We start from the raw sequence: 144179 nt of genomic DNA, 5'->3' as shown, positions 1-144179 counted from the left end.
CTACACCATATTGAGCGGATTCTTCGAAAACCATCCCCACCATTCAGAAATCTGATCTAATCCATATTGTATGAGGGCATTTTGACCATCGATAGGAATGACCTTAATGGTGGCTAGAACAGAATATAGATTCACATTTAGTGTATTTATTGTAAATCCATCCCCTTGCCATATTCTTAAATGGCTCAGTTTCCTCAAATGAATCCCAACTTCTAGTATGATCTGAATATATACTTTTACTGTTTTGTTTTTCAAACACTGGAGGGGTGTTTGGTGTTTGTTGTTTTAAAGATGGGGTGGAATTTAGGGAAGTACTGCTAGATTGGGACCCCAAAGACTGTGAACCTGGAGAGGAATGTGTCTGCACTGAAAAAGAGGGTCCAATTGGATGGGCCGATATTTGTACATTTCCCTGTTGAGGCACAATGTTTTGCGCATTCTGGGCAAGGCGTGTGTTAGGCTGATAACCAACTGGACATTGGGGGGGTCGGCCCAGTAGGGTTCGGGCAGGTAGAACAACAGGGACTGGCCCTTGAGGGCCATATGCTGGTGGATTATTTAATCATGATTCTAATACTTCATCTTTACCTCTGTTTGTGCTCCAAAGCTTTTGGTGGTGGAGATGCTAAACTCTTTAGCCATATAGTCTAGTGGCTCCTGTTGCTTGTGTTGATCATATGCCTTTTCCTTTTGCTTGACAGTCTTTCTTTGCTCTTTCTGTCTATCTTTCTGTTGTTTAACAGCCAATATTGTGCCATGTTTTTCCCACTTCTGAAAACTTTCCCACATTCCATCTTACATTTTTATTTAAAAGACATTGTTGAAAAAACTACTAACCCCAATCTCCCAAAATGATAATTGTCTCCTCAATTCAATCAATTGCATAAACATGCACTCAGAACAACCTCACCAGGTGAGTGTGGGGGTATCCATCTCTCTGCTCTTGGACAAGTGTGTCAGTCTGCAATCAACCTGTTCGAGACCTCTGCCGGGGAAATCCTGTGGCCGAGGGATACCAGAGCGAAACATCAGATGACAGCTTCAAGAAACTTATCTCTCTTTTGCAGGGGCCCCCACAATCAGTCGGACTAAGATAAGTTACTTCAGGCACAGACTAAAGAGCTGTTGGATGTCCCACGTAGAGATCTGGGTTGAGTCGCCATCTGTGGAAAGTGCACTTCTATGCAAGCTTAAATCAAAGCCATTTATTGCACTCAACTGGGTACAATGTACAAGGCACTCAGATGGCGTGTTTAGACTGGACAAAGATCAACACTTAGCCTGCCATATTTATACGTAACTCGAAGCAGGGACATGGGACTTCCTACAAATTTGCTTAAAGGTGGAAATTCCCTGTGACAGCCTGTGGCTGGAACAAAGGTTTCACCTTACGAGACAAGCATTTAAGCATCAGCGATAAGACCATCACCTAGTCCTGTGGTTATCAATTACATGTCATATGTAAATTAGGGCACAACGGTTACTTTTCCAGCATATCAGCGAGTTGCAAAAAACTAAGGGGCCTATTACGATGGCGGGTGGACAAAGTTCGCCCGCCACCGCATCGGGTCATGGGACCAACCGCCCATGTCGCAGCGGTCCCACCATGTACATTAGGATGCTTACGCCACACTTTCAGGCGCATACTTCATTTTTAACATTGCTGGAGGTGGTGCTGTCAGCAGCACCCGCAGCAATGCCAGAAATGCATGTCGTGCATTTGCATGCACAACGTGACAGGCACCGCGCGATGCCTGCCACCTTGTGCATCCAAATGCATGTGCACCCCCACCTCTCCAACCCCCCAACCCCCTGGGGGCCCTCAACGGGCCCCCAAAAGCAAAGACCGCATGCCTTTACATGGCAGCAACGCCGCCATGAAAAGACTGATCTCCGCCAATATCCTAATATGGATGGCGGTGTCTTGCAAACACCGCCACCATATTATACATGTTTTCCGCCCGGTCGACGAGTCGACCAGTGGAAAAGCGTCGGACGGTCTTTCCGTTCGCCGCAGACCCCACAGCCATTCTAATATGACGGGGGGGTCTTTCTGGTGTGGATGGTGGGCGGTTCGCCCCTGCCCACCCGCCATCCTAATAGGCACCTTAATGTCTTTTTCTCCGAGAAACAAACTTAAGGGCAAAACCATTTGTGAAGTGGAACATTTCAAGTTGCTTTGATTTAAGCAGAATGTTGGCCCAAACACAAAATAGATGCACGTTATAGTGAATTTTCTCAGTGTGACCTGTTAAAATAACTGTTTTTAACAGGTAAAAACATCTCTTTTTAATATTAGTTAGCCTCCCTTATGTATGCTTTGTAGCCCACAAGGTATGGTTGTGGGTATTTAAAAGAGGGACATGCAGGAAACTAATGCTACCATGTACCTACAGTGACAAGACCCTAAACACTATTTTCACTATGGCACTCCTATCTCACCTATGAAGAAAATCAGAGTACAGATTAAGATACTAATTCTGTATCTCTGGAAAGGGAAAAGATTGGAAATAATTTGGCCACTACTTTTAATAATTATTAAAAATCCAATTCAATTGTAAATTCGGATTTTTAATAAACATTCAGGAAAATTTACTTTTAGGAAATCACCCGTTAGCTGCATGAACTGTCAGAAGAAGCCTTATTAGCATTAGCCTCTGCCAACTCCCAGCCCGTGCTCAACTCGAGAAGAGCAGTGAAAGAGGTGAAGAATTTCTCCTAGACACACAATAGGCTGAACTGAATGGGCAGAGATGACTTCTCCGAGTTCATATAATATGCATAGTAGAGGATGTGCACCTCCTGTTGACATTGCAACTTAAAATCCTGCATGGCAGTGCTATCCCTAGCACATATAAAGGTTTTGCCCCATTTAAATGGTGCCAACACGATGCCAGGACAATTCTTGTGTATCTCCTGTATGGTTGCTGAAAGACTCAGCTTTTGTTTTACCAGACTTGTGTCTCTGGGTTGTTGTGGATCATTGCCTGCTTCAAACCTGATTTTAGCATTAGATGTGGGAAGACACTATGATTACTGAAGTACACTCCCCAAATTCTGTATTTTTCTGTTTGGGGCATGTTGTACCTTACTCTGACTCCACTTCCTGTTCCATCTGAGTCTCCAGTTGGAGCCATCATTGTGGTTTTGGCCACTCTACTCTTTTTTGAGCTAAAGCTATTTTAGGGGTCGCATGCTGGGGATGCGCATTGGTTAGTCCTGCACTTTTGATCTGATTCCTGACTTCTGTGTGTCACGTTTTATGTCTTCTGTTTTATGTGATGTGGGAGCTGTTTACTGAAATCTTTTTATTTAAAAGTTGAAATACTGTATTTTTCAGTTTGGGGCACTCGGTACTTTACTTGGACTCCACTTCCTGTTCCAGTGGAGTCTTCAGTTGGCGACACCATTGTGGTTTTGGCCCCTCTAGTCTTTTTTAAGGTAAGACTATTTTAGGAGTCATATGCCTTGGACACACAGCGAATGCGCATCAAGGGCAAGCCCATTTGCATCTGTCTGCTACAGGATCATGGCCAACCCCAGCCATTCAGTTTTTTTTATTTCACATAATCTGACTTTTTAGAATTATGCAACAAATCTGTTCTCCACCCTGAGCCCATTTTGTCTTCATCCCGTATTGAAGTCCCTTTTCCCTGCCTTAAGTGCAAAGGTGAGTTTGTAGTCCCCTCAGAGTCACTCCCTGTTACTGCCCAGACCAATACTGAGAGGTCACTCTCAGATGCCCTCATTAACGCTTGTTCTTTGAGCAAACATGCTTAAGAAACCTTTGATCTGATTCAAGATCTTCAGCTGAATTTCATTTTCCTAACAGAGTCCTGGCTCAAAGAATGGTACAATCCTGACATTGCACTTGCTTTACCTCCAGGTTACACCATTTTTAGGCAGGACAGAGTAGGGACTCATGGTAGTGGCCTGACTATCATTTTTCAGGACATTATTCAATGCAAAACATCTGACTTAGTCTCTCTGAAAGGGGGAAAAAGCCTGGGTTTCTGTTTTGAGATTAGCCCTTCCCAGTCTTTTGTTGGTGGTTCAATATATTGTCCTCCAGGCACTGGCTCCACTTTCTTATCTTGATAGAAACATTAGCTCGTCCCTAACTTTGTTATGCAAATCTAACCATCTTGGGTGACATTAATTTTCACCTTGAGTGCATTAATGATTCCGATTTAGCGAATTTTATGAACAATTTAATTACAGTTGTTCTCCACCAGTTTGTTAGCTCTCCCGCACACATTGGTCGGACATACGGTGATCCTTTTTAGAATTCTGCTTGAGCGAGATAGTCCCCCAATGCCCTCCTTAAGCCATGGGTCCTCATACTACAGGCAAATGGAGCACATTGCTGACTGACCCCAAATTGTCTACCTGTCTATCCACCTCAACCATAATTTTGACAGGGAACCTGGCGGAAGATCGATCTCTCTTCCTTTAACAATTGGATCACCATCACAGTCTATGAATTATCCAAGGCAATTCCCTGAAAGGCAAATCACAGATCCTAGCTTTCTGCCAAATTTTTCACTCAGGCTGTAACTGATCAACGCCTGTTGCTGCTAGCAACTAAAACAAAATGGCAGAAGGCATACAACCCAGAGGACCTGCTTCATTTTAAAATGCCACTAAAAGTCTATCATGGCCAGATTAAGGCTGCCAAAAATGTTTACTTTTCCACTCAGATTGATGAAGCACAATCCGATCCGAAAACTATTTTTACGATTTCCAAATCTTTCTTGCAACCTAAGTCTCTTGTAAGGGATACCCTGCCTTATCGAACTCCATGTGATCAAATTTCTTTGTTTTTCCTAGAGAAAATATGGACCTTTCAATGGGGCCTTACAATCAATCTGCCCCCTATGTAGCATGATATTGTGGGGCACCTTCCCTTTTAAGTAGTGACTCAAACTTTGACCGCTTTTCAGGAATACACTTTAGCCCAGTCACGCCAGGCTATTTTGTCCTGTAAACTGAAATCCCCTAATGACCCCTGCCCCCGTTATTCTTCACAAAGTTGTTGACATTGTCAACCCAATGATTAACATAATTCTGAATAACTCACTAGCTATCGCTGAGGTCCTGCCAAAAAATTGGCAGACCCCACAGTACTGTGCATTCTTTGCCCCATTCGACTACAACCTGCCCTGAGCAAAATGCTTGAAACAGTAGCTATTGACCAATTGATTGCCTTTTTAGAAAACAAAAACATTCTTCATCCACGACAGTCTGGCTTTCGCCCAAGACACTCTATGGAATCAGCTCTATTGGAAGTGACAGACACCATAAATGGACTTTGGATGTAGGAAATAATGCAATATTGACTTTCATTAGACTTATCTACTGCATTCGATACCATCTTACACAAAGTTTGCTCCAACGTATGAAGGATTGTGGGATTTCCCAACTGGCCTTCCTCTGGAATAAATCTTTCTTAACAGACCGCAGACAGAATGTCTCGTTATGATCTTTCTCATCCTCAGAAAAAACTGTGATGATAGGGGTTTGACTGAGCTCATACCTTAGCCCTGAAATATTTAACATCAATTTGTTTGCCTTCTTTGGAATAGAGACCACATCTTATCCTGATGATATGCAGCTGATTTTATCTCTGGACAATGTATCTATTGGTTCGGAACTTAATTTAAAATAAAAAGTTACCAGATGCAATCCAATCATTTAAAATGTAATACTGAGATTATGCTGCTTGTCAAATTCCTTTACCCCAGCCCAATGGTGGGCACATTCAGTGCTGCCTCCACCTGCTACTGTTGAGTGCATAAGAAATCTGAGAGCAAAATTTGACACATTCTTCTCCTTCCACCCACAAGCTCTATCAGCAACAGGCATGTGTTTTAATCTAATAAAATCATTTAGAAACGTATTTGTTTTTCTCTCACTAACTGCAAGGAAGACCATTGCCTTTGCCCTGTCAGAGAGAAACTGGAAGTGTCTTAGGGTGTTTCCCTCCCACAGGCTGGTGAACCCTACAAAGCTTCACCATCACCCAGCCTTCCTTATAACACTACTGGACTTGCGAAATGATACCATTTGAAATCCAAGGATAGAAAGATCTCCAAGAATCAGAAGCCCTGGGTGGTTCCAAGAACATCAACCAGCTGAAAAGCACATTCCTATGACGAATGCCAGCTAACTACTAACAACATACCTGGGTTAAACTTTACTGTTTCTCTCTGCCTCCAACCGTGGGAGTCTGGCAGTGCTCCCCTAAGGTCCTGGGGTCTATTGAATGGTACTCCTGTGGTTGTTTGGGCACCAAAAAGACATTTTTCTCCAGAGGTTTAGTGGACTGACTGCAAAAGGTATGGTACATGGCAGATCCACAGTGTCAGATTAAAGTTAGGGTTAGTTCCACATGGAGAAGAGTCTTTTCTCAAAAAATGACAGTCCATTTTCAGATTGGGACTTAGAAACCTTTTCGAACTAACCTACTTTCAGATCCTAATGGGGCGTGACCAACACACTTGGTGTGTCCGGCTCATGCTGCATTGCCGTTGGCCTCAAATCGCACCTAGGTCCTAATCTACCACAACCATTATCTACCATTGCTGCTTTGTGCTTTTTGTGTTATTTTCACTTAAAGCTTTAAAAATGTATATCTATGGTTACTTCTATTAGATTTTTGTAATTTTGGTTCGTTTTGATTATTAAATGGCTCACTATTTTTATAAACTGGAGAGATCGTTTTAATGTGTTGATTTTGTGAATTTTTTACTGTTTCACTACTGCTAAATGCTTTCCACATTTTTGGTAAATTGATCCTGTCTGCTCTATAATTCCCTGGGGTTGACCTCAGGATCTAATTAGTTAAATCTTTGGCAGTGCCTAACAGGATAATACCTTTATTAATTGCAGAGAATACAAATCAACCTAAATAATAAACTGCTTTCTCACAGAAACCTTATCTCTCTCTGTGCTTCTTCCTATTTTACTTTTATGTGTTCATGAAATGAGGTCTTCCAGACAGCTAAAGTAACTGTAGAGAATCAAAGACCCAAAAACAATACAGATATAGAAGGTAAAAGATATACTAAACCCCTGAGTAAATGCAATGAAAACAATTCTGTACTTCTAATAAAACACAAATTCATCTGCATTTGTAACACAAATCGTTCCCAAAGCAAACTTCTGGAGAAGATGTATTACAAGATTTTAAAACAGTACCTGCAAGAAATAAACTTCAGAGGAAGAGCTTAATTTTTCCGTTTCAAGAAATGTATTCCCAGAACATGGAGTCTGACATACAAAGACATTTTGTGACCACACAGCCTGCAGTTCACAAAATCACAGGAATTGCAACCACAAAATGGCTTTTTTTTCTATTTACTAAACCGATTTTTGTATGTCGCAAAAGCCTTTCTGAGTTCCAAAATGTTTTTGTGACCCATTCCGTATTGTTTTTAAAGCAGCACCGGTTGCTTTAAAGAACATGGGCTGCTTTTTCTTTTTTAAGTCACTCGACGCGTACCTAGGCTCCTACAAACCCCCTTGAGGCCATTCTGATTCCTGTCTCCCCTCCCCCTTGGGGTGGGGGGCCAGCGAGTTAGAATGTTACCACCATGGGCCGAAGAGGCATCGGGGTGACTTACAGGACTATCAATCCCGCTACAGGCTAACTAGTGGGGTGTCGGCTTTGTCACATGGTTATAAACCCAATTAGGCTCATTGCTACAGAACCTTTCTTGTATCCTCCTTTCACCCCTTTCTTTCCTACTTCTTTCTTTCTATCTTCCCTTGCCTAATTTCCCAGCAAGTCAAGGTAGAGGGGATTAGCTAAACATATATTTCAAAGTACCTGTAATCACTGTAATACAAACTACGTTTGGCTAACCTCGTAACAGAAATGCTAATATACTTGTTTACAAAATTATTAAAATACTTTGAAATTAAACAGATCCGATTCCTTCAAAGAACACAGACTGCTTAAAATAGTTGTATCTTGTTTAGGACTGCTAACACAGGGATAGTAATCTAATATACCTGGCAGGTCACCATTCTTTTGTTTGTAACAAATCACAGCCGGTCACACATAGAGATCTGCCTAGTACATATTCATTAAGAAGACAGCGGCGGTTACCCCATTTGAGTGGAGGTGCGTCACCCCCTTGTTGCAAAAGTAGAGGAGTTGAAAAATAAAATGATAATAAAGTGAATTTATTACCATTTTATCTTTCACAGCTTCACTCAGCCCGAGCCAATATGCAGGAAGGGGCTCTGCCATTGCTGCTGATTTGCAGCAGGGGAGGTGTGATGTACACTCCTGTTTAAAGGGAGCATGTCACTTTGATCGGCTGTCTTGCGATGGCCAGCTTGATATATGCACCTCTCCACCCAAGTTGTCTTTGACAGCTGGGTGGAGAGAAGGCACAGGTCCCCAGTCCCTAAAGGAGCATCGAGCCAACTCACTCCAGCCAATCCTTGCGCTGCTCTCATGCTACTTAATATTATCAGCAGCATGAGATTAGTTTCTGAAGTGGTAGAAGGGAGTTGGCTGAGGCTCTAAAACTTGTGATGCAACTTACGAAGAGGAGACCATTGAGGGCGCATGGGTAAGTAAATATTTTATTATTGTTCACATTTTGACCCACTGACAGGCATTGTTCAGAGCTCTCAATCATGACCCATTAAAAAGAAAACACTCTCAATGAGCCAGGATTGAGTGCTTTGGCATCAAGACTATAGGCATTTTTCACAGTGTCTGTCATTGGGTTAAAACATCCACTGCTCTCCGGCGCCCTCCACATCTATATATTACAACCCACCACTGTGCGAAGGTTGTATTGTGCCCCCCTGCAACTGAAGATTTTGGGCCCCCACCTATTCTTAATTAAGTCAGAACAAAATTTGCACCCAATTTTGCCATGCCTGTTTCCTAGTACTTGAGATTCCTAGGGCTAGCTTTATGACCCGGTCTGCATCACATCTGCACCATGCAATGTAGTACATGTGCGAAGCAAACCTTTAGTGAGATTTATGAAGCCATGTAAGGCCACTTTGCATGGTCCTGAGTGAATCCATAAATCTGGAATAAAGCAATGCACCGCAAGTTGCTGTGTTGCCTTACTCTGCCCTGGTAAGGCATTCCATGGGCATCGCACGGGTGTTCCACGCAACTCCCGTGGATTTTGATGCATTCCCAGATTTACCGGAATTGGTACACCTGGGAATGGGCCACAAATGATACACCTTTCAAGGGGAGGCATAACAAGAAGAAATATCTTTATTTCTCCTCCTTACTTCCTTTTTGTATGTGTGCTGCATTTTGCAGCACACACAGAAAGAGGAACAGGCTTCTTAGGATTGTTTTTGTGCAGTAAAGGGGTTCTTCCGGCACAAAAACAGTCCTGCATGCAACAAAGGCACCCTTGCAACCTGGCCCTTTCCCTGTCACACAGTGCAACTCAGCAAATTCGTAAACCTACACCGTAGTGCGCACAAGGGAAATCTAAATTGTTTATTCATGTCCTTCTGTAAATGTGTGCATCTGGCACTTTTACAGTGCACGAAAGCTGCAGGTGTTGAATGGGAGTAGATGTACGTTACATACGTTTTTTATTGGAAATGATTTGCAAACTGAAGACTTCACTTCATTTACTCTTTTTAATCAATCTTGTTATTATCCCCCAATTCATTTAATACATAGGGTTAGAACTGTTTGAACGTGTGGAAAAAGCATTATGTTGAATACCCACAATGCAATGATTTTGGAATGTTTACAACATTTTCAGCACCCACCTACTTAACACGACCCTAGGTACCCCCACCTTCACTGCAGCACATTTTAAAATCTTTTTGATTTTCTTAGGTTTAAGCGATATCTGCGTGAAAAACCCAGGATTCTGACTTTGTTAATTTAGAGCCATATGTTTTACTTGTATTTGTCACTTGTTCTGAAAATAAGTTAAACATGCACATGAAAAGATGTATGCGAATTGTCCATTTGATCACTGCGAATGAGACATAGGTATAGCTTGGGTGAAAATGGCAATTATTTATGAAATGCAATTATCTCCAGACTAATTCCTGTTAAGGAATCTTATTATTACATGTTCACTCAGAGCAAAAGGTTAACATGACTGTGGAGTGTGAAGTATACGTGTGAACTGCTAATTGATTTTTGTGTTGGAGCCATCTTTATTGTCCTCCACCGAGTAGTGTGGCAAGAAAATTAAACTCGTCCTTTTCTATTTTATTTTTATTATTCTATTGAAGAAGTCCGTCAATTGAATAACGACATTGATTTCGTAGTGAAACTAATCTTGTTCCTCGGTTTCCCTGTAAAAAGGCCTGATTCGTTAAAGAAGCTTATTTTTCTTTCATTATTTTGCAGAAAAGAGTTGCAATTTGTCCGTTTCATAAATTGGACTTTATACAGCATGTTTCCCCCATGAGACCCTGCATGGTAATATACAATTCCCTTAGAACTGGCTCTCGTGGGAAATGAAAAGTCAACTGCAGCATTGTGAGGCAAGAGCATAGCATTTGTCCTGCATCTTAAAACCATCTGCAATGTACTACTTGTGACTTTCCGCAATGCAGATCCAGTGTTTGAGAATGGTCCACACTCCACTCGATCTTGGTGTAGATGGATGAATACAAGTTATGGAGAAAATTTGGATCTGGAAATTAACTTTCATGATATAGTTGTCATTAAAGGCCTTTACCCGTCATGCACACACCCTGCCAAAAAGCCAGGACCTGGTGCTACAATACTGATTGCCAATGCGCTTGATTCCATAGAATATAGCAAGGGAAATAAGGGACCAGCCTCTAGCAAATATGTGTGCGTTTGTCACCGTGCTACCGCCCAATATGTGCTGCATGGTGCAATGAGCTAGGTTCACTCAACATCTCCTGTGCCTGGCGAGTTTGAAGTGTACCACCTTGTTCAATATTATGACTTTGCAGGCCTACCTTCGTGTCTTCTTGGTCATCAAACTTTATTTTGCCAATAGTATTATTAGTCTATCCATCTCACTGTCTGTCTATTTTGACCTATGTTCCTATTTATGCTATCTTTCTGTCTATGTGTTACAGATGAATGACTAAGTGCATGAATGAATGACTTCCAAGCGAACATTCACAGAGGGCCATCTTGGCGCAAGGAATGACCTAGTAAACCTGAGTAAAAAAGAACTGAATGGGGCTAATAGAAAAGATTACCTTTCTGAACTTTACAAATCGAAATATGATTTGTGATACCCCAAGAGACTGCAGCAGTCCGCTCAACAACTTTGCATCCACAACATAATTTGTCTCTCAGATAGATCTGCCTAAAGTGAGGTACCATTACTATAAAGCAGGAGGCCAAAAGGAAGGATCATGTAAACTGATACTGTGAAGTGTGGGTCCGATAGGGAGAAGCACAAGAGCCAAGTACATCCCCCTGTGCCAGGCACAGGGACTTGAATTTGTTCCACTGGCAGGTAGTGCAGTTTAGAGGCTTCTGTCATGTGTTTGAACATACAGAGCCTAAAAACAATCTAACAGCTGTATTTGAAGAAGTTGTAGTCTGTCCAGAGTCCAAACAGGGAGCCCCAAGTGTCAGGAATTGGAATAATGGAGTCTAGACGGAATGGCTGCACCTATCATGCTGGTTCTCATTTACAGATGGGTTGAAGAAGCCTCCTCCGATTATACAGAATGGATAGAAGATGCCTGCCTTATTCTTGCCCCTTAGAAAGTAATTATCCCCAAAAGGATACAGCCCACGGCTCCTTGGTACTCGCAGGAACTGAAGTTACAAAAATCGAAATGTAAACAACTTGAACGGGCCTGGAGGAAGGATTATCTTCCAACCGTGAAAGCGATTTACAAACAAGGCATCTTGTGTTATAAACAACTGCTGGCTGAAGTTTTTTGCCGAACAGATCAAACTAGCTAGTAACTCATCAAAGGAACTATATAAAATAGTTACTAGGCTAGCACACCCACTGCCTGCATTTTTTACAACTAGTCCGGACTTCTGCGAGGAAATCGCTACTTTCTTCCAGACCAAAGTGGAAACCATTTTCAATACTTTTAAAGATCCTGTGGGTAATATCCCAGGATCTAACGTTTGCCCTGCATTAATTTATAGCTTGGATATTTTTCCCCCAATAGCCTATTCAGATACACTTAAGCTTCTTCTATCTGCTAAATCAGGGTCCCCTCATGATCCATGCCCAGTAGAGATAGCAAAACTGGCTTCTGAACCCATAGCCTTGACTTTGACATCTCTCTTCAATGCTATGTTTTCCAAAGGGCTTTTTCCTAAATCATGGAAGGTTGCCTCGGTGCTTCCACTGTTGAAAAAACCTAGTTTGGATACTAATGACCCAAGCAGTTTTCGCCCTATTTCGCGCCTTCCTTTGCCCTCGAAATTGTGTGGAAAAATACATGAACACCAAATTGAGTGTTTTCTTACGTGATGCCAATGTTTTGGATCCCACGCAGTTTGGTTTCAGAGAGGGGCATAGCACCGAGACTGCCCTTCTTAAATCTACGGATGAGATTAGGAGAGGGCTGGACCAGGGGGGTAAGGCTGTGCTGATTTTGCTTGATCTCTCCGCGGCCTCCGATACGGTTCACCATGGAGTGCTGATGGACCGTTTGTCGGCTTGCGGAGTAAGGGATAAAGCATGGACTCTCATTAAATCCTTCCTTTCCGACAGACGTCAGACAGTCGCTTTGGGTGACTTTGTCTCCAAACCTTCCTCCCTCCCTTGTGGGGTTCCGCAGGGTTCCTCCTTGAGGCCCACGCTCTTTAATGTTTATGTATCTCCTTTGACCCCTCTGATTGAGTTCTTCGGCTTCTGTTTAACATCATATGCTGACGATACTCAAATAGTAATTTCTTTGCAACCAGGCCAGGAGAGGGCGTCGGGGGAAAGGCTACATGATTGTATGGGAGCAGTGGGAGGTTGGATGACGCAAAATTGCTTAAAGCTTAATGCTGGTAAGACAGAGGTGATGTTATTTGGTAATAATGCTAATCTTTGGACTCCTAGTTGGTGGCCTGAGACTATGGGTAATCTTCCAGTTCCTTCCAGAAAAGTCAAGAACTTGGGTGTAGTACTGGACGAACATCTCACCATGCATGATCAAGTGAATGCTGTGGTCTCTGCCACCTCGTATATCCTTAGGACTCTAAGGAAGGTGTTACCTCTTTTGCCGGCAGATTGTAAGCTTACAGTGGTTATGGACTTGATTATGTCACGACTTGACTACTGTTATAGCCTTTATCTAAACATGCAGGAGGGTAATCTAAGAAAACTTCAAATGCTCCAGAACTCAGCAGCTAGGCTGCTCACGGGAACTTCGAAATTTGCCTCTATTGCCGGCTCAATGAAAAAACTTAATTGGTTGCCGGTAAAGAAGCGAATTCTTTTTAAATCTCTCTGTTTAGTTTTCCGTGCACTTCAGGACACAGGTCCACTTCATCTGAAACAACAGTTTCAGTGGTATGTGCCGGCAAGATCTCTGCGCTCCCTAGGAGCAAAACTAATTGTACTTCCCATCATAAAGAAAGCTAGATGGGGTGGTAGAAGCTTTGTCGCAGGGGTAGCCAAGGCCTGGAATGAGCTTCCTTTTAGTTTGAGAAACTCTAAGGATCTACTGTCATTTAGGAAAGCGCTCAAAACATGGCTTTTCTGATTCTCCTTTCTGTTTTGGTTGTTGGGAGGACTGCAGCAAGCGCCGGGACACCCTAGGGTAGCTGCGCGCTATACAAGTCTTACAAACATAACATAAGATAACATAATGGGAAGGATCATTCTCAGAATCCTTAATGTTGAAAAATAATCTGGCAGCCACTGAATTGTCTTGGTTTTCAAAAATGAGTTCCTTGTTAAACTGAAACCTGAGTTTCTAAACCATGCCAACAGGAAATGAAAGAGCATGCATCCAGCTAGGTCAAAAGCTGGACTTTTGGAGCCACAGATCAACACTTCAGTTTTATCACCATTAAATTTCATCATATTGATACTCAACAAAGTGTGGATGACCATAAGGTAGAATTGAAGCATATTTTGGCCCTCTTCAGGAGGGAAGTCCGGTCTAAAGATACTCTGGGTGTCATTGTCGTAGGACTTGCAGGCCAGGCCAAAAGATCTGATGATGTTTATCAGCAGGCAAAATATGTTAAATGAATTGAAGATGATGATCCTTACGGAACTTTACAGTGCATTAGGATGGACCGGGACTGGAAGTTCCAAAGAGCAAGAGATTTGCTATGTCCTGATAAAAAATATAGGAACAACAAAACAGCAAATCACTTAGTCCAATCAATGCCAACTAGCTGAGTAAGATTAAATGATTGACTGTATTGAACATGGCAGAGAGGTCCAGCAGAAACAGTTCTGTATGGTGTTCAGTATCCAAGGCAGTCCTAATGTCATCCTTTTCCAAAATAAAATCTTTTTATGTATCCATATCTGGGCAGAATCTCAACTGGGCTGCATCTACTAATTCGTGCATTTTCAAGTGGTTGTAGATTAACTGGATCAAATAATTGTCTACAAATTTAGAAAAACACAGGTGCAGAAATATTGGTCAGTATTTACTCTCTACTATAGGATACAGACTGTTTTTCTTCAGTAGGGGTTTGACAGTGTGCTTCTTAAAACAAAAAGAAACAATGCCCGAGGGTAGCTGTAGTTTTTCTCTTTCATTTTTACTATTGAATATATATCTTAGTTGGTTAGAAAAAAGCAGACAGATTTTCACATCTCAGTCATAAATCAAGTACAACATGTATTGTTGATTAAACTGTAAGAACTGCGAACATTTGATCTAGAGATCTTAGTGACATTAGTTACTAAATGCTTTTCAACAATATGTAATAATGCATGCTCTTCAGAAATTAATGTTACATTTATCTACGATCTAGACTATTAATAGATATTTTGAATCAACTTACATCTATTTTATACATTACACCGCGAGCTCCTCCAACAGGTGCAAAGTTACTGGTAGTAAATTTGTAAAGTCTGACGTAGGAGTCTCTAACTACCCTCATTTAAGGATGTGGAGATATGGAAGTCTACACAAAGGTGTGAATCTCCACTTGGAAACGATGAATAGTAAAAAATTGGAGAATTACTTCTTAATGTAACACATGAGTAAATGTACGTGTGCATATTTATATTTGGAATCAGGTCCTCTGTTTCTAAACATGGGATTGCATATTGCACCCACACAAACAGGAGAAACTCCCTCACCAGGCTGGATATCATTGAATTACTATACCGAGAACCTTTCTTTCCAAATGTACGAGAAATTTGGAAAGGCTTCCCCCTGTACCCTAATATTGCTCCTTCTTTGGTGTCATACAGAATTAGTCTTAAAAGCCATATCATCTCAATCTTCCTTTCATCCTAAACAGCACTCCCTTTCCTTCCTCTTTCCACTCCCCCATCATGATTCTGTTTTTCTAATCATCTCTATATTATTATGGTATTGTTCTTCCTATTTATTACTGAAAACATTCCTCCATGCTGGTTATGTATTCAGTAACATGCCCACAACCGCTAGGTTTGTTGTTTGCAAATCCTTCCTTCCTTCCTTCCTTCCTTCCTTCCTTCCTTCCTTCCTTCCTTCCTTCCTTCCTTCCTTCCTTCCTTCCTTCCTTCCTTCCTTCCTTCCTTCCTTCCTTCCTTCCTTCCTTCCTTCCTTCCTTCCTTCCTTCCTTCCTTCCTTCCTTCCTTCCTTCCTTCCTTCCTTCCTTCCTTCCTTCCTTCCTTCCTTCCTTCCTTCCTTCCCTCCCTCCCTCCCTTCCTTCCTTCCTTCCTTCCTTCCTTCCTTCCTTCCTTCCTTCCTTCCTTCCTTCCTTCCTTCCTTCCTTCCTTCCTTCCTTCCTTCCTTCCTTCCTTCCTTCCTTCCCTCCCTCCCTCTCCATCAGGGTCAGCTGGTCACACATCTCCAATTGCAAACAGATAGTTACCTGCACACACGTAAATTCTTACATCATGCCCAAAGCCATTAAGTTCTGTAGGGTTGCATTTGTTTTTTTCACCTGATTAATATGCAGAATGAGGCATTGTTATTATTAATAGTTTTCCTTCTTTTTCGGTTATATTGATGATTCATTGCAAAAGGATGCATTTCGTATCATTTCAAATGTATCAGTACATTATTACACCAACCGTGATCATATAATATAATACCAGGAAGTAAACATGAGGATTTCATTTAAGTGAAATGAACCAAATTCCAAACAGATTTTACTTCCGAATTCCATTTTCACGCAACGGTGGGCTAATGGTTAAACCTCACATTATTTGATGTATGCTCTCAACAATTTATCACTGGAGAAAGTCTATGTGGGCGCCATAAACTAAGGCAGAATCTGATCTAATCTTGTTCACTTCAGCAGAAACCATTAGCATGGCAAGATTAAGTAATGCCTTCGTTTTATTTGCTTGTACTAAATAATTATCTTGTTTTTGTAAGTAAATTTCACTTTCTGTTATATTGTTTCTGTCCGATTTGTTGTTGAAAAGGGAACATTTTGTTCTTGTAAAGTTTAACAACAAGTGCAATTGCAAGACTAGGACCGGTTTTGGAATAATATTTCCAAATAATTAACAGGCTAGATTTCAGAAGTTTCCAGACATTGTACAAATTGACCAAGTAGACAATACATTTTAAATGAAGAATTCACCCCTCTTAACAGAAAATATAGGTTCATAAATAAGCACTACACAAATTGAAAATAAATGCTTCAATGTGACATACAAGATGGGCATTGTTTACCATATCACACAATAACAAATTCCTTCACTTAGCTTGATTTTTCTTAATACGTTTTATTATATATTGTATTTTTATACACCTAAATGGGAATATGATATGCATGTAACAAATCATTTTGGTCTGGTGATCAATTCTGAATTGGTCACCAGTATATATAACCTTAAATAATCCATTTACTAGTTATGCATTTTAAACCAATAGCAATTTACCTTTATCTTAAATTGTCTCAATCTAACCCTTCCCCAACCAGGATTAGCCTATTTAGTAATCCCCCATATTGAGTATTCTCCAATTCACCAACTAGAAGCAATGTCTAAAAATCATATTTAAAAACTAGTTTTCATCATTCTTGTGGTGGCAAAAATAAATAATGCATCATCTGATTTAGTTTAATAGCCACTTATTTTTGAACGTCCTCCCTTACTTTGTAAGTTATACACTACAATGTAGATATCCATTATTATATCTTAACTTTTTTGGTGGATTACCTTTGCTTTATGTCAAGCCTTTTCACAGGGAAGTTGCTTTTTCTATCAACAAAATTGTACCAGATTCCAAAGAATTATCAGTCCTTGGAAGCACATCCTCCAACAATTCTCCCACTTTGGGATATGTCATCAGCAGTGGCGGCTCCACCGCTATGGCGGTGGAGCGTGGCCGCTCTGCTTTCAAGCAGTGCGAGAAGACGAAACATAGCATGATAATAACTTTTAGTTATTATCATGTTATGTTTCCTATGCGGGTGGGAGAGTGGGCGGTGCTGCTCTGCTCACTGAGCAGGGCAGGGGCGGAGTGGTTTACCTACTCAAGTGCCCAATGACTATTTGGTCAGCACTCTAGAGCCCTCCAAAGCAGTCATGTGCACTTCCCTGGTCTCCATGCAGGCATCATTACAGCCTGCATGGAGAAAATACCCAACCATACAGCCTCTGGCTGAGTGCCATGTCATGGCGCTCAGACCAAGCTCCTGTTCCTGGATGCAGACTCAGGAGAGCAGGAGCACAGAAGACACGGAACCCAGCCTCGAGATAAGTTTTTTGGGGTACTCTGCTCCTCCCCGAGCAACATCCCTGCAAACCCCTTCCCTCTATCCGCGACACCCCTATGACCTCCACGGCCCCCGCACCCACCCCTGGTCATCAGAATATGTGGACCAATTCCTTTTGCAAGTAATCATCTTCCACCTGTGTCTTCAGTTAATAATACCATTTTAAACATGCTAACCCAGGCTGCTATGTTATTCTTTTGATGAACTCTGGAATTTACACCATCGAGAGTTATTCAGGGTGCACAGAAGTTTATTTAGCCAGCAGGTCATGTACTTTTCAAAGCACTGGAGATGATTTGGTTGTTAGATTTTAAATATCCTATAAATATTTATAATTCCAAGCCTATGTCTTTTTATGGGACAACATTGCTTAACAGTAATAAAATGATGTGTTTCTTACCCCAAGTTAAGGACTGCAATTATTGTAATACTTTGTTGGATCAATGGCAGCTGGTGATGTTTGAACATAGTAGGGCTAGGTGGAGGCTCTGGCCTTTACCATTTTTTAAATAGGAAAAATGAGAGAAGAGTAAGATAGCAGAAAGAGTGCAAAAAAGAGAGAGTTAAGGGGAAGAAGGGGAAAGGGGGAAAGAGAGTGAGAGAGAGAGAGAGGGACTTTGTGTCTGATGCACTCTGTGTGTGGCTGGCTGGCTGCTGCAAAGAACAAGGGCAGAGAGAAAGAGAGAGTCTGGGATTTGGGAGGCATTGAGAGGTTGTAATGTCTACAGTCCAGTCCTGAAAGTGTTGACATACTGCCTTTCTACACCAATCCCTGGCAACTCAGCCCTTACTCAACTTCAATACAACCCATAAATCAGTCCAGAATGGTCATCCAGAGTATGTGACCTTCACACCCCTTGATAGTTGTGGATTTGGCTAGTTACCTGTCTGGCTCAACCTTTACTTCAGTATAGCATTGAATTTCAACATATTGGAAACATTTTGTAGGTGATTTCTTTCTTTAGTCTTATGAACTTCTCAACTCAAAAGTATCTAACTCTGGGACCCTCTGGATCTAGGTGTGGGCCCTTCCACCATCTGTATCCAGGTCTGCTGGTCCCTCACACCCTCTGTATTGAGGTCAGTCAGGCATGAGTCCCTCTTTGTCCAGGTCTGTGGGATCCTCACACCCTTGTATCAAATTATGAGGGCCTCTGGATCTACCCAGAGCATAAACACACCTCTTTATCCAGGTAACAGGACTCTCACAGCTTTGGCACCGAAGCAAGAATTCCTCACATTCCTTTGTATAGAGGCCTGGGAAACTCTCACTATCTCTATCTAGGCTTGGTTCTTCTGAGTTGAAGTTGGGATGAGTGCACTGTTTATTTAAGCTACTGGGTCCTTTGTACATTCTATATTCAAACCTGGGACTTGTGCTCTCTACATCTATGTCTGAGGCCCTTACATCAACTTTAGAAAAGGATTGTTCCCTCAACATTTAGATCTTGTCTGAGGACATTTACCCAGCCTCTATTTACAGACACAGAACCTCAAACCTTCTGTATGCATGCCTTCAACTTTCACACACACTGTCTATGTGTAGGACCCTAACACTATCTGAATATAGGTGTGGGATCCTCATCACTAATAGAGCCTTCCCAACATCTGTAAGGAGGTCTATAAGCCTCACCTCTTCTCTAAAGAGAAATAGGGTGCTCACAACATTTGTTTCTTTGCCAAATTTCTGACACTCCACTTTTACAAGTTTGGGACACTCACACTGTTGGTATCCCGACCTAGTACCCTCTATATTCAGGTCTGGGATCCCCACACTTATGGCACCCAGTGCCGTTCTCTCATCCCTGCATAACACAGAGGAGGAATACAGCTGTCTTTCCATCAGACTGTCTAAATGGAAAGTTCAGTGGCTACAACTCAGACTAGAAATCCATACTGCAGAGATCTGTACAGAGGATTGCTGAGTCAGGAGTGCAGGAGTTTACATTAATTTAAAGTACCCTTCTGTCTGGACCCCTCAGCCATTTCTCAGCCCTAAGGTATGCTATGCTAATCATTTGCACAAAATGGCCATTTTTGCTAGTGAGGTGGTGCCGGGCAATAGCAATAGGGGCAGGATACTGAGGAGTGCACTTCATAATAATCAGAACCCACCACAAGCTCCTTGACCCTCCACAACAACACTTACTGGCAGTCTTTGCATTGGCTCAAAATATGTGCAGGCATCTAACCTGCGTAACTGATGGTGATGGGCATTTTAGGGTCATGATTAGTATAGTGAGGCCTTCACTCAGAATTCCCACAAATGTGAATGATTTCAGCATCCAACTGTTTTGCAGCAGTTTAAATTATTCTGCCACCTGTAGCAGCAGGCCTCAATTCACATATACAGAAAGATATTTTGCCCTCACTTGTTCCGCTCACGACGCGACTTACAGTTTATAGTAAAGTCTAAATTTATCATTTGCTTACTTAGGTCTGGTCCTCACATGTGTACACTCCCCTTCATGTCTCATGCTGCTTTTCTATGGTGGCAAAAATAAATGCAGTGCAGGATGCAGATACCTCAAGTCTATGCTATATTTAACAATTTGTAATAATAATCTGAACAGACTTGAATTCTCTACTTCCTACCTGCAGGCTCAACTCTGCCCTTTTCCAACTTGTCACAGGGTGGGGTGGCATCAGTGATTTTCACTGACACCACTCTGTCCTGTAATGAGTGGGAGAAGGGTGCAGTGACAATGTTCTTCATTCCCTGATTGACGTGAAGCCCCAGGCGCTGCATGGGGCTAACTTTAAAACCATGTAGTGAGAGGCTGGAGTTTATGAGACTTTGGCTTTGCCCGGCAGATGACTTCACAGACCTCAGAGCTATGAGATCAACAGGTTCAGAACATTTTATTTGGAGGCAGATGCCAAATATGTGCAATAATTCAGTTTCAACAAGGTATCAAGCATGACTGTGCAGCAGTCCCCAGCTCAGGAGAGATTTCTTAATTAGGGCTTGGGGGATGCACCCCCTTGAAATTCCTACACATTTACATAAAAACATATTAAATAGATTCATTTATTTAGAGATACAATCGTATCGCTGAATAAATGGATGTATTTATGTCTGGGCTGTCTGTTTCAGACTGCCTGCCCTGCCTCGCTCTGAAGCAGGAAACGGAAACCAGGCAGTAAATCAACTTTCTGAACGGCGATGCAGGACGCAGGGCTTTCTGTTTCACAGCCCTTCATTGCCATTGTGATTTATGGTTGTATGCACTTTTTAGGCCAGTGGCACAATCAGGGTCACAGTTTTGGGCTTCAGGGACGTCATCCCTGCGTTATTTCAGACGGCATAGATCCCACCCTTCTGTCATACATGAGGGTGGAGGCAAGCACATCTGATCTGGCGCCTTGTTCTCAGTAATAATAAGTGTTTGCAAGCTAATGTTGTATTATATATATATTGCACTGAGACCCCTCATGATGCTAACCTCACCCACTGTGACACCCTAGGCCCTCGCTGCAGATTGCTGGCTCCGTTAGAAGTGGAACTACTGTATTTGTTCCCCCGTGAAATGGATCCAAATAACGGGCAGGGTTCTTGTTCCCTTGCAAATTTGATCCAAATATCTGAGTAAAGCAAGGTGAGAAATATGTGCTTACAGTGGGCTGTTCTCTGACATATGACATTAAAACTGGCCATGTCTTCATTCCCCTAAATTAACACTGATACCAAAAACATGGATTGGCTTGCAAACAATGAATGTTAAAAACGTTACGGTAATGCATTTGAGCAATTCAGTTTCTCTCTTATTTCACATGCTTTACTTAAACTTGCATTACCCAAGAGTTAGCTATTTTATAGTTATGTTGTTTATCTGTATTTTTGTCTGTGCATACTTTGAGGCTTGAGCCATGCCTGCTGGGCAGGACTGGCCGTAGTGGGTACTGGGCATTTCCCCGGTGGGCCAGAAGGATGGGGCCGGTTTTGGACCAATGGGGCAATTTTTTGCTAGTGGGAGCCAGTATTGCCCCTTGTAACAAAAGCGTATGCAGCAGCATTGTACCCACCATCATACTCCCTCCCTGCCCCCCGGGGTCGTTCAGACATAATTGCTAGGACTGGTTTGCGATCCCAGTCCAGCCCTGCATGCCAGGTGTTTATGAGGGGCTTTAATCGAGTGCACAGGAGCTCAGGCTGAAGCCAAACAAAGTGTGTGTCAGTGGGTTGGCCTCTCTGCAGAGCACACAGAACAATGTTTATGTATTCCATTTGCAACTGAAATGCTGTGTATATGTGTGTGAAGGGGGTACACATATGTCAAAATATGTGCAAGGCAAAAGCAAGAGAAATGAAAGTGCCTAAATTTGGGTGGAATGCAGTGCATTTTTGGGGGCGGTGAAGTGACACAGATGCGAGAAAGTGCGTTCTGGGTAGAGTAAAAAGAGGATGCTGAAGAGGAAAGAGAGGTGGTTGAAGATGTGCAGATGGACAACATACGCAGAAAAAAGAGGATACAAATCTAACATAAAGCGCACATAACTGAAGGCCAAAACTCCTTCCACAGGCCTCTATGCTATTTAATTCACAGACTCACAGTTTCAGAATTGAAACATTTCCAATGTTAATTATTTCTAACAAATCACTGTTGTTACTCATTTATCTTAAACAGCTTAAACAGCTAACACACATTGACAAAGCCAATCAAACTGACAGGCTTTAGGTCTATGTCAGTTTGATGTCATTTATCTGGATAGAAAAATATAACGGTCAGTTGGCACATTATGAGACTCACAGATATATATTTGACATGTTCCTTTACATTATTGAGCCGCCACTGTTTTCATCCTACTATGCATAGGAAAGTTTTTCTTTTTAGAAACATTAGGATTGCTAAATTAATCTTATATAGGTTTAGATAGTAGGGTGGTGCGCTAAAGTGAATTTAATGTAGTGCATTCCCAGAGATTAGTGAGAATGGATCATGTGTGCTCAATGATTTCTTTATAAATTGTGAAGAGTTGTCATGTTTTAGTTTATTATGACACATATAAGAGTACAGTATAATATAGTCTGATTCCTTATTAAAGATTTACATTATGGGATTATATGTAGGTTGTAGAACTAATATACATTTGAAGAAACTGTTAAGTTAGTGTGTTTGTGGCCTTTAAGCTTAGAGTTGAGAAATTTGATATTAACATGAAAATTATTTTCTGCATGTTTTCTCCTCTGCAGGTGTAGAACAAAGGCATTAATTAGTTAGTGAAAAGAACATTGTATTTCTGAGATAGGGAGGTGAGGAAGAACTGGCAATGTCAAATAATTTTAATGAAGAACAAAGGGAGTGTTACAAGTTGGTAATTTCAGACAAAGGGAGGATTTCAAGGACGCTTTGGAAGCGTAGACGGGAATATGGGAGTAGTGTTCAAGTAGCCAAGTTTATTTCTGAGAACTGAAAAAGTACTGTGATGTGTATGAGGTCATATTTCTCAAATGTTCTTTGTGCATTCTAATTAGTGAACCCACCTTGGGGTTAGTCAGATTTCCTTTAGACTTAGAGAAGTACAGACCTCACTTGAAATCTCCGATTGTGTGGCCTTATGCTATACATGATTTCATACCTATAGAACTTCTACAGAGGTCCTGAAGATGACACCTTCCTTGCTTCCTTGATTTAATGACGGTTTCCCTATCTTTAGATTAGTGTAGGGTTTAGTAGATGTTGCAAATATTTTCCATGTATCAGGAGAAAGATTGAAACAATTCATTGAGTCATCAAATAGTTTTCCTTATCTTTTGCATTGCAGCTACAGAAATTCTTATAAGCGCTATTTGTTATTGAGGATGAATATTATATGGTGCTTTGGTCTTCCTTTGGAAATTTTGTATTTTTAAACTATGTTTTTGAGATTGATATATATCAGTCTGGTTTGTGCTTGTAATGAACCTTTTAACTTCAAGTTACTGATTCAAACTTTTATTGTGTGGTCTGAATGATGACACAGGACTTTGAGATTTAAATGATTTTTAACCCCTTTCCCACGCAGGCTAATAAAAATTGGAAGAAAGGGCCAAAAGCATTCTCACTATACATTCTCATTAGGCATTCAAAAGACCTTAGCTAGAATTCAGAATGTCACCAGACAACCACAATCACCTGATTAATGTTATAAACACATGTCACACCAAGGTGTCCCAAAGCAGTTATTTGTTTTAGTTAAATATTTCTTAGCTACTTTCTGTCAATAAATGGAATTTCAAACTTAAACTTGAATATATGAACAGATGCAATTTGCAAAATCCTCTTCAGAGAATCTCCCACCATGAGCTTCTCTCAAATCTCATTAATTTAGGCATTGCATCCCTATTGTCTTGAGCAAAATTCCAACTTCCACTATTACTGGGGTATTCCAGTAGTCTCTCTAACCTGAAATACCAAATTATACGCTCTTAATGGTACTTCAAGGTGTTTAAAGAATACTGTAGACTGTGCTTACATTTACAAGTGGCATACTATTGAGCAGCACAGGCTGAGGTTTTTGCCAGGTTATTCATTTTTAGGTCTGGCTCAGGCGCATCTTCTATAAATATTACACAGGAAGTGGGATTTTGACCAGCCTTCTTCGGTCATTGGCATGCTTGGATAGGCCTCCTTCGATCACTGCCAGAAAAAACGTGTTATTCACATTTTGGATTAGTAGTTTTCCGGCAGTGTTGATTTCACGTTTTCAAGCACAATCAAAGAGTGCATTATGCTGCTCTGACACAAGGAGGACATAGTGAAACATCTGTTGGTGCCTTCCTGTGACTGGTTGTTTACTTTTCCTAACATAATTATCATCTCCAAATGTTGTTTTTTGTTAAGGAAAGCATTAACAGACATATATATGAACATAATGTACAACACACTTGAAAGCAATATGTCACATGGTCTAGGTTTTTCTTACTTGGATTAACATCAGTAACATTTATATTGATACTTTAAAAGTGTTTGCCATTGCATTTTCTTATGTGATTAGCATTTTGTCTTATACATGAATTAAGATTAACAGATATATATAGATACAGCAAGATATTGAGACATGCTTTACCCACAATGTATTTTATTACCTCAGTTCCATAGAATACTATATGTTTTACACATCTTCACAGCTGTTATGCAAGGGTGGTGCTCAGTGAATGAACACACCACCACTCTTGTTCCATTTGAAGCGCTCTCTTATAACAGGTGTTCAGGGACAGACTCTGTTGACAGACACATTCTGTTTGCGCCTTCCATAAACTTCTCAGCCCTCAAACCTGCACTCAATCCCAATGACAGGTGGGTCTTCCAGGACTATTATGTAAGAAAATATACATGACACGCACAAGCAAACCATGTTTACAAACTCCATGTGTAGTGTTTCTGTGACTCCAGTGACCATAGAAGAATGAACTCTACTTACAGGTGTTTAATGCTAAGAGTGGGACAGGAGTTTTTCGTGTCTTTGCACCTGGATGGTGTCGTAGGAAATCATTGAACATAACAATGCCACATGCTCATCTTTGGGAAGTCAGCCCACTAAAGGTGTAATAATATTCTTGTACTTTTGGGTCATTCATGCATTCACTAATGAGACAAAACTATCCATCCTTTGAGGCATGGATTCATTAAGCCTTTTGTACCTAACACACAACATTTTGAAGAGAAGGAGACTTCCTCTGCTACCCACTTGTGCAGGTTATGTAGGGTCATCTCTGCCACAATGACCCTACGTTCTCCTCTGAGATCCATCACAGTGCAAGTTTGGACCATGTCGTCTTACTAATAGCCCTGGACATCCTTATCTTATAAATAGATGATTTGTCTGCCTCACTTTTTGAAAACTTTTTGGTGCTGGCAAGGAAAAACATGCTTTACCTGAACAGAGCTGCACCTCTCAGTACAACTGCAGCCACTTAGTCTAAAAGCACAACTGATCTAACAACAAGTGTACATGTACTAACGAAGAGAATAGTTCAGGCTTTAATGTCTTAACACATGCCAGTACAGACATGCAGAGCTGCAGTCCCTCTGTTTCAGTGGTTTCTATGTTAATGCCTGTTTTTAGGCATCCGTCCTTGCAGTTATGCAGGTTGCCCAGAAACACGGCACAAGTAGTCTGTGCCAGGCGCGTTGCGTCCATTGGGGCGTGGGGGCGTAGCCCCCCCGCCCGCGCCCGCCCCCGCAGCTCTCTCCTCTGTGAATGTCCGCAGCTCCCGAGTCCCTCCTCTGTGAATGTCAGTCAGCATGACGTCGGACCGTGGGCGGTCCGGCGTCATGTTGACTGACATCATTGTCAGACGCCGTTGGGAAAGGCAGCACAAGTGCGCATGAGTGGGCATGGAGCTTATTATTTTACTCCGTGCCCAGTCATGCGTACTTGTGTTTTTGCTGCCTTGCGCATGCCCATTAGGAGCCCCTCGGTCTCCTAATGGGCGGGCGGCGGGCGAGGAGTAGGCTGTGCCGTCAGCCAATCCTGGCGCTGCTGCAGCGCCAGGATTGGCTGAGGGCCGGGTTGCCAGTCACGTGGACGTGGTGTTCCGGACCGTTTGAAGGGGCAGAGAGGCGCCAACGCGGGCCAGGAGAAGAGGCAGTCACCGGTCAGGTAAGTGTTTTTTAATTTTAGGGTGGTTTGGCTGGGTTGGGGTTGGTCAGGTTAAGGAACCACAGGTCGAAGGCGGTCTGATGACATAAGGGGGGAAGGTTATTCAAAGTAAAAGATTTGCACTGAACATATTGATGTTCCCACGGGAGGAACTACACTGAGCATATCTGTAGAGGAGGGTGACATTTGCAATAGACGGTGTCATGATTTACAAATAGAAATTTAAACATCATGACGGGAATCCACCTCTAAATTTATGCATCGGACATTGATACCGGATATGCTGCTCTGACTGATATTTTATCCGGCATGGGCTATACTGCAATTCGTTTATGATTCAAACGTAGAGAAAATGAATTTCTGACTTTGTATAAAATGCAAAAAAGAAAAGAATTAGTTCGATCTGTTAGTTACATGTCCTGCTTTTGCTTCAAATTTGGAATCTGGCGATTAGTAAACAAGCGTAACTTTTAGGCTATAAATGAACCAAACTCATATTTGTTGACAATGGAAGTGAACCAGAACATGGAGGAATGTGGGACGGAATCTAACTTAATATACTTGTCAATTTCATTTTGGAGGCACTTTATATATGAGATAAAGTACCCTCTGCTGTACGTTACAAGGATATTGAAAGGCAGTGAGGAGATTTGGGTAGAAACATATTTACTACAGAAAGGAGAAAATGGGTGGGATTATCTTTCCCACCAAAACTACAATCAAAGCACTCGAATCCCGCAGTGAGCCTGAATCTTTGGGTTAGGTAATCCCTGGTTGGCAGGATACCTAACCTGTACTTTATGTACAGTGTTCGCTTTAATTCAGGGTATAGCGCATCCAAATACATAATGCAGGTGAAGCCATGGGTGTTTCTAAAGTAATTGCATACTGACAGGTTTGGCTGGCTAATCCCATTACTGCTCTACGTTAGTTTGTTCGGCGATGGCAAGGTGAAAAAAATATGCAGATGTAGGTTTAGGAACAAAACATAAGCATCTATTCAATATCACACGTGTTTCTCATTCTAAAGTTTATTTGCCATTTCGTGAAACTAAGGTGTAAAAGCATCATCAGGGAGGTCGGTTGTTGGCATATTATAGAAAGACTGCAAGTTCGGGGAGACTTGAAACGTCAGCCAGATAAATATTTCTTAATGTTACTCCGGAGCCTGCACCACCCCTTTTAAGTGCATTTAAGGACCTTTGTTCTAGTGACGGTCAATCACTAAAACGTGTTTGCCTATTTCATGTCATATCTCTTTCTTCACGTCCTCTCAGGTACTACTCATAGCAAGTAGTGTAAGTTTCTATACTACCTTGTCTCTTACAGGGTGCAGCAACAGTGTTTTTTAGGAGTCTTCTTTTTAAATCATATTGAAACTCTCTAATTTGAATTTAAAAAAAAGCATGAAAAATGCTTAAGTTGTTAAAAGCTCCTTACTACTGCTTTGCGACCTAGCTGCTGATAGAATTAGGAAATCCAGATGGACCTTCCTGCTTTCTCAAATTTGCTTGAAAATGCACCATTTGTCCACTCTTTTTTCAAACTTTTCCCCCGAATCCCCCATAGGTTGGTCCAGCTCGTTCGCTGCGCTCGCTCGCTGCGGTGAAGTATGACAATTATTTTACGCCCTACCATTTCCAAATGTCACCAGCCGCCCCTGGTCTGTGCACTTTTGTATCTGCCAGTGTTTGCGTGTGTTAGCACCTCAAAGCCAGGCATTTTTGGTTTTCCAATGCTCTTGTTCCATCGATTTTTCAACAGATGCCCCGATTGAAGCGACGACGTTGCTCATCCCTTTCGTACATCAGAAAATTATTCAGGACAACAATTCTGTGCTTTAATCCTCAAAGACTTCATGCATTTATGAAACGAATCCAATCTTCATTGATGGATTTCACAAGAAAAACGGAATTTGTTGATGTGATAAACTCAAAAACCTCAATTATCTTTCAGCTATGTTTGGGTTTTGCTGCAAAATAAATCACAACATCAACATCAGACTATGCAATGCATTTTATTCAGCATTCAACGCGAGCCAATGGTAATGAACATTCTCTATTAAAACCACAAGAGAAAACCTGAAAAGAATGAATCCCTCCTGCTTGCCGACCTCGCATAATCTTTTTTCTCCTGAGTTCATTCTTTACATGCATCCATGTTCATTAAGCCAGAGAGAGAATCCACGTTGTCTTGTGTGTTGTGTCTTGGTATATATTATCATTGAATTCATGCGTATCCGTGGCTTCAATACGTTTTTGACTTTTGTTAGGATTTCCACATCAACATTTATCATCAAACGTGGAGGATGGCTGACATAAACTGAGTAGAGATCTGTTTTATTTATTAACATGATGATTACTTCTTTCGGTGTTTAATTGAAATGATTCCTGCGTTTTGTTCAGAAACATCAACATAGCCATTAAAATGCGCTGTCATTTATTCTTCACATTGAGACTCCATGTGAAGGCTCTTACTTTCAAATCACATTTAGGAAATATGTCCATCCATGCATTCCACAGCGTTGCTCATAAATATATCACATTTTTAGCTAAATAGTTGAAAGATGTTTCTTTTTGTTCACTACATTTTAAATTATGTATAATATCAATGGAGCAGATTCGCAAAGCTTTTTTGTATAAGCGTAAGTCAGATGAATTCCTCAAGAAAGTCTTATGATACCCATGCCTATATGTCCTTGATCCACAAAGAAGAACTGTTCTACCCTATCCACGCAAGTGCTCCTGCACTGCGAATATTTAATATATGCAACTAATGCATACATACATGTATGCATGTGTTATATTATATCCGAAAAGCGGGAATGTGCTGAAAAGGTTTGCATCCTGGTTCGTCGCATGGCCATAAAACTTCCTAAAAATAATAACTAGAGCTTCCCACAAGACTTTGGAGGCAACATTAAGCTTCAATTAATGATACCGACCCATTGCAGAGTGGTCAATGAAGTAGGAAGTCATTGTTATATCTTTGTTGTCCCAGATGGCAGTGTTACAGAATATTTCTAAGTTGTGAGAATCCTCCCAGGAAGAGGGACGAATTGGGGAAAGATTCCAAGTGTTCTGGAGAACCCTATACAAGTAGGCCTGTAGAGAAGCCTGGAGAAACAGGAGATGGTTGAGTAGGGACAGAGTAGGTAAAAACAATCCACAAAAATGCAGTGACAACTAACATTCTCACATCTTCAGACAGTATTGCCATGTGCTTATGTCCTTTCCTGCTTTTGAGCCCCTCATAGCATTCATTTATTCAATTTTTTAATACACATTATCATTTATAAATGCTTGGCTTAGCCCATTATTTCTTTGCTTGTATTGCTCACACAATTTTATGATTATTAGAGGTTGATAACGCATCAATTGCTCATATGTTGTATTCAGAATCATGATTTATAAAGTAGATTACATTAAGGTAAACATGCAGGGTACAATCATGTGTTTCACTTTCATACCAGAAATCCCAGATCATTAGGCATGTTTTTTCTCATAATAGTGTTGAGAGATTGTATATAAGTGCAATCACAGGTACTTTAGAGATGAGAGGATCTTCAGACTTCTGAGAGAGCATTACAGCTTCACTGAGGCTGCAAGAATGCTGCTTGAAGGCCACGCACCAATGTGAACTGGTGTTATCATTTAATTTCATTTAGCTTTATTTCGGTTCAAATCATAAAAGCAATTCAGCAAGATATTAACACATATTACAAACCAAAATCACTATTAAACAATACATGCATGATTAAACCAACTGTGAACCCCCAGATAGTTTTTGGTCATCTTATACTGCTTATTATTATCAGTTTATACAACCCAAATATATATAAAAATCAGATTGTAGGTCGGAAAGTTAAAAGCTATAAAACGACTTAAAACGTTTAACAGTTAAAAATAATGAAATGCCAGCTTATATGTTGCTACTTATGTTTGATATGGTATGCTTGTCATGATCTATGCAGATAAAATATAGAAATAACACTAAACCACAGGTGGATAATAAACAATTAACCTACCACACAATGAGCACAGTAACCAACATACAAAAGTAAGAGCATCAGAGCATATTTATACGATTGGCTGAGCTCTGTGGGTTTCAGCTGAATATTGTGTGTTAAAAGCAGCAAAACCTGCTACAATACAAAACCTCGCTTCTGACTATCGGTGTTTGCTATCCGCAAGTAAAAAGCTCTTCTCGATGATCAATGGACCAGGATTTCAGTTTTTGGGAAGGGCCTTTTAGCTCAATATCCACATGCAGCCCAAGAACTTAGCAACTGAAACAGCAATTATTAAATGGGTATTCGAAGTGCATCAGAACAACTTCTGTTCCCCAGATTTTTACAGAGTGGTTTGAGCAATTTCCGCCAGGGAGACACGTAGCTGGGGCAAATAAAAAAGATGTGGGCAACTGTTTCTGAGTAAAAGTTGCAACATGGACACAATACTCCCCTACCAGCAGCCCAGGAACATGTAAAGCTCTCAGGGGAAGTGTACCAATCCTGAATAGGAAGTACAACGTCCTGTCTAATGGCAACATGATGGTATCAGCAGTATAGTTCCAGAAGGCTATAACAGTTATATTCTGTGAAGCTGTCCATCAAGGTTATACTCTGGACCACACGTGCCTCATTCCAAATGATCTATGGCAGATAGTTTGAGTTGCTCATGTAAGGGTTTGGCATGGGTTTAAAGGATGGATTGTCCCAGAGCCCCCTCAGGTCTTTGTCAATTAGCAGTGCTTTAATCTGTCATAGCCATGTTATCATGTGAAGCTGGTCTACCACTAAGACATCTCCCGAAGCCTTTACATAGTGTTCTAATTTGGGGGTAGGCCACAGCCTTTTCCAATATAAAAGTAGTTGCAATACTACTTTGTGGCAATTTCTTTTCGGTCCAAATCTGACATTAAAGGTTTCAATGGTGTACTAGATGAGTCAGATTTCTTAAAAACGTATTCTCAGCAATAGTTAATGCTGCAATGTTAGAAAATACCAACAGTTCTGATTCGTGCAGGTCAGAGCCCAACGTCTTTGCGTCCTAAATGTGTAAGACTGGGCATATTGGTTTGATGTGGGATCAGCTGTGTTCCTTCAAATTGAGCCAGCTAATCTGCCTAAGTATCGATAGTCTTTATGCACCCCTCTTGCCTCTTTCTGCACCGCTGTTGCTTCCTTCTGCACTTATCTTGCTTCTTTCTGCACCTCTCGTCTTTCTTTCCGCACCCCATTTGCCTCTTTCTGAATGTTTCTTCTTTCTTTGTGCAACTCTCTTGCCTCTTTCTGCACCCCTCTTGCCTCTTTCTGCACCTCGTTTGCTTCTTTCTGCACTTCTCTTGCATCTTTCTGCACCCCTCTTGCCTCTTTCTGCACCTCTGTTTGATCTTTCTGCACTGTTCTTGCTTCTTTCTGCACCTCTCTTGCCACTTTTAGCATACCTATTCCCTCTTTCTGCACCTCTTTTGCATGTTTCTGTAACTCTGTTGCCTATTTCTGCACTTCTTTTGCCTCACTCAACACTTCTCTTGCCTCTTTCTGTACTTCTCTTAACTCTTTCTGCACCCCTATTCCTTCTTTCTGCACCGCTCATGCCTCTTTCTGCACCTTACGTGCCTCTTTCTGCACCTTCTTTTTCTGGACATCTCTTGTTTCTTTCTGCAACCCTCTTGTCTCTTTCATCATTTCTCTTTCTTCTTTCTACACCTTTGTTGCTTCTTTCAGCACTTCTCTTGCCTCTTTCTGCACTTCTCTTGCCTGTTTCTGCAGCTCTCTTGCCTGTTTCTGCACCTCTGTTGCCTCTTTCTACACCTAACGTATTTCTTTCTGCACCCCTCTTGCCTCTTTCTGCACCATTCTTCCCTCTTTCTGCACCTCTCTAACTTCTTCCTGCATCCCTGTTCCCTCTTTCTGTACTTCTACTGCCTGTTTCAGAACCTCTCTTGCCTCTTTCTGCAATTCTCTTGTCTCTTTCTGCATGTCTGTTGCTTCTTTCTGCACTTCTCTTGCCTCTTTCTGTACTCCTCTTGCCTCTTTCTGCACCTCTATTTCTTCTTTCTGTATTTCTCATGCTTTTTTCTACAGCTCTCTTGGTTCTTTCTGCACCCCTCTTGCCTATTTCTGCACCCTTCTTCCCTCTTTGTGCAGCTCTCTTGCCTCTTTGTGCAGCTCTCTTGCCTCCTTCTGTACCTCACTTGCCTCTTTCTGCACCTCTCTTGCCTCGTTCTGCACTTCTCTTGCCTCTTTCTGCACTTCACTTGCCTCTTTCTGCACTTCTCTTGCTTTTTTCTGCATCGCTTTTGTTTCTTTCTGCAACACTCTTGTCTCTTTCATCACTTCTCTTGCTCTTTCTACACGTCTGTTGCTTTTTTCAACATTTCATTTGCCTCTTTCTGCACTTCTCTTGCCTGTTTCTGAACCTGTCTTGCCTCTTTCTGCACCACTGTTGCCTCTTTCTGCACCTTACTTGCTTTTATTCTGCACCCATCTTGCCTCTTTCTGCACCTGTGTTTACTCTTTCTGCACCACTTCTGCCTGTTTCTGCACCTCTGTTGCCTCATTCTGCACATCTGTTGCATTTCTGCACTTCTGTTGCTTCTTTCTGCCCTTCTCTTGCCTCTTTCTGCACCCTCTTCCCTCTTTCTGTACCTCTGTTATTTCTTTTGGCACTTCTTTTGCTTCTTTCTGCACCTCTCTAGCTTCTTTCTGCACTGTTCTTGCCTCTTTCTGCACCCTTCTTCCCTCTTTCTGCACCTGTATTGCCTCTTTCTGCACCTCTCTTTCCTCTGTCTGCAGTTTTCATGCCTCATTCTGCACATATTTTGCTTCTTTCTGTGTGCACTCAAGTGGCATACCTCCCACAATTACTCTTTCCCTATAATTTTGGGTTTGTTGAACGGCATATATAGTTTTTTGAGGTGTTCATCTCAAGGCACCCGGGCTTTGCAAAATTCCTTAAAGAGAAGCATCAAAAGCTGTGGGCCTCCTGGTGTCTTGGAAATTAGTAAGATATCATCCACGAATAATAGTGGCATTTTGATACCTTCTATTACAAGGGTATCGGTCACACTCTGGTTAAAAAAAGAATAATGTCATTAGCAGAAAAATGAAGACAACTAAGGGGCTAAACACACAACCCTGCCGAATACCCCTATCTATAGTGAAGCACTTGCTAAGATCACTCTGGGTAATCCATTGGACCTGCTCAGAATTTGCTTCATGAAAGCATATCACAGATTCAGCAGGATCAGTGGTATCCCATAGCCAGAAGGATATCCCTTAATATTTTATATGGAACAAAGTTGAATGCTGACTTTTAATCCATAAAAACCACATACATAGAGTACTTTCCAACTTTTACAACCTTCCAATACAAAAGTAAAAAAAGAAGACCTGGTATAGGGTGCTTGTTTTTACTCAAAATCCAGGTGAAAAGGGGGGCAGGGTATTGTTGTTGGAAAACCATATCTGAATTTTAGCCACAAGTAAACATGCACAAATATTTTGTATGCCATCAATTAAACTAATTGTCTGATGATTCAGTGGGGGGGGCATGATCACCCTTTTTATAAATGGGCATTACTTCAGCACCTCTCCAAGACTCAGGGACTAGAGCACCACCAGGAATAGCATTTGACAACTTAAAAATATAGCGTGATCAATTGTGTCTATCCTTCAGGAACACATCCGCATGGATACCATTGGGTCCTGGGGCTCTACCTCTAGCTAATGCATCTAGTGCCTTGTGAATATCAGTTAAATCAAAAAGGGGTTCCTTTTAAAGGGCGGGTAATCAAATGTCAAATCTATATATTCCATTCCGGCATCCACTATGCCAGAATGGTCAGCATATAAATTTGTAAAATGTTCAACCTAGGCAGCCTGAGCTATATGATTTGGGGGGGGGGGGTGCTACACCATCATTGCTCCATTGTACCAAGGCACAAAATCTAAAAGAGTCCTTTGCAGAGCAAGCTACCCTAAGATCCTACTACCTCCTCTCATCCCAGTCTATCTTAGCTTGAGCCTGAGTGAATTTATACTATATTCTTGCCTCACAAATGCTCTGAACATCCTTGTCTTTGTTTGCCTTGTTCGGCAGGGAGCGTGTCCTTCTCCATTTAATGGTGAACCAAGTGTTCAATGTATGGTGGGATTGGTTTGGAGAACGCTTTGATGTTAGAAAGTATGAGAGGTTTCTCTTAAAAAATGAATTGTGACGGACTATGACTACGCTTGGATCCTCCTGGTGTGAAGGCGCGTCTGGCCACTCAGTCAGACAGGAAGATATATCATTGCTAATGCTTGAAAATGTTTGTGCACATGCTGGTGAGATTTGCTGTCTGCTAGCGAATGCATGCGAGATTTGCCATCTGCTAGCACAGCTTCAGGTCACCACGTTGCCTTTCAGTACCATTTTCATGATGCTGGTTAGAGCGAGAGGCTGTGGGTGCTACCCGAACAGATTTTCTAATTGATAAGCAGCTAAATCTACTTGAAAAGACATTTTCAAGTTAATATTCTCCTCCATTGCTTTTTTGTGCTAAAAGCATTTGTTCATTTTACTTTTGACTTTTTTTAACCAAAAGGAAGTACCCCAGAGACTGTAACTACATCTTCCTGTCCTGCAGGCTCCTCCCAGTACTTTGTACACCTCCTGGTAACTTTTCAGTTGGATTTTGAGGTGGAAGGATCACTCTCTTTGTCTGCGATCCCTGCTTCATATATACCATTGGAATGTAAGGACTTTGTTTTTTGTGATATCACAAGTAAGAGCACATTACGATTAAGGGTGGGTGTCAAATTCCGTTCCGCTCGCGGAATTTGCGATATTTTGACATTCTCGCATTCCGCGGAGAGCGCAAAAATGCCCAAATTTCCGCTATTTGCCGCGTTGCGAAGATTTTTTTCATGTTCGCGCTTTGAAAATGCGTTCTCGCGTGCGCGATCGCCTTACCAGGATCCCTGCGTTCGCCGATGAGTTTTCCAATCCGTTCGCGTCCTCCACTAGATGTTGATAGCCGCTCGCGCTATCCCGTGAGAGTTCACGATCGCGATCACGTCATTCTCCTCGCCATCAGACACCGCGAGAGTCTGAGATCGTGAACACGTCATTTTCCACCGCGAGAGATAGAGTGAGGTCGCAAACACGTCAATCTCCACCACGACAAAGAGCATGAGATCACGAACACGTAATTTTGGACGCGCCATCGACATCCCGCGGAAGTGTGGTGAAGGTCGCGATCGCAAACACGCCAAAGTTTCGATTTGGAGAAGAATATTAACTCTTGCTGCATAAAACCTTCTCTAAATGATGATTTGGATGGAAAAAACTCCTCAGATTGACATTTGGCTGTCCTTTTTTGTGCAAGGAGTCCTTTTTAAAAAAAAAACTTTTTGGGGAGAGGGAGGAAGTGCCACAGAGTCTCCAACTTCCTGTTCCTGTCCATCAGGCTCCTCCCAGTGCTTTGTCCATCTCCTGTTCATTCTGCCTTTGGATTTCAGCTGGAAGGATCACTCTTTGTGTCTGCTGATTCATTATCATTGGATTTGAGGACTTTTGAATTTGATATTTTACAAGTAAGTTGGTGTTGAGTCTGTTTGATTGGGGACATTGCAGTTGCTGCAACTACAATTTTGGTACTTATCTTTCTTTTTTTTAAATTGTTGGGGGTAGCCAGTAGGCCCAGAGCTAGTCATGGGTGGTTGCATGATGAAGCAACTGTTCCTTTGGTGTGTGCTGAATGTTTTTCAAACATCATTTAAGGCATGGATAGCATTGGATTGAGTTGGAAAATGTGTTTTTTGGGGGGTATTTCTGTTTTTGGGTGTGTGTTAAAGAAATTTCTTTGTTGTGTGTGCCTGGTGTGTTGGTGTGCACCCTGCAGACCTTGTTCTGCCATGTGGATTTTCGTTTTTGCATTTTATTGCATTAAAAAGGCACAGCAGTGTGGTTTAGCATGCATCTTTTACCTGCCTTCTTTTATAGGCCTTTTGGCAGTTCATTGTTTCTCAGGCCTCCTGCTTGTTGCTTGTGAGTGTCCATGTGGCTGGTGGCCTTTTCTGGTGGGAGTTAATATGGGCCTGCATGGTTTTCCTACTGGCTTACTGCTTCCATCCATCCCCTTTGCCAGCAGCAGCTCCCTTCCATTACATTTGTATTTTGGTTGTTGTTCTTATTCTTTCCTATCCTTCCTGAATGTGTAGTGTGTACACTGTACACAGTAAGTAGTATACCATAGCCCTTGCTGCCAAAGTCTCACAAATGGCTACACTATATCTTCTATTTGTTTGTTTGTACTAGTAGTAATTGAACCACAACAACAAATGCAACATTTCACTGATGTTCTTCTCCTGGCTTATTTGCTTTTAGGTGCACAAAATGACAGAGGAGGAGGTAACAATCAACATCATCCGTTGTACTGCCAGACAGAAGTCCTGCTGTGCATCACATCACGTCCAACTGTGACCACAGACATCTCTGCAACTTGTGCACCTGCGTCCTGTCTGACCTCTAAAGAAAATGGGCCGAAAGAAAGGTACCTGGTCCTCCAGCACCAAGAAAGTTGCAGGTGAGAAGAAGAAGGAAAAGAAAAAGCAAGAGGCACTAACCACGACTGGTATGCCGGCAAATGTGTTTTTTCTGACCAAAAAACACACCCCTGCAGAAGCGTTGTCTGGCGGGAACCAAGCTGGGAGCAGCACATCCGCACCAGCGGGCCAACCCCACCAACCTAGGCCCAAGCCCATGAGTGTCGCAGAGGTAGCCAGTCTACTAATGAGCAGCGATGTTGAAATGTTATTATCCCAAAGTAGTACAGAATCAAAGCAGGCGGAAACTCAGCAGATAAGTCTGCAGCAACAGGCGCAGCCGCAAGAACAGTAGCAGCTGCAAGAACAGCAGCAGCTGCAAGAACAGCAGCAGCCACAAGAACAGGAACAGCCGCAAGAACAGCAGCAGCCGCAAGAACAGCCACAGAGCAAGAACAGCCGCAAGGACAGCCGCCGCCACAACAACAGCCACAACAACAGCCCACAATAGTAGTTGTTCCTCCTGAAGTAGGGGCATTTCAGGAAATAGAGCTCCCTGCAGGCAAAGAGGGGCTAGCCACTGTTTCATAAGATCCATTGTCTTCCAGATCCCCAGCAAGGAAAAGGAGGGTTAGTCCATCATCTTCTTCTTCAAGCCCAGCTTCTGATAATCTTGATGTCACTTGGAAGCCACCAGTTCAGTCCGAGAGTGATGCACTCCACAAGACAAGGCTAGTGAAAAGGAAGGTTCCAGAAAGCCTTAGAGTTATGGAGGTAGATGTACAAGAGGGGGATGATGATGATGACGAGCCAATCATCAAGGACATCACTCCCGGCCCAAAGGACATGGAGACCAACATTATTACCCTATCCAAAATGGCTGCAAGGGATATGCAAGGATACCACCAACACAGGTAACACCACAACGACCTCCAGCTTCCATATTTTCATTTGCAAAGGAAAGGCAGAGACCTACATCCAGCTCAACCACCACCTCAGTAGGTAGTGGTAGAAGTCACAGTGTAGCTGCACAGTCAAATTCCAAGCACACCCTCCAGTTCATCATGTATTGAAAGTGGCACATCCAGGAGCACCAGAAAGTTCTCCGCCCTAGTTTTGGACTTCCTTTCGGTTAGCAGTAAGTAGGTGAACATTGCTATCTGCTCATTGCATTAAAAAGGCACAGCAGTGTGGTTTAGCATGCATCTTTTGCCTGACTTCTTTAAAAGCCTTTTGTCAGTTTATTGTTTCCCAGGCCTCCTGCTTGTTGCTTGTGATTTGCGAGTGTCCATGTGGCTGGTGGCCTTTTCTGGTGGGAGTTATTAGTGTACTGCTTTTGCCATATATAGGCCTGCATGGTATTCCTTTGAGGCATAGGCTTCTTGTTGTGGGCCTGGCCATGAGGCTGGCGGCCATTTTGAAGGCAGGCAGTGTATTTTTTGCAACAGGACTGCATTGTCTGTTTTCTGTTTCTTGTAGTTGGGTGGGCCTGGCCATGTGGCTGGTGGCCATTTTGAAGCTTAGGCCTGCAAGCTTGTGTGGCCTTATCTGCCCACAGGCCTGCTTTCATCCAGTAGGCTCAGAGCAGGTAGCCACAGGTGCATTAGTCAAGTGTTTATCTGTGTGTTCTGTTGAATTTAAACATCATTTAGGGCATGGATGGCATTGGATTGAGTTGGAAAATGTGTTTTTGGGGGGTATTTCTGTTTTTAGGTGTATGTTAAAGAAAAGCCTTTATTGTGTGTGCCTGGTGTGTTGGTGTGCACGCTGCAGACCTTGTTTTGCCCTGTGGATTTTCGTTTTTGCATTTTATTGCATTAAAAAGGCACAGCAGTGTGGTTTAGCATGCATCTTTTGCCTGGCTTCTTTATAGGCCTTTTGTCAGTTCATTGTTTCCCAGGCCTCCTGCTTGTTGCTTGGGATTTGCGAGTGTCCATGTGGCTGGTGGCCTTTTCTGGTCGAAGTTATTAGTGTGCTGCTGTTGCCATTTATAGGCCTGCATGGTATTCCTTTGTTGCCTAGGCTTCTTGTTGTGGGCCTGGCCATGAGGCTGGCGGCCATTTTGAAGGCAGGCAGTGTGTTTTTTGCAACAGGCCTGTATTGTCTGTCTTCAGTTTCTTGTAGTTGGGTGGGCATGGCCATGTGGCTGGTGGCCATTTTGAAGCCTAGGCCTGCAAGCTTGTGTGGCCTTGTCTGCCCACGGCCTGCTTTCATCCAGTAGACTCAGAGCAGGTAGCCACAGGTGCAATAAACAAGTGTTTATCTGTGTGTTCTGTTGAATTTAAACATCATTTATGGCATGGATGGCATTGGATTGAGTTGGAAAATGTGTTTTTGGGGGGGTATTTCTGTTTTTGGGTGTGTGTTTAAGAAATGCCTTTGTTGTATGTGCCTGGGGTGTTGGTGTGCACCCTGCATACCTTGTTTTGCCTGTGGACTTTCGTTTTTGCATTTTATTGCATTAAAAAGGCACAGCAGTGTGGTTTAGCATGCATCTTTTGCCTGGCTTCTTTATAGGCCTTTTGTCAGTTCATTGTTTCCCAGACCTCCTGCTTGTTGCTTGGGATTTGTGAGTGTCCATGTGGCTGGTGGCCTCTTCTGGTGGGAGTTATTAGTGTACTGCTTTTGCCATATATAGGCCTGCATGGTATTCCTTTGAGGCATAGGCTTCTTGTTGTGGGCCTGGCCATGAGGCTGGCGGCCATTTTGAAGGCAGGCAGTGTGTTTTTTGCAACAGGCCTGCATTGTCTGTCTTCTGTTTCTTGTAGTTGGGTGGGGCTGGCCATGTGGCTGGTGGCCATTTTGAAGCCTAGGCCTGCAAGCTTGTGTGGCCTTGTCTGCCCACGGGCCTGCTTTCATCCTGTGGGCTCAGAGCAGGTAGCCACAGGTGCATTAAACAAGTGTTTATCTGTGTGTTCTGTTGAATATAAACATCATTTAGGGCATGGATGGCATTGGATTGAGTTGGAAAATTTATTTTTGGGGGGATATTTCTGTTTTTGGGTGTGTGTTAAAGAAATGCCTTTGTTGTGTGTGCCTGGTGTGTTGGTGTGCACCCTGCAGACCTTGTGTTGCCCTGTGGATGTTCGTTTTTGCATTGTATTGCATTAAACAGGCACAGCAGTGTGGTTTAGCATGCATCCTTTGCCTGCCTTCTTTTATAGGCCTTTTGGCAGTTCATTGTTTCCCAGGCCTCCAGCTTGTTGCTTATGATTTGTGGAGAAGTGTGGCTCAATGGTTAGAGCGGCAGACGCTGATGCAGACGTCTGTCCCGGACCAGGGTTCAATTCCTACCTCGGCGGGTCTTGGGCTCATTTTCCCCGGACCCGATAATTCTTGCCTCGGTGCCTATTCTAATCATGGGTCCCACTCTGCAACTCTGGGCAATAGCTTGCTTAATCTCCACAATGGCCCCAAAAGCGCTAGGATGCCTGGCTTCACCTTGGGGGTGCCCAGGAGTGGGCACTTCACAGGGAAAGGCCAGGAAGGGTTCCACAGCGGTATGTGCACAGCACCTGAGAGACCCTTTCGGGGGTGTGCGGAGCGCTATATAAATGCACTACATTTACATTGACATTTACATTTGTGAGTGTCCATGTGGCTGGTGGCCTTTTCTGATGGGAGTTATTAGTGTGCTGCTTTTGCCATATATAGGCCTGCATGGTATTCCTTTGAGGCCTAGACTTCTTGTTGTGGGCCTGGCCATGAGGCTGGTGGCCATTTTGAAGGCAGGCAGCGTGTTTTTTGCAACAGGCCTGCATTGTCTGTATTCTGTTTGTTGTAGTTGGGTGGGCCTGGCCATGTGGCTGGTGGCCATTTTGAAGCCTAGGCCTGCAAGCTTGTGTGGCCTTGTCTGCCCACGGGCCTGCTTTTATCCAGTAGGCTCAGAGCAGGTAGCCACAGGTGCATTAGTCAAGTATTTATCTGTGTGTTCTGTTGAATATAAAGATCATTTAGGGCATGGATGGCATGGGATTGAGTTGGAAAATATGTTTTTTGGGGGGTATTTCTGTTTTTGGGTGTGTGTTAAAGAAATGCCTTTGTTGTGTGTGCCTGGTGTGTTGGTGTGCACCCTGCAGACATTGTTTTGTCATGTGGATTTTCGTTTTTTGAAATTTATTGCATTAAAAAGGCACAGCAGTGTGGTTTAGCATGCAGCTTTTGCCTGATTTCTTTAAAGGCCTTTTGTCAGTTTATTGTTTCCCAGGCCTCCTGCTTGTTGCTTGTGACTTGCGAGTGTCCATGTGGCTGGTGGCCTTTTCTGGTGGGAGTTATTAGTGTACTGCTTTTGCCATATATAGGCCTGCATGGTATTCCTTTGAGGCATAGGCTTCTTGTTGTGGGCCTGGCCATGAGGCTGGCGGCCATTTTGAAGGCAGGCAGTGTGTTTTTTGCAACAGGCCTGCATTGTCTGTCTTCTGTTTCTTGTAGTTGGGTGGGGCTGGCCATGTGGCTGGTGGCCATTTTGAAGCCTAGGCCTGCAAGCTTGTGTGGCCTTGTCTGCCCACGGGGCTGCTTTCATCCTGTAGGCTCAGAGCAGGTAGCCACAGGTGCATTAATCAAGTGTTTATCTGTATGTTCTGTTGAAGGTAAACATCATTTAGGGCATGGATGGCATTGGATTGAGTTGGAAAATGTGTTTTTGGAGGGTATTTCTGTTTTTGGTTATGTGTTAAAGAAATGCCTTTGTTGTGTGTGCCTGGTGTGTTGGTGTGCACCCTGCAGACCTTGTTTTGCCCTGTGGATTTTCGTTTTTGCATTTTATTGCATTAAAAAGGCACAGCATTGTGGTTTAGCATGCATCCTTTGCCTGGCTTCTTTTATAGTACTTTTGGCAGTTCATTGTTTCCCAGGCCTCCTGCTTGTTGCTTATGATTTGTGAGTGTCCATGTGGCTGGTGGCCTATTCTGGTGGGAGTTATTAGTGTGCTGCTTTTGCCATATATAGGCCTGCATGGTATTCCTTTGTGGCCTAGGCTTCTTGTTGTGGGCCTGGCCATGAGGCTGGTGGCCATTTTGAAGTCTGGCAGTGTGTTTTTTGCAACAGGCCTGCATTGTCTGTCTTCAATTTCTTGTAGTTGGGTGGGCCTGGCTATGTGGCTGGTGGCCATTTTGAAGCCTAGGCCTGCAAGCTTGTGTGGCCTTGTCTGCACACGGGCCTGCTTTCATCCTGTAGGCTCAGAGCAGGTAGCCACTGGTGCATTAAACAAGTGTTTATCTGTGTGTTCTGTTGAATTTAAACATCATTTAGGGCATGGATGGCATTGGATTGAGTTGGAAAATGTGTTTTTGGGAGGTATTTCTGTTTTTGGGTGTGTGTTAAAGAAATGCCTTTGTTGTGTGTGCCTGGTGTGTTGGTGTGCACCCTGCAGACCTTGTTTTGCCCTGTGGATTTTCGTTTTTGCATTTTATTGCATTAAAAATGCACAGCAGTGCGCTTTAGCATGCATCCTTTGCCTGGCTTCTTTTATAGGCCTTTTGGCAGTTCATTGTTTCCCAGGCCTCCTGCTTGTTGCTTGTGATTTGTGAGTGTCCATGTGGCTGGTGGCCTTTTCTGGTGGGAGTTATTAGTATGCTGCTTTTGCCATATAAAGGCCTGCACGGTATTCCTTTGTGGCCTAGGCTTCTTGTTGTGGGCCTGGCCATGAGGCTGGTGGCCATTTTGAAGGCAGGCAGTATGTTTTTTGCAACGGGCCTGCATTGTCTGTCTTCTGTTTCTTGTAGTTGGTTGGGCTTGGCCATGTGGCTGGTGGCCCTTTTGAAGCCTAGGCCTGCAAGCTTGTGTGGCCTTGTCTGCCCCCGGGCCTGCTTTCATCCTATGGGCTCAGAGCAGGTAGCCACAGGTGCATTAAACAAGTGTTTATCTGTGTGTTCTGTTGAATTTAAACATCATTTAGGGCATCAATAGCATTGGATTGAGTTGGAAAATGTGTTTTTTGGGGGGTATTTCTGTTTGTGGGTGTGTGTTAAAGAAATGCCTTTGTTGTGTGTGCCTGGTGTGTTGGTGTGCACCCTGCAGACCTTGTTTTGCCCTGTGGACTTTCGCTTTTGCATTTTATTGCATTAAAAAGGCACAACAGTGTGGTTTAGCATGCATCTTTTGCCTGCCTTCTTTTATAGGCCTTTTGTCAGTTCATTGTTTCTCAGGCCTCCTGCTTGTTGCTTGTGAGTGTCCATATGGCTGGTGGTCTTTTATGGTGGGAGTTAATATGGGCCTGCATGGTTTTCCTATTGGCTTACTGCTTCCATCCATCCCCTTTGCCAGCAGCAGCTCCCTTCCATTATATTTGTATTTTGGTTATTGTTCTTATTCTTTCTTATACTTCCTGAGAGTGTAGTGTGTACACTGTACACAGTAAGTAGTATACCATAGCCCTTGTTGCCAAAGTCTCACAAATGGCTACACTATATCTTCTATTTGTTTGTTTGTACTAGTAGTAATTGAACCACAACAACAAATGCAACATTTCACTGATGTTCTTCTCCTGGCTTATTTGCTTTTAGGTGCACAAAAAGACAGAGGAGGAGGTAACTATCAACATCATCCGTTGTACTGCCAGACAAAAGTCCTGCTGCGCATCACATCACGTCCAGCTGTGACCACAGACATCTCTGCAACTTGTGCACCTGCGTCCGGTCTGACCTCTGAAGAAAATGGGCCCAAAGAAAGGTACCAGGTCCTCCAGCACCAAGAAAGTTGCAGGTGAGAAGAAGAAGGAACAGAAAAAGCAAGAGGCACTAACCACGACTGGTGTGCCGACAAATGTGTTTTTTGGGACGAAAAAACACACGCCTGCAGAAGCGTTGTCCAGCGGGAACCAAGCTGGGAGCAGCACATCTGCACCAGTGGGCCAACCCCACCAACCTAGGCCCAAGCCCATGAGTGTTGCAGAGGTAGCCAGTCTACTAACGAGCAGCGATGTTGAAATGTTATTATCCCAAAGTAGTACACAATCAAAGCAGGCAGAAACTCAGCAGATAAGTCTGCAGCAGCAGGCGCAGCCGCAAGAACAGTAGCAGCTGCAAGAACAGCAGCAGCTGCAAGAACAGCAGCAGCAGCCACAAGAACAGGAACAGCCGCAAGAACAGCAGCAGCCGCAAGAACAGCCGCAGCGCAAGAACAGCCGCAAGGACAGCTGCCGCCACAACAACAGCCACAACAACAGCCCACAATAGTAGTTGTTCCTCCTGAAGTAGGGACATTTCAGGAAATCGAGCTCCCTGCAGGCAAAGAGGGGCAAGCCACTGTTTCAGAAGATCCATTGTCTTCTAGATCCCCAGACAGGAAAAGGAGGGTTAGTCCATCATCTTCTTCTTCAAGCCCCGCTTCAGGTAATCTTGATGCCACTTGGAACCCACCAGTTCAGTCTGAGAGTGATGCACTCCACAAGACAAGGCTAGTGAAAAGGAAGGTTCCAGAAAGCCTTAGAGTTATGGAGGTAGATGTACAAGAGGGGGATGATGATGATGACGAGCCAATCATCACGGACATCACTCCCGGCCCAAAGGATATGGAGACCAACATTATTACCCTATCCAAAATGGCTGCAAGGGATGTAGCACAGATACCCCCAACACAGGTAACACCACAACAACCTCCAGCTTCCATATTTTCATTTGCAAAGGAAAGGCAGGGACCTACATCCAGCTCAACCACCACCTCAGTAGGTAGTGGTAGAAGTCACAGTGTAGCTGCACCGAGTCACATTCCAAGCACACCCTCCAGTTCATCATGTATTGAAAGTGGCCATCCAGCAGCACCAGAAAGTTCTCCGCCCTAGTTTGGGTCTTCTTTTCAGTTAGCAGTAAGTAGGTGAACATTGCTATATGCTCAATTTTTCGACATGCTGTTAGGCAGGGTAAGATTGGTACAAACTATGGTACCGGAGGCCAAACAAGTCATCTCAAAATACACCACAATATTGTATGAGAGGCTCACCTTCTTCGCTTAGAACAAAGTTCAACTCAACCCATTGTTTTTTTTTTTTTTGCGAAAACCCTTATTGTACATAAAAATCAATACAATCATGGGCCTACAACCACCAGGGCCGGCCGCTAATATGTACATGATCAACAACATCAGGGCAGCAACAGGCCCCCTGGGGCCCAGCCGAATTAACGAGTTACTGAGTACACCTCAGAGATTATCAGGATACATAGATTTTAGAAATACAAACAAAGAAGAAAAAAAAAAAAAATAACACCAAAAAGCAAGGCGAAAACCATCGAAAAAGGGGGCGTCTAACCACATCCGGGGAACTGCACAATACATACTCCACCCTCAGGTGGACAATGCGGATGAGCAAGAGGGAGGTGGGGGCGACGGGAGAACCACAACCGTCTACAGGTAAAATGTAATAGTCCGGGAACCTCAGGATCAGGGGGACAAGGCAGCATCAGATGTGTCCACGAGGGGGGGCGTGCAGATGTTCCCTCGGTACGCGTTCCACTGACCCCAGATTCTACCCCACGCCCCCGGCTTACCCCGAGACACATACACAGTCTTCTCTCTGCACATGCACCAATCCATGCTCTCCTTCCATACTGACACGGTGGGAGGCCGTCGGGAACCCCAACGCTGTGCGATGTCCCTCTTAGCAATCATGTTCCCAAGGGCCGCCCACCGAGTCTGAGCCGCATTATAGTCATTAGGCTCCCACACGTTCAACAAACATCGGCGAGCCTCGGGCAACAAAGCGACCCCAGTGACGCATTCCATGACAGCATGCACCCGGCGCCAATACTCCGCTACCTCACAGCACTCCCAGAGAACATGGAGAAAAGTGGCGCTGAGCCCACAGCCGCGCCTACAGAGCCCGTCTTCAGAAAAACCCATCAAAACTAAACGAGGGCCCGTCACGTAGACACGGTGGAGAATTTTAAGCTGGACAAGACGGAGACGCGCGGGTATAGCCACTTCCTTAGGGGAGGACAGCGCAGACTGCCAGTCCTCATCGTCCAGTTCCACACCATCCCCGGTCCACGCCTCCCGAAGGCGCACGAGGAGGTCCGCCCGCACGTTTATTAGTTTTTTATAGATAAGGGAAATAGTACTGTCGGGCAAGTGACCGTCAAGTATGCGGTCCTCGAGTGGCGAAGACACAGGGACTGCAGTCCCAGCCCCGAAGGCCGAGAGCAAGGCGTGCCGAACCTGGACGTACCGAAAGAACTCCCGCTCACTCAATTCGTACTCACTCTGCAACGCAGCAAAGGATTTAACCGCACCCTTCTCCCAAAGGTCACCTACTCTACTGATGCCAATCGTGTCCCAACGCTCGAAGCCCTTCGTCGTCCAGAGGCTTCCCAATCTTTCAGACGCAAACAGAGGGGTCGCACCCGTCAAACGCTCATTCCAGCCCATGGCCACATTCGCAGCCCTCCACACGCGCACAGCAATCTTAGTGGGACCGGTTAAGTTCCTCCCAGCCGATCAAGAGTAAAGCGCTCTGTTAAAGTTGCCGCTAGGCAACAAAAATCTATCCATTTCGAAAGCCGGATTCGGACCAGGTGCGTACGTTGCATGGTTAATAGCAGATAGCTGGGAGGCCCAATAGTACCTCCTGATGTCCGGGAGCGCAATGCCCCCGTCATACCAGGGGAGAGTCAGTTTTGCAAGAGCAATACGTGCACGACCATCCCAAACAAGCCTCCTCTGTAAGCTCTCCACCTCCCGGAAGTAGGCCGCCGGAATAATAGCAAAGAAGTTCTGAAGTGCGTAAAGGAATCGGGGAAGAGACATCATTTTAAAAAGCGCCGCACGACCGAGGGGAGACAAGGGAAGCTTACACCAACGGGCCACGTCTAACCTCAATCTCCAAAGTGGAGAGAGGAGATTATGCCCGTAGCGGATCGCCGGGTCCAATGAGACGTACACCCCCAGGTACGTAAAGCCGGAGTGGGACGCCTTAATAGGAAAACGAGAAGGCAAGAGAGGAAAGTCACCGGATATAGCATAGACACAAGATTTGGACCAGTTAATAATCAAACCAGAGTTCTTGCCGAAGGAAGTAAGGATGTCAAAGAGCACATTGAGTGACTGACGTGGTGAGGTGAGGTACAAAAGAATGTCATCCGCGTACAACGAAACTCGATCCTCGAAGCCAGGGGCCCACCGGATCCCTCTTATCGACGGTTCCCAACGAAGCCAAGCAGGGAGCGGCTCCAAAGCCAGAGCGAAAAGCAGGGGAGACAACGGACACCCCTGCCTAGTGCCTGTCCCAAGAACGAAGGGCCGGGAAACCCTTCCATTAACGACAACCTGAGCCAACGGAGCAGCGTATAAGAGTTTAACCCAACTAATAAATCCCTCCCCGAGTCCAAACTTTGCCAGGGCGGCCCAAAGATACGGCCATTCTATCGTATCAAAGGCCATCGTGGCGTCCAAGGAAACCAAGATGGCCGGCTCTGAGAGATATTCCGCCCTTGCAAGTACGCCATGTAGGCGCCGCAAGTTAAGGGCCGTATTCCGGTGCGGGATAAAACCGGATTGGTCCGGATGCACCAGGTCACAGATAACAGTAAGCAGGCGATTAGCAAGAACCTTGGCAAGGATTTTCGGCTCAGCGTTCAACAGAGAAATAGGCCTGTACGAGGTGCAACGGTCCCGAGGCTTACCGTCCTTGGGAATCACGACTATAGTGGCCAAGCGCTGGTCAGCAGGGAGAGAACCAAGTTCAAGTGACTCCGAAAACATACGACGGAGAAATGGCGCAATTTTATCCGGTTGCAGTTTGTAAAGTTCAATAGGGAGTCCGTTGGGGCCCATAGCCTTGCCTGAGCGAAGGGAACGAATCGCGGTAGCAATCTCGTCGACCGACAACGGGGCATCTAACTGCTCACGCTCATCCACCGACAGGCAGGGCAAAGCAATATCCTTCAACAAGTGACGAGAGTCAGCCTCATCCCTATCAGACACCGGGGAGTACACAGCACGGAAGTAATCAGCGAAACACTCCACAATCTCACCAGGGTCAGTCACACTCACTCCCTCCGACGTCTGAAGCACGGGGACCACTCGATTCACTCTCTCCTTCTTATCAAGCCAAGCAATCAATTTACCCGCCTTATCCCCAGCATCATACAGTCTACCCTGCTGTTCCCTATACATTGTTCGAGCAGCCTCCGTAACAAGGGATTTATATTCGAATTGCTTCAGGCTGAGAGCGTGGAGCCCGTCCTGAGTGACAGCCGTCTCCAAGGCAGCCTCCAACCCCGATATCTCGGCCTCCAACACAACCACCTCCCCGTTCTTAGCTTTCTTGGCCTCCACGATCAGGGATAGGGCGTGTCCTCGGAGAACCGTTTTGAAAGCCTCCCACAAGGACACAGAGGACAAGACGGACCCCTCATTCTCAAGAAAATACTGGTCAAGCGACTTAATGAGACCCGCCCGGCGGATCGCATCCCGGTATCGAAGAGGAGCCACAATGGGGAATGATCGGAAATGCCCCGGGCCAGGTGCTTAACCTCCCGGACCCGGGTGGTCTGGGCCGCCGGCATAAGAAAGTAATCTAGTCTGGAGAGACTCCCGTGAGCCCCGGAGTGAAATGTGTACTGACTCTGTGTCGGATGTATCAACCTCCAGCAGTCCACTAGGCCAAAAGTGTCCAAGAACCCGCCGAGCCACGCCTGGGCGGCAGAGAGGGTTCTGGGAGGGTAACGATCCAACTCGCCAGAAATCACGGAATTAAAATCCCCACCCACAAGCAAGAGACTATCAGGAAGTTCAAGTAACATACGACCCACATCAGAGAAAGTGGAGGTCTGGAGGCCCGGGGGAACATAGACCGAGACCAATGAAAGAGTCTGACCCTCCCACCGTCCAGTCAAGGACGCATAGCGCCCTCTATCATCAAGAGTAACTTTGTCAATCTCAAGCGGGAGGGAAGATCGCAGTAAGATGCCCACCCCTCTGGATCCAGTGGTGAAGCCAGAATGCGCAACCAATCGGTAGCCTCCCCTGTTCATGGCATGACATACATTACCCACCAAGTGCGTCTCTTGAAGGAATACCACATCAGGGGCCAATCGGCGCAAAAATTGCAACACCACCCCACGTTTGATACGGTCCCCCAATCCGTTGACGTTCCAAGACATGAGTTTCAACCCGCCCCCCCCCCATCCCAACACAAGAAGCTGGAGTCCCCGGGCACGCAGCCAGACACCTAAAACTGAAAGGAAACAAACACACCGCCTTGAAAAGAAAAAACACACAACCCAACAACCACTATCCCCCTCCCACCCCCAGGCCATTACAACTCCCCCACCCTGCACCCCTGCGGACTATACAGCCCCCCCAACTTGCAGTGTGCCTGTCGCCCTAACAATCCCATGCTACAAAAAGACCCTAGAGGAGGGAAGGGACCCGTCCCCGCCCGCATCCAAACAGCACATTAATAGACAAAATTTACAATTGAAGTAGAACCTGGCTGGGCGCAGAAGGAAATGTCAAAGTAGAGGACCAAGAATAATTCCTGCGGAGGCCCTCCGCCCTCAGCACCGCCAGTACGCCCAGATCGTTCGCCCCGGTCCGGCAGGGAGTCTAACCAGTCACTCACAATATCAGGGCGTTCAAAAAAGATAGTCCGATCTTCATATTCCACACGAAGCCTGGCAGGGAAAAGCATAGAGTATTTAAGTTCCAAATCTCGAAGACGGCGCTTCACCCCCTGAAAGCCCATTCTCTGTTTCTGAACGAGTTGGGTGAAGTCCGGAAAGAAGTTAACGGAGGCATTCTCATAGTTAACTGGGCCGTGTACCCTCGAGGCCTACAGGATCGCATCCCGGTCTCTGTAGTGAAAAAGTTTTGCAATAATAGGCCTCGGGGGAGCTCCTGGTCGAGGCCTACCGCCCGGGACACGATGAGCACGCTCCACAGCAAAAAACTTGCTCAGGCCTGAAGGAGCAAGATGATTGAGGACTAGATCTTCGACCATGAGGTCCACCGGACGATTGTCGAGAGTCTCCGGCACACCTATGACGCGGATATTATTGCGTTGTGCCCGACCCTCGAAATCCTCCAGCCGGCGGGACATCGTGTCATTCGCCGACTTTAGATCGCCAAGAGTTGCCCGGAGGTCTGATACATCCGTGACAAGAGTGGATGTCCTCAAGTCCAGCGATTGAACCCTCTCGTTAGTCTTAGAGAGATCCGCCCGAATTAGCGTGACATCAATGGCAACCGTGTCAATTTTACGGGCCAGAGCCTCGTACTGCAGGGCGATGGTCTCCCTTATGCCGTTGATGGCACCCATAACGTCTTGCAGCGACAATTCCGTGGGCACGGACGGGCCACCACCAGAGTCCTCCACGGCGGCACTTGCTGGCCTGGGGGATCCTTTACCCTGGGTATAACGATCCATGATGTTACTCTGGACTGGGCCCCCACGGTGGGATGTCTTGGTCCTCCGTTTCTCGGGATCCCCCTTGCCCGCCATGTTAAGCGATGCTCACCGGAGGGGTCCGCCAGGACCGATAGCAAAGGGGTGCCAGCAGATCAGACACCGACTGTCCGAAAGCCCGCTCGGAAAAGTGGAGAAAAAGGCACAAATCAGTCCAGTACAAAGGCCGGAGAACGCCCCAGTCGCGCGAAGCAGCTCCTCAATCAGGCCATGCAGAAGTGCAAAAGCGAAACCGAAAGTGGGGGCGCGGTCATTGGCAAGGCTCCGATGCCGTTGTTGTTCAACTACTCCCCGGCCCCAAAGTTCACCAAAGCACCGGGCACAGCTTCCAGGTGGGCCTCCAAAATGCAAGACGCTATATTTCAGGTCTCCCAGGTCCGATTTTCGTTCTGAAAAGAGTTATGGATTCAGCCAAGGTTCATCTTCCAGAATCCGTTCACAAATCCAGGATAATGTCAGGATAAGTTGCGAGGAGCGGCAAGGGTCCGGGGAGCCCTGTGCCTACGCGTCCATCTTGGTTGCGCGCTAGGCTCCTCCCCAAACTCAACCCATTGTTGTTGGGTATGAAGAATCAGGGGACGATATTATCGCGGTTGAAGGTGAACAAGAGGGAGACATTTCTAGCCTTGTCTCCAGTAGTGTAGTGGTACCGCCCACATCCTCCTCAGCAACATCTCAGCGGCACCGCAGTAAGAGTCAGAGTGAGGCTGGGACACCAAGGCGACCGAGTAGTACTGCAATGAAACAAAGTGTGTCGTTGAGCCTAACTGGGTTAAAGAAAACAACTGCACCACAAAGGAAAATAATCCAGCCTACCATTGACAGCATGCTTAGGTTGGAGGGGCAGTACCAGCACAACCACCCAACGGCACGGTTGTACAATGCGAAGCTGGCTAAAATGTTAGCGCTGGACCTTCTCCCTTTTTCATTTGTGGAAAGGGTGGGTTTCCTTGAATTTGTGTCAGCCATCTGCCCTAAATGGAAGGTTCCCAGCCGGTCCTATTTCGCAAGAGTTGCTGTTCCAGCACTACATCATGATGTGCTGGAATTGGTTGGACAAGCTTTGCAGCAGAGTGCTGTTCACAATATCCACCTAACAACAGACATGTGGACCAGTTGCCAAGCCACTGATTACATGTGCATCACTGCACTCTGGGTCTCATTTGTGGGGGTTAGAGATAAGCTATCTGAAGTAGGTGCTGTTGACACAGCTGATATTTTAAAGCTACTCGGAAACATGCAACTGTATCCATGTTCGCCATGGAGAAATCTCATACTGCTGTAAACATATTGGAAGAGTTTCACAGCAAGGTTTTTGAATGGCTGCGCCCAAGTGGGCTAAGATTGGTTTTGTTTCCACAGATTATGGCAGTAATGTACTTAAGGCCATGGAGCTTGGTTCCTATTTCAGGGTTCCGTGTTTGACGCACTGCATTAACATTATTGTTCAAGACTTTCTGAAAAAATAAGCCATAGTCAGCATCTTACTGACCACCTGCAGAAGAATATGCACTAATTTCAGCCATTCTTTTAAAGCTCGGAAGTAGCTGAGGATCATTCAACGTGACTATAGAATGCCAGTCAAAACACTCATCCAGGAGGTGGCAACACATTGGAACTCAACCTATTACTAGGCCTGGGCTAAATTTCCGTTCCGCTCGCGGAAATTGCGATAATTTGACATTTTCGCGTTCCGCGGAGAGCGCAAAAATGTCAAAATTTCCGCATTCCGCAGCTTAGCGATAATTTTTTCTTGCTCGCGCTGTAAAATAATACATTCTCGCGTGTGATCGCCTTACCTGAATCCCCGCGTTCGCCGACAAGTTTTCCCGATCCGGTCTCGTTCTCCATGAGATGTTGGATTGTTGGTAGCCATTTGTGCAGTCTCGCAACAGTTCGCGCCCGCAGTAATTTCATTAGTTGCGCGATCACGTCTTTCTTCTCGCGATCATGCACCGCGAGAAGAGTGAAAACAAGATTGCCGCGCCCGCGAGCAACTGCATGGGTAAGTTGGCAAGCCGCGATCACGCAGAAAATACCGTGAACGGGAGGGAAAAAAACTTCCGCAGCTTCGCGATATTTCTGCGTGTTTGCGGAGATTTTTTAAATTTTCGCGATAATTTGCTAAAGTCACTTTCGCAAATTCTGCCCACCCCTACTTGTTACATGCTTGACCGTCTGTTTGAGCAGCACAGGCCAATCAATGAATATGTCATGCGAAGAGGGGATGCTACTATGAAAGGCATGACCCTTCAGATGGACCATTGATGCCTAATTAAATGCCTGACTGAGATGATTCTTCCTTTCAAGGTCTTCACACGTGAAGTCAGCAAGGAGGACTATACTATGGGCCAAGCTATGCCATTGTTGCAAATGCTAGAGCATCAGCTGAAGGAGGTGTCTGAAGCATACAAAGATGTAGAGGAAAAAAGAAGCATATGAGTTGGTGGAGAGCTTAGCCCGTCGCTTAGCTGACAATACAAGGGTGCAAAATAAGATTTTGTCACAAAAACATTACATTTGTGCCACAATTCTGGATCCACAGACAAAATGGGCACTGAAGACATTAATTCCTTTTTTAGGAATGGATGTTGCCCGGTACAAAACTTGGATAGCTGAGTCAGCGAGTAAGTTGGAAAATGAACGGCTGTTAATTAAAAGACCACTAGATAAACCCACAACAAGTACTGTAGCAGGGCATCCGGCATCAAGTTCAACTTTGGAGCCTAAGGACAGTGCGTTTGGCTCAGAACACTCACCAACACTATCGACAACAACAAGAACTGAATCTTCAGGCCCAGTAAAATCGTTACAGGATTGGTATTTACAGCAAGGCATTGGTAAGTCCAGTGCTGATGCAACGAGAAAAGAACTCGAAAAAAGTTTAGCACCCCTGAACATTGAGCGGATGGTCCAGGCCTATCTGGATAACCCAACAGATGTGTACATTGATCAAAACCCATTGCAGTATTGGTATGGGAAAAGGGGCCAATGGCCACTGCTCAGCAGGCTGACGATAAACTATCTGGCTTGCCCTGTCACAAGTGTCTCTTCGGAATGTGTTTTCAGTGCTGCTTGTTCCATTGTAACAGTGAGAAGGACCAGTCTCTCGCCCAAAAACGTGGAGAGGTTAACAATGATCAAAATGAATCAGCACTTTATAACACCAAATTACACAATACATGAATCAAGGGAGGAAGATGAGGAAGGCGACTCAGGTGACGGAAGTGGTGTATTAGATGGTGATTACCTACTTCTGGTTGAACCCCAAGAGTTTGAGTACGAGCTATACTTCCCTGACAATTAGGCTTGCATTTCCAGTTCTTACTGTCTTCCTCCCTTATTTTCTTTTATTTATATATCTGTCTTTCTGGTTAGAAACTTCGAATCACAACAAATCCATCACCACCGTCTTTAAATTGTTTTATTGCCATCTACACGTTTCAGCTGTCTGCATATCTCACAGTACACTCCTCCGAATCCTGCTCCTCCATCCTCCTGAATCTCCCTAAATCCATTGCCCTCAAGAAGACAGATGATGATTGGATGATGCAAAATAGAAGAAACAAGAAAATATTTCCTAGTCCCTCCAAAAGAAGTGGAACATGATTGATGATGACTACTATTGCTATCCTCCTTTCTGATCCGAGAGAGACTGCCCATTAACTGAAGATGAGAAGGAACAGGTAATGAATGATGCCATGCATTGGACGCTGACTGAGTGATTTTGTTGCTGTTTGTTGTGTATGAATTTTCTTCATTGTGTACTTTATGTAATAATCTACACACTAAAAGTACCTCAAGTCCCTTTTCCCTTCTTGTATTTTTAATAATAAATTTGTACTTCTACTGCAGGCCGATACATTGCATTTTGAATATAGGAAGGGGACTCACTCAGTACAATGCAGACTGAGTTGAACATCACCATCATGATGACCACAGTCACTCAGCACACGGATCGGAGATGATTGATGGAATAAGTCAGGGCGTTTCATGAGTGACATAAAAGGTAAACAACAACCACAGCAGATCTAAATGTCTGTGTAGCGGTGGAGTCAAGTGTAGCGGTGGTATGACTGCGGTGCATTGATTTAGTCACTTAAATTGTAAAATGCTATGTTGCTGGATATGTGCTTTGTCCAACTCTTTCAAACAATGTACGCTAAATGGAGGATGTGCAAAGAGTGCCGTCACCGTGGGCCTGCTCTGTCCTGTTGGTGTTGTAGGTTAATGCTGGAAACAGACTAGAGTAGAGATGATGCATCCATGTCGCCTCGGAAAGTGTTCTTGTTGCTCTACACCATAACTTGTGCATTTTTTTCAACTTGGTTTCTCAATATCCCTTTTGTTTTTGCATCTACAATTACAGGCCGGGCCTTACCCTGTGCTATACTTGGGAAAACAATGCACACTTACCTTACCAATGAATCTACATCTGCCAGGCAGGCAGTGGCATCACCCAACATTGATGGACCGAGCATCCATGGAAGGGAGGACCAAGAGGAATGCCGAGATTCAACTCCCCATTTGACCAGGATAACACAGTAACAGTAAAAATTGTCATCATCTTTTAAATAATTCGATAATTGTTTTTGTCTACAATCATTACAACAGTGTATTCTTGTTGTTATTACTATTATTATCATTAGGTTTACTCTCTGTCTATAATTCATCCCTACAGATATTTTAAAACTTTCTTTGCTATCTGTAAAACACTGAACACAAACTGTATGTAATCAGGGTCTCCTTATCATCATCATGCTCGCATTTCCTTTTTCTCCTGCAACATATTGATATGGATATGGTAGTCTACAAAGATTCTGTCATTTGATGTTTGTCCATGCGTACTGTTTTTCTTTCTCAAACCTTTCCCCAAACCCCCCTTCCCAACCATTCAACAAACCCTAACTCTCTTCCCCCGGGCTGTATGACTTATTGAGGTATGACTACATTAAACGTACACCGATAATTTATCAAACGCTTGCTGGAGCGGATGTGGCAAAAGCAACAGTACTTCAATTTCAAGGCAGGGCGGGGATCTTCTTCTGCTTGCCCACCCATGAGCAGTATATTTGTGAGGTAATTTTTTTACCAAAGGAACCTAATACATCAGCATTAATTGCCGGCATTGATTGGATTAATGGATTTCATTTGTTGTTATCCTCCTACACAGCACTAACAGTTACACTTGTGTCCAGTGTACTGTAGGCCTAGTCAAGTGACTCGACACAACTAGAGTTTATAACTCTGTGTACTACTAGGCTATCCCCACCACTATTATGTTTTGTTGTATTTTTGCATATTAATGTTTGGCAGTAAGTTCTGTACTGTACTTCATTCTACTACTCCTCGAAGAGTCTCTCTCAGGCTACTGACTGTCTCATTTTCTTTTTTTGCAAATTCTGCTGTCAGTGTCTTCTACTGCTACTACTACCACCACAACTATGGCATGTTAGGAAAGAAAACCATCATCACCATGCAGCCATCACTGTGTCTAAGTTAAACATCAAGCAAAGGTAAGAGAAGTTTGGGGGGTCATAATTAATAATGGACATGTTTTCATTAATTCAATTTCACACACCCCTTTAAGTCCGGTTGCAGAGTGCCTAGAGTAGAAGAGACTGACAGTACTAGTAGGACAAGTCACTCAGTGAGGGGTGCCGCATCTATCTGTTTCTGTCTTACAAAGTCATCCAATTATTAAAATCAAACACTGGCTGTGGGCGGCCCTGCACCAGCAAGGAAAGAAGGATACAGTGTGATTTAAAACAGTAACCCCACCCAGAAAACATTAACATTGTATGTAAAGTAGAAATATATTATTTAATACACTAACAAAATAAACTATGTAAAAAAATCCCACACCACATTACCCACCCCTCTCCCTAACCCCAACCAATGTCCGTAAAGAAAATGTCCAATTGTCCAAAAGAGAGAACCCAACGCCCGATTCCCACCCACCCAAAGAATAATTAAAAAAGGGGCAATAAACAGGGTCTAAGTTCGGTGGGCTTGACTCAGGAGGACACAAACTTGCTCCTCCAGGCGGGCAACACGGCGCTTCAATGCGCGGCAGTTGCATCCACGGGGGCAGCACTGATGGAGGGGTGGCGGCTGGCGGCTGCCAGACGGTGGCGCCGTATCACTGGAGGGCAGTGGCTAGGGCCCGCGGCAATGGAGTAGGCTGCAGCTGTTGCAGCCGTCTCCTCTTCCAGACTCACCAGCCGACGATATTCAGTCTGTATGGCCTCCAGCTTCCGGCGCCGGGCCTTGGCTGCAAACTCCTTCCGGTCAGGTTTCCCCTTGGAAGGAGTAGCTATATATGAAGAAGAAAAAACAAGACTATTGTAAAATATACTCTTAGTAAAGCAGTAAGACAAATTATTTCTACACATAGTGTCACGGTAGCACTAGCAAGCACAGTACATAACATTTGTGGTATGTATCTATCCTCCCACTGTCTTGGACTTTAACATTTGTGGGAGTTTCAGGCATTCAACCAACCATGCATCTGATTCCTATCAGCCACCTATGCATGCTGCATGCATCCCACAAATCCTTCTCTGCCAGCCATAAATCTCGCCCGTCCTTCTTCCTTCCACTCTTCTTTCCCTTTTCGTTCAACCCATCCATCAAGGTCATCTGATCTGACTTTTAGTCTTCTCCATAAAACTTTCACAGCTGAGTTGAAATCAGATAGAAGAGGCCATTGGTTACTCAACACTCCTGACACTAATGCTTTTACTAATGCTAAGTAAAGGGTGTTGTCAGGTATGCCAGGTTGTCAGTAGCGCCCAAGCCAATCATACGCCACTAACCTGTATAGTAGAATCCAGCAGAGACGATAGAAGATGAGTAAGTCCCTGATTCCCGAAAACCTAATCCCCAGCAGAGAAAGGCAACCTAGCTGCGTGAGATAAGGCCTGTTTGAAAAAGGGAAGTGGATAACATAAAAAGGATGAGGCCAGGGATAGGAACTCTTCAGGATGAATGTCGGGGATGTAATCTTCTCTTGGAAGATAGATACCTGCAGACAGAGGACGAGAGAGACAGTAGGTAAACAGATGACTTCTCTCCTACCGTGTAGTGAAAGCACAGGACCTATGCCTACCCACCAGAAAGGTGGTGTCTTGGAATTACCTCTATTCCTGCGTATCAATCTTGAAATCTTCGGCACCCCCCTGACTGCCTCACGCCGTAAACACCCTCACCCGGGGTTACCCCACAGTCACCAAAGTGCAAGGTTAAACTGAGCCCTCGAGTTAAATGTGCGTAGGCCTGCCCCTGACTTCTACGTGATGTCATACTCTCTCACACCCGCTAAGTCAGAGACTAAATGAATGGGTCCATTCGTGAGTCCCCCGTAAGTGCACGGTCACAGCGATAATGTTGCTTCAAAATAAACAAAAGAGTAGTCCCTCCTTGGGATTTCGTGGATAATAGTGCAGATGTCTTTGCAAGGCAGGACGGCAACGAGGCACTTAGTGTCTGTGTCTGCGTTAAACAGTCCCCGCAATTTCAGGGTAAAGGGGAACAGGTAATCCGGGAAATAACACGGTCTCCAACAGTCTCAATAAAGTTTTGCTGACAAATCAACACTCTTGGCTCACCAGATATGCATGAGCCTCTGCCTTCCAGATACCTTGGCGTTTCTTACCCGCCGATGAAACAGGCTTGCTTCCACTGGGACGCGGAACTCGGCCCGTCACAGGAATGGCTGTGGAAAGGCTTCTCGCTGGAATCCGGCGGGGAGCACCTTCCGCCTCGAACATCCATGAGCTCTTTGATTGACAAGCACCTTCCGCTTCCAGCGGAAGTGCTTATGTAGAAAAGGTCTTCGGGTGCGCCCCAGTGCATGCAGGGAGTTGTAGTTCGGGAATCCCTGACATCGGGGAAACGCGGAAACACTTCTTATCTTTTTCTGGTAATAGGCACGTTTGGGGGTGAGAATACTGGTGATTGCTACAGTACCCCTTCTCAAGGACCAACGACTCGGCGGTCGGCCTGGTTTACCTGGGTTTTCCTCATGAAACCGTTCCACCAGCTCTGGGCAATGCAAATGCTCCTCAGGTTCCCATGTTCTCTCTTCCACCCCAAAGCCTTTCCAGTCCACTAGATATTTCACCCTCCCATGGACTAACTTGGAATCCAGAATCTCTCGCACCTCATACTCTTCCTGACCCTCTATTTCTAGGGGTTGCGGTTTTGCTGGTAATCTAGTGCTGGGGAGACATGGTTGAAGTAGGGAGACATGGAAGACGGGGTGGAGTTTCCATGCACTAGGTAATGACAGTCGCAGGGCTACAGGGTTTATGATTTCTTCTACGCTATAGGGCCCCACAAATCTTGGTTTGAACTTATTCACTCCCCTTAAGTGTAGATTTTTTGTAGACAGCCAAACCTTGTCCCCCACCTGATACTCGGGTTCTCTTGTTCTTTTTCTATCTGCATAGGTCTTTTGAGTGGCCTGGGCGTCTGCTAGGTTCTGTTTAGCTTCTGTTAACACTGCCCTAAGGTGTGCATGGTGTTCGTGTATGCTGGGGACAGGGGATTGGACTGGCCATTCAAACGGGAGCATGTTGGGGTGATGACCATAATTACAATAAAACGGGGAACAACCCAAAGTGGCATGTGTGGCGTTATTATATGCAAACTCCGCCATCCATAACAAGGTAGGCCAGTGTATAGCACTTTGCAAAGAAAAACAGCGGAGATATTGTTCCATGGTTTGATTTAGGCGTTCAGTTTTGCCATCTGTTTGGGGGTGGTAACTGGAAAAGAGACGTGCATCGATGTCCAATGTTTTGCAGAGAGCTTTCCAAAAACGGGAGGTGAATTGTGTCCCCCTATCAGTTATTAAGACATTCGGAATCCCATGAGCACGGACCACATGCTGTAGAAAAACCCCTGCTAGTTCCTGTGATGTGGGTAACCGTCCCAATGCAATGAAGTGACCCATCTTGGTTAAATGGTCAATCAGCATCAATATTACTGTCTTCCCTTCGCTGGGGGGCATTTCAACTATAAAATCCATTGAGATTGTGTGCCAAGGTCGTGGGGGAATAGGCAAGGACCGGAGTAGCCCTGCAGGTTTCACATGTCTGGCTTTTCCTTGCACACAAATAGCACAGTTCTTAATGTATTCCTGGACGTCTTTTCGCAGGCCTGGCCACCAAAATGACCGTTCCACACACGCAATGGTCTTATAGGTTCCGAGATGTCCACCCAACACAGAGTCGTGAGCCCATTGCAAAACCTGCTTCTGCTGACTAGAATAAGGAATGTACAGCGCCTGGTAGTGAAATGCCAACTCCTCTACTTCCGACCGGATTTCAGGTTCTTCTTGAATCCAGGCTTGCACGTCCACCTCTGCTAAAGACACCTTCACATCTTCGAGGAAGTCTGAGGAGGTGAGGAGTGCTATCGTGGGTCTGGGTTGCCTGTTCTCAGTGAGTATACACGGTGGAGGATCTAGGTTTTGAGAGATGGTTTTATTTGATTCTCCCAAGCGAGAAAGGGCATCTGCTTTCCCGTTTTGGGGATCCAGGCCGGTATTTAATGACGAAATCGTAGTCCGAGAAGAACAAGGTCCATCGTAATTGGCGAGGGGTCAGTGCTCTGGCCGTCTTCAGAAACAACAGATTCCTATGATCTGTGTAAATCTCTACCGTGTGCTGCGCCCCCAAGAGGTAGTGTCGCCATTCCTCACATGCTCTCTTTATTGCTAGGAGTTCCTTGTCCGAGATGGTGTAATTGACTTCACACGGAGTAAGTTTTCGGGAATAGAACGCGACAGGATGTATTTGTCCGGTTTCCGGATGACGCTGGGATAGTACCCCTCCCACGGCGTGTTGTGAAGCGTCCGTTTCCAATATGAAAGGGAGCTGTGTATCAGGATGTCGTAGGATGGGGGCTTGAGTGAATTTATCCTTCAACTCCTGGAAGGATCGCGCTGCCTCCTCTCCCCATCTGAAAGGAACATTTTTCCATAGCAAACCGGAGATGGGGCGGATCACCTTTGAAAAGTCTTGAATAAAGCGCCGATAAAAGTTGGCAAAACCAAGGAAGCTTTGCACGGCCTTGATATTCTGGGGAGTAGGCCATTGAGTGATGGCTTCTACCTTCGTGGTTTCCATTTGAAATCCTTGGGCGTTGATGATGTATCCTAAAAATGCGACCTCCTGAACATGAAAGAGGCATTTCTCCAGCTTAGCATATAGAGAATGTTGTTGTAATCTCGCTAACACAGCTTTAACATGGATTATGTGTTCCTGGTAGGTTGCTGAATGAATTAGGATATCATCTATGTATACCACACAGAAGGTATCCAGATAACCCCGCAGTACTTCATCCATGAAAAATTGGAAGGCCGCCGGGGCATTGCAGAGCCCGAAGGGCATCACCCTGTACTCAAAGAGACCGAACTTAGTTCTGAAGGCGGTCTTCCATTCATCTCCTTTGCGAACTCGGACAAGGTGGTATGCTCCGCGGAGGTCAAGCTTGGTGAAATATGTCGCCCCTTTTAACTGGTCCAACAATACCGGTATAAGAGGAAGTGGGTACCGGTTCTTGATGGTTATCCTATTCAATGCACGGTAGTCTATACACGTCCTCAATTCTTCGCAGTCCTTCTTCGGAATGAAGAAAAGAGGCGAAGAGGCGGGAGAGGAGGAGTGTCTGATGAATCCGGATGCCAGATTGTCCTCGAGGTATTTCTTGAGATAAAGTGTTTCTGGTTCAGTCAATGAGTACACTCTACTGCATGGAATGGGTGCTCCAGGTATCAGTTCAATACGGCAATTGTACTCTCGATGAGGCGGGAGGGTAGTTGCCTTTTGTTTATCGAACAGATCGTGATACAGGCGGTAATCATCAGGCAGGGTAATGGAGCAACAATACCGCTCCTGCGCGCAGGCAATCGCTAAATAAGTGGCCGGTGATTCTTCTCCATCAGTACCCCCGCTGTCTTGACGTTTACAATGTTCTTGGCAATACACTGAAGCCAACTTCACAGTGCGCTCGGCCCAACTGATTTCAGGGTCATGTAACGTCAACCACGGCACTCCTAGGATAAGACGAAACTGAGGGGCATCTATGAGGTCGAATTGTATATACTCGTGATGGTCTGGATTTATAGTCATTGTAAGAGGCAGTGTCCGATATTTCACTGGTCCGGAAGAGAGGGTAGTTCCATCTACTGCCTTTACATGTTCTGGGATATCTTTCTTTTCGTGGGAGATCCCCAGTCGTCGGGCAAACTCTTGGTCAATGTAGTTTCCTGTGGCTCCAGAATCCAGCAGCGCATCTACTTCTAACATGTTCTGGGGCGTGAGCCACAAGGACACCCCTATATTCAGATGGGCTACAGCCGATTGCAGGGTATTAGCTAGCACCGATGAGATCGTGACACGTGGAACGCCCAAACCAGAGACCTCAACCTGATTCGGACGTATTAGTTTTCCGTCGGTTCGTCTTGTTTTATAGCAGCCTGTACACGAGAAACAGGGGTCCTGCCACTGATTGGCGTCCGAGCACGGCACTCTCGTATGAAGTGGCCACCTTTGCCGCAGTAGAGGCACAATTTCATTTTCCGTCGTTTTTCTCTCTCTTCTGGGGTAAGAGGGCCTCAGAGTCCTCCTAGTTGCATGGGTTCCACCCCCTCTGGGGATTTAAGTGGTTCTTCCGGGACGTTCCTTGGCCGAGTATAGGAAAATCGGTTTTCCCCTCTGTTCCTGTCCCCTTTTCTCTCTAGGAGGCGATGATCCAACTGGACGGTTAAGTCGATCAATTCTTCGCAGGTTTGTGGCAGTTGCACAACTTGGGCTAGGACGTCTTTGAGCTCCCCCCTGAGTCCTTGATAAAACAGGGTTAGTCTTTTGTCAGGGGGCCACTCGGTCTCCACCACCAACCGATTAAAAGTCGTTATGTAGGTAAGCAAGTCTTGTGATCCCTGTCGTAAGGTGAGTAATTCACGATCCAACGACAGCATGTGGGATTTTCTATCGAACAGTTTCCGTAAGGCTAGGCAGAAGTCCGTGAAATTATGGAGGACTGGATCGTTTCTTTCCATCAAGGGGATGGTCCAACTGGCTGCGTTGCCCCCCATATAAGACATCATAAATGCCGTTTTTGCAGCGTCTCCCTGTAATACTGTTGGTTTGCAGAGAAAATGAAGCCTACACTGATTTAAAAATGTTTCAAACTTTTTCGGATCCCCATAAAAGCGTTCAGGTGGGGCTAAAGGAATGCTGGTGTTCTGTAACACGTGAACCGTAGGAACCGTGTCTGTAGGTGCGGGGGTATAAGGGGTGGTGAAAAAGCCCCCTACAGAAGGCGGGTTAGGGATAGAAGAAACAGGAGGGGGCAAAGTTGCTGGTCTAATGTAAGAACTCTCCCCCTGACCCCTGCGAGAAAGACCCGCTACCTCTCTCCTCAAGGAGCTCACTTCTCTCTGGATGTTCTGATTTTCTTGTCGGATGTCTGGACCTCTTGCTGTAGAGCCGTCAGGCTGTCCAGCAGAGACGTGAGCACTACACTGGTATCCATCGTCTGGGCTGGGCGTAAACGTGGGCTTGTCAATCTGTCAGGTATGCCAGGTTGTCAGTAGCGCCCAAGCCAATCATACGCCACTAACCTGTATAGTAGAATCCAGCAGAGACGATAGAAGATGAGTAAGTCCCTGATTCCCGAAAACCTAATCCCCAGCAGAGGAAGGCAACCTAGCTGCGTGAGATAAGGCCTGTGGGAAAAAGGGAAGTGGATAACATAAAAAGGATGAGGCCATGGATAGGAACTCTTCAGGATGAATGTCGGGGATGTAATCGTCTCTTGGAAGATAGATACCTGCAGACAGAGGACGAGAGAGACAGTAGGTAAACAGATGACTTCTCTCCTACCGTGTAGTGAAAGCACAGGACCTATGCCTACCCACCAGAAAGGTGGTGTCTTGGAATTACCTCTATTCCTGCGTATCAATCTTGAAATCTTCGGCACCCCCCTGACTGCCTCACGCCGTAAACACCCTCACCCGGGGTTACCCCACAGTCACCAAAGTGGAAGGTTAAACTGAGCCCTCGAGTTAAATGTGCGTAGGCCTGCCCCTGACTTCTACGTGATGTGATACTCTCTCACACCCGCTAAGTCAGAGACTAAATGAATGGGTCCATTCGTGAGTCCCCCGTAAGTGCACGGTCACAGCGATAATGTTGCTTCAAAATAAACAAAAGAGTAGTCCCTCCTTGGGATTTCGTGGATAATAGTGCAGATGTCTTTGCAAGGCAGGACGGCAACGAGGCACTTAGTGTCTGTGTCTGCGTTAAACAGTCCCCGCAATTTCAGGGTAAAGGGGAACAGGTAATCCGGGAAATAACACCGTCTCCAACAGTCTCAATAAAGTTTTGTTGACAAATCAACACTCTTGGCTCACCAGATATGCATGAGCCTCTGCCTTCCAGATACCTTGGTGTTTCTTACCCACCGATGAAACAGGCTTGCTTCCACTGGGACGCGGGACTCGGCCCGTCACAGGAATGGCTGAGGAAAGGCTTCTCGCTGGAATCCGGCGGAGAGCACCTTCCGCCTCGAACATCCATGAGCTCTTTGATTGACAAGCACCTTCCGCTTCCAGCGGAAGTGCTTATGTAGAAAAGGTCTTCGGGTGCGCCCCAGTGCATGCAGGGAGTTGTAGTTCGGGAATCCCTGACATCGGGGAAACGCGGAAACACTTCTTATCTTTTTCTGGTAATAGGCACGTTTGGGGGTGAGAATACTGGTGATTGCTACAGGTGTCTTCAACCGTTCACAGCAACTTCTTACTTAGTAAGTCTCAACTGTACAGTATTATACAGTACACCCTTGCAGTGAGTGTAATGTCAATAAGTAAGGATTAGGAATCTAACTTACCACCGCCCGCCACTGCTGCTGGCTCACCCCCTGCTGCTCTTCCTGCAACTGCCGCATCCTTTCCTCCATCAGCAGCCGCATCGCCTTCGTTGCTTATCCCCGGCACTGGTGGTTGGTAGTGCGCCTTGAAAAAACATTACACATTTTTTAGGTGTCATATCCACCTCCCCCTATTTTTCACTAGCAAGATTGAAAAATGAGTTAATAGTAATACAAACATATACAACATACATCACTAGTACAAATCAGGTAGTAGTAGAGTAGGCACTAGTAGTTATATAGTCCCTAGGGTCATTCTAGTATTTGCTCAGTTAGCCCGAGCCATGCTACCATTTTACCTTTGTGTCTTTTATTTTTACACACGCGCCGTTACCTCGCAGCTTGTTGTATAAAGAGTGACACCTTTTTAGCCCACATGAGCTCATACTGCTACTGTCTAAGCGCTGCGTACAAGGTCAAACAAAACAAGCCACTTTGTTCTGGAGTTCTGGTGTTAGTCCATATTGCTTATCCAAAATGCTACACTTTTTGGCACGACTGAGAAATGCTTGCAATATACTAATGAGCACCATTTTTCTCCTAACAGACGGAAGATTCCCTTCTACGAACCAAAGCTTTGCAGAGCTTATGATGTAACCAGTACTAGGTTCTTCTAAGGTGAGGGGTCCAGAGAATTCACTCAGAGATCTTCATTTATAATTTTATATAAACTATGTTCCTACAAAGGGGATGGTGGTGCTTCCACCACTCTTCAGTTATCATGATTTCGCTTTTTTTTTGCTTCGTTCTATGGATGTATATAGTTTTAATCTTATGCATTTTGCTGTTGGTGCTGCATTATAGAACAAAGTACAGAGCTTGTCAGTTGCAAATAAAAATGTTGGACTTACATAGACTCGGTGGTATTTGGTGTGGATGGACTTACACGAGTGAGCAAGCGAAAGGAAGTGTGTGCAAACTGTGCATGTGCATTGCTTCCACGACTGAGAGGTCGGGAGTGTTATGTTCTGGGTTGTCTACACATTGGGTATCTTGGGGGGGTTCAGAGAACTAATAGTAATGAAACACTATTATAACTAGTCAGGCAGGGGATTGTGGTGGGTTCTGTTCTGATTGAGGTGTGAGGAAGGTCCAACCTCCCATCACCAACATCCTATTTTCTTGTGCAAAGTTCTGTATGTGGAAAATCCCTACAACAGTAGTAGTATGTCCTATCCTATCAAAATAGTAAAATCTAGTTGGGCATTTTGTTGGTGGGAATTGTCGAAAAACATCAAGATTAATAAAGCCTCAAAGATTAAGAAGAATAGAAGGAGTACAAGAGGACAACCCAAAGGACTGGACTCAATGGCTAGACCTACTGGTGAATCTGAGTTTTATTTTAAACCTTTTAAATAAAGAGTGGCCAACTGGGCATGCTTAGCTACAGACAGACTAATAGTATTAGTACAGAGTCATAGCAGAGGTGGTTAGAGGCAGGGATAACAAGAATTTAGAAACAGATAGTCTAGATCGAAGGATAATTGTTGGTAAAAAAATTGCATTAGGAAACGGAAAGAATAGTTCGGGAAAAAAAATACGGTGCAGTAAAAGTTAGTGAATAAGAATTATTAATATTAAAAACAGGAAGAATTACTGGTGCCAGCAGAAGAGCCCTCGTTCTGGTCCTCCTGTCCGACTGGAACTGCTCCCCCCTGTGTGCTGATCATGAAAGATATAAGAAAGAAAGAGACAAACATTGATGATTGGTGTGAAACAATTAAAATATTTTTATAAGACTGTCAAAAAAACATTTGTGTAAACAACAATTGCAATAAGATTGACCTATCTAATCTGATCGACAAGTAGTATCTGGGGATTTGCGGACCGACTAGTTATTATTTATCTACACTAATCCAGTGTTCCATTCTGATTCCAGAATACTAACTAAGCCTAAGTAGTACAAACCACCTGACCTAGCCCACCTATTCCAGGCGTAAGTAAGCATTTCCACTTCTTTTAGTCCTCAAAAATGCATAAATGGAGGACATATGCCTGCATTTTTGCATACACCAAATTGTTGGTTGGTTGATGCTGATGTTCTGCTAGTGCTAAGCCTATTACCACTCACTGAACAAACTACAAATGGTTATACTAAGGACTGGGGTAAGCACTAGCAGCATTCAGCAGCACGTGACGTAACAGAGGGGGCGTCATGCGTCGCAGAACACTAAAAAATTGCAAACTTATAATAAGTAACTAAACCTAAGTATCAATCCACCCCATCTCTTAGTGACATGACAAAGGAAGGACTAGAGTGACTCTAGCATTGCCTTACTTAAGTTTTCTAAAATAAACTCTTACATAATCACGCAAAACGAGCGCAAATACAAAGTTGCAAATAACAAAATTAGTAGCACAGAGCACCTGTGTCATAACAATCACAGACGACTTTTAAACGTAAATTACCTGTAATGTAAGCAGCAGCATTCTAGCTGGTCGGAAAAAAATATATAGTCTCAATATATAACACAGAGCAGAAGAGCAGACACAAAGTAGTAATTATTAAATAGCTACTCACCAAGACCCGGGACCTCCACTCCTAGCAGGTCCAGCAGGTCCTGCTCCCGGTCCAGGATATCGGACCACCAGTGCGTCAGCTGGTTCTGGCTGCGCCAGACACCAGAGCAGTGAAATACTGCCCGGCACACCTTTCCCCACCGCTGCCGACGCTCCCGGAGCCCGTACGCGGACCCAGGCCTGCCGCCTGCTGCCAGGGTTAAGGGGAGGTGGCGCTGCACAAAAAAGCCAGTGCGGCCAACTCCACTTCCCCAAATAAGGCCCGTGCCTGCACCCCTTGTGGGCGCCGCCTTCCGCAAGGAAGGAGGTCGCGGCTCTGGCTGCGATGCGCCCTGTGGCCCTTTGCCATGGTTCTGGGGTAGGCGGGGGGCGGAAAAGAAAAGGTAAACATTAAAAAACTAAGTAAAAGAAATGGAAAAAGCAGGCAATAGAAAAAGAGTGAAAAAGTAGTTAAAAGACACACAAAAAGTAGACAAAAACAAAAAATATAGAATCAGGAAAATAGAGCGACAGATAATAAATAAAAAAGATCAAAAAAAAGTTTTCAGAAACAAAGGATTGAAAAGATAGAGGAAGGATTGAAAAGCAGAACCCAGAACCATAGCATAGAGTGAAAAACAAGATGGCCGCGACCATTGCGACCGCATGGGCAAGTTTGCGAGATATTTTCCCCCCCCCGAAAAGCATCACGAACACATAATACGCGTTTCCGAACAGTAAATACCTATTGCGAACGGGTGCGAGCATGCATTGCGCGACCCGGAACAGGAAATAGCATGGCGAGCGGGCAGGACAAGTGAAAACAAGATGGCTGTGCCCATTAGCGACTGCATGGGCAAGTTAGCAAAACATTTCGAACGCGATCACGCAAAAAACATCGCGAACAGGCAGGACAAAAACTTCCGCGTGTTCGCAGAGATTTTTTACATTTTCGCGAAGATTTGCGTAACGTGATTATGCAATTTCCGCCCACCCTTAATTACGATGTTGGTCGAAAGCCTCCGACCAGCAGTCGGATTCCCCTAGACCACGTCGGAACTAGGGGTGGGCGGAATTTGCGAAATCCACTTTCGCAAATTATCGCGAAAATGTTAAAAATTATCGCAAACACGCGGAAATATCGCGAAGATGCAGAAGTTTTTTTCCCGCATGTTCGCGAGATTTTCTGCATGGTTGCAGCTCGCCAACTTACCCATGTGGTTGCTCGCGGGTGAGGCCATCTTGTTTTCAGTTGTCTCGTGGTGCATGATCGCGAGAAGAAAGAAGTGATCGTGCGACGCATGATGTCACTGCGGGCGCGAACTGTCGCGAGACAGCGCAAATAGCTAAAAACAATACAACATCTCATGGAGAACGCGACCGGATCAAGAAAACTTGTCGGCGAACGCAGGGATTCAGGTAAGGCGATCGCGTGCGCGCGAGAATGTATTATTTTACAGCGCAAGCAAGAACCAAATCATCGCTAAGCTGCGGAATGCGGAAATTTTGACATTTTCGCGCTTTCCGCGGAACGCGAAAATGTCAAATTATCGCAATTTCCGCGAATGGAACAAAATTTTCGCCCAGGCCTAGTCGGAACCCATCCGCCCGACTTGGTCGGAAACAATTCCCACTTCCTTATTATTATGCTTGGGTTCAGAAGGGGAACAATCCGGTCATTCTGAATAGGTTCTGAAAAGCATTCACAGATTCCGAGCCGGTCAGAGCCGATTCGTACAGCTCAATGGACAGCATTTCCGACCAACTGATTACGAAGTCGCAGTATGACAGCCTTTCTGAGTCGGCCTGTCTGACACGAAAAGGCTGTCAGAAACTGGTTGTTGTAGGCAATATAGGCATATCACCCTAATGGTCAATTTAGTTACTGAGTGTAGTAGGACAATTGTATAACTAACTGGTATACACTTTGATAAGTGGATTAAAAAAATAAGCTACACTAAAAGTCAGCGGTGCAAAGTAAAACACAAAAGAGCGATTTCAGTAATAAACTGAACAATTTCCCTTTAATTTTTTAACAATAAAATCCACCCTCTCTACCCACAACGGCCCCCACCTCTCCCCAAACTGATAAATAAATCTCCCCAACTATTGTCCAAAGAAGAATCTAAAATCCAACATAGTCCAACTGCCCTTCCCAATTCCTACCCTCTCTATGCACAACGAAAGTCCCTCCCACCAAAACAAATATATAAAAAAGGACATTAGAGGGCATTGATCTGGGCGTGAAGGTAGCCACCTCTTGGTGATCCAGCTCGCGTAGGATGCAACATTGGAAGAGGTCTGTGGATAATGATGAAGAGGAGGTGGGCAGAAGTGGTAGATCTCAGCTGTCGGACACTCTACTGATGGTAGGGGCAGAATGGAGGTGCTGGCGACTGGCTGTCTTCTGCTGTGAACGTAGACCAGCAAGAGTAGCTATATAAAAAAAGACAAAATGTAAGTAATGCTCAGTGCAAACATTTGTTTATATAGTGGCACAGTAGCAGAATATTGCTGGTTCTCTAGGGCCATTGGAATTGATGAGATTAGTCAAAGTGCCAAGTTTACACCACACATGCATCAAATAAAATCACTGACTGCAAGGGATTAAGCCAGAATGGCATAAGATTAAAAGAAAGTGATGTTTTTCTTTTAAAGGATTTCCTAGTAAAAACACTAAACAGACACTTTGTGGTTTAAAATAAAAATAAACTACCTCTCACTAATGAGTAAGGCATTATGCAGCACAATTAATGTTGTGCAACATTAGTGGAGGCATGCTAGCATCGGGTACTTGCTACTCTCTGCAGTCTGCAGCTGTGGCAGCTGTAATGAACAATGTTTAATTCCTATGGCCCTGCTCTTCTCTGACTGGCTTTCACTTCTATCCTGACTTCAGGATTCTACATCACACACGTCATGTATAACGCGGATACCCTGTCTTCTGTAAATAGACAGTGAGAAAAACTATACACTGCAGTTTGGGGAAAGGATACACATTTTAATTTGTACATTCGTCACAGATTATCCCATCTGCCAAACTTTAACTCAGTCACTTAATTCCACTTTACACCTTAGCCTCGCTCTCTACCAGAAACTATTTTCGACAAATACCTTTGCTTGACAGTAAGGAAAGTTACTCTACTACATGGTTAGTTAGAGGGTTTAGACTAGGTAAAGGTTTTGCAATAGAATACCGGGGTGTCACTGATTATCATTACTAAGCTTTGGCTTAATCAGTCACTGTAGTTGACTAATGACAAAAGGAAAATGTTTGAACAGGAGCAAATCTGTTACAGAAGCCATGAACTATATATATAAATCACTTGGACTGAAAAATGTGGCACATGCCACGAATGAATTTTTGAAATTGTTGGTTGACTTGGAAAGAACTTAGGAAAGAATAATTGAAATTTGAATGACATACTAGTAGGAGGTTAGTGAGTAGGCACTATGAAAAACACCTTGTTTTCAGTTTGTCACGCTTAGAACATTTCTGAAGCCGATGCACACTGCAGTGCCAAATTGAACCATGCTGCAGTTAGGTCACGGGTGGCAAAATGCCATGTCCAGGGGGGTGACGTATGATGATTGGTGGGATATCTGCCTCGTTTAACAAATACATTAAACTTAATTTATCAATAAGCAAGCAATGTGACTTACCACCAACCGTTCCTGCCACCGCTGGGACGTCTCCTGTGCCGCCTCCAGTGCCGCCTCCATTGCACTGACGCTGCTGATGCTGTTGGCCCCAGCACCGGTGGTCTGTGTGGCTAGAAAAGAAATTACACATTTTAGATGCCAGATTCGCCTCATAAGTTATTCTTATTATTTATTGAAATAAGTACAACCCCAGTATCTCACTATAGTTTAGTTATCAGTATCTCCCTTCAAAACTATCACTTTGGGAGGTTTGTTAGTTGACAATGTGAGAAAGCCAGGTAGTCAATCCAATCAAAAACTTTTCATAATGGAGGGGCAGAGCTATGATGACTCTGAGTTCTTGAAGCTCAATGAAGTGGTGGAATGGGTAACAAAGGACATAATGTCTTGATTGCTGCACTTTAATGGAAACTGCTTGTATAGTATACTGTATAAATGAATGATAACAAAACACTGAGGGAGGTCCATGACAATGGCTCCTCTTTCAATTTGACTGTTTGAGCATGAGCAAGACAGCCTTCTTCACACGCATGTGTGGTATATAATAGCTTACTTGTGTCTGCAATCTTCACAGTACCAAAAATATGTTATCTTAGTCTTACACTACCACAAGATGTATAAGGGGAGAGGCAAAAGCTTGCTAAAAAAGTAGAAGAAAGCTACAGCGAACAGACAGGAGGAAATCAACTACAGAAATATGAAATATAGAAAAGAAGGAAAAAGGAGGGATAGCAAGAAGTATTCTAATAGCGGGTAGATGTAAAAGTTATGGAAATAATTATATTAGGAGTTACTGGGCCAGCAGAACCATCAGATGCAGTGCTGGTTGTGGCTCCAGCCAGCACAGCACTGGTAGTGATAGACCCTTCACCCCCTGTGATGCGCTTTTGCCCTTGGCAGCTGATGTGAGAAATAAAGAAGATAAAAAAAATAGATTAGTGGTACAGGTAACCTCCCCAAAAATATTTTGGCAGGCAAATGCAGTACCATTGTACTTTTCTAAATCAGATCATCCATATTACTAATATTGGCATATTCCTAATTTTCTAAACCTAAGCCCTAAACTGCATTTTGAACTACTAATACGTTGCAATAAATGACCTTTTCTTCTCAACCCCCTTTGATGGGCCAACTCAGTCTCCCTTTTCAATGCATAGATGCTACACAACACTGGGATACTGGTACTGTATGAACTAGATAAAAAAAGGCACAGATAACACTAACTCCTTGATATACTACCAATATCTTAGTGACAGGACAGAGGAGTCTGCATGACTTCTTAAACCATGAACCTAAGCGATTATCTATGAGCATGAGGCAGCACAGAGCATGTGGCTAGCTCTAGTTGGATCATGCATTATTCGTAACAGAAACCTGACTAACCGCTGAGTGTGAACAGCAGGCTATTTGACAAAGAAATAGTAGCATCTTTGGAAAACAAAAAAGAATTACTCACCAAGCTTCACAGCTCCGACATCCAGCTGGTCGAGGAGATACTGTTTGTGATCTGTCAGCTCAGTCCAGTGGTGCGTCAGCTGCTGTGCCGTATACTGCACCCCAGTGCTATGGCGCATGCACCTGCACATTCTCCCCCACATCAGCTGATGCTCCAGTAAGGAGGGGAGGTGGCATTGCAGAAAAAAACAAGCTTGGCCACCTCTGCCTCTGCAAAAATGGGGTAGGGCTGCACTCCTTTGCTGACATGTGAGGCAGTGTAATGGTAAATGCAGTGTATGATAAAAATGAGTTCAGTGAAAATCTTTAGTTTTTCACCCTTGTTGGTGCAGCCAATGCTGTGTATTTTTAGACATGTGTTTCAGGATAGTTGTCCTTCTTCAGTAGAGAGCAACACATTCTTTTGGGGGTTGCAGAAATGCTGCCCAAAGTCTTTGCAAATCTCTGTAACACTCACTAGTCGCAAGTAAATCAGCCAGAGCTCATCAGCTCAAGGGGGCCTTTTCAAACACTTGCATATATCGATGGGTCATATTTACAATTCTAACTCCAATCCTGCAACCATTGGAGAAAGGAGGGAGGGAACTAGATTTCATATTATTGTTTCTGAATCACCAAACCTTAGGGAAAGTGCATACATTAGAGCATTGTTGCCCTCGCTTCAGGGTCATTCCCAAACTCTCTGCCTTCACCCTTCCTATGTTTGCTGGATTAATTTGTGTTGGTCTGAGGACTCTCTGCACTTTTATCACTGTTAAGCAGTGCAAAAGATCTGGTGCTCACTCCCTAAAACAGGATACAATTGGCCTGCACCTGGGTGGTGTTAGACTTGGGGGTCTCTCTAGTTGGCACAGGTATGCACTTGTGACAAATAGGGACCCTCTCCTCTAATCAGGGTAAGGGGGTACACTCCTAAAATAACCCCTGCTCACCCCCTTGATAGCTTGGCACGAGCAGACAGGCTTATCTCAGAGGCAGTGTGTAAAGCATTAGTGAACACATACAGTAGCCAAGTGACAACACTACAGATAGACACCACACAGGTTTTATATTAAAAATAAGTATTCTTTATAAAGATTTACCACAAGAACATTAAACGACAAAAACACACAATACTGTTACTTTAGATGGTAGGATTTTGCTTAGTTCTCTTAAGTTCTTAAATGCGACACTTTAAGTCAATGTACCTTTTAGATGCGACACGCAGGGCAACAAAAGTGTTGCAACGATGTTGATGCGATGAAGTTTTTGGTGCAAAGAAATAAAGATGTGAAGATCTTCCAGATGCGGTACACTTCTCCGATGTTGCGAGAAGACTCGAGTCGATGCTTCAGCTGCAGCGGCGACACACTTTACGCGATGCGATGACAGTGGCCTTGGCAGCGGCACTCTTCTCTGACGTTTGCGAGACGCTTCCGCTCGATGCGATGTTGCAGTGGCAACACCCCTTTACACGATGCAACAACAGCAGCTCTGATGGCGGCACGCTTCTCCGTGGATGCGAGGCGCTTTTCTTGATGTGGTGCATTGTGACAACTACGATGGCTGCGATGGCAAAACGCTTCTTCCTCGATGCGAGACTCTTCTCTTGATGCGGTGCAATGCGTCAGCTACGATGGCTGCGATGGCGACACGTTTCTTCTGCGTTGCGAGACACTTCCTGGATGATGCGAGACGCTTCCGCTCAATGCGATGTTGCAGCGGCGACACACTTTACGAGATGCGGCGACAACAGCTCCGACGACGGCACGCTTCTCCTTCTTGAGTCGCGCTTCCAGCTCCTTGCGACACGCAGTCCCTCAGAAGGCCCAACAACAGCAGCAGGCACTTCCAAAGAACACTGGGGAGCTGGGGGGTGAAGTCTGTTGTTCCTGAGACTTCAGCAGGAGGCAAGCTCTATTCCAAGCCCTTGGAGATCCTTCACAAGTTGAGCAAAAGTACACACAAAGTTCCTTTCTCCTATCTTTGGCAGTAAGGCAACCACTGCAGGCCAATCCCCCAGTTTCAGGGATAGTTTCCGCCTCAGCTTCTTCTGGTTCCTCCCTCAGCAGAGGTTCTTCTTGTTTTCCCAAAGTGATCTAATTTCTTGGGATCAGGGTCCCAATATTTATACCCAGAAATCCTTTGTCCTCTGAAGGCAGAGGGGCCTTTGCCCAGTCCAAACCAGTTCCTGAGCACTCTGTTTACCAGACTTCTCCTTTCCTTTCACAGTGCAGGGCAGAAACATTAAACGCCCCACAGGAGGTGGAGCCAGCATTGTGGAAGGCAAGTACAGCTCTAGAGCACTTTGTTGACAGGATTCCTTCTCTTCATTCACTGTGCAGGGCAGAGACATCTGCCACTCCCCAGGAGGTGGAGCCAGCATTGTGGAAGGCAGGCACAGCCCTATTCAGGTCCCAGGTGCAACTCCTCCCACCCATCTGGATGCAGATCTCTCTATTCACCACTGGGACACCTCACCCCGTCTCCTGGAATTCCCCAGCCCTGTCACTCAAACTCCAGACAAAGGAATACACAGCCTAGCAGAGGTAGGTTTGAATGGTTAGACAAGAAAATGCCTACTTTCTAAAAGTGGCATTTTCAAACACAGAATGTTAAAACCAACGTCACTAAAAGATGTATTTATCATCCTGAGGTCAGGCATACTAAATTCGAATTTCTACCATGTTCTCTGAGTCAGTTAGGATTATAAGATGTAATAACCAAACTGCCCATTTTGGCCTATGGAGAACAGGTAGCCTTGCAATAGTGAAAAACGAAAATGGCTGTAATTCACTATTAGAACATGCCACACACACAAGGGCATGTTCTACCTTATCCTTACAATGCACCCTGCTCCTGGGCCTACTATAGGGGTGTCTGATATGAAGAACAGGGAAGGTTTAAGGACTGGCAAGTGGGTTCACTTGCCCAGTCAGCATGACAGTACCAGATTGCACGCAGGCTCTGCAATGGCAGACCTTAGACACAGGCTGCTTCTGTGGGTGGCACAACCAGTGCTGCAAGCCCACCAACAGTATTTGGATTACAAGCCCTGGTAACTCCTGGTGCACTGTACTAGGGTCTGACAGGTAAACCAAAACAACCAATCATGGAATCACAAATTATACATTAATTTACAATAGGGAGCACTTGCACTGTGGCACTGGACAACAGTGGCACAGTGCCCTGAGCAACTAACACTAGCAAAAACATATGAGGCAACAGCAAAAAATGGAAGAGAGACTCACACCAATGTGCCAGGTCTAACACGTGTCCCCTCCAGCTGAAATGTGGGGAGAACTACCTTACTTCCTGAGAGTTCTCATCACTAAGGCGGAAAAATCTGGACATACCATTGGCTGTACCGGGTCGATGTTCCACCGTGAAATCCATCCCCTGTAGAGAAATGGACCACCTTAACAGCTTTGGATTCTCACCCCTCATCACATCAACCATCTGAGGGGCCTGTGGTCTGTCTGAACCCGGAAGTGATTCCCAAACAGGTAGGGTCTCAGCTTCTTCAGTGCCCAGACCACAGCAAAAGCCTCACGCTCAATAGCACTCCACCTCTGTTCCCGTGGGAGTAACCTCCTACTCATGAAGGCTACAGGTTGATCTAGGACCTCCTCATTCATCTGTGATAGAACAGCCCCCACACCATGCTCTGAAGAGTCTGTTTGCACTATGAACTCCTTAGAGAAGTTGGGTGCCTAGAGCACGTGCACATAGCAGTTTTTAAGGCCTCAAAAGCTTCCTGACAGGTGTCAGTCCAAATCACTTTCTTTGGCTGCTTCCTGGAAGTCAGCACTGTCAAGGGTGCAACAATGTTGCCATACCCCTTGACAAACCTCCTGTAGTAACCCGTGAGTCCTAAGAAGGCCCTCACCTCTGTCTGGGTTTTGGGAGGCTCCCAAGCCAGGATGGTTTCAATCTTGGGCTGTAGGGGCGCCACCTGGCCGCTCCCTACCTGGTGTCCCAAGTACACCACGGGACCCTGCCCGATCTGGCACTTACTCGCCTTGATCGTGAGGCCTACCCTCCGCAGTGCCATCAACACTTCCCAGAGGTGGCGCAGATGTTCTTCCCAACTGACGCTGAACACTGCGATGTCATCCAGATAGGCGGCACTGAACGAGTCCAGTCCAGCCAACACCTGGTTGACCAACCTCTGAAAGGTGGCTGGGGCATTCTTCATTCCAAAGGGTATCACCCGGAACTAGTAGTGCCCATCTGGTGTGGAGAATGCTGACCACTTCTTTGCCCCATCGGTCAAGGTGATCTGCCAGTACCCAGACATTAAGTCAAACGTGCTGAGGTACCGTGCAGCCCCTAGCCGATCTATGAGCTCATCAGCTCTGGGGATGGGGTGTGCATCAGTCCTGGTGACTGCATTGAGCCCTCGGTAGTCCATACAGAACCGGAGTTCGGGTGTGGCACCCGGTGCGGCAGCCTTTGGGACCAAGACCACTGGGCTGGCCCAAGGACTGCTAGAGGACGCAATTACCCCTAACGCAAGCATCTTGGAGACCTCCTCCTGGATGCAAGCCCTTACCCTGTCAGTCACTCTGTAGGCCTTGTGTCTCACAGGTGTACTGTCCCCAGTGTCCACCTCATGGACGCACCAATCAGTGACACCTGGAACCAGGGAGAACAGATCAGAAAACTGTCCCAGCAACTGGTGACAGTCATTCTGTTGTTCAGGGGTCAGGGTGGAAGAGAGGTTGACACCATCCACTGACCCATCTTGCTCCCAGGCTGACAGGAGGTCAGGAAGAGGCTCGGTCTCCTCCTCCATCCCAGCATCTGTTGCCAAGAGCATGCCCACTTGGGACCTCTCCAAGTGGGGCTTCAGGTGGTTGACATGCAGGACCCTCAATGGGTTCCTGGGAGACTGCAAGTCCACCAAGTAGGTAACCGGACTCCTGCGCTCCACAACCTCAAAGGGGCTGGTCCACTTATCCTGGAGCGCACAGGGTTCCACTGGGGCCATGACCCACACCTTCTGTCCAGGCTGAAGCTGAACCAGAGTGGCATTCTGGTCGTACCACCGCTTCATCTCCTCCTTGCTGGCTTCCAGATTCGCCTCAGCGAGTTGTCTGAAACGCCTAGTCTGGTTCCTAAAGGCCAGCATGTAGCTATATACATCCCGGGGAGGTTTCCTGGGAGATTGCTCCCAGCCTTCTTTGATCAGTCTTAGAGGTCTCCCCCCTTACGGGGCGTCCATAGAGAAGTTCAAAGGGACTGAACCCTAGAGATTTCTGTGGCACCTCACGGTAAGCAAAGAGCAGGCATGGTAAGAGGACGTCCCACTTACACCTCATAGGTTCCTCAAGACCCATTATCATGCCTTTAAGGGTTTGGTTGAATCTCTCAACCAACCCGTTTCCTTGGGGTTGGTAAGGAGTGGTGAACTTATAGGTAACACCACACTCCTGCCACAGGGACTTCATATACTTGGATATGAAGTTGGTTTCCCGGTTGGACACTACCTCACGAAGGAATCCCACTCTGGAGAAAATTCCCATCAGTGCTCGTCCCACCACGGGGGCCGTCACTGTCCTTAGAGTTATGGCTTCCGGGTACCGGGTGGCATGGTCCACCAAGACCAGGATGAACCTGTTGCCCATGGCTATCTTGGGGTCCAGTGGCCCCACAATGTCAATACCCACCCCTTCAAAGGGGGTGCTGACTACAGGGAAGGGCTGGAGAGGAGCCTTGCGCTTCCTCCCTCTCTTACCACTTGCCTGGAAAGTCTGACATGTCCTGCAGTGAGTGTCTAAACTCCTGCGCATTTGGGGCCAATAAAAATGGGTTACAAGCCTTTCAAAGGTCTTGTCCTGCCCAAATATCCTGCCAATGGAACATAATGAGCCAGCCCCAGTAGGAAGGCTCTGAAGCGCTGGGGTACCACCAGCACACGGGCTGACCCAGGCTCAGCAACCTTAGGCTCTGTATACAGGAGGTCATTCTCCCAGTAGATCCAATGTGATCCAGACTGATCACCTGCTGCCTGGTCTGCAGCCTTTTGCCGCAAACCCACAAGAGAAGGGCATTCTTTCTGCTCCTTGCAGAATTCCTCCCTGGAGGGTCCTCCTTCTTGCTGCCAATGGGTCAACTCAGGCAGGTCCCCCAGTTCGGCTACCTGTTCCCCTGTAGGCTCCAGGGCATCCCCCTCCGGGTCTGCTCCCTCCTGGACCGTGGGAACTTCGGGGGCCGGTTTCCCACCCCCCCTGCCTCTACTCTTGACGGCAGGCACCTGGGCCTCTCTCTCAGGCTCCCGGTCCTCTTGAGCACCTTTACTCGCTGCCATTGACCGGGTGGTCACACACGCCCAGTCAGGCATACTCAACATTTCTAAATGTGCATTCCGCTCCACCTTCGCCCAAGGTGAGCTCTCCAAGTCGTTCCCTAACAAACAGTCAACAGGCATGGCGGGCCTCACAGCTACCTGAAGAGTACCAGAGACCCCCCCCCCCCACTCAAAGGGAACCTGAGCCACCTTGCACTGACTCTCAGTGTTGTCAGCGGCGATAACTGGGTAGAATGCTCCAGGGACAACCTGCTCTTGAGATACCAGGTGACACTTGACAGCTGTCACACTGGCCCCTGTGCCTCTCAGAGCCTCCAATCTATGGCCATTGATGGTCACCCGCTGCCTGTATTCTTTAGTGTTATCAGGCAGCTGGGTCCTGGGGACCACCTCACAGTCTCCTAATGAGACAAGGGACATCTCTGCGGGACCCCACCCACCTTGGGCACTCATCTCCTCACCCAGGGCTACACTAGCAATCTGCTGGGGGGCTGCACCAGTGGGTGCTGGTTTTCCAAACAGGCGACACTTGGGATCATTGGCAAAATGACCCAGTTCTCCACATTTGTATCATCTCTGGGGCCCTCTATGAACAGGTGGACCTGTCGGGCCCCTGACGGCTTCTAGGGGGGAGGCTGAGAATCTTTCCCTTGGTTCCCTTGGGGATTACTTTGGGGCCTCTTATGGAACTCCCTGTTTATCCTTTCCCCCCTACTCTTCTGCTGGGGACCCTGCCCACTCTTGGCTGAGACTCCCACGTGACCCTTGTGGACCATGGTACTGACCCAGCGGTCTGCCTCCTCAGCAAGCTTCCTAGAATTAGTCAGCCTACTAACAATCAGGTGCTGGTGTAGCTCAGGAAAACAGTTACTTGACAAGTGCTCCCATGCAATCAAATCAAGCAGTCCCTGAAAATCATTGACTTTGCTACCCTTCACCCAACCATCCAATGCTCTGCAGAAAAAAAGTGACATATTCAACATAGGTACTGTTTGCTATCTTTGTGCAACCCCTGAACCTCTGTCTGTACATCCCAGGGGTCAAACCATATCTAGACATCAATGCATCTTTCATGTGGGGATAGGAATTTTGGACCTCAGAAGGCAAGTCTAGCAGTGAGCCCCGCCCCTCACTAAGGAACCACCCCCACAACCCCGCTCCCCAATACTTCTCAGGAACCCGGTGGGAAGACATGGCTACCTCATAGGCTTTGAACCACTGCCCAATATCATCATTTTTTAAAAAAATTCCTTCAAGACATCTTTAGGGATCTATACTCTAGATTCCACAGGCATTAAGGGTGTGCTGCCACCAGAGGGAGTACTCCCTAACCTCTGGGCTTTCAACTCCAACTCCCTCAAAATCTGTTCATATTCAAACTGTAGTTTCTTTTCTTCTAGGGCTAACTTTCTACTTTGCATTTAAAATTCTAACTGCTCAATTAACTTGAGCTTGGTCAGCTCAATTTCATGCATCCTACACTCTTTTCTATCTGCCAACTCCTCTGGAGATAGACTTTTACCAGAAACACTGCTACCGGCAGGGGAAGGGGTTCTCCTTCCTCTTGGACCCACTGGCCCATCCAGCTGCTCCTCTGCATTATCATCATCAGTGGCATTCCTTGCTTCTACCCGGGCCCTAAGCGCCTTGTAGAACTCTGCCTTATTTTTGCATCCAGTAGTAGAAACATTACATTTCTTGCAGAAGAACTTCAGCTGTGTTACTTTGTAGCTTTCCAGTTTCTCTTCTTCCCACTCCCACTCATTATCAACAGAGACTAAAGATTCTGCTCTCTCCATCCTGATTAAACTTGTCAGTTCTCAAAAATAGAAAGTCCCAAAAAGAAATCTAGCAACAAGTATTGGTTGCGTTATGGTCTGCACTCAATTAGAAGTGTTCACCAATCACTGTACATGAGTCACAAATGCAAGTCCAGAATCCTCACCGCTGACCACCAATGTTAGACTTGGGGGTCTCTAGTTGGCACAGGTTTTGCACTTGTGACAAATAGGGACCCTTTCCTCTAGTCAGGGTAAGGGGGTACACTCCTAAAATAACCCCTGCTCACCCCCTTGGTAGCTTGGCACGAGCAGACAGGCTTATCTCAGAGGCAGTGTGTAAAGCATTTGTGAACACATACAGTAACCAAGTGACAACACTACAGATGGACACCGCACAGGTTTTATATTAAAAATAAGTTTTCTTTATATAGATTTACCACAAGACCATTAAACGACAAAAACACACAATACTGTTACTTTAGATGGTAGGATTTTACTTTGTTCTCTTAAGTTCTTAAATGCGACACTTTAAGTCAATGTACCTTTTAGATGCGACACGCAGGGCAACGAAAGTGTTGCAACGATGTTGATGCGATTAAGTTTTTGGTGCAAAGAAATAAAGACGTGAAGATCTTCCAGATGCGGTACGCTTCTCCGATGTTGCGAGAAGACTCGAGTCGATGCTTCAGCTGCAGCGGCGACACACTTTACGCGATGCGACGACAGTGGCCTTAGCAACGGCACTCTTCTCCGACGTTTGCGAGATGCTTCTGCTCGATGCGATGTTACAGCGGCGACACCCCTTTACACGATGTGACGACATCAGCTCCGACGGCAGCACGCTTCTCCATGGATGCGAGGTGCGTTTCTTGATGCGGTGCAATGCGACAACTACGATGGCTGCAATGGCGACACGCTTCTTCCTCGATGCAATACTCTTCTCGTGATGCGGTGCAATGTGTCAGCTACGATGGCTGCAATGGTGACACGCTTCTTCGGCGTTGCGAGACACTTCCTGGATGATGCAAGACGCTTCCGCTCGATGCGATGCTGCAGCGGCGACACACTTTATGAGATGCGACGACAACAGCTCCGACGGCAGCACACTTCTCCTTCTTGAGTCGCGCTTCCAGCTCCTTGCGACACGCAGTCCCTCAGAAGGCCCAACAACAGCAGCAGGCACTTCCAAAGAACTCTGGGGAGCTGGGGGGGGGGTGAAGTCTGTTGTTCCTGAGACTTCAGCAGGAGGCAAGCTCTATTCCAAGCCCTTGGAGATCCTTCACAAGTTGATCAAAAGTACACACAAAGTTCCTTTCTCCTCTCTTTGGCAGTAAGGCAACCACTGCAGGCCAATCCCCCAGTTTCAGGGATAGTCTCCTCCTCAACTTCTTCTGGTTCCTCCCTCAACAGAGGTTCTTCTTGTTTTCCCAAACTGATCTAATTTCTTGGGATCAGGGTCCCAATATTTATACCCAGAAATCCTTTTTCCTCTGAAGGCAGAGGGGCCTTTGCCCAGTCCAAACCAGTTCGTGAGCACTCTGTTTACCAGACTTCTCCTTTCCTTTCACAGTGCAGGGCAGAAACATTAGACGCACCACAGGAGGTGGAGCCAGCATTGTGGAAGGCAAGTACAGCTCTGGAGCACTTTGTTGACAGGATTCCTTCTCTTCATTCACTGTGCAGGGCAGAGACATCAGCCGCTCCCCAGTAGGTGAAGCAAGCATTGTGGAAGGCAGGCACAGCCCTATTCAGGTCCCCGGTGTAACTCCTCCCACCCATCTGGATGCAGATCTCTCTATTCACCACTGGGACACCTCACCCTGTCTCCTGGAATTCCCCAGCCCTGTCACTCAAACTCCAGACAAAGGAATACACAGCCTAGCAGAGGCAGGTTTGAATGGTTAGACAAGAAAATGCCTACTTTCTAAAAGTGGCATTTTCAAACACAGAATGTTAAAACCAACCTCACTAAAAGATGAATTTTATCATTCTGAGTTCAGGCATACTAAATTCGAATTTCTACCATGTTCTCTGAGTCAGTTAGGATTATAAGATGTAATAACCAAACTGCCTATTCTGGCCTATGGAGAACAGGTATCCTTGCAATAGTGAAAAACGAAAATGGCTGTTATTCACTATTAGAACATGCCGCAAAAACACCAGGGCATGCTCTTCCTTTTCCTTACAATGCACCCTACCCTTGGGCCTACCATAGGGGTGTCTGATATGAAGAACAGGGAAGGTTTAGGGACTGGCAAGTGGGGACACTTGCCCAGTCAGCATGACAGTACCAGACTGCACGCAGGCTCTGCAATGGCAGACCTTAGACACAATTTTACAGGCTGCTTCTGCGGGTGGCACAACCAGTGCAACAAGCCAACCAGCAGTATTTGGATTACAAGCCCTGGGTACTCCTGGTGCACTGTACTAGGGTCTGACCGGTAAACCAAACCAATCATGGAATCACAAATTATACATTAATTTACAATAGGGAGCACTTGCACTGTGGCACTGGACAGCAGTGGCACAGTGCCCTGAGCAACTAGCACCTGCAAAATCATATGAGGCAACAGCAAAACATGGAAGGGAGACTCACGCCAATGTGCCAGGTCTAATAGGTGGCATAATAAATGTACTTATATGTCCCTTGTAAAGTAGTATATCATACCCCCAGGGCCTGAAAATTACATGCTACAAGTGGGCCTGCAACACTGATTGTGCCATCCACTTAAATGGCCTTTTTAAACATGTCTCAGTCTTGCCATTGCAGCCTGTGTGTGCAGCTTTGTACTGCCATTCTCGCCTGGCAAAATAAACACTTTGATATTTATAAACCTTTCTTTTTAATACATATAAGTCACCCCTACTGTAGGCCCTAAACAGCCCATAAGTCAGGGTGTGGTGTATTTAAAAAGTTGGACATGTACTTTTAAGTTTTACTTGTCCTGCTAGTGAAAGACGTACATTTCTTTTTCTCTACTGAAAGGCCTACCTCTGTCATAGGATAATATTGGAGTACCTTATTACATTTAATAAGCGCTAACCTTTTATTGGGAACAGATATACCTTTCATGTTTGGTGTCTGAGAAACTATAATTTTAAATCCTCTTTAATAGTAAAGTTGTATGTTAAGTTACAATCTTGCAAATGGCACTTTTAGAAAAGTTGAATTTTTCTGCCCTAACTATTTGGTGCTTGCAGCCTAGCCTGGGTCATATGACTAGGTGTAGTTGGCAGTTTACTTTCTTTATTCCTCCCAGATAGCTACACAATAGAGGGATTAGGAGTTCCTGGATGGGCACAGCCCCACTTATAACTGAATAGGCTGTGTGGTGCCTTTATACAAAGGACTTGTCACATGTAGCCAACTTGGAGCCAGGACAGGGGAGGCACGGAACTTCAAGGACATCAAAAGGTAATTCTCTACAAATGTCTCCTGCATCACCGTGGGCACAGATATAAATATTTGACCCTGAGAACAAGTTCTTCAATACATTACTGGACATATGTCTTTTACAGAGAAGGACTGCTGTGCTGCTTTGCCGCCAGAAGGACTGCGATTCTGCTGCCCTGCTACTCTGGTGCTCTGCTGTCTGCTGCCCTGCTTGCTGAGAAGGAAGACTAGACCACCACACTTCATCCTAGGCGAAGTGACTACAAGAGTAAGCCAACTGACCTCCTGTTCTCAGCTACAGGTACATAACATAACATAAGTTGATCTCTCCAGAGATTTTGAGATCTTCATGACTGTGAACAGACTCACTCATAGCAAGATCTTGCCATCTGCATTGTCCAATGCAAAGTTCCTATGAACGTCACTCTTCATGCCACAGCGACCACCAATGACACCCAGCCAGGCAAGATCTGCACTTTGCCAAGTGCATCGACAGCTCAATGTAACCGACAAAACAAATCTCGACAATGACCGTCCGCGATGCCCAACAGGTTCCTCGTGCTACAGTGATGACCATCCGCCTCTCTTCACTCTACATTGACAATGATCTGCGAGTCTCTCCCTACTCCTAGATGCTTCTTCCACTGCAAATGGAACTCTACATGCTAGACTAGACATAGAGGGTAACTTTTCATTGGAACTAGCCTGGTCCGTGCTCCATCGTGTTTGGCACGAATATGTGACTTTCACCTGGTCTCTCATGACCCAATTGCCATGAGTGGTGCTTTGTGCTTTTTGGCACTACTGTCACTGAAATCTTTAAAATTGCATATCTCTAGTTCTACTCATTGGATATTTGTCATCTTTGTGTCAAATTATTTATAACATGTCACTCAATTCTTTTAAATTGGTCTGGAATTCTTCTTGTTTTGTGTTTTCAATGTATTTCTGTTTGAATTGCTGCATAAACACTTTACATATTGCCTCCAAGTTATGCCTACTGCTTTTGTGCCAAGCTACCAGAGTTTAAGCACTGGTTAATTTGTGGTTTGCTTATGACTTCACCCTGACAGGAATTGTGGTTGATGCTCAAGAAGGGTTTTACCTTCTCAACCAGTAACTACATTTCCAACACTAACTCTGAAGGGGACATGGGTTGAGTTTAACTACAAATAGCTGCAGAATATTGACACTAAGAAAACGTGACAACCTGTTCTATGTTCTGTGGCAAATTCTTTTTTTTACTATACTAAAGCTACTCTTTCCGGCAGTTATTCAAGTCAAGATATCAACTCAGAACAAGTAGTCGTTAATTGTCCTTGCCCACTTGTAAAGTAAGAAAATGCTAAAGATGGAACATAGAACGTTGTTTCTGTTTACCATGAAAGAGACAGGTAGCATGGGTGTGGATTAAGGGCAGTGAATCACAAGATTGCATTGAAGTGGGTGGGGAAGTTTTTCTACATAAGAAAGGTTTGCAGTAACATTGACAGTAATACATATAAAAGTGAATGGTTTATTCATGTTTAGATTACATTATAGTTAATTTAGTCCTGGATTTCAAAATGAGTTAACATTGGTTAACATCATTGTTTTGTGACACATTATTATATTTCTAGGCAAGCTTGGAGTACTAACATTGTTGAATGCAATGTTTTTGTTTCCCCACGAGAAGAAATGTTTTCTTTTCTTTGTGATTATTGTAGAATGATATTTTAATGACTAGCACATTCAAGAGACACTTACAGTCTGAAGAATGGTCCATGTAACTGATTTAGTTACAGATTGTGCAAGCCAGAAGGACACAGAGAGAAGCTTGTATTGTTAGAAGCCTTGAAAGACTATTGAGAATTTAATTGTATCATTTGACTGTAATCAGAAAGGACAGTCTTTTGAGAACTGCATGTAGGAGTGTAAAATGTTAGAGTTTGTGTGTCTTGAGTATGAGGTTTTTCGAGTACTCTCTAGGAGAGAGGACTGACTTTTCCATTGTCCCTTCCTTTGAGACAACCACATACTGGATTGCCCTTTAATTTAAGGGACTTTGATGTAATGTTAAATGCATCTTATTTGATTCATGCACATTTTGATTATTACCAACCTGATGTTTTGCTTTCTGTAAACTATTAACTGATACATTTTCATGGTTTGATAATAAAATATTCTCTATTCATCTTGTGTAGCCTAATGTGCTTCATATGTTACTGTATGCATTGGTTTGTTGACCAGACTTAGGTATGGAGCATCAACATCCTTAGGGCATCAACACTGCTTCTGGGCTGTTCGATAGCACTTTATACTCTCTGATGTTGTCTCACAGTAAAGTGGTTACACAGTAGCAGAGTTTTGTTTTTTAGATAGCCACTTGCTTGTTATTCCATATGCTCTGGACTATCTTCTTCTGCCTGGATGGCTTAGCATGAATGGGCGAAGGCCAAAGAGGGGTTACCAACAGAAGGGGTAGCATATATAATAAAAAACTCAATGACTATTCAGGATTCTTCCTTCAAGGAATCCTTGCAAACTCACCAACACAGCAGACTTCTGCTTCTTTTATACAAGTTCAGTCCTCAAGTCCTAAATAAAATATAAACAACTTGACAAAAAATCAGTATAAAAAAGGTTTGCTTTCAATAACCTAGGTATTAGTGTCAAGAAAAAGGCACTGACAATCAAGAGGAGCAGGCACTGAGTTCTCTGCAGCAGCACAAACTTGTTTTCAATTCTCAAGAAATCTTTTCTTCTGGAGCACTTGACCAGTGGAGGCTAAAAGTTTCAAATTATCAAGCATATCTTTAAAGAAGGGTTCTCTCCTTTGAATTACCCTGAAGAAAAGAGTCCCTTAAAGTCACATAGGAGCAACACAAAAAGTCTTTAAATGCAGACAAAAGTAAACATGTAAGTGAGAATGTGCCAAACATTATGGGAGCGATAATCTCCAATCATTAACAGTACAGAGGAAAATGATTGATCGACATTTTGGATCATATTGTGAATTAATTCAGGAGACTCTCCACAAATTGGTATGTTGGGAGTGGGTCAAGGGAATCTAGCATGTGCACTGCTTCTCTTTTAAGATGGATTCAATTGACTAACATTCTTGCATGTACAAAATATACCTAGCACAGGTTTTGGTGCAACAAATCCTATACTTATTCACTACACCTCACATTTAAAAACACATTACAAATATTTTTTTAACAACAACATTTGTGTATAAACTATTAAGTGACAGGGATAATTGCTAAGATGAAATGATAACATTGAGTCTAAAGGAGTTGCAGCTTTCTAATAGCAAACACCAAGGTTGAAAGTGGGGGAAGATGTCTCTGTGGCTGAGTCAGAAAAGCTCTTAATCAAAATTGAAACATGATCATTAATATATCTGTGATCAAAAGTTCCGTGTAAATGGTTTGGTAATTGTTGTTAAACAAGAGCATGGTATAATAGCAGTTGAAAGGTGGGCAAAAGAAGCTAGAGACACGGTAGGGAAGTTTTTGGGAAAAAAATTAGACTCATGAATTTGGAGTAGACATACATATGATCGGTTCAACAGTATTTTCATATTATATCTTTATACTCTGTCAAGCAAGGACAGTCATTCAATTACGTTTATAAAAGTATAATGTAATATGAATGAGCTGCTGTAACCATGTTAGATGTATAGTATCTAGGTGTAGTGTTTTCAAACTTAAGGAGCCAATATTCTTATTTCAGGCATTACTTATGTGTTCTGATAAAATAGCTAATAGTAAAAAGATTTGAAATACAATGGGAAAACATTTATTTCTGAAGAGGTGGCTAGCTCAAACCGTTGTGCTGAAATTACATGTACTGAAGGGAGATATGTTAAAAAATGGTAAGTAAATAAGGTTAGAATTAGGCTAAAAAGGAGAGTGCGAGTTACATTTGGGGTCTGGGTGAAGGTCTTATCTCAGGATGGATGATTAAACCTCATGTAGCTCATTTAAGAAACAAGAGAGCATCATAAAAACAACATGAAATTTCAACTGTCAGATACAACAGCTTTTTGTTCATGGACTCCTACACAAAACCATTTATTACCAACAGATTATAAGAATTAAACCTACTACCTATGAATGTGTGGAGAAAATATGGGTTTTGTTCATTTACCTAGGGCCCAGGAAAAATGGCATGCTATCCAAAGAGAACCCCAAAATTAACAACTTACCTTTGCCTAATCAGCAAGAAACAATTTAGGTAGGACAGTAGCAACCAACAGATATCTAATCTGAAACTACCTGCTCAATGTCAGCTCCATGGCATGACCTGGCGTAAAATATAATCCAGAAAAACAACCAAATCAGTCTACTGCCTAATGTGCCAGGACTGGTTGTGGAGATCATCTTACTGTGTGTGGCCAACCTCCTGTGTAAGACACCTCACTATTTACTCTAACCCAAATCTGCAGGAGCAGAGGATCTTGTACACCAGAGCTTTATCTTCACTAGGTTTCCTCGCAAGTCTCTTGGCAGCAGGAAGTTTTAGCCTTTCTCTCCACACTGTTCTCTGAGTCTTGAGTGGTGGTCCCCTGGGTTCTGTCTGCAATAATAGGCCTGTAAGTGAGGACAAAGGGTCTAAAGAATTTGTATGCAGAGCCACAATAACTAATCTACAAAGCCCAGACTCTGAGCATGTTTTCTGCAATAGTATGGATATTGGCTTACATCAGATTGCAAGTCCTGTCCACTGGTCCTTTGGGTAAACATTGCACAGCTGGATTGGGCTTCTGTGCATTGATGTGCCTATGTAAGGAGAACGATTGTGCTAGTAGAAACAGCCAAAACAAATAAGGAGCAACACAGCCTCCAAGAATAAAACAAGGAAACACATAACACAAAAGCATTTTGCTTCGAATGAAAGTGAGCTATTTTAAACCATCATTGACCCAATAATCATCAGCTTCTAACTGTTTTACAGCAGATCTCTCAAAAAAGCAATATAAACACAGCACTACAGACTTCTGTTTCACAATTTATTTCCCAGAAGGTGTACACCAAAAATGCCAGTCTGAGTTATGGAACATCATTAGAGGCCCTGGAAAGCTATGTATTCAATAATAAGCCAATGAACCAAAATCCATGGCAACTGACAAACTCACTCTGCATTCAACCAAAGCTCTTACAAATTACCATAATTGTGCTATCCTAAATAACAGTAATTAATTATTAGTTATTGTTACCTAAATAAGCTATCATTGATAACAATCGTAAAAATGTCCATGCAATTTCAAATTAAATTGATAAGCTCTTCTACCCTGAATATATAATAAACAGTGCTTCTAGTTTTTGAGTTCTATATTCCAATTACTACATTCAGTTTAAAAAATATACAGAAAAATAATTACATTTGGTGATTTTACTCACACTGGTACCTTTAACAAGATGACTTCACTAACCATACAATAGCAATGAGAACCCACATCCCCATATTGATAAAACTTCCTTTTTCTACGACACCTTCACAGAAAATTTGACTCACCATTCCATAACAACCGTTCAGACACTGGTCACCTCACACATAGAGTGTTGCAACACTCTACAACTGTCTTCCCCAAATCTGCACTAGCCCAGAAAGCTATTCCAGAGGCAGCAGCACACTACATCAAGGAAGCAAAGAAGTCCGAACACATCACACCCCATTTTGATGATCTTCACTGATATCAACTGGTAGCCAGAATTAACTTTAAAATGATAGACATCATGCACACAGCTATCCATCTTGGCTGAACCAACTATTTGGAAAACAAAATATATATCATGGATTGAAGAAGAAACCCTGGACAACTATGTCCAAAGCTGATCCGTATAGTATACATTAACAAAATGTAGCTATTAGATGATTCTCATCTGAAAAATCAGAAAGATCCACATAATATTGTTGAAATATCCTTAAGACCTAGCTAGTGTTAGTGCCTTACCCAGACCTATGTTTGGAGTTGACTGAACATATGACAATGATAAGTAGCCTACCCTTGAATGGACTGAAGGATACATGTTATGCTAATAAGAAGATGTATATGAATCACACAGTGGAATGCAGTACAGATAACCATAACCTCACATACCTTCATATTAACATTATCCATACCTTCATATTATCAGATGTCTGGCAGGTTTTCTCACATAAATTAGTATGGCCAATTATACTTCTTGACGACATTATACTTTATCCCACACATATATATGTCGTAATGCTAGGACCTAAGGTCATGCTTGCTTAGATGTAGTAGTAGTAAGTTTATTCAATCAAAAACATGATCATATACATATAAAAATGTCACCAACTATACATATTTCATATTACCATGGATAATAAAAAATCACTTCGTACTCCTTTACATCCTTCTGGGTGGAATTATGATTAAAATACTAAAAAGAGATACTTTAAAATTATGAATACATTAAAATTAATTAAGGTGAGAAAACATCAATATGTCGAGTAGATTCACAATCATCATTTGAAAGTTACAGCCCCCTTTATAACCAGACTCAGTAAAATCATGGTCTTGTTTCAGATTTGGACCTTTGCCACCAGGCATAGAGCAAATATCTTGATAACATAAAAACAAGACATCTTGTTGAGTCTGATCTGAAAATACGTAATGCATCTATGGGGCGCGAAAAAGACAACGCTCGACAAGCAGGGATAATCAATTTTTTCTTCAGATTGACATAAAATGGGCCGAAAAAAATAAAGTGCTCCAAAGTTTCCAGACTAGCGCTACACGAAGGGCACAATGAAGTTACAGTCACGTTCATCCAGCTACTTTTCAAGGCATTCAATGGGAGAGCCCCAATTCTAAACTGTATATAAAGTGCTCGTGTCAGAGGGGGTTCGACATCATCCATATAGGGATCAAATTAAAACAGCTTTTAATATATAAGAAACAAGTGGTTAAAGTGCTAAGTGTTCTAGTTTCAGTGCACGATTGTTCAACAAAATCCCAGTACATTTTTTTGAGCTGGGAGCCCATTCTTTTAGTGATAGACTGTGTGTCATCCCACATGAACCCCAGCCCCAGTTTATAAATATAAAACCATTGCCATGCTTTTTTAAACCAAACTCGTCGCCCTGTTTGCCCATGGAGGTTTAGTAACCTCCTTTACTGGTATCTGAGTGTTACAGGTCCAAAGTCTTATCCAAAACATTAACACCTTTAAGACAGCTGAATGAATAATAGACTTTAGCCCAAGATCAAGACGAAGTGGTATTAATGGTGTGTTCATTGGGAGATTTAAGATCGCTCTTAAAAATGTATTTTCTGCTACTTCTAGCTGATTCAGGTGCTCCAGCCCCACAATTCTGCCCCATACAAGGCTGCACCATGTCCTCTAGCCCTGTGAATTTCTAAGATTGGAGATATTGCGCGGTAGGGGGATTGTTCTAATGTCTTTACTAGTGCACTATCCATGTGTTGCAATGAAAGAACACTCTTCTGAGTTTGGGAAGTCCAAGTCAAGTTCTCACTAATTCTGAGTTCCAAATAGTCAAACAGCTTAACCTGATCTAGCTGTTGTATTCCAAGCCTCAATTTCCCCTTAGTTGACTTGTAGGGATTGAAGACCATGAACTTGGTTTTAGTACAATTAATTTTAAAACCCCACTCTTTACAGACTGCTGCAAACTTTGTTAGCACTTTCGGAATTCCCATTATGGTTTTCAAAATGAGCAGAGTATCATCTGCAAATAAAAGACAATGGATTTGTTTACCAGCTAATTTTGCTGGGTCGCCACCACAATCATAGAGATTATTGATGAGCCCATTCATATACAGGGTAAATAATGTTGGTGCTAACACGCAACCCTACCGCACCCCCTTAGAGTCAGGAATATTCTTAGTTAAGCTACCATTAGAGTTCCACCTGACTTTGGCATAATTTCCTGGATGTAAACGCACCAGGAAATGGAGTAACCCACCAGGAAGACCAAGCTCCCTAAGGACAGTCCAAAGCCTGGGGCAATCTATAGAATTAAATGCCGTTTATAATCGGCAAACACGACATACAGGTGGCCCTTCTTGATGGTAACGTCCTTCCAGATGAGCAGCAGGAACCGAAACACTTTGTCTGAAGTACTCATAGAGGCTCAAAAACCAGCATGCAGGTGGAAGAGTATAATACATTCCTCTATTCAGCTCTGTAGATGTGTTAAAATCATTTTGCTAAATATTTTCTGTGATACATCTATAAGACTGATTGGCCTGTAGTTTGATGGGTCCCCCTTATCTCCTTTTTTAAATATGAGTATTTTATTCAGCACCCTTCCTTGATGGGGGATATTCCCACCTTTTGTGATTGCTGTAATGATTGTGTGGCGCCATCGGCCCTATATCTTGGGCTGAGATTGTTCCAAATCACCTGTCAATCTGTCTAATCCTGTTGCTTTTCCAGACTGTAGTGAATTAATCGCATTCATCGTTTCCTCTAAGGAGAAAATTACAGCTTCATCTGGATGCTCTATATTGCAGTCACTACCTGACAGTACCACCTCATTCTCCAGTTCAGAAGCCTTCCCTGAGTAAAAGCTTTGGAAATGCTCTTCCCAAACTTGAGGTTGCAAGTGAAAATCAGTTTCACTGACTCTCTGTTTTACCCCTTTTACAAGTAAGTGCCACAAATGCTGAGAGTCCTTCAATCTGGATGCCTCCACTAATGTACACCAATATTCTGCGTCCTAGACCCTTTTTGCCTCATCCTGTACTCTTTGGTAAATTCTCCTTCAATCAATAATATCAATCCTTAAGACTTTTTTGAGTGCCAAGGATACATTGGTTCTAGCAAGCCCACAGTCCTCATTATACCACGAGGCAGCATTATGGGTTGCTACATTTGGGCTGCACTTATTGCTAAAATAGGACTTAATACAGTTTACTGGATGTTGGAAGATTGACATAATGTTGTCATCATTTAAATTTGGTTTACCCAAGACATTTAAAGTCTGACCACCTGTTTATAGATGTCCGGTAAAAGCTTTTCATCAGCAATTACCTGGGGCCATTTTATCTTCCTATTATTGTTAGTTGTGATGACAGGGGCTGTCACTAAGTTTGTCTGAAACTGTTGAATGCTAATGCCAGATAACGTTAATAGCAATGCATTGTGTTCACTGTCCTCTTGGTATAAAACAACCATATCTTTAATTTGTGCCTAGAGGTCAATAGCTACCATGATAAAATATATCCTGCTCCTTGCACTTCCCCTTTAAACGTATATTTAGCTTCTGCATCTGAAGGAGTCTGCTCATTACAAGCGCAAACACCATTAGCAAGGGTAAATGACAGGACTTGCTGCCCAACCTTAGTACTCCTTCTCAAGGCCGGTATCTGTAGCCTTTTTTTTTTTACTTCGAATTTGTTCTTCCTCCTGAACTAGTTCCTGGACATAATCAATAGGTTTGTTGGTCGCATTGAAGTCGCCAGCTACCATAATTTGATATTCCTTACCTGAGTTGTCAAGATAGTTTGTGAGCATTGAAATAGTATCAGAGTCCTTATGGGGGCTAGTAAACCAATGATGTAGGTTAATTATCCTAACATTGAAGTCGCCTTTCAGTGATGAAAGATCTAATCCAAGTATCTCCTGTGAGCCTATATTTAGCTGCTTATTTTTACAACCCAGGGTTATCTTAATCTAACCTACTTTTGAAGGTCTATCTCCAATATTAAATGTGGTGTAACCCACCCTGTGGTGCTGTTCAGTAGCACAGGCTTCTTGGAGCAGGCATATATGACTACTGTCTACTAGACTACCCCACTCCGGGTCATTCACTTTAGATTTTAACCCTGCAATATTCCATGAAATTATACTTAATTGCTGTGCCTCATCAGATTTATATTGAAGCTGTGGTCCTGTTGTTAAGTTTCCTACTTTTGACCTCGGGACCTATTTGATGGCCAATTGGAATAACCAAGCTTCAAGTCTCTAATTCTCCCAGATACTTTTTTGTGGAGTCCCTCCTCTGTTGACTAGCTAAAGGCATATCATGGGACAGCGTCCTTTTATCACTGCCCATCCTTAGTCAGTCGGGGATATCAAACTTCGAGAGAGCTTGGTATCTGTTGGTGGTTGCAAGGGAAAATTGGTCCTTACATGCATTAGCATAGTGGGTTATGCGAGCATTCCAATGTACTGGCAAGACCCTTATACTTGAGATGTCTATTGAAAAAACCCAGAGGCATAATGCCAATCCTGTGATCTGGGCACCACCCTGCATTATCCCTCCTGCCTCTGATCAAATTCCCTGCTAGGACAGGAGACCTGCAATTGATCACCACACAGTCACCATGGGTAGATTTACACAAGGGATCACTCCAGCTCACTCTTCTTACAAAGAGAATATCACCATAAATATTATTTGTATATCCAGAACTAAGGGCTAGCCAGTGACAGACTTTATTTTTTAATTGGCTAGGAGTTTCCTCAATATTCCCCTGTAACGTGTGGACGTTGGATAAGATCACCTCGCATGGGCAACATTCTGATGGAAGGTCCAAATTAATCCCATATGAGGGAGAGTGCATGTTAGAGGTGTCATCTAGTTGTGAATTTGACTGTCTAGTAAGTACCGTATCATTAACATTTTCTGCAGTTAATCGCACCCTTGTACTACCCTCGGGTTTCCACCTCCTATTGAGTAAACGGCTTGTCTCAAGGACCGATCTTTAGATGTACCTTGTACTTGATAATTGATTAACTTTGGGGTTGTGACTGCAGGAGGAGAATGTAAGACTTTACTATTATGTCTTCCTACCATGTTAAACTGACTTACTTTTTCTTCCTCCCACGCCCAAAGCAGGGTGTTTCCGACCTGTCGACCCATTTTTTCCAATCCCAACCACAGGTTTATTAATACACTTTTGAATATCACCCATATTAGCCTCAGGTTTATCAAGTATATTCATGATGGGTAAAAGATTCTTTAAAAATATATTGTCCCAGTGACTTTTGCTCGGATAAAGTTGTAGAGGCTGATGGTGTAGGTTGAGATCTTGGCGGTATTGTTAATGTGGCTGTGGTGCTTTTGACCCCTCCTGTGTTGACAGCTTTGTTTTGTTTTTTGATCTAGTGCTTAGTGGAGGGTCTTGATGTTTCCTTTTCCTCTTACTTTTGGATGGTAGTTTGATTTTTGGAGACGTGGTAGGGCAAAGTGGAGATGGGGGCTTCATAGGGGTGGACTGGTCTGATATTTTCTGTGTGCTTGCGGGGATTCCGGACTCTATATCCCCTGTTAGGAGTGTGGTCCAAATTGAAACCAGTAAGTGATCCACCATCCATAGACAACCGGCATTCCACCACTAATATTTCTTTATCCAAGTCTCTAGCAGCACACGTTAAAAAACAGTCAAGAGTTGAGTTTTGTAGAGTCTTGGGTGTCTTAAAATGTCTTAAGTGTGCTCTATATATCACCCGTTTGCCTATGCTTAGCCATTTGTTAAATAATCCCAGCCCACACAAGATATAACGTTCCTTAGTCCAAGGACACAAATAAGCTTACTTGGTGTCAATTATAGACTCCCCCAACCATGTACCATCAGGTGTAGCTCAAAGCCCAGTTTGAGAAAAGGAAAAAATGAAAACCAGGAGGGAAGGCCAAGCTCAACATCCTACGACCCCCAGGCTCTGACGAGCATGGATGGGCATAGCCCAGACACGCTGTGGAACCCAATGGGCACTCTTATGCTCCTCTGGGCATGATCATAAGTGTTAGCGCCTCCAGGCGCGATGCCCCTGGAGATTAGAGTTCCATGTTGCTAGTGCGGCAGGTAAGCAGTTACTAAAGCGGGCTCCTTAGAGTACTTGTTAATCTAACCAGCCCCAAGTCAAAAACTACAATCACTTGACAACAATCCCTATATGTCCAATGATCGTAAAAGCAGATAAGATCAATCTCCTATAACTTCTTTTTAATAATACCCGGTTCGGTCACAATCAAATTCCTGTTATGAACTCTTGTTCAAGCTGAGCCATACATATCACTCTGTAACAGTCTCAAACAGTAGCAGTGACAGTGGCTCACTCTGCTATTTTCATAACATATTTGGTGATTCTCAGATAGCCCTCAGATAATCTTCTCATTTAGCCCCAAAAGACCTGTAGATTAGGGGCACCAGCGATAAAAAGAGAGAATATAGATTCCAAACTTTTCTGGAATGAACAAAAGAACATGGACTCACCTCCAGACGCTTGAAGTCCGAATATGACTGTTCGGAGGGTTGGCCCAGCCTGGACTCGTCCAGTCTTTGACGGGCACAGACTGGCCCGCCCTTAGTCTGGGCTTGGCCTACGTGCGTCCTGCGCTGCGGGAGGGTTTGGCAGCAATTAGACGCCTCCGGGTGTCTTGGAAGTAGTGTCAGTGTGCCACGAGTGGTGCCGCAAGTAGTGGTCCCGGTTCCCGGTGTCAGTTTCCTTTTGCTTGCTGCAGGAGGCTTTGACAATAATTATAAACCTCCGGGCATCTTGGAAGTCGCGTCAGTGTGCAGCAAGTGGTGCCGCAAGTAGTGGTCTCATTTCCTGGTGTCAGTTTCCTTGCCTGCTTAGATTTTACTCAACAACAATACAAACCACACCATAAAATAATAATAATTCCTGGCAGTGCTAAGAGAATTTGATCTAGACATAATGTTTCTCCAAGTGCAGATTGACACCGGATCACACACTCTTACCTACCTGTTGATTTACTTAAATGAGATTGAAAAATATATTGAGGTTTTTTAGCAAGTTAATAAAGCATTAGCATTCAGGTTTGTTTTTTTGCGAGGATCATTACATTGTGATGAAGATTATGCTACAGTGTTGAGGCATACAAGCTGATTTAAAACCTTAAGGATAAAGCATAGATATTCTTTAGGGGTTGCCAGGGGTCACAACTGAAAACCCTGGATTGCCTCTTACCACCCCTGGCACTGCTTTATGACCCCTGGCCTCAGAGGTGGCAATTTAGTACAAGAAACACAGGGGCAGCTTGTCTTTATGGGCATCAGTTGGGGCTTTACACTCCTTTTCTCAAAATGTGCAGATTACAGTAATAGTGGATAATATTGTATTATTAAATATTATTATGACAAATAAATGGAGTGCAATTGGTTAGAATGAGATATTCCCTGTTTAAATATATAGTGTGTGCACATTTGTGGGGAAGAGTGTGGTTATTTGAGAGAAAGCATATGTATTTGTGTGTAAGAAATTGGGTTACTGGTTGAGGAAGGAAGAAGCCCTTCTCAAGCAACAACTACAATTCTTCTCAGGGAAAGTCATAAGCAAACCTTAAATTAGCATTTGCTCCACCGTCAGGTGGCTTGGCAGAAAGCAGTCTTAACTCAGAGGCAATGTAGGAAGTATTTCAAAGATTGTCACAGTAAAACCACACCACAAAATGAGTTACAAGAATAAGGTTATTTCTAATAAATAAAAACAAAATGACAAACATCCAATCTGTGGAACTGGAGATATTCAATTTTAAAGATTTTGGGAAAAATAGAGCCAAAAGTTGTAAAGCACTAACTGTGGACATATAGTCTCGCCAGACCAGGACATAAATCACAAGTTCAGGCCAACAGTGATGAGGCACAGGCCGGCTACAGACTTAGGCATGGTGACCAGAGTACCTTCGGTCCTTGTTTCCAGAGTGTTGCGAGGATCCATGTTGAAGATGCGTCACACAGCCAAAGCGATGCATCAGTTCCATAATGTGGCAAGGCTTGATTTGATTTTGATTTGATTTATCTATTTGTAGAGCGCGCGAATGCCCAAGGGCGTCTTGGCGCTGTGAGATACCGCTGGCTCTTGAAGATGTTGATTAGGGCTATGTGGAGAAAAGCCACGTTTTAACTTCCTTTCTGAAGGATTTCAAAGATGGGCTGTTTTTTATGTCTAGCGGTAGTTGGTTCCAGATTCTTGCCATGTGCACCGGGAAACTTCTTCCGCCCCAGTTAGCTCTCTTAAATCTTGGGACCCTGATTATTTTCTTTTGGCTGGATCTAAGAAGTCTATCTGGCTCATACATTTTTGGCTGAGGAGTGAGGTCCTGATGCGTTATCATTGAAGATCCCATCAATGAGGGCTTGTGATGTGAAGTCTGGAGTCAAGAATGCGACCTGCATTTGGGGCAATGTGTCAGTTCGAAGGAGCTGCAAGGCTGTGATGCGGAGTCTGGCGTTGTCAACATGGCTGCCGTGAACGAGGGATGTGAGTGCCTGTACCGAAGATGCGTCATGCATTAGCTGCTTTAATGCAGCAACGGCTGTGATATGTGTTCCAATCCATGCAGCAGTGCCGATGAGTTCTACTCAGGGTTCTGCCGCACACCAGAGGAGATTTGTTGGTTCTGCTGTATGCACAGAGGCTGGCAGAGCACCTTCAGACCACTTCCAAGGGTCCAGGACAAGGATGGCACCACTTTGCAGGGTAGACTAACAGATGACAGAGTCCAGGTGTAGGAGCAAAGTTGTTGGAGCCTTCTGTCCCTAAGGCTCAAGTCAGAAGGCCAGCCTTCTAGCCCTTGGAGATACTCTGGAATTCTGGATTCAAGAGATGCAGGTCCAGTCCTTCTCATCTAAGCAAAAGGGCTTCAGGCTGCAGGTCAGCACAACATAGCAGAAGCACAGCAAGGCAGTAGTTCAGCAAGGCATCAGTCTGGGAGAGTGGCAGTCCTTTAGCAGCTCAGCAGTCCTTCGTCCTGCCAGAGTATTCATAGGTTAAGAAGTGAATTGAAGAGTTGATGTCTGAGATCCTGTATTTTTAATAAGTTGTGCCTTTGATGTGGGGGAGAAGCTAATAGAGGTTTCTATTTGAAGTCCCCAGAACCCTGTTTCCTCTGTCCTGGCTACAGACTAACTATAAGGGGTATGCAGCTCTTTGTGTGTCGGGAGGACAAATCCTATTCAAGTGAAAGTGGGGCTGTGCCCAGCTCGTCCCTTCATTCCTGCCAGTGATGGTCCATGTAGGCACAGCTATGCTCCCTATTGTGTCTGACTGTCTAGGAGGAATACACAAAGCTTAACTTTCAGCTACACCCAGTCATGTGACCCAGGTAAAGGCTACAGGTATTAAAGGGCTAAGGCAGGAAAACGACAACTTTCTAAAAGTGGCATTTTCAAAATTTGAATTTAAAATCCGACTTCACCATAAGTTAGGATTTTTCATTGCAATTCCAAAGACTCCAAACATGAACTGGTTACCTGCTCCCATTTGGAAATAAGAGCTTATTAAATGTAATATGATAACCCCAATGTTAGTTTATAGGAAAGGTAGGGCTTGCAGTAGTGAAAAACACATTTAGGTGTTTTTCACTGCCAGGACATGTAAAACCTAAAACAATATGTCTTACCGTTTAAATACACTGCACCTGCCCTCTGTGCTTTACAATGCCTCCCCTAGGGTTGACCTACATGTATAGAAAAGGAAGGTTTGGGCCTGGCAAAAGGTATATGTTGCCAGGTCAAAATGGCAGTTCAAAACTGCACACACAGGCTGCAATTCCAGGTCTGAGACATGTGTAAAGGGCTACTTAAGTGACAGTCACTTTACTAGTGTCTAACAAGTAAATTAAAGAGGCCAACTGGGTATAAGTCAATACCACTAAGGTTTACAGAAAGAGCACAAGCACTTTAGCAGTGGTTAAGTGTGCTGAGTCCAAAGGCCAGCACAAACAAGATCAGCAAAAGTGGAGGAGAAAAGCAAAACATCTGGGGGAAGACCACCCTAAGGCTGATAGGTCTAACAGTGTGAATGTGTGTATGAGTGTGTAAGAGAAAGTGAGTGGGAGTGACAGTTGGTGAGTGATAATATGTGAGATTGAAATTCAGTGAGTGAGTATGAGTGAGACAGAGTGAGTTAGAGTAAGAGTGACTGTAAATGAGTGAGTGATAATTATTAAGTGTGTAGGAGCATTAGACGTTTTAGAAGTCAATAGGAGAAAGAAGTATAATTGAGTCAGAGTAAGAGTGAATTTGAGTGAGTGGGACTGTGGTATTATATAGGGGTGGGTAGGAACACGCACAGTTACATAAAAACTCTACGAGATTCCGTGGAGTTCCACTAGTGGGTGGAATTGGGCATGTTGCACTGCACATGCCGATTTCTAGCACCAGGAGCTTGTTCCACACTGTAAAATCAAAGCGAATGCCACCATGCAGCATGTCAGAGTGTGCAGCTTATTTCTGCCTCTTAAGCTGATTCTCAACACATGCAGGATTAAACCGCCCTCATTGAGAAATCTTGCCAGGCAGCATTCTAGTGCATGAAAATAACACTAGGGGATGCAAATACATGCTCACCAACTTAACGCTGGTGAGACGTGCACAAGAAAAACCTCCACCATGTGGCGGTTGGCAGAGTTTTGCCAGAACTCTGCTTTCCAAGCAGAACGTGGAGTATGTGAAATTGTCACCCACCCCTAGTATTATACTTGTGAGTCACCCATTTGCTTTGGCTTAGTGAAGGTAATTCTTGTCTTATAGAATGACTCATGGCAAAATCTTGCCGATACTTAGCATGACAGACACCTGTGGCAAAATACTAGAAGACTGGCCATAGTGCTTGCCATTCTGTTAAAATATTGCTACTGGCATACTGTAGGTAAATAGTACTGGGGGAAAATTCTTGGCATACTGGTAAAATACTGGCACTGGCATACTAGGGGTAATTCTTGGCATATGTGGCACCTGTGTAAAAAGGCTGGAGATGGCATACTCAAGGAGATTCTTGACATGGTGGCACTCATGAAATCATGTTGGCACCAGCACACTGGAGGTAATTATTGTCATGAGGACAATTATGGCATATTAGAGGTGGCAACCATGACATAATACTGGTCCTAGAATATTCTAATCTCTGGGGCAGGTGCCTGAACCCTGTTAGAAGAGGTCTGGCCCACATGCTTCGCTAAAATTTAGGACTAGTATTACGCCCCAGAACTTTTAAAGATTATGTCAGCACCCTAATCTATATGGTATCTAAAATAGACATGGTAATGTGTTATGTTGTTATAATAATTAGGCATTTATTATAGATCTTCACCGATTCCATTTTCATAACCTCCTGGGAAAATTGTCGGTCAAAGATCATTTAATATAATCTTTTGTGATATCATTAATTTCAAAGGGCAAGTCATGTCACCTCTATTATTTTAGTGAATCAACATCAATGGACCAGAGCCTTTTTACTAAAGATTTACACACCAGGATTATTTTCACCAGTTTGCTCTGTTACATTGTCAAAGGCTGGGGTAAGGCTTGTGGACTTTGAATACAAATACACTGCCAAAATATATTTAGAGTTACATGGATATTGTGAACAGAATGACAAATTGGCTACTTTAATAGTACTCACTACAATACAATCAATTGGTTTGTTTAGTTTCTCAGAATATGAGAACTATTTTTTTTGCTTTGATAGCTTTATTTCGGTCAGATGACCATAAAAGCACAGGTAAAATATATACAAGCATAAAATACATAAATAATTCAGAATTTAAGATAAAAAGTTATTAAACAGCAGTTATCAAAGTGAAAACGATCAAGAGAAGAATAAACATATTCAATCTCTGGTGAGAGGTAAAAACATTTATAGGGGTCCTAACGTCTTTAAGATCCGGTTGCGCGTGTGCCAAACATTGGTCAAAAATTTTGCTAGTGCGAAAACAATTGGGCCAGAGAGATCAGTTTTTAAAATTCTGTACATTGTTGCGTATTCCCTACAACCCGTATTCCTTATCAACGGGAGGAGCCAGTATTTTCGTGCTATTTTATAGGCAGGGCAGAAGAAAACCACGTGCAAATCAGTTTCTTCCATGGCGTCACAAGCCGGACACTGCTTTAGGGTGGGACCCGATGACCAGGTACTTGTGAAAAATCTGAACGGCAATGTGCCGTATCTCCATTGGAGAAACAGCTTCCTGGTGAGTACGGGGGAGATGTAATCCAGCACCCTCTCCAGTCTGTAGACATCCTTGCTCTGCATGAACACAGAAGCTAGGGACCCTTCTGCCTGGGTAGCTTGAGTCCTGTCTAGTTTATATTCATGGTAAACCTTAGCCAGGGACCTTTTGGATATTTTCGGTGCGGCTCTCGCCGGGTCATTCCATAGGTCGGGGAGCCCTATTCCCACACAAATGGCTTGGATGTTTTTGACCCAGGGAATACTGAGCGCCATTGGTTCTTTCAAAAGTTCAGCCAATTCCGTCCTATATTCTACGAGATCAATACTGCTCCACAGCCTACGCCAGAGTGCTAGAGGTCTCAGGCTTATTTCGTCAACTAATGGTCGTAGGCCCAGATCTAGCCTCAGGGGGAGGAGCGGAGAACTGGGAGGGAGTGCGGCTATCTGTCTAATAAACTTGTTTTCCACCAATGACAGACTCTTACAAGACGTGTGGCCCCAAATTTCCGCCCCATACATTATTGCTCCCCGAGCCTGTGCTTTATATATCTGGATCAATGCCCCCAATGGACGATATGATGAACCATTCATCATACGAGCAATACCCCCAGTGATCTGCGTGAGTTTGAGGCTTGCCCTGCTCTGGTGGGATCCCCAAGTCATGGTCTCGTTGATAGTCACACCAAGGTATTCAAAGGTAGTCACTCTCTCCAGCCGTCCAGCTCCCAATTGCGGATTTGGGCGGAGTTTTTGCCTCGGGTTCAGAACCATATATTTGGTTTTTGCCGCATTAATTTCGAGCCCCCTATCGTTACAGAAGGCCACGAAGGAGTCAAGAATCCTCTGAATACCCATGGGGGTTTTGGATAGCAGCAGGGTGTCGTCCGCAAACATAATTGCGGGCACCCTGCTGCCATTCAATTTCGGGGCGTCAGTGTATTCAGTGGCATTCAAATGGGCGATTACCCCGTTGACAAAGAGGCAGAACAGGGTCGGTGCCAATACACAGCCCTGCCTTACCCCCCTGTCAACGGGGAATCTATCGGTCAGTTCCCCCGCCCTCCCACACCTCACTCGGGCATAGTTATTGTGATGCAATCTCTGTAAGATCAAGAGGATGTCCGGGGGGACGCCCATCTCTGCCAAGATGCTCCAAAGTTTCCCCCTGGGCACCAAATCAAAAGCGGCCCGTAAGTCCACAAAAATTGTGTACAAACTACCGCCCTCGATTGTCGCTACCCGCCAGTAGACCAGATTCAATCTAAAAACCTGGTCCACTGTGGATACCCCCCTCCTGAATCCCGCCTGGTAGGGGCTAAGGGCTCCCACCTCCTCAATCCAGTCCTGTAGCCTATTCAACATCACCCTCCCAAACAGCTTCTGCATCACGTCTATCAAGCTGATTGGTCTATAGTTGGCTGGGAGGAGAGGTGAGCCCTTTTTAAAGATGGGGACCACCTCAGCCCCCAGCCAAGTGCTAGGGATCTCCATACCACCGATAACTCCATTGAAGAGGGCGGTAAGATAAGGGGCCCATACAACAGGTTCCTGCTTAAACATATCCCCTGGTAGTCCGTCCAGTCCCGGCGCCTTTCCAGGGGCAAGTCCTGAAATGGCAGCAATCACTTCACCGAGCGTTATCAGCTCCCCTTGATAGTCCGGGAGGCCTACCGCTTCAGCAACAGGAGATTCTTCCGAGTCAGGGCTATATAGAGTCTGAAAGTGAGCCTGCCATACCCCAGGAGCAATATTGGGCTCTAGTGCCGATTTTAAGTTCCCCGATCCCCCATTCATAATCCTCCAGAACAACCGATGGTCTTGGGTTGCTAGTGCCTTAGTGAGTTTTTCCCACTGTTCTTCCTCCCATTCTGCCTTGGCATGGGCAGTGAGTTTCTTATATACTCGCCTGCTTTGTTTTAGAGTATCCCCACCAAGACCCTCCTTGATTAGTTTGAGGAGCTCTGTTTTTGCCCTTCTGCAGGCCAGGTTGTACCATAGTGTTTTTCCTGGACGCCCCCCTTTTGCCTTACGCGGGCTACAAGTGAGATGGGGTGCCGCAGCTTTTATAAGTTCCTCATGGGCTTTGAATAATTTACCCTGGGAGTCTTTATTGTATGGTTCGGCGTCCAAGCAACCCACAGTTTCCAAAATGGGAATTATCCCATCATAGAGCCTAGGGAGTTTATTCTTGCTCGTGGCCAAATGCTCCCACCTGATCCTTCTGCGGTTGTTGTCAAGGAGAAGTACAGGGGTATTTTCTACCACATTATTCAGAGGAGCTTGGGGGCCGGGATGGACAAGGTCGAGCTCAAGTGCATTATGGTCACTATCAGACCTTTCCATCACCCTGAAGTCCTGGATTGTCGGCCACTTCACTATTTGAGCCAAGACATAATCCAGGCGGGACTCTCTTCCCAGCCTGTTGAAGGTGGTTTTACTGGGTATGTCAGATTTTATTCGCCCATTACAAGCTCTGAGTCCAAACTTCAGGGTGAGGGCTGTGATTTGCACCGCTAAAGGGGTCCACGCCTTTGGAGGTGGGGCTTCCACCATAGGGACTGCCCATTTAACTTCTTCATCAGATGATAACCCATCCAATAGACCAGGGAGTGGCTCAAAGTGAGAATTAAAATCCCCTCCCACAACATAATATGAGTCACTCGATAGGTCAGTTAGAAAATTGGAGAGTTCATCTATGGTCGGCGATTCCTTTACATTCCCCATTGGCCTGGAATAAATGTTAATAAACATCAGTTTAACTTGGTTGGGCCATAATAGAGAAATTGCAAGGATGTCCTCAGAGTTGGTCGGCATCCGAGTTGCCACACAACCCAAATGGGATGCAACCCAAGTCGTGAGCCCTCCTGACGGCCGGCCTTTGCCCTCCCATCTCGCTGGAATGGAGAATGACATGTAGCCTTGATGGCCATGTTCCTCTCTGGCCCAGGTCTCCTGGAACATACATATGTCCCCCGACTCGATGTAATTTGCCCAGTCCGAGTCCTCCAGTTTGTTAGCGAGACCAGCGATATTCCAACAGATTAGCCTCAAAAATCCAGTGGTGTTAGGTGCCGGACCAGGAGAATTAAGAAATGAAATTCCGGGCTCCACTGAAATCGGGGGTTCTAACGTACTACTAACAGTGGGGGCCGGTAAATCAAAAGGTCTATTGTAGACATTCTCCACCAGTGATGGGTTGATCGGAGTTCCAAAGGCATTGGGAGCATTATGGGCCAATAAATTGTCCAAGACCGCCAGATTGTTCAGTGGCCCATGCAATTTAACAGCAGTCAAGGTAGGTAGCTTGGGGGAACTGCAAACACCGCAATCCAAAGCCATTGGCTTGTGACTGGAAAGTCAATCAACCCCATCTAAACTGTTCAGGCAATTAAAGCGATTAAAATGGAAGTAGGGCCTGTCCTGCACTTGAAAACTTGGACGTTGTACATGATCCTTTTGCCTATGTCTCTGTTCCACCCTCACCCACTCATCTTGTGTCGGAATGTAATGCATATGGGTAGGGGGGAAAAAAAAGGATACTGGCATGGTCTGGATAGTAGAATCCAGTGACCTATTTGTTCCTTTGCAAATGTGCCGCACAGTGCCCGGGTCCTTAAAGCTTGTCAGGATACAGTCCCCTATAATTGATTTCCTAGTTTTACCTAACCAGGGGACCCTTCTTACCATAATAATCTCATTGTTAAAATGAGACGGTAAGGGTCGATTCCAATTTAGCCATTTGATGACCTTGTATTTTAGTGATTGGTAATCTTCGTTCTCCCCTAGTCTTAAGCGGGGGACGCCTGCTAGGACCACCGTTAGACTATTAGCCTCTGGCGGCAAGTCTGGTCTCCGTGGACTTAGAGCCGGCCGACCCGGGGAAGGTAGAGGGATACCACCAACTTCTAGGTTGCCGTCAATAGTCCCCGAATGGGAACTTTGGGGGGCAGAATGGGAACTTTGGGGGGCAGAGTGCATTTTCTGTATGGGCCTATTAGATGCATTGCAGCGCGGTGCCTGGTCAAGGACAGCCATTAATGGTTGCAAAGGAGGGGCAGTAGTCGCACTCTGGGGGGAAACTTTGTTATTGCCCTTCGTACTTCCTTTTTTAGTAAGGTTTCCTGCGGGGGGATAAGGTCCCGTGTTTTTGGATTGCTTGCTAACTAAGGTGTTCAGATTAGTAAGAGATGTTTCCAATAAAGTGAGCCTGCTCTCCACTTTTATCAAACTATCGCTAATGGGCTGCAGAAGAGAACGCAGTAGCGATTCTAGGCTCCCTATAGATGTAAAAGGGTTAAGTGTGTCAGCCACTGAGACGTTTGGGATAGTAGCTCTAATGGGACTAGGGGCCTTTAAGAGAGGAGCAGTAGGGACGGTCTTATTATCCCTCCCAGGTTGGGGTACAAGTGTGTGTTTTTTGCCAAAATCTAGATGTGACGATTTGGCTTTCCCCCTGCCCCCCATTGACTTTTTACTGCGTTTACTCGGTGGGGGCCTGTGCAACTCTACCTCAACTCTTTGTTTAGGCTTGCTTTTCTTAGCTGCATGCGGAGGTGGGGTTTGAGTAACCAGGTTGACAGGGGTAGTAGAAGTCCCAGAAGGGGTTGTATCTAGATGTTTTCCAGGGGCCAACTCAGGGGAAGTGGAGATGTCCCGCAATAAGAGAGGGAAGTCCTCAGGGGTCAGAGGTTTTAGACTAAATGGGGGCGTGCCATCCTCTTGGGTAATGGGATACGGGATGATTTCTGGTAGGGGCGTATTCTTCATGGAATCAATGGAGCGCCGCCGCTCAGCCCTGCGTTTCTCCAAAGAGTTTTCCTTACCTACATCTTCTTTGGTAGGTTTGAAGTACTTGTCCAACGTCCCTGCGTTGCAGCCCCCTTCCCTGGCAGTAAATTTGCAAAGTCCTGGTGAGGGCATCCTCCTGGGCTGGTTGTGTTTCAGAAGAAAGAGGTATGGCCCGGCCCGGCCTCCTTTGGCCCCTGACGGCCACAGACGGCCCGCCCTTTGCCCGGGCTTAGCCCGGCACCGCCCACGCGCGTCCCGCGACGCGGAGGGATGAACCTTCACTTAAGCGCCTCCGGGCGCGAAGATTGCAGGCAGCTGGTGAAACGCTGAGCCCTCTGGGAGCTGTAGTCTCCCCCTGCGACGGCCGCGCGATGTCGACCAGCGGCTGCAGGGGAGACACACAGCTTCAGGCAACCAGGGGCGAAGTGGCAGAAGAGGGAATACCCAACGTACTTCCTTCGTGACAAGAGCGGCGGCTGAATAGAGACCCGCTCCACCGAGGGATGAACCTTCACTTAAGCGCCTCCGGGCGCGAAGATTGCAGGCAGCTGGTGAAACGCTGATCCCTCTGGGAGCTGTAGTCTCCCCCTGCGACGGCCGCGCGATGTCGACCAGCGGCTGCAGGGGAGACACAGCTTCAGGCAACCAGGGGCGAAGTGGCAGAAGAGGGAATACCCAACGTACTTCCTTCGTGACAAGAGCGGCGGCTGAATAGAGACCCGCTCCACCGAGGGATGAACCTTCACTTAAGCGCCTCCGGGCGCGAAGATTGCAGGCAGCTGGTGAAACGCTGAGCCCTCTGGGAGCTGTAGTCTCCCCCTGCGACGGCCGCGCGATGTCGACCAGCGGCTGCAGGGGAGACACACAGCTTCAGGCAACCAGGGGCGAAGTGGCAGAAGAGGGAATACCCAACGTACTTCCTTCGTGACAAGAGCGGCGGCTGAATAGAGACCTATTGGGTGTACACATTGTTGGTAGGAAAATAGAAACTGTCAAAGCTTGTAGTTCAAGAACGGCATGCCAGAGACAATCAGATGCCATCAGAAGAAGGTACTATAATGTACCTGTGCTCTATGTAACTAAGGGGAGTCACCCCAGAGAACGCTGTTAAGTTAAGTGATAAAATAAGCTAGAAAGAAAATGAACAAGTTCTTAATGATCGAATTAATAGGGGAGCTGTATAGAATAAACAATTAGTATTTGTACACAGAGAGGAAAGACCTACTAAAAATGATTTTTAGTACAAAGACATTCTAATTTTGCAGGGTAATACTGATCTGAAGCTGGCATATTTTAGATGGAAGAACAAATGTACCTTCGTAATCTTGCAAACACATTGAAAAAATACATACGTTTTTTTTTGCAAAGGCATTTTGCAGTAGATAAAGGAATTTTTCAGTAGTACTCTTTTCCGCACTGTTATAAGCCCTTGTGAGTTGGCCCCAAAATATCTTAAACTTGAATAAAATAGTAATGTTTAGCAAATAGTAATACACAATTAGTAAAAAACATTTAGACCATTTCCTGTGCATCTCAAGTGAGTGTATGTCTTGTGAATGCGTGGCACATATATGGAGTCCAAGTGCCTGGATAAGCAGAACCCGTTTTGATTGGCCGCTGGTTTAGCATGGCCCAAGATGTAGGATGAGATACAGCTTGCCCATCCAGTGGAAGAGTACTGAATGCATTCCTGAAGTAGAGGTGAAGAGATAGGGGACGGAGAGAGGGTTTCTCTTCGAAATTCAATGAGGACCTTTAAGCAGGAGATTAATCATTAGTTGTTCTTGAGCACTGCCATTAGGTAAATAGTGGGGTAAAGTGGGCGAGTCCTTAGGTTTTGTTGTTCAGGTTGTGCACCATTCTAGGTATTGCTTACGCTTTGATTGTCCCTGCTGTGCTTGTCTTGATGGCTAATGACATTATGCCCATGTTTTGAATGCTCCTGCTTGGAGACAGTATCATCATTGCGGTATGGCAGAGCCATCACCTTGTACAAAGGCTGCATCTGCACCAAAGGCAGAAATAATATTTGGAAGGGAACCATACCAGACCAGATCAAGGTCATTAGACATCCCCTGTCTGTAAAATCCGTTTAAAGGTGTGATTCATACAATCCCACTTTGTTCCAGTTCCAAGTCTGCTTTGATGCTAAAAGCAGGTATTCAAAGAGCTCCTGCAAGACCTGGGCTGGTATCTGCATAACACGTGGAAAGCCAGTCTCCCAAAGGCGAGTGGGGATCACCTAAAGCCTTTAGAAATAGTTTTAAGATTTATATTTTTGTGTTGAATAAACAATGTTTATTATTCATCTTTACATACATCTTTACATCTACAGATTGATATAGTGTAATTGTCTTTCTAACTAATTTCGTATGATGCGTAAAAGTGTGGTTTTTAATATGTCCAAAGTTATGCCAGATTACTGTACAAAAGCCATCTTAACCAAGATGGAAGTCATCTCTGTCACGCACTCATGCCTTCTTCTGAGCGCATCCTCTCCCCATAGGCTCCAGAGCACAAAGTCAAGCTGAGGTCATATTAGTTTCGTTTACAATTAACTTTCCATGGTGCAGATGCAAAATTATAACTACCTCTACCATTTCTGCACAGGACCTCTTTACTCGGAGAAAGTCGTACTGTCAATGTTTCCTAATTTGTTTGAACAGCTTTGGATTGCATTAGCGAAGAGGGTGCTGAATAATTATGCCTAAAATGGGTTAGTGTTAGGTGCTAAGGCAATATGACATTTATTTTCTATATGTTCTGACATGCTGAAGACATTATACATTTACTCACGACATAAGATGCAAGAACTGTTTATAAAAACCCTTTGATTTGTGGGGGTGCCAGAAATGTCATGAACTTTCCTGTACTGCTAGGGATGCTGTCCAATTATTTCCTGATTTTACTGCCAATTGGGACTTTATTTTCTGATTTTAGTGTAATCAGTATAACTTTGCATCTGAGAGCATTCTTAACATTGACACTGTACCGCTTATTTTTGAATTTTTTTAATGAAACACTTTAACTTTTCATTAATTCAGTTATTGAGTAGAGTTTATCCAATCTGCTTACCCATTGGTAGATGAGTTGTATTACTCTGCTGTGTGATGCACATTGCCACAAAAAATTGAGGTTTAATGCTGTCTCCGATCAAGTAAGTGCAGGAGAACTGATTCAGGTATAATTCAGGGTGTCTACATTTTGGGGTACCATTTTACTCACACAGTCTACACAAACTGCTGGAGAAGCTGTGGGTCTACCTAGCATCTAGAAGCCTGTCAACCTGTTTGCCCGGAAAGGAGATTGAGGGCCCTGCAGGAGGAGAGACTGTCAGGACAAGAATACCACATGTGTTTCTGTTGAGTGGAGCAGCTAGAAGTTGAAAGACTTCAGGAGTGCAACCAAAATGACCCAAGACATGTGGGGTCATCTGGTCTCCTGGCTCAGTTCATGTGGTTAACTGCATGATGAAAATTTTGAATCAAACCAACAAACCTATGATGGCTGTGAAAGTCATCATTGCCACCATGGCAGAAAGCCTGCCCCATGGCCTGGAGTCTCTGGATGCCCAAGACCAAAACAAACTGACCAGGCTTGCCACACTGTTTATTCAAGCAGCCTTAGTAAAGAGTAAGGCTGGCACCTGTGGTCTAGTGCTTCTCCTGAAGACACTGCCCACATGAACGTCACAAGAATAACATCAACTGTTTCCCCAAGCTTGGTCCCATGTGAACAGTTAGCAGAGGGCGTGGAAATGAAACTGATTGAGAGACTGTGTATTTTACCTGTAAGGATAAGCCTGTCATTTGGAAAGTAACATTGTTTGGATGAACTCTCTCTGATTAAGAGCAAACAAATAGACCTATGGGTTGCCATACATGGTGACTGCATAGTGAACTAACTCACACGTGTGCCTATGATCCAATAGTTACCATAGATATTGAGGGCACCAGAAAAACTAAGAATAGGACATTAGACTTGGTGAGACACTTATATAGAACCCATAAGCTACATTATCGAACCCTATACTATAATCCCATTAGTATGTGCAGTATTAAGTTTTGTTTTGACATTAAAGTACTTTTCTATTTCGACAACCACAGACCTGGTCAGGAAATATTGTTGTTGACTGTTTGCAGAGTTGTGAGCCTTTACCCCCTGGGAAGGCTTTAAATGCACAAATAGGCTATAGATCCCACTCTACCTTCCTAAACAGCTTTTAACTGCTCCAAGCCTCTAAGTGCTTGACTCACTGCCCTGAGAGTCAAGTGTTAAAATGGTGTATTTACCCCAGTTTGCAGAGACATAGCAGGACATACCCGAGAACACCAGAGGCAAACTAATATATGATGTTACACTGCGATCAAATACCACACGGTAGGTTACAACGCGGACGTTACATCGTCTGCGTTGTTACGACGCATGGCATTACATCGCAAGTCGTTTTTACACCTTGCACTAGATGGTGCGCTGGACTTAGGAATAGTATAAATTACTATTCCTATTCCAGTTAGCGCAACAGCAGGGAATGTGTTGGACTTAAAATCCATCACATTCACTGGTGTTGCACGCCTTCCAGCGCAAGTCGTTGAAACGACTTACGATGTAATGACATGCGTGGTAACAACACGGACGATGTAACGTCCACGTTGTTACCAACGCGCGTGGTACTGACAGCATTGTAAACGCTGTCACCCGAGGCAAACAAGCCTAACCCCTGTGGTTGTGAGACAATAGCCCCTATTTGCCTGGTCAACATATAAAAAAAGTACTAAGTAGTATTACTACTTCCTATACTCTTAAATTCTTTTGTAAAGCAACCACATGGAAGAGTATATATATATATATATAGATGGAGAATTTGGTAAAAGTAAATCTTTTAACTCCATATATTACTAAAATATCTAGAGGCTATTATCCTCCAACTGTTGGCAAAATTTACAGAGGTCAGAAAACTGTCATTTGTAATCTTTGCCAGGAAAATATAAATTCACCCATATCGTAGCTCTCTGCTTTACAATTACCTTATACCATGTGTGTATTTTCCTGTGGTGAAATGAAATGCCCAGATGTCCTTAGCACTATAAGCATAGCAATACATGACCTACATGAAGCAGATCCGTAACATAACAGCTTACTTCAGCAGAATAAATCTTGAACAAATAGAACTTTCTTATACACAAAGTCATTCTAAAACTGAAATGGAGTACATTTGCTTCTAGAAATATCTGGATGAAGAAAGCCCTGGCATCCAATTAACCGTTTCTAGTCCTCAGAATGAATACGTTGTCTTAATAGCATGATTGAATGGCTCTAAATGAACCAATAGTGTCAAATCATTTCTCCGTAAAGCCAAGCTCGATTGAGGTGTAATCTTACGTACTGAACACAGTACTTAAATTGTACTCTCTTCTTTTACAAAGCCAAAGACATTTAGCCAGTGCATGAAAGATGTGCTACAATTACTTGATGCTCAATAGTGCATGTGCTGATGCATTTTGTAAGCTTTTCATGTTAGCAACTTTAGCAGCATGTTATTGGGAGTACTTTGGAGTGAGATCTTCTGTGAGAAACTGAGGAGGGGAAAAGTCTTCTAAAGAAATCTCAGAGGGATTGTACGTATTAAATATAGTATTGTGTGCCATTCAACAAACTTCCACATAATTTGACTGATGCTTAGCATGTTCAGGAGGCAAGGTGCTCTTTTCCTTCAGTGACGCCGACGTGGTGGCAGCACAAATGAAGTCAATGAAGCTTGTTTGAGTGGGCGTAATGTTTGATGCACCTGCACACAACCGTGTTTATGTTTTTCAAGAGAGAACTCCAAAAGCTTAGTTTATTGAAAATCAAAAAAACAAAAAAGAACAATCAAAGACCCCTAAGCACAGGGAGATTCCTCCCTGCATATAGGGACCATTGCGTGTTTGTCTACATGGAACTGCCATGTCATATGTGGCAGTCCTGGGCAGGGAAGTCTAGTGATTATTGCCTCATCCTAAATAGTGCCGGATGACCGTCGCCAAAACCTGACAGCCCTGAGGCTGGTAGGCAAGAAGTTTCTGGCGGGGTAATCAGAAGAGGTTCCACCATCACAAACCCAATAATTTACGACTCCAAATATAGCAGAGCAACAGTGAGCTAAGTAGGGCAGACAGATCGTCATTATATGACATTCCTCTCCCCTCCATCAGAGGGTAAAGGACCCCCATAGTTTTAGAAGTTAATGGTTAAAGCAGTGGTAATTATATGCAAAACATAAATGTTCATGCATGTCCCAAAAAAGTATATATACACCCAAGTTTTAACGCAGTACATTTTTCTTTGGTATGTCATACATTTTTCTTGATCTCCAAAGTTCTGCATTTGTTAACAAAACAATTTATACATGTCCTTAAAACCTTAAAATATGGCTTACAATACTCATTCTCATTCTCAGCAATACCATATATTTAAGATGATTTATTTTCACATGTGGTATTATGTTATGTTATTAGGTTATCTAAAGTGTAGCAAATACCCAAAAGTGTCTTGGCTCTAGCTAGAAAGCCAGTGGAAGACACAGAGGGGAAGAGCCTGGAATCTAAAGGGTGTTGAAAAGCCAAGTTTTCAGCAGTTTGCTGAAGGCCAGTAAGTTGGGAGCATTCCTAATATGCAGAGGAAGTGCATTGCAGGCGTTTCGGATCCCAGCTCTTACCTCCCCAGGCTTTCGCTTAGAGCTGGGGACAACTATGAAGTTAGCATTAGCTCAGCTTAAGGTCTTGCCTGTTATTATGTTTGTAGCTAAAAGAACATATGAGGCCCAATTCAGAGTTTGGTGGACAAGGTATTTAATGGCAATTGCAACAGAGCACACTGTCCACCAAACCCTTGGTCCATCTGCCTCATGTAGAGGTAGATGGAACTTACATTTTCTATTGATGGAGCCCCTGTTGGATCCATTTATGAAAAACTTCATCTCATATAGTGGGGGCTATTTTGAGAAATCATTACATCACCTGTCAAATGTATAATGGATGTGAACCGTGTAATGAGTTTTTTACTGTCCTTCTCCATGAAGAGAAACCTGGCAGTGAGGGACAGAGAAAAATAAACACCCCCCTCCACCCTGTGAGAAAATTTCCTTGGATTTAAGGATCATTCTTTTTTATGTTTCATTGGAAGTTTGGTTCTGAAAAACCAAAAATAAAACTGTTAAAAGTTTGGTCAATCAATCAATCAGGGAGTTTTCAGCGTGCTTCTCACCTGTGAGGGTCTCAAGACGCTGGTGGGGGGGTTGGGGCAGCTTCGGTCAGTCGAAGAGCCCAGTCTTGAGGGTCCTCCTGAAGATGTGCAGGGTGGGGGCGTGTTTGGTGAACGGTCATCAAAACTTTCCCTCCATTTTTTTTAACATTGACCAAAACTGACATGACAGAGGTTCCTTTCAATGTACACAGACGACTGCTGATCCAGCTTTAATTTCTACATTTGACAGATGGTATTACATCAGTATGGCGGGGGTAATGTCCCTTGCAAACCTAATGGACAGATGTCTAATTCTAAATCCGGCCCATAGTTTTTGAAATTCGAATTTTTGAAACTTTCGAGGGAATAATCATTCATTTACCAATTTATCTGACACAAAATGGTATAATGGAGCTTCATTAGAGATGCATTGCCTAATTTAAAGAGGCTGGAGTCAGCATTTCTGACATAACGATCCTGATCATAAAACATTTTTAAGTGGTGCTATTTCAAGTCCTTGGTGGTAAATTAAGGCAGTGTTTCTCCAAACACCTATTAGCCCTGTAGTATGAAAACAGGATTCTGGAGGTGGTAATGTGTGACAAGAGTGTTTGTGTATATTTGTTCTGTGGTATTTTGTTTCAGTGGTAATGTATCCTGTTGTTTTTTAATGCTGCTGTGTTTTTGTGCTGCATTATTGCAATGTGAATTGTTTGTGTTGTACTGCAGTGCCTGTGCTGCGTTCTGTCTTGACTGTTTTATTGGGATGTGCCCCTATGTTTTACCTGTGTTGTTAGGTTTCTTTGTGTATGTTATTTTTCTGTTCTGTTGCACCTGCCTTGAAAGATTTTGTGTATATTTTAGTTGTTATTCTACTTTGTATGGTACCCGAACTCTAACTCGGCCACCCATTCATTCAATATGCTACCCAGTTTTTCAGTAAGTAAAGCATTTAATTGGTCTCTCTGCCACTATGTCACTCACTCACTCACTTCCAAACTCAAAAAGCCTCGCTCAAGTTAGTTATTTAGTCACCCACTAAATGGGCCTTTTACTCACGCCATGTTACCCAGCAATCTAGCTCAGGCAGTGAGTTAGTCACTCAGTCATGCATCCAACATAGAAATGCACCCACTAAGTCCACCAGTTATCAATAAGGAAGTCACTTAGGCATTTAAGTCTGCAACTCAATCACCACCTCATCAGGTTCTTCAGCTTCTTAGACAGCCCATAGGAAGAACCTTTTTTGAAAGGGCACCCATCCTCTGGCCATATTGAGGGTCTGAGCACTGCTGATGACCCAAAGTGAAGATGGGTGGCTGGGGAGTTGAGTTCAAGGGATAAAGTTAATATTGCATCCTGCAGTTAACACAGGTGCAGGACAGGTTGGATAATGCTGAGGGCCAAGAGTGAGAATAGGTAAAAGGGATAGTTGAGCCCAAGGGTTGAAAAGCGCACTGGGTCCCTAAGTGCGAGTCGGCGCAGGACACTCCCAGTTACTACTGATCTCAGGGGCTTGCAGACAGTGAGTGCAGTCCTGCTGTCTGTCTGAGGGTTCGGTCTGTACTCAGTCCCCCACACTGCCCTCTCTTGATTCCAAGACTGTCCCATTTGTGGGACTCACCAATTATGTGGTAGACTAGTTGGCCACATCCCTATTCTTTGGGCAATTGTAGACATTATTCATTATATTTACCCACTGAATTAGCCAAAAAGGGGCAGCTAGCCACCAAGGACAAATTTCAGTGTTGTCTTCCCCATGAAAAGGTCATGAAATGCCTGCAGCACAAGGAGACTTGTTGATGGATCACTTTCCACATAACTACTGCATCTCAAATGCACAGCCATTTTTGTGATGCTGGTTACTTTTGCCAGTGGATTTTAGGCTACAATGTTAAGCACCTCTATCACTGCACTAAGAAAGGAACTCCAGAGTGTGTGCCCTGGTCCAGAGCACTTTTGTATCTTTAAAGACTGGTCTGTGCTTGCACTTGGTTTGCCTGATTATTAATAGTTGTCTACACTATACTGTCATGAAAGAGGGTCTAGCCCGTGGGCTGTTAACTCAAGGACAATAGGACAAAAATACTAAACGTATTGCTTACTGTTCCACTGGTCTCAACCCTTTTGCTATGGGATTTTCCTCATATTTTGTTGTGGTGGCTGTTGTTGCTCTTTTAAAATGTCTATAAATATTCTGTTGTGTTCACCACTTGTAGATGTTGTTTCAATGTTGCCCTCTTGCTCACCACAAAAACAATATCAAGGTTGTTAAAATATAAAATGTTTACTCCATCTCCTTCTCATCTATAACTTGCAAGGAGTCCTTCATTAAAACCAGCCTCCTTGATTTCACACCTCCCAAGAAGCCAAACCCCATGATTGTTTGGTAACTACTGCCCAACTCAAGTCCAGTATCGACCTCATGGATACACCTCTAATAAACGGTGATATTGTGTTCATGTTGATGTATCCTTTGCCACATGTAATAATGGAAATCTAGTGGCAATGTATGCTGTGTGCAAGCAAACTGAAGAAGCAGAGAGTAGGTGAATTACTAGGGGTGGGCGGAATTTGCGGAATTAACCTTCGCAAATTATCGCGAGAATGTTTAAAATTATCGCAAACAAGCAGAAATATCGCGAAGATGCGGAAGTTTTTTTCCGGCACGTTCGCGAGATTTTCTGCATGGTTGCGGGTCGCCAACTTACCCATGTGGTTGCTTGCGGGCGCGGCCATCTTGTTTTGAGTTGTTCTCGCGGTGCATGATCGCGAGAAGAAAGACGTGATCGCGCGACGCATGACGTCACTGCGGGCGCGAACTGTCGCGAGACAGCGCAAATGGCTAAAAACAATACAACATCTCATGGAGAACGCGACCGGATCAAGAAAACTTGTCAGCGAACGCAGGGATTCAGGTAAGGCGATCGCGCGCGCGCGAGAATGTATCATTTTACAGCGCGAGCAAGAAACAAATTATCGCCAAGCTGCGGAAACCGGAATTTTTGACATTTTCGCGCTCTCCGCGGAACGCAAAAATGTCAAATTATCGCAATTTCCGCGAACGGAACGAAATTTTTGCCCAGGCCTATGAATTACCCAGGTGTACTCTGACCAGGTGACTTGAATTATAAGTCACTGTGTTATATTGATCCAAGTTCTGTACGGTACATATTATATAGCAATTGCATTTCCAACTGTGCCTCATTGTGCCTAGATGTATAGCTATGGTATGATGAGTGTGTGTGTAGTATCCTTATGTTCTGCATTGCCTCTCCCATGTTTCCCAGTCCCTGGCTGCTCAGCCTGTGTGAGTGTTCTGAATGGAATGTTTGGTGTGTGGGCTATGAGTGGAATGCTTGGGGCACTGAATGTTCTCTATAAACATTTGCAGAACTGCATTAAATAAAATAAAAATTATCTGCTTATATTACGTACAAATATTCCTTGGGGTAAGCATGGAGAGTGGTATGATTTCACATTTCTTTGCTGGGTTAGTAAGGACTTCAATCACAAAATTAATCTGGCTAGTCAAATCACATGGAGGTACTTTGTCTGGAAAAACTGTAAAAAATTGAATTTGCTTTGTTTACACTACATAATTAGGAATTCAAAGGAGGAGGGAACTCCGGTTTTTCCAGTCTTTTACCTTTTAATAAAATGGCATCTTTTACCATGCCACCTTTCGGTCATTCACTCTTGCCCTTGTTCTTCACTCACCTGCTCTTCACTTCCATACTCCTCGCCCCTGAGCCTATCGCTATACTACCAACAGCTGAGAAGTTATCTCCTGTCCTTTGTAGAGGCAGCACTGGAGTTGACGGAGTGAGAGGACATCTCTCAACAGAAATCTCCCACAGGACATGAAGAACCTAAGGACATATGTAAAAACTGCCCCCCCACCAGACTTCCGGCTATTCGTAGGTAGAGAACAGTTAACAAAGTAGATGTTGCTAACGATAACACTGATATATCTGGAGGCAAGGGGACTCGATTAGGGCTAGTCGTAGCAGTTGGTGCTACCCTTGGTGTTCTGGTTAGTACTCTTTGCTCTGCCTCTTCTGCACTTGGTTTCAGCGTTTATGAACGCAGCAGCAGAAATAGAAAATGACAATGGTTCTCAAAGCACTGTTTACTTTCTATAGTTGGCACCTTTGCCCTTTCTCTGAGTCCCTGAGCATTATCTGAGAATCACTGGGGAATACACACCTTCACGTCTTCAATTCACAGTGCGTCCTCCAGAGGAAGTATGATGTTGTCACTCTGAACTTTCTAAAAATTGTCACAGACTGGAAACAGTAGAGATAATGTGGCATTTCTGCCAGAGCTGCTGTAATGGGATAGCAGGTTTAAGTCTCTGAGTCGCCTCAACATTCTGTGATTCTGGACCAATCACTTAGGGCCTGATTATGAGTTTGGCGGTTTGATGAATCACCAAACCCAAGGTGGCGGTGTGGCAATAGCCACACCGGCAGTCCAAACGCCTTATTACGAGTTCCGTGGTCGGAACACAATGCGACCGCTGCTACCACCCGGGGATCAGCCAAGCATATTATGAGTTTCCTCAACGCACAATTTTCATGGCAGGATGCCCGCCATGAAAACTGTGGCGGTGAGAAAACTAAGGTTGCCTTAGGGCCATTGGGTGCATTCAGGGCGGCACAACATGTTCCCCTCCTGAATGCATGCACCCCAATTTCTGCACTGAATAGACTGCACTAGTCCATACAGTGCAGGAATGGGCTTTCCTGTACCTTCTTTCTAAGGCTCAGTACCTGGGACCGCCAAAGCACAGCCCGCCAGATTGCAAATGTACTCGTAATCTGGCAGGGGGTGTGCAGACAAGTTTGGCATATGGGAGTGGGGCGCTGGCGTGGTGGCCCGATCCCACATCACCAAACTCATTATCAGGCCCTTAATCTCCTGTACTTAGAAAAGGACAGTGATTTTGTGTGATGTTGCTGGTGCTCGTGCAAAGCGCTCCAATTCCTTCTGCTTGGGTTTGCACTGCGTTGAACAAATCACAAGCGTCCCATTTTAAATGACATGCCAGGAAGCATCAGAGCTCCTGTACATAACCTGGACTATGAAAACACCTTGGCCCTTATTTACTGACAGTGCTTAATTTGAGCCGATGGTTTCTGGTGCTCGGCACCCGCACATAATTGCTGGCAACCGCACTTATTTGCTCGAACCTGCACTTCTGACAGGGGTGCCATATGGTGGCGCTGTTTGTGCAATTTAAAGATGAGCAGAAAAACAGTTGTTTGCTAATTTGATAAACATTAAAAACAACTAATACCTGCCACCCAAGTCATTCTTAAAGCTTTGCCGTTCTCGAATTGTCACACTCGTACCAGTCAGATGGTTAGTAGTTGTGTTAGTACAGTGGCAATGTGTGGTGCAAACTTCGGTGGCCTCATGACGAGGGCCCTAGCACTTATTTTTTTTTTTTACAAATCAAGCACTGCTGAAATTTGCATAATGCAACACGACACATAAGAAGGCACCAGCATATTAATCGTTTTAAAGGCCTGTGTTTGTGGCTCTGATTTGCATTAAGTCTTGTGAGTGCCCTTGAAGTTAAGAACAAAATAATGGTCTTTATGTCACCAGCATAAACTATATTTCTCCCACGAATTTTACCTTCCCTTCTCTTAATTTTTACCACCATAATACACTTTATAAACGTGAAAAAAGATGCAGTGTAAGATCAATTAATATATTAGATCATGTTTACCGCTTCACACTTAGTTAATTACTCTACTAACAATATTGATGGCAATAGTCATGTATGTATTGTAGTACATACTTCTTACAATTATAACACTCCTAACAAAGTGGATGATCTAATGTCACGTGCTTGGGGCCCCATGTGTGCAAACTGCAGCTGTCAATTTACAATAAACTAGGGAAGCTGAGCATTTAATCTTCAGCTGTCGACTGTAATAAAATTGTATTAGGTATTAAACACATATGGCTAATATTTTCAGAAGAATAACTCCATAGACACAAATGTACGGTACATTTAACACAAGTCACTTTATCATGTTTTGTGTCACATTGTGTATATTTATAGGTGAGTGAAACTAACTGCCTTTCTGTGTGGGCCTGCTCGCATGCCATAGAAATCTTTTTAAGAAGTGCCCTTGAAGAATAGCTTATTTTAACAAAGTTTTGTGAAATAACATGTCAACATGCATTTTAAACCCGTCACATATGCAATGACGCTTGATTAATCTAAAATGTAGGCGCCAATGAAATAACAAGATCAGTCATAATTTATTTGGAAACATTTTATGTTTACTGTGCTTTACATGACTCTAGAGATCTTCCAAATACGCATTTAAGCACTATAAACCATCAACTACATCACGAAGAAACTGATATTGCTTAAATGTAAACGCTGAGATCACTTTCTTTCGTGTTCAATATTTCTTGGTTATATTTATCATAGTACGTTTCATATATGTTTTCATTTCATACCACCGCTAAATTGTTAGCACTTTATCCTCAAGGCAGATGTGTCCTGCCTAAACTTCACTTTCTCAGTACCTCTTTTTTTTGTCGCTTTTGGGACACCCTACACTGCCCTCAGTATCATATTTGATTGTGGACATGCGTGAAGGGAGACATCCCGAAACTAGGGCCCAGATTTACGTAAAAGTCAAACTATTCAGCCTGTTAGTCAACCTACCATTAATACAGCAGTGTGCATGACATCATGACCCTGTGGCTCCTTAACAAACCGGCCACTAGCTCAGAGGTTTACACTCGGAGAGCCAGCAGATGGTCATTGGTGTAGACCTAGAGCCTCCCCCAGTTGTCAGAGTGGGAGAACCACAACATTGGCATGCTTCACAACCACCAATTTAGGATGATGCTTCCTCGCTGCCAAACACCAAATAAGGTTCTTTGTTTATTATTCACCGTTAGAGACGTGTGCTACATGCATGACCTCCTAAAATGTACGTCACCGAGACTCCAGATTCCACCTTCAGTTCCACTAGTCAAGTGTATTTAGATGCAAACAACACATGTTTAGTAGTATTATCTACATTTTTACATTTTATATACATCTCTATTACAATAGAAGGAAGTGACATCACTGGATGTTCCATCATCCTTCTGCACAGGAAGTTATATCACTGGATTTCCCATCATTCATCTGCACAAGAAGTGACATTACTGGATTTCCCGACATTCATCTGCACAAGAAGTGACATCACTCCTCTACCCTCCCAAGACCTACTTAACGACTGTCATACGGGGTACGCACAAAGGATGTGCCACCAGACTTTCCACTAGCATGTGTTACACCCCACTCTCTCACAATCACACAGTCTTGCAACCACCCTGACAACACTCCGCACTTGCAAGCATGCTCCTAAATGCCGGCTCATTCACCAAACACACCAAAGAGATCTGGGACCTGCTGCACCTCAGTGCCCCTGGCCAACTTCTCCTCACGAAAATCTAGCTGAACCCTACATTAGCACATGATGTTACCACAGCCATCTTCCCTGGCTACGAGAGTGCCAGGCAAGACAGACTTCACAAACCGAGGGTGATATATGGGATGTCATGAAGATAGCCTGATATCTAGTGTGTTGGCATTTCTCCATGATGTCTGTGACTCTGACGCTGGTAAGTGAGTGGAGAAGAAATAGTATATAGAGGAAATAATATGTAGGAGAGAGAACTATTATTAGGGTGCATGTTGAAGGGAGGAATAGGATTGGTTAGTCAGGCAGTCAATTTGTTTGTCTGTAAAATGCCCTTTTGCAGTGTACTACATAGTACTAATCAGTGTCCTCTTCATCTATTCTCCTTTCAGGACAACCAAAGAGAAAGGGACAAGAAGACTCCCATGACCCATGATGGCAGAGATGCCACAGCATCCATGCCACCCATTCTTGCTGGTGCTGGTTAGTTATGTTTATTATTTTTTACTTTTAACAACTAGTTTGCATTATTGTCTTCTGTATTTGCCAAGATCCTCTTATCTACAATAGTGTATGTGTTAACCCTGCATGCCTTCTTGTGTTTTCTGTTATATTCCTCTTTTTCAACTGTTGACTTTCTCCTGTCTGTAGCTTACATACCTCCTTTGTTGTCACTGTCACAGTACTCTTTATATCACCCCCATTTTTACATATCTTGTGGTAATAGACGATTGTTGTAAAGTGAACAGGAAGGAACTCAGGCTCACAACATGTGGGTTGACAGGAGTCTCTATTGAGTAAGCATTCAAGAGTACAGGAACATCAATAGATATCAGTCAAAGAAGTCTTTATTATGATTATTCATCTTAAAAGACGTAATGTACAATAAAACAATATAAAATACCACAATCATGAATTAAATAACACAGGGTATTTATGTCATACACAACAACAATTCATTTAAAAGATTTAAAAATGACCATAAAATCCATCTAAAAAATAAAATAGGAAGGTACTACAGTCCTCCATTCCTTTCCCGAATGGCCCAATTGACCAGCTAAGAAATTTGGCTACCCCTACAATGATTGTTTCATTGTCACCGATTTTTAGCAGCCTTTTGGCAGTCAGAGCGGATGATGTGCCGAGAGTTCTACTCAACGGTTTAAGCCATGTACTCCTAGGTAATTGATAGGCTGGGCAAACATAGAGAAGGTGGCATATATTTTCGATATAGTCAGGGCAAAAGGGACACCTGTCTCCCATGCCAGTTTTCCATTTACTGGTAAATTTCCTTAATGGGAGCGTTTCTACCCTGAACTGATGGTACAGCCTACGATCTCTAGGTTTGGTAATCAAATCCCAGTAGGTTTCAAGAGACGGTTCATCTTTGAAATCCCAGAAAGCTCTAGTCAATGGGGAGCCTACCAATGTGGAGTACCTTCTAGATTTTACTGAGCTCCAATATGCTGCTCTTAGGTCTGTTTTTGTTGGTATAGCAGCCGTTTCAGGAGACATCCAGAAATCCCTCATACCCATGTCAGTGAGAAGGCTTTAAATAGTTTTTAGCCATAAAATCTTGTTTTGGTGGTCCAACCCCCTTACTTCAAGTAGAGCCTTAGAGAAGTGAAGTAATTCCGGGGTGGACCACAACCTTCTCCAAAAATACAGCATTTTTAACTTTACAGTGTCCTCAATGGGGTTACAGCCGAGGTCAAATAATAGAGGGATTCGTGGAGTCGATCGTGGAAGGCCCACAATTGATCTTAAAAATTTATTTTGGGCCTGAACTAGATCGGACAGATTACTGCAACCCCAAATTTCAGCACCATAAAGAATAGCGGGAACTATTTTCAAGGAATACAGCTTAATTGCTGGAGCCAGTGGTTTGGTGAGAGAGAGCCTATGTTCCCTTAATAGGGCTCCTGCTAGCTGTGAATGTTTCAAGGCTAAAAGCTTCACCTGAGGGGACCAACTCATCTTTTCGCCAAGGGTAATACCTAAATAAGTAAAAACTTTTGGCCTGCTCTAGTGGCTTCCCACCCATACAAACTTTAGCCGATACATCACCTGCCCCATGGAGAACCATAAATTTTGTTTTCTCCACGTTGATCTCTAGCTCATGCTCGCTGCAAACAGCCTCAAAGCGGGATAGAGCCCACTGTAGACCCTGCCGTGTTTTAGATAATATCAAAGTATCATCAGCGAACATGAGCAGGGGCACCCTTTGGCCAGCCAGCTTTGGTGCATCAGTGGGGTAATCATCAAAATACTGTACGACCCCATTAATGAACAGTGAAAACAATGTTGGGGCCAGGACACACCCCTGGCGGACTCCTTTCTCGACCTTAAATCTTTCGGTGACTTCTCCTGGTTTCCCCCAACGGACCTGAGCATAATTGGAGCTGTGAAGCTTAACCACAAAATCGACTAATTCCTTGGGCATCCCTAACCTTAATAAAACATCCCATAATTTGGGTCTGGGGACAAGATCAAATGCGGATTTTAGGTCCACAAATGCTGCAAAAATGAGCCCCTTATCCAAGAGGACCTCCTTCCAGTAAATTAAAACAAACTTAAAAACCTGGTCCAGTGTCCCCTTGTGGGCCCGGAACCCAACTTGGAGGATTGATAGTATCTTTTTATCGTCCATCCAACTTTGGATTCTACCAAGGATAACACGGGCGGTAATTTTTTGCAGCGCATCGATGAGGCTGATTGGCCTGTAATTGCCCGGTGCAGAACGGTCTCCCTTTTTGAAAATCAGGATTATTTCTGCACCGGACCGGGAGTCGGGGAATGGGGTTCCCCCTGCCAGTGAGTTCAACAAGTTTGTAATATACGGGACCCAAAGATCATCATCCTGCCTGAATAAATCCGCTGGGATGCAGTCAGGACCAGGATCTATACCTTCACATCAGTTTAGATAGGTAGTTTTTTTTAACTTGTGCAAAATACTGTGAGTATTAATAATTTTCTAAATGTGTACACAATGTTTTTTTCTAAGTCATGAAGTACTTTAGCTGTTGCTGCTACTGAGTAGGACATGGGCCATTGTGTTGAGGGAGGGGCTGAAGCAGCTGCTGAAACAAGTGATAAAACATTTTTCTTTGTCAACATCAATGGCTGCCTTTTTAAGGTATTCCTTCTTTGCTTCCAAGAACACACACCAATCCTTTCATAAATTATCCAGCCTTTTATCTATTTGTCTCAGTCTCATTGAAGGTAATCAGTAGAAGAAAAGGTATGTTGCCCAGTGACCCCTAATACTTACCACCTCCTCCATTCTTTTTCAGCCAGCTCACAAATGACAATTCCATCACAGCTTTTGCTACATATTTTTCCCACAGATTCTGCATAAGTGTCTGCGTTTCCTGGCTTCCATTACTGTTCCATCTCATACCTTCCAGTAAGCACATGATTAAGCCTACTACATGTTTCGACCTAACCTGTCTTTAGCAGAACCTAAACCAAGTCTAGGACCTGCAGTTTATTAGAACTTACCACAGCCAACACTTACTGGCCCCCTAGCCCAATAATAAAATATCTGCCATATATTTGAAAAAAAATCTGCAGAATGGTGTAGTGTGGATCGCTCCTCAAGGCAGGACTCAGGAGAAAGTAGGATAAGAGCAGGACCATAGGAATGTATGACATGCCGTTAGTGCTCCCCAAAAACATTTTGCCCTGCCAGGTTGGCTCCATTAATGTTTCATGATATATGTAAATTTAGCCAAATAAATTCTGAAGCATAACTTTGGTTTACCATATTATTGGCAATACACATTTATAATTTGCAGCTCAGTCATTTTTTTCACAACACATTGTGTGTGGTGAAAGTGTCACCACATGAATTCAATGTAACATTTTATCCATTTAAGCAAAAAAAATGGATTACGGCGGTGTTCATTAATTTATTCATACAACGTACTGAATTAAGTGAAATTTGTTTGAGAAAAAAGGCCCTGTGACAAAGGGTCAATTAAAAAGATCAGGGTCCCAATGGGACCAGCAATGGTACTCTCTGAAATTGTAGTATTTGCGTTGAGTATCACAATTCAAGTTCTTATATTTTTGCTAGGTTATGTATTTAGTTATAACGTACAGTTATATTTTGTGCCCTGGTCAAAATGTACTATTCCCCTCCATACACATTGTTATCAACTTACTTGCCGCACTACATGAAATATAAGACGGCCTTCTGCAATAGACACTGTTCTGGTAAAGTTTGTTATTTCACATCATCAGGCTATGATTTAGCATGCTATAAGTGAAATAATATGAAAGGGAATAAGCAGTACATGTGGAATATGCAAGTTATAGTTTGTGTATTGTGGCTAGTGAGTTGACAAGACAGTACAGAGATGGATGAGTTATAGTACCTTTCGACTGGGACAATATTATAACTGTAGGTTATAACTATAACAGTAGAATTTATAATGCTTTTGAGGTTTAAGTTGGTTTTATATCCTAAAAATGAATAACGTTTTCCTAACTCTAACTTTTTTTTAACCTTCGTTTTTCAGTGTAGTGTAGTCATACAGTGGAGTGTGCTAGTGTCAAAACGTGTCATAGAGTGGCATAGAGAGAGTGAAGTCTTCTAGAGTAGTGTGGCATAGAGAAAAGTGGCATGCCGTAGAGTATAGTGGAGTGTTATAGAGTGGAGAGAAGTGTTGTAGAGCAGAGTAAAGTAGTGCAGAGGAAAGGGGCGTACAGTATAGTGGTGTCATATAGAGTGGAGTTGAGTGAAGTGAGAATGTCATAGAGTAAAGCTGAGTGTCAAAGAGTGGAGTGTCACAGAGTGGAGTATTGTACAGTAAATTGTTGTTCAGTGGAGTGTCGTCAAGTGGAATGTCTTTGAGTTGAGTGTTGTCCAGCAGAGTGTGGTAGAGCGGCAGAGAATGGAGTAAAGCATTGTAGAGAGGAGTGGCATAGAGAAGAGTAGGGTAGAGTGTTGTAGAGTGGATTGTCATCAAATAGAGTGTCGTAGAGTGGAAGAGGGTGTCATAGAGTGGAATGTTGTGTCAAACATTGGGATGGCATGCCATAGAGAGGAATGGAGTGGTGTGTTGTAGAGTGTGATACAGTTCTAATAGAGGTCTACAGAGTTGAGGGGCATAGAGTGTGGTGGAGTAGAGTGTGTTAGGTTTGAAAACCCCATTCTCGTTATACACCTGTTCTGTCTTATATTAGATTAGCAGTGTGCAGCGAAATAAAACACCATTCATATCCGCGTTATGCCACCCACTGAGTTATCCCTGCAATGTGCGAGCTTCAGTTAGCAAGTGTGACTCCATTTTGTATTTCACAATCCCCATTAGGCTGTGTCTGAACTAGGCCCCGTTATTCATCTTGCTTGCCTCAGCTGAACACTGAACTTAGTTATTATTTACTTTTCTGTTCAAGGTGGCCTTCTGACCTACTAATGAATAGGCCATTCTGCCTTTGCATACCTATGCGTGTGTGTAGCTCTGCTTCCACGTTAGGAGATGCTGAGACTCAGCACGGCAACCTTGAGACTGTGATAGTGTGTACCCCTCTAGCAGGTGGTAGTCAATCCTTCGGTGCCTCCTTTGTTCATGTTCAGCCTATTCCGGTAACTCTCCACTGTGGGCGTGGTTGGAGGTTCTTGGGAGGAATGGGTATGCATTGCAGACTGTTGGGGTGCCAGTCCCTCGGCAGACATTTTAGGGTGCAGGTCAGATTGGGCTCCTCTGCAGAGTATTGCTAATAAACAGCTGTTTGTATTCTATACTGTCTGACTGACTCTTCATTTTGGTAGAAGGCGAGTAGGAGGTTGTAGATAACCCAGGTGGACCCTAAGGGCCACTTCCTTCAGTTGGTTCCGGAACAGGGACCCCCGCAAGGTGATTCGATTCACCCATAATTGGGTTGCAGGGTCAGGATTGCGTCCGGTCGGTCGGGCAGATCGGGGATCCCCACACGATAAGAGCCCAGTTCTCTTGGCCGCCCCGCCCGTCTGATCGGGCGACTCCTCATCTAGTGGTCACCGGCTGGGGTCCTGAGAAGGCGAAACCTTGAATTTGACAGTTTGGTCCGAAGAGTCGGCAGTGGAGAATAATCTTGCTCAACCTGAGTGCACCAGGTGAGGGATTTAAATTGTTGGAAAATGTGGCGCCATGGTTGAAAGGCATGAGCCTACGGGCTGTGTCTGGTACAGTCTTAGGACTGTCTTGTCTTGATCTTAGTGGGTTTGTGCACCCTTAAAAGACACAGACTGTTTATGAGTAGTCTACCAGGCAAACTGGAAATTTGGCCTATTCTTGAAGAGGACTGGGACTGTTTGCGATCAATCTCCCAGGCCAAATGGAAATTCACTCTATTCTTAAAAAAGGCCTGGGGATGAAGCCTATCTTCTTGTCTTGCAACAGTTTTTGGACTATCTTGTCTTGGTGCAGTCTGCAGACTGTGGAGTGCAGTTTTCGGACTGCTTTTGATTTGGATTTTGGACTGTTTTGTTGGTTGATGTTGTATTTGTCCATTGGGGACAGTGCATGTGTCTTATATTAAGATGCCTTGTTTAAGTATGTTGGGTTGTTTTGGATATCGGTGGTGTTTCACTGAGGCTCGATTGGAAGAGCGGCAGCCTGCAGCTCCAGAGGGTACCCCAAATTTTGATGTATACATCAAGCATGGCATTGGCACTGTTATGTTTTGCACGTTGTGGAATAAATATACGAGGTACAATGCTGACTTACAGTGGGCGCTTATTGACACATTTGATGACCAGAAGTTGAGTTACTTGCAAGATAAATTGTTCACCAAAAAGAGTGGGCAGTCGATGTTTGATTTTTTGGGGGTTTGGCAGAAGGAAGCAAAACAATGAGCAGAGAAACAAGCTCGGCGGGGACAGACGCAAACGATAACGCAGAAAGCAATGGCCTATGACAAAGAAAAGATCAAGAAAGGTATAGAGTGTGCAGATAGGAAGTTTCGATTGCAGAGTGATAAATGTTATGTTGCTAGAGAGGAAGGTGATGATTTCATTGAGCAGTTACTAGATTCTTGACCCCTGCCTCCTTATGCCCGTAAACGGATATACCCCATGATCCCAACATCTCAGTCTTCGGCCTCTGGTTCTGCTATTCCTAGTCCTTCTGTCTCCAGCTCTGCTGCTTCGGACCCAGCCCCACCTGTCTCTTCCCCACCGACCTGGGATTTCCACCCATGGACCTATAGGTGGTCCCCTCAATCAGGGGCCATCACTTCATGCCTCACGTCCCGACACAGACACAATGACATCACTGACATCACTGACGCAACTCAGCTTTCCTGGCGATTTACGAGCATTTCAACCTTGGCCTACACTTCAATACTTTCTTAGCAAGATTTCTGCAATTCAACTTTGCGCTGAAGAAGCCTGTGAAATAGGTTTGTACAGTGGAGTGGCATTGAGTGTACTGGCATAGAGTGTAGGGGTGTGCAGTGGAGTAGCAAAGAGTGGAATAGAGTGGTATAGCGTAGAGTGAAGAGGCCTAGAGTGGAGTGCGGTAGAGTAAAGTGGCTTCGATTGAAGTGGCATAAATTGGAATGGTATAGAGGGGAATAGCGTAGAGTGTAGTAATGTAGAGTGGAGTGGCTTAGAGTGGAGTGGCATAGAGCAGAGTGGCATAGAGTGAAATCGTGTAGAGTGGAGTGGTGTGTAGTAGAGTGAAGTGGCAGGTTGCAGAGTGGAATGGCATGGCATGTCATACAGTGGAATGGAGTGGTATGCTGTGGTGTGTCTTTTGCATTTTCCATTGATTATAGTAGCAATATGGGTGAGTTCTTGGTTTTTAAATCAGATATAACAAATTATTATGTTTTCTCACCTATAGGACATGAGGAACTTTATAGTTTAAAGTGTGACTACTTGTGAATAGTTAGGGAAATGTAATTGTATTATTCTATATATTTTATTAAACAGAGTACCATGGTACTATCTTGAAAGTGCCACAGTACCTATTGAAATAATAAACAAATCAATGATTTATGTCCCACAGTAAAACAGTAATTTATATTGTTGTTTAGTATTGTTTTATTGTTTGTCATATACCCCAAAGTAATGAGTCTCCGGTTTTATCGGTGCTAGATGATCTAGTTGGAGCACACTAAAGTAACTCCAAAATTATAGTAGCCGGGGATTTTAATGTCTCTTTTGAGCCTATTCTCCTTCTAAACACTCTATTAGAGGAAGAGGAAGAGGCTTGGGGCATACCAAATCTGGCAATGACTACTTGCAACCATCATTTATCAGCAGTATCCCTCCAGATTGCATCACTGGTCACAGGAAGGAGCTTGAGGGCATGTAATGGGAGGACCGTTTCTGATGTAAATAGGCAAACTACCTTTAAACGAGACACAAGCACTAGTGGCATTAACTACATCTTAGTAGACGTTAGCATCTGGTCACTAGTAATAAACACGATGATTGCCCAGAAGTTTGACAGAGATCATAATCCCTTGCTGTTAAATATGGAGGGTGCCGCCCTGGATAGGAAATCACTCAGTTGTACCTTAATGGCAAAAGAGCCTCTTGTAGCTAATAACTGCAGAGGAGTCACCTTGCCCAAAGTTCTTGCAGACAGGGATTTACACTTCTTGTCTGGTTTGGACATTGGTTTGGATAGTGTACCTTCTCCAGGAGTAACACTATTACTGACAGTCCACAGGGAATTTTATGAGGCCTTGCAACTGTTTTTTTCTAAACACGGTTCTGGCACGAAGCCTAATGGTAGAACGATTAATAAGTGGTTCAACTGTGAGTGTAAACTAACAAAGAGACTCTAAAGGTAGCTGTTATCAAACGCAGCCAGCCTGGGATAGCCTGGGCGCATCGCAGATACAAGGCTGCACTTGCTAAGGCTAAGCGTGATTTTGTTGTTAAAAAATTGCAATATTTATCATTAGCAGCTAGGTGTAATGATAATCATTTATTCTTGCACATCATGCTAAAGGAAGTTCAGAAAATGCTAAGACCCTTAGCTATCACATGCAGCCGGAGGCATGGGTTGGTTGCTTTTCTGCACTATACGCCAGGAATGAGGATATCAGCTGCATTGCGAAAACAAGTGCCAACCATAATGCTCCCAACATCCTCCCTGTTATGAATATGACTAGTACTGCACTGGCTTTTCGTCTGGATGACACTATATCAGCAATCAACAAGCTTAAAGCTGAACATATAATATGGGCCAGTATTTAAATCTCTTGTTAAATTGCATATCAGCTGGCGGGGACATCCCAAAAACCTGGAGGGGCGCTGAGATAAGCACAATATACAAAAAGGGAGATGTTTCCAACCCCTCCAATCACAGACCCATCAGTCTAATTGACAATTTGCATAAGATTTTAGCAAGACAAGTCCTAGACAAACTTCAAATTTGGATAGATGTCAAGGCAATATTTTCTCCCTATCAAGCAGGCTTTCAATCTAAAATAGGCACATGTGATCAGGCCTTCGGATTTACCCTACTTACATAGAAATATGTGCTGCTAAAGAAGCAAAAACTATGTGTAGTATTTGTTGATCTGAGGGCTGCATTCGATTTGGTATCCCGTGAATTGTTGTCGAGAATCATGTTTGATCTAGGTGCCCCGATCGATCTAGTAATTCTGATAGCAAGACTGCATGAAGATAATAATTACGCTCAGGCCTGCTGGGGCAAAAATGGTGAACTAACAGATAGGATACCCATACAGCATGGGGTACACCAGGGGTGCATACTTGCTCCCACATTATTCTCTTTGTTCATCAATGATATGGCCAGTAGACTATTGGACTGTAGGAATTATTCGCTCACTATGAATGGCATGAAAGTTCTAATCCTGGTCTTTGTGGATGATTCTTTACTCTTCTCAAAGACACCAGTGGGTTTACAAAATATAGTCGATTAATTTCTAGAATGCTGCAGGGATAGGAGTTTGGAACTTAGTGTTGGGAAAACAAAATGTATGGTCTTTGGGAAAGCAAAGGGAAAAACACGAGTGGTTAGGATTGCATCCAAACCTCTTGAGAGGGTGAAAAGTTTTGATAAACTTTGGATAAGACTAAACAATTCCCTTGGCTGGGAACACCAACTAGACAAAAGCACTCTTACCCTATGCTATAGGTCAAAGTTGATATTAATGTACCAAAGACATTCACAAATTTGATCATTGACCCTAGCATTAGAGATTGACCATGCAAAAGCTCAAAGTGGTGCCTTATACGGAGGTGAGATATGGGGTTATATCAAATCACTTGTTTCAGTACCTCTCATTACCCTGCTGATCCCACAATTTTTTGATCTAGGGATGAAAAGAATAGGAGATATGGCTTCGCTGAAACCTCTAATGTATTGGCTGTGTGTGTAGACAATACCCAAGCTAACTGATTACTTTAACTCTTTGCAGAGATTTTGAAGATTAGTGGTGCTAAAAAACTAAAGTGGTTCAAACATATTGAAAACTGGTGCAAAACATTGGAAATGTTGAAATTATGGGTGCACCCAGAAAAGGCAAGCAAAGAGAATCTACCCAGAGTGAAATCGAAATACTGGGCGCTCGTGGTAGAGCGCTATGCAACTAGAACAGGTAATGGCCATCTAACAACACAATTTTTAGGTGTTAAGCTTTGGCCCAAATTGGAATCTTATTTGGACCAGATCTCACCCCCACTTGCTAAAAGTTTATATGTTAGGTTTCAATTGGCAGTCTACTCCTAAAGATCCCTAACAAACAGGCAGTTGGTTTAACATCAGAATTATGTCCTGCATGTGGCAGAGTACAAGAATCCGAAGAACACGTTCTCTTCTTCTGTAGCAAATACCACCAGATCCGCAGGAGGTGGATACGACCAATCTGCTTAAACTTCAGAGCCAGACAATATCGGGTTGCCTATAGAATCCTGAAAACAGACACATCTGGCCCAATAGTCTTTGCAGTAAGCCGTTTTTTATTCTTCTTTTGGATTAAGCGACAGAAATACTTAACCTAGATTGCAATGGGTTGTTATCATAATCGAACTAACGCAACTCTGGAAGTGATCTCCAAAGGAATTGATGAACTGTGTCCAGTACATTAGATTGTTTTTTTATATATTTTTATGTGGTAATTGGAAGTTTGATTGTTTTATTGTTCTTATTCTTCTTTTTCAATTCATTTCTATTTATGAATGTCAATCTATGAATTGTATCCTTTTGTGAAGACTGGGAATGAATGTTTCTTTGTATACTTCGATGGTTCAGAATAACAGTGGCATACATTTATTATGTGTTTGTAATGTATTTTTTTAATTTTTTTAAAGTGTTTCAATCTTTATTAGGAACTGCTACCTTTTAAAAAAATATACTTTTCCCTTACCATTTGCAGTTTTGTAAAGTTCCTTTGGGCTTCCTTTAGGTGTAAAATATCATAATAATGATTATCTTAGGTCCAAACCCAGAACACAGCCAAATTCTAAGCAATATGGCTGCCTTTTACTTTTGTAAGCACAGTCATAAGCCGATAATATGGAGTTTTTTTGTCGTCATGTACCGTGGTATACCACAAAATTACTGTGGTATATTGTGGCCCAATATGTCACTGAATTGTTGTCCCTTATAAGTACAATACTACTGAACTAATTTTCATTAAATTTCAAAAAGGATGCATTCCACACCATAGTCTATATTCCGGCAAAATTTACTGACAATCTGTTTAAACTTTTTGCAGAAACATCTGTCTAAAAAGTCAATGGAAAATGCATTCACCATGAAACTTATATACACATATTTATTCACTGAAAAAAAAAACATTTGAAGTAAGAAACACAAACAAATTCACCAGTTATAGTTATCAGCACAAACTTGCACCCCGTCATGCACTGCTTCAGACCTCACATGTGTCATCGCTCATGACATGTTCTATGACATCATTTACGTCACTGATGACATATCAAAAACACAATTGATGACATCACTGATGACTTCATCCATGCTTCGGTTTCCCACATTGTCCTCTATAAATTACTTTGGCATAACAGACCTGACAGTAAATACAAAATACCTCAGGAGAATATCAGGCTTCATTATTGCCATCACAAATACAACTCCCTTGTGGAAAATAAGCATGATGTGCAACATTTTACAGCTAGCATAGTTCATATTAACAATCAATCACAGATATATTGGAACCCCCTTTGAGTACTGTGTTGAATCTGTATACAACTGTTCAGAAAAAGTCAAGTTCCTAAACATAGTGAGTGTCAGTTCCAAAACAAGTGACCTACTGCAGACTAAGCCTGGGCAGAGTTGGTGTAGTGGCACTCCGTGGAACTCCGTAAAGCAGTAAAAAAACTCTGCGGCACTACGTGGAGATCCGCAAGAGTGTGGGGTTGCTTGTTCTGCAAGTTTGCGAGACGTTTTTGACATTTGGCAACAGGGATTGCATGTTCGGGGGAAATATCACGCAAACTTCACCACGCGGTCACACATGGGCGCGGCCATCTTGTTTTTCTTGTCTGTTATGGTTGTGGGCCTGCTTTTTAATCCTGCGGTAGGCGAGAGTGCACAGGGCAATGTATTGCTGCTCCGGGGTCCGGCACACCCACAAACAAGTGATGCACCGGTGGTCCGACATCCTGGACCGAGAGCAGGACCTGTTGGACCTGGTAGGTGTTGAGATCGTGGAACTTGGAGAGTACTAACTAATTATAATTGTGTGATAAGTTACATTTAAAAATCTTATCGTATGTGATCGTTATTCTAGACCAGTGTTTGGCGCTACCTAATCATACTTGTTTGCAACTATGCGATTGCTTGGGCTGATTATGTAAGAGAGCTTAACTAAGTTAGGTAATTCATTGCAGACTAGAGAGACTCCTTTCCTTTATCCTGTCACTAAAACTGTGGTAGTTAGTTACTTAGTTACTCAGTATTAGTTGGTAGTTTAGCAGCCCGCGTGACGCGTCCTCTCACATGACTTCAGTCCTTGACTCCGCCTTAGTCCACTCAATTTGGCATATGCAATTATGCATGCGTCCATTCATGCATTTAAGAAGACTAGATGTAGACTTAGTGAATCGAAGGGGGTTGCGAATGATGATTGTGAATGAGATCAGAATTCGGAACTTAGAATTAAATATATTTTTTTTGCAATTCCTTCCAAAGTCTTTGGAATGGGTGGACTAGGTATGTTTAGGATTCAGGAATTGGAATGGAACTGTGGAATAATAGAGATAGCATGGTCTGCAGCTGTGGTACTAGTCTACTACTAGTCAGTCTGATTTAGGAAAGGTCAATGTTATTGCAACTGACGTTTCCTGTAAAAAAATATTTTTGGAGTGATTATTTAATATTTATTTAACAGCAATCATTTTTGTCTCTTTAATTATGTCTTACATGATCAGCATTCAGGGGCAAGAAGAAGACTTCATCTTCCCAGGCGGCAGCGAGGACTTGAGGAGCCTCCCAGCAGCTACTTTGTAGATGACTCTGCTGGCCTCAGTAAGTCCTCCTGTTCTTAATAATTATTAATATATATTTTCCTGACTTTTACCGCTCCTTATTTTTTTGAACTATTACTGCCGTTTCCTAATTGTATTTTTTCCCAAGTCCTCGTTGATCTATCTGTTTCTAATTTCTTGTTAGCCCTGCATTACCTAAACATCTTAGGTATTTATATATTTCTAGTGTTTTTTTACATCAAATCAAACTGCCTCTGCTCTGACTCTTATACTCTGTCAGTAGCTTTGTTTCTTCTGGTTTTTCAGTCAGCTTTCCCTCTGCCCTTATATATCTTGTGGACTGTCTGGTACTGTATGACTCAGAGAACCCATTGCTCCTTACTAATGCTAGTATTAGTAGTAGTACTACTCTGCTGTGCAGATTGCATGCCCAAGTAAGGTATTCTACGCATGTTTGTGGAGATGGCTTTCTTTTCTTTTACTTTCTCATGATCAAACAGTAAATAATGGTCCTGCTCACGTCGGACACCCCAAAGTTGTGTCTTTTACTTTTTCTCATCTAGGCCTAGTACTATTTTATTAGTAGCAGTTGATGGTGACCAACTGATTACCGTGCACCTTGGCTGGAAGTAAGTATGAGGAGGAGGACGGAACCAATATATTATACAACCAAGAGAAATCGTGTCCGATTGTCCGCCCAGTTGGCCACTCTTTTTTCTTTTCAAAAACTCAGATTCTCCAATGGCTCTAGCCACTGAGTCCAGTCCTTTGGGTTGTCCTCTTCTTGAGAGGCTTTACAAAAATTGCCACCAACAAAATGCCTAACCAGATATTTTATTATTTCTGATAGGACATACTGTCTACTCTACTCTAGTACACAAATTGTAGTGAGATGTGTGGTGTATGTATTGTATTCTCTTGCTAGTGAAAAAAGTAAATAGGGGGAGGCGTATATGGCATCTAAAAATGTGAAATGTTTTTTCTAGGCGTCCTGACCACCAGCGAAGGCGACGCCAGCCAGGAGTGGGCTGATGCGGCAGCTGCAGGGGGTGAGCCAGCAGCAGTGGTGGGCGGTGACAAGTCATATTCCTTACTTATTGACTAATTTACACTCACTGCAAGGGTGTACACTGTACTGTTGACACTAAGTTGTTTGAAGAAGACAAGAAGACACCCTTCTTTACTGAGGAAATAATGGCCTAGTTTTCAATCACTCTTGCTATGTGGGACTTAGCCTCCAAGGACCATCAGCATCCAAGGGAATTTATCCTCCAACCAATAGTGTGACATGAGATGTATTTACAGAGTGGTGGAAAAATATGGTGGGCCTCTGACAAACCTTCAGCAATCCCACTGAGCTAAAATTACTGGAGGAAACAGGAGGAATTCTTGGCTCCCACGGACCCTCAGCATCCAATGGGACTTCATCCCCCAACCAGTAGTGCGCCATAAGGTGCGTTTGCATAGTGGTGAACAAAGGGGTCGGGCATCTGACAAGCTTTCAGTCCCCAAGGACCCCATCCACCGGGGCCCAGCCTTTTCATTTGATTTTAATTGGGGAAGCGGACAGTGTGGCCCACATTTCCGGGCAAATTTTTATCCCAGGACATAGCAGGAGCCAGCAGTGGGGAGTGGCAGTCCCAGGGCCATCTATGGCTCCAGCAGGGGGGGCACATGGCCACTGTCCTTTGTTGTAGTAGGGCCTGCCCCAGGGAAATGGCAGTCTCTGGTCCAAGAGCAGCCCAGGAGAGGGGCTGCTTGATCCCCCTCCCCTTTCAAAAAAAATATTTGGCCCGTGTGGTCCGTGAGGCCCCTCCATTACACTTAAAACAGCCCAAAGGAGATAGTGTTGCTCGGGCATGGGGGATTCATGAGGACCCCCCTCCCGATTCATTTGGCAATAGCCCTGGGGAGGTGTCGGTCCATGGGTGATGGGGCATGGGGCATCCACGAGACCCCCATTTTATTTTTTCATCTATCTCTGCATGCCCTCAGGACCTGGCCCTCTGAGGGGGCTAAACAATAGACAAGCATGGGCACAACTTTCTTTCCAGCCTTTGATTATTGTTTAAGCAGATGGTTAAGCTGTTGACCAAAGCAGCTGCTTTTTCATTGACAATGTTAAAAGTTTTTTTCATTTTTCATAAATGTACATACAGGCAGTGTAATATCGGGATTGCTTGGCGCATTGTACTCTCCGTCTTGCTGATTTCTCATGTCATTTTCTCAAAAGAGGGTAGCCTTTGGATCAAGGGCTCCACCAGCCCCCATTTGTCTATCTTCATCATGATGCTTTGTCAGTTTCCACATCTCTCCTTTGAATTAAATCATCATTGATAGGCTTATACTGCTGAAATATATTTGTTGCAGCATATAGTAGGTGGAGTTCATTGTGTTGGCACCTCCTGTATTATGGATTTTGCAGATACTTGATTAGCAAGCTGAATGAACTTCTAAGGCTTCTGAGCTTTGTATGACTGACTAAAACAAGAGCACATGTTTCCACAGGAGACCAGTATTTTGTTGATTACTTCTTGTTTGAGGTAGTCATGCACAATTAGGTTTGTGCTAAATTTAGGACTATCACGTAACCTGCATCAGCCTTGGCTTTGACATTATTACTGCCATTAACAGTAACAACAAATCAATTGCTGAAGCCTTTGGCCAGCGCAGGCACCCTTGCACCATGGTGCAAGGATGCCTGCATGAGGAAAATAACTCCTAGGCAATCAGCATAATTCAAGCAATATACATAAACAATATAATCAAAACAATGTAATATAGGGAGAAACAGAGAAAAACAGAAAATGTACAAAATATATTCTTTCTTTAATAATTATCTGTTAAAAACTTCATATTTGTAAAAAGATTGTGTAATTTTACACAATAACCAATACATCCAAATTTATAATTACACATACATAAACAAAATATAAAAAGTTAAAAAGTAGCAATATCTTTAAACTTTCGACGCGCGTTTCGGCGTATTCGACGCCTTCTTCAGGAGTAGCCACACAATGATCTACAATTAATAAAAATACGTACTCAATATTTCAGTTACAAAGTTGACAGTAAATCCATAATCATTAAAAGACAATACTTCACATAATTAACAAACAAATATGTCATACGATAGTATTTTTCATTCTATCAGAATCTTAGTCTCTTATTTCAAAAATCTCCCTATAGATGCAAAAACACATTCACATCTGTATACAATTTCGTCTGAGCGCTCTTACCAAACTTAAACATGTCACATAAAGACCCTTGTATAGTTCAATAATAAACAAAAGAAAAGGAAAAAACAGATATTTAAATGAATTAATGTCGATTTTCTAATGTATGGCTAAACGATTGCCCACATTAACTTACTTAAAAGATATGTAGTAGGGACAGTTCTTAAGGATGAAGGACTGAACTTAATCTTATGATCGATTCTGCAACAGAAATTCATACTCTCAGTTATGCATTCAATATGGTATTATTGAGACACCATGGTATTATTGCGCCATGGAGTTTTTGTGCAGGAAGCGGCACCTTCCTGCATAAAAACAGTCACTACAGGCATTTTCCTCTTTCAATGCAAGCTTTAGAATGCAGCACACATTGAAAGAGAAAAAAAACGAGGAGAAATTAAACCATTTCTCTTCGTTGTGCCTCACTACACCACCCCTACGGGGCATAGCATACTGACACATTTCCATGTTTGCGATTCGTCGTAAATCTGGAAATGAGTCTTGTTCTATGGGTGTTGCTTGTGAACACCCACAGCAGCACCCATGGAATGCCCCTTTCACGCAAAGTGCTGCGTGTAAATGGGCCATATTTACAAGGACAGGAAAAGCCACGCTTTTCCTGTACTTTTAAATATAGGGCAGGGAAATACGCTGCCAGTGCGTCACAAAAAGTCACGTACTGGAAGAGCAAGGGGCTTGTAAATATGCCCCGTAGTTTTTCCAGAATATTGTGAGCTGTGTGACATTTCTCCATGATGAACATTGCAAGTGGTGCATGCCGCAATATGCCCTGAAAAGCATCATCAGAAGTGAGACAAGCAGCTATGCATTGCTTCTGTCCTTTGAAGGAGAGCTCATGTGCAGTTATGCACATGTTATCTGTTGCTTGGCAATTGGTCCACATGTCCATTGTGAGGCAGACTGACTGAAAAGCACTCTCCTTCATAGCATCACCAAACAAATGCAACACTTGATGGTGCAGTGCTAGCACAACAAGACTGAAAAAATAGGTCCGGCTTGATACCTTCCATTTTGGGCAGAGCATCTACACAAATTCAAGAAACCCCTATTCTTCCATGAAAGATAACTGTAGGAAGTCAAGCACTAACATCTTTACCAGCTTATCATTGTATAAATGGACTTTCTCATGTGTTTGGTGGCACAGCAACTCCTTGGTGAACATAGCCTTCATAGTTGGTTGCTGTGACTCCTTTCTTTGTCATATTTCCACTAGTGATTTTTCGATAAGCATTCTGTGGTGTCTGCGGGTGATGACTGCACATTATGAGCGACAGTCACAAGACTGCTTTTCGTGACCCAGCCTTTTCTTGCCAAGAGGAGGTTGCAGCACATTTGTCACATTTTATAGGAAGATGAGGAGTACTTGATGCCTGTGGTAGCACTAGCAGCAGACTTTGTTTCTTCACTGGATTCACTGGCCACTTTAGGAGCACCCTTCTTTGGGATGATTTATTTTTATATGGGTTATCGTTGAGCCAAGCAGAAGGACAGAGCAGGGGACAGATGTGTTGCTATCAGCTAATCAGCAGACTTCTTTCAGTCATAGTATTGTGAAAGTTTATGTCTCGTGCACATGCAGTCAATAAAAATGAAGCAGGAAGTTAATGAACCTTGGGTACTTCAGCCAATGTAATAAACGTAATCATCATCTTCATCACAAATGCATAACAATATTGGACCCCTATTGAACCTATGCATAAGCAAACAATGTTTTTGCAAGACATAACACTGGAAATGCTAACTTGACGTCCCTCCAGTGCCCATTGCCGCTCTACTGGAACAGTGGGAGGAGGGGAAAAATCTAGCAAACAAATGAAATCGTTGATGCTGTCCCTCTAGGACCAATGTGTACCCCATGGGTTGTGGAGGACAGTCAAATACATTAATGAAATAATTGCTGTTGCCCTTCCAGGGCCAATGGGAACCCTATGGGAGGCAGGGTGGTAGGTAAAAAACAAATACATTCATTAAATATTTACTGATGTCCTTCCAGGGCCCATGGTACTCAATGGGAGAGAGCAAGCAGACACAAATCAAACAAATTAATGTGAATTATTTGATGGTGTTCCTCTAGGGCCACAGGGGACTCTGTGGGCAGTGGGGGGAAAGGCAAAAACTTTATAAATTGATTAAATAATTGCTGGTGTCCTGCCAGGGCCAACAGTCCAGCAGCAGGAGGTTGGACAGAATCAAAATGAAAAAGAAACAACAACTGTTTCCAACATCAGCCCCAAGCCAAACAAATATATCAGGAAAAAAACAAAAAATGAGCAAAATCGCCATTGGCATTTTGGTCAATGTTCCAAGAAAATGGCTCTTAAAAGTAGAATACAAGAATGGAAACACTCATGGGCTGCAAAATATTCTGTAGCTACCTTATTTATGACATGGCCTGAAAAGAGGAGGCATGGAAAGCAAAGAGAAAATTACCTCCGGACACGCACACTCTCTGGTTCCACAAATTGGTGGTCACCGTATGGCCATCAAAGAAGGAGGCAAAGAGAACACAAAATGCGACACAAAATGGCCACAGCTGCATAAAGCACAAAAAGGAGGAATGAAAAACAAAAATAAATGTTGGCTTAAGACATACACATGCACTTGCTAAATATTATTCACCCAAAATGTTATAAGGTTCACACCTGGGATTGCCCTTTACCCAGATCTAGTAAATCAGCAACATCAGAGAAGAAAATTATATAAACTTTAAAATTTTCCCAACGACAAATGTACAGAAACTCACAAAATATTGGTGGTCATGGCACATGGGGCAAAAGAAATCTGAGAACAAAGGAACATGTCTGGCTACATGGGTCTGTACTCCATGAATCATCCCAATCCTAACTGCCAACAGTCAGATAAAGATAAACAATAAACTACACTTTGCATTTAATACAATGCAATCCACAAGGCCATAAATCATTAAACATAGTGATGCCTTTCCTGCCTCAAACTGCAAGCTTTTTGCAAAGTAATTCATCGTGCCCACTAGATTTTTCCCAAAAAGTAAGAATTCCAAGGGTGTGGATGTAGCAGAAGTTGCCAATTTTCACAGCTTAAATTGCATGGTGTTGTGGGTTATGGTTGTGATATCAAGACCTTCATGGGTTGAATAGCAGCATGCTCTCAGGGGTGGCACCTCCATTATGCCGGAGGAGCATCATCCCTGCTGAAAGACAGCAGACGCAAAGGACAAATATAAAACAATAATAAACATTTTTATTCTCATTTTATTTTTTGTCCTGCAGGCTGTGAGCTCAGGAAGGGGATTTGCCACCCATTCTAATGCTGCTGCTAATGGGCCAGGGAGGAGGGTGGAGTGGTGGGCACTGCCAAGGACAGCAAACTGTGTTGCGCACTTAGCATTTCTCCACCCGAGCTGCGTTGTACAGCTGGGTGGAGAAACCACCACAGGCTTCCAGTCAATGTCTGAGCACCGAACCAATGTGCTTAGACCAATCCCAGTGCTGCTCACATGCTAGGAATAGTATTCCCATCTTGAGAGCAGCACTAGGATTGGGAGCTGAGAACCTGCACAGTGTGCAGCAGTTCCTCTATGGGACACGAGGATTAGGAGCAAGACGGCACCCATTGGAGCAGGTAAGTGCTATTTTCTTTCTTTATAATTCTGGTTTTTTTTTTGTTTGTATTCTCCCTCTGCCCGCCCGACCACTTTGCAATACGAGTGGCCGCTACTGCAGGCTCTCTGACCAAAAATAAAGGAAAATATTCTATCATTCCTCTGATGTGCCTGGCTTTACTTACTTGTCTGAGACGAAGAGTGGGAATTTCGGGATGCATTCATTGATGGGTATCGAGACCTCCATCTTGTCCAGCCTGACCTACCTAGTTGGAAGTCAGTTCCTCTCAAATTGAACCTATGGATACTTATGTACTTCAAATCACAAAGTAAAAAATTGATGGACGGAATACTGGACAATGCAAACATTCACCCTCAGTCACAAGGATCTGGGTTTAATCCATCATTCGTATGATCACCACACCACCCCATTTTGGACACAGCCATGTGCAAATCAGTCTTGACCCTGTTCCTTATGGGAACAGTCCAGCCCGAACTGCCAAGCCAGGTCCTCCCTGGACCGGAAACAAGCATCCTGAGACCGGTTTCGGAGCATCACCCCTCATCAGCCAGGCTAGCTTGAATCCAGTGGTGCAGTGTGCACAGGACCCACATCTGGGCATATCCATCCCACTCAGGGCGACAAATGCAGAAGAAACAACAGACAGAATGCTGGACAGTGCAAATATTTACCCCAAGTCACAAGGATCTGGGTTTAATCCATTTTTCTTTTGCTCACCACATCACCCCAATCACTAGCAAAGCATTTTGATTGACACAAACTGTAATTGTAAATGTACTACTTTCGACATTTAGCTGGCATTGAAACGGATCAGAAAACAATACCAATTGCTTGCTGCTTCAGTGATGTCATTGATGATGTCAATGGCAAGGTGACATCAATGTGACCAGTGCCGTTTAAGATATCATCTGGAAACATACAATGCTGCTTTGCAATTGACTATCAATACAAGTCCCTCTTGATTTTAAGAGTAACTGAAAGGCTGCAGTATGGCATTCATTATCTACTAGTGCCTGAGTGTATAGACAAGTTTATATTATCATAATCAGCAAACAAATGTCGAAAAGAGCAATTGCCTGCAGCTTCAGTGAAGGCACTGATGATGTCATATGTATTGTCACCAGTGACAGGTATTTCTGATATCATCAGTGTACTTGTGTGTTACGTTTCCTCTTCCTAACAAAACATATCCTCATGGACCTTAACTGTAGTTTGAAGATTGCAGTACACACTTCTACAGCTAGGTGTCTGCAGCACAGGTAAAATTATAAAAGGACAATTCTTGCAGCTGTTATTCCTTTGTGGATACCGTGATGAAGGGGACTGGACTGTTTTTTTAGCTGTTTTTCTTGAGGGGACATGTATAGCACTGTTTGGGCCTGTCCTTGGTTCACATGACATTTAAATAAATAGTTACATCTGAGAATCACATCAAGTGTGCAAAGATGAACCGTGAAAATCAAATTTAATTGAGTACTGGGCCGGTTTCCTCTTTCTCATGACAAGAACACACAATACACTGCACTCGCTCTGTGCACCAAATCTGGTGGTGAGTGGGCACAACACAAGGCCAGTAGCTCGTGTATGGGCCTGCCCTCAGTCACAGGCCATTTGAAAAATAATTACAACTGATCTAAATTTTGAGAGTTAAACTTCAGTTGCATTGGTGGTCCTCGGGCATAGGAAACTTAAATAGTTACATTCGAACTTAATCTAAGGATCACACCAAATGTGTGAAATTAAATTTGAATAATATTTGTCCAGACTTACTAGTTATAACATTCTATGTCTGGACTGATCTTTTCCAAATCATGACAAGAACGCGAAATAAGGTGCCCTTTTTCTATGTACCAAATCTGGTACACATTTCTGCGACCCCGGTATAATTTTGCCTCGCCAACCAATCTCCATGAAACAGTACCCCATAATACATACAAGCATGTATCCCTTTAGCCAAATTTCGAGTGGATTCCTCGAATAAGGTTGACGCATCTTGCAATCAAAAATATGCTAGCTCATAAATTACCAGTCGCCACTGTACCTAGAAAGTCACGATCGATTATTTTGTTTTCTTTTTAAATCATTGCTGATAAGCTTAGAATCCTCAGCATTATAGGCTTTGGGAGATTAATAAAAATAGATCCTTTCTTTTCTATTCATGAAGGAAACAGCACCCACTTCAAATATATTTTTGCACATCCTTTTGTAGCGCAGACGTAAAGTTAGTATTTTGTTTAAAATCCTCCATTTTGCAAATGCAGTCCGAAGGTTTTGCATAGCAAAAGTGTCTTGCGGTTGAGCAGCATGATATAGTGAACCGGAGCATGTGGGAGGTGCCAGATATCAAAGATAGATTTTATATGGTTTTGTGTCATTCTAAAAGCAGTGCCGCGGTGTTGCGCTTGCTTAGATCCCATCCCTGATTCCGAGGATTATGTATTTGCCGCTTCGGTGTCAAAAACCCGGTCCCGGCTGGTTTGGCAACTTTGTGTTTTTATTTAATGCATATCCTTTAAATTTCCACATTGATGATTGTCAACAGTTGCTACTTATCTCTTCAAAGGTTTCGTAATGCGAGGATAGAAAAATAAAAGTACTTCCGTTTGGTTTTTCGATGTTTTAGTTACTTGAGACTGCTACAAGACAATGGGCAGGAATGCGACAAATGACCATGACAAAACTGTCAGCCTCCTTAGAAATGTGGGATTAATAGTCACAGCATTTCAATGCAAATGCATTATTCTGACAATGTGTCGACCTGTGTTTTAAAACCTGTCTAGAGCTCAAAAAGCTTTAATCTGCTGAAAAACTAGATTGGCTTTCTTCATCTGAGTGATACATTGAGCTTTACATTTCTTATCATGCTAGGTTTTGGTATATTGTGAATATGTTATATTTCATATTCACGATAAGGTACCATCATAGTAAGAACTTGTTAAGACAATTTCATTCATGTGCGTGCCTGCCACAATTGAAGCAGATCATGTATGTGTAAAATTAGAATGTGATTCCACCTCTGAGAAGGTTTGATTCAATAAACACACACTGCTCTGGTTACTTAATGATTAGTTCTGTGTCCTAACATATGGGCGAGTCATTTTCAGGATTGGCACCTTATTAATTTAAAACAATGTAATTTAAAATATTTCATAGATGAACTATGGACATAAATATC

This window comes from Triturus cristatus, chromosome 4_2 (assembly GCF_964204655.1).
Source record: "Triturus cristatus chromosome 4_2, aTriCri1.1, whole genome shotgun sequence".
In the NCBI taxonomy this organism is placed as follows: domain Eukaryota; kingdom Metazoa; phylum Chordata; class Amphibia; order Caudata; family Salamandridae; genus Triturus; species Triturus cristatus.
This window is presented reverse-complemented; position numbering follows the sequence as displayed.